General features: G+C 44.5%; 2 protein-coding genes across 2 annotated transcripts; both read left to right on the forward strand.

Annotated features, from left to right (window-relative positions):
• The first annotated feature begins 13,087 nt into the window (after window positions 1–13,087).
• LOC120998883 (thrombomodulin-like) lies at window positions 13,088–81,972 on the forward strand. Its single transcript, XM_040429759.1, has 2 exons — window positions 13,088–14,832; window positions 81,785–81,972. The coding sequence occupies exon 1, from the start codon at window positions 13,157–13,159 to the stop codon at window positions 14,804–14,806; it is 1,650 nt and encodes a 549-aa protein (XP_040285693.1). The 5' UTR covers window positions 13,088–13,156; the 3' UTR covers window positions 14,807–14,832; window positions 81,785–81,972.
• On the forward strand, window positions 73,712–77,064 carry LOC120998882 (thrombomodulin-like). Its single transcript, XM_040429758.1, has one exon. The coding sequence runs from the start codon at window positions 74,052–74,054 to the stop codon at window positions 75,756–75,758; it is 1,707 nt and encodes a 568-aa protein (XP_040285692.1). The 5' UTR covers window positions 73,712–74,051; the 3' UTR covers window positions 75,759–77,064.
• Window positions 81,973–144,179: the final 62,207 nt, after the last annotated feature.

Raw genomic sequence — 144,179 nt, forward strand, 5'->3', positions numbered from 1 at the left:
ACCCTTTAGGTGTTCCACAAGAATTAATAGAAAATAGAGATACAATTTCAAATTTTCACTTTTTCGGCAGATTTTTCATTTTAATATTTTTTTTCCAGTTACAAAGCAAGGGTTAACAGCCAAACAAAACTCAATATTTATGGCCCTGATTCTGTAGTTTAAAGAAACACCCCATATGTGGTCGTAAACTGCTGTACGGGCACACGGTAGGGCGCAGAAGGAAAGGAATGCTATACGGTTTTTGGAAGGCAGACTTTGCTGGACTGTTTTTTTTGACACCATGTCCCATTTGAAGCCCCCCTGATGCACCCCTAGAGTAGAAACTCCATAAAAGTGACCTCATCTAAGAAACTACACCCCTCAAGGTATTCAAAACTGATTTTACAAACGTCGTTAACCCTTTAGGTGTTCTACAAGAATTAATGAAAAATAGATATGAAATTTCTGGAAAAAAAAACAAAAAAAATCATGCTTTAGTGTCTCCATAGTCTGAGAGCCATATTTTTTTTCAGTTTTTGCGCGATTATCTTAGGTAGGGTCTAATTTTTTGCGGGATAAGTTGACGGTTTGATTAGCACTATTTTGGGGTGCATATGACTTTTTGATCGCTAGCTATTCCACTTTTTGTGATGTAAGATGACAAAGGATGGCTTTTTTTACACAGTTTCTATTTTTATTTTTTTACGGTGTTCACCTGAGGGGTTAGGTCATGTGATATTTTTATAGAGCCGGTCGATCCGGACGCGGCGATACCTAATATGTATACTTTTTTTTTATTTATGTAAGTTTTACACAATGATTTCATTTTTGAAACAAAAAAAATCATGTTTTAGTGTCTCCATAGTCTGAGAGCCATAGTTTTTTCAGTTTTTGGGCGATTATCTTAAGTAGGGTCTCATTTTTTGCGGGATGAGATGACGGTTTGATTTGCACTATTTTGGGGTGCATATGACTTTTTGATCGCTTGCTATTACACTTTATGTGATGTAAGATGACATAAAATTGCTTTTTTGACATCGTTTTTACTAATATTTTTTTACAGTGTTCACCTGAGGGGTTAGGTCATGTGATATTTTTATAGAGCCGGTCGATACAGAAGCAGCGATACCTAATATGTATACTTTATTTTATTTATGTAAGTTTTACACAATGATTTCATCTTTGAAACCAAAAAAATCATGTTTTAGTGTCTCCATAGTCTGAGAGCCATAGTTTTTTTAAGTTTTTGGGCGATTATCTTGGGTAGGGCATGATTTTTGCAGGATGAGATGACGGTTTGATTGGCACTGTTTTGGGTTGCGTACGACCTTTTGATCGCTTGCTATTACACTTTTTGTGATGTAAGGTGACAAACAATGGCTTTTTTTTTACAACTTTTTTTTTTTTTTTACGGTGTTCTCCTGAGGGGATAGGTCATGTGATATGTTTAGAGACGGCCGGTCGATACGGACGTGGCGATATCAAATGTGTCTACTTTTTTTTTTTTTTACCAATTTTTTGTAACTTTATTTGGGGAAAATGACGTTTTTGTTTATTTTTACTTGAAACATTGAATTTTTTGGGGGGAAAACTTTTTTTTTCAACTTTTTTTTTACTTTATTTTTTGTCCCACTTTGGGACTTCAACTTTTGGGGGTCTAATCCCTTTTACAATGCATTCCAATACTTCTGTATTGGAATACATTGGCTGTATGAGTAATACTGTGTGTATTACTCATACAGCTTCTGGCCTGTGAGATCCAGGGGGCTGGATCTCACAGGTTCATCACAGGAAGGCAGCGCCGATGCCTCAGGAAGGCATCGCGCTGCCTTCCATGCCATCGGGTCCCCCTACAGCCCCATGGGGACCTGATGGCACCGCCGCAATATTGAAGAGCAGCAAACCGCAGGTCTGAATTGACCTGCGGTTTGCGACGATCGCCGACACGGGAGGGGGGGTTATGGAATCCCCTTCCCCCCCCCTGTGCATTTAGCCAAGGTGCCTGCTCAACGATTTGAGCAGGCACCGGGTTCCGATCGCCGCCCGCCGAGCAGCGGTGATCGGAAATACACATGACGTACCGGTACTTTATGTGTCCTTAAGTACCGGGACAACATGCCGTACCGGTACGTCATGTGTCCGGAAGAGGTTAACTTCCTTTAAACAGTCTCATTTTCTACTATAGAGATTACGATATTGTTGATAAGAGTCCCAAAAAAAAAAAAGTTGCAAGTCTCTTGGAATCAAGTCATTTTCTGTGATTTTTTAATGTGCAGATGAGAACAAAAATGGAAGCATCATTTTACTGTTACTGGAATTCATGGGTATCTAGAGCAGTACAAGTCTTTATGACAATATTAGTACCACTAGAGATGACAAAGTTTGGGAAAATTTGCATTGCCAACATTTTAAAATGGTTGAACTTCCTGTACACAACAATTTTTTTTTACAGAAGTAATATTTGTGACATAATATACTATATTACATATAGGGAGAGATTTAATAAGAAAAACTTTCCCTAAATGCACATATGTGGAGAACAGGGAACCCCAACACCATTCTGTCTTGTGAGGTGGCCTCTTGCTGCCACATCCTAGAGCAGAATAAATGAAGAGGTAGCCACACCTGTGGCTATCTTCATTCATTTCTTTCTCCCAAAGCCACTGCCCTGGGAAAGAGATTGGACCACCGTTCATAATATAGGGAAGTAATAATAAACAGAGATTAGCCACGTTAAGGAAAATTTTATTCACCTGCATTGCTGAATTTCACTAAGAAACTCGCTTCAAATTATTTTGACAAATTACTTTGTCTTGAAGCGCATTTCTTTGTATGTAGCTGGCGCAACGCCGCCCCCGTCACTGAACCCCTCAGATGCTGCATTCATTGCTGATCACGGCATCTGAGATTAAAAATGAGGGCTTCCAGGGGTTAATCAGTTAAAAAATTCTTATTCATTTGATCATGAAGAGCCCGCCATGGCCACCTTGCTTGAAGAAACCACACAAAATATTATTCGGTGACATGATGACGTCATACATCAGCACACGTGAGATTTCAGGTGGTATCCTCAATCAAGCTGGCCGCAGCAGGCTCTTCACACGCAAATGGATGATGTGAGTATGTATTTTTTTTTACCCCCATTTCAGGGAAAATTGATTCGTTACCATGAAGCATGAAGAAATTGGACTTCACAGCAAATCAAATTTTTCCTGAAATTCGCATGGAAGTCCACTTCAGATGCTTTGATTTGCTCAACACTAATAATATATCTCCAACAATTTTCTGAAAACAACCACAGTCTTTTACATACTGTCTGTGCCATTGGATATGCATGTTTGCTTCTTCCTTCCTGAATGTTAAAACTCCACACTAGAGAAAATGGCTTCTGAAGTAGGAATGCAGGCATCATAGAGCACATCCTGGCACTGAAGAAGCTGGACCAATCATCATGTGGTCCCTCTGACTTGACCCAATTTTCATCAAATGGACAGTAGGCCTATCAATTCAGGACTGGCAATCCATCTTGGACATCTTGAGCTGATCGAGATACTTATAGAAGTGAAGAATATATCACTGGGTTGGTCATTTATTGATTGAAATTAGATTAATTTTTTATTTTTTATAACATTTTTAGATATTTTATTATTTAAAGGGGTTTTCCAACTGTGTGACATAGTTAAAGAACTAAAGGACCTAGAATGCTAAATGCCCATAGTTGGTCATTTTTTTTCATTCTTATTTTTTTCTTCTATAGACAGTGAGCCTTAATCAGGTACAAGCTTCACAGTAAAAGCTTTCTTCCACCTACACAACATCTTCCACTTTTTTCATACAGAATACATGAACACATTACCATTACAAGTTGGTGACATAAGAATGACATAAAGAATAATGCAATACATTTTCCTGGTTTAGTCATTGTACTTGCAAGTAATGCCCATCCTGTCAGAAGAGATAATATGCTTTGTCTGGGCTTCTGGTTAGAATGAACTTGGTGACTGAATCACAACAGAAGAACAACACTATAGTGATGTATGTACATTTGAAAAGCACTTTAAGGGGTTTTCTAACTTTTTTATACTGATGATGTAATGACCGATCTTCTGGATAGGTCATCAGTATCTGATCGGTGGTGGTCTGACACCTGGGACCCCGCCGATCAGCTGTTTGAGAAGGCTGCCTTCTCGCAGCTTACCCTAGTCCAGTGATGTCACGTTCATTGGTCATTTGTATTAGGTGCAGCTCAGTCCCATTCAACTAAATGGTACTGAGCCGCGATACCAAGCACAGCCACTATACAATGTACAGTGGGGTTGGTAAGCTGTGACGAGGCAACGGTGCTCACTGGAGAGCTTCGGCCTCCTGAAACAGCAGATCGGCGGGGGTCCCGAGTGTCGGACCCCCACTGATCAGGTACTGATGACCTATCCTGAGGATAGATCATCAGTATACAAAAGTTAGAAAACCCCTTTAAGTACCTTTTCCCATTCCGTCTCTACCATGTCAGTATAGTGTTGTTCTTCTGTTGTGATTCAGTCACCAAGTGCATTCTAACCACAGGCCCAGACAAGGCATATTATCTCTTCTGACAGGATGGGCATTACTTGCAAGTGCAATGACTAAACCATGAACATGTACTGGATTATTCTTTATGACATTCTTACGTCAATAACTTGTAATGGCAATGTGTTCATGTACTCTGTATGAAAAACATACTGTGTAGGTGGAAGAAGGCTTTTACTGTGAAGCTTCTACCTGATTAATGCTCCTTGTCTATAGAGGAAAAAATAGGAATTCACAAAATCAACCTACTATGGGCATTTAACTTTCTAGGTCCTTTAGTTCTTTAACTTTTTCCCTCAATGACAGCTGCAACACAGAAACAATTACCCAAACCAGGACCCCTCCTTCATACATTAATACAGTAGGTGCTTTGCAGGTATTAAAGCTGCAGTGCTTATGCCAGTGTTCCCAGTGTTTGAAAGAGTGCCTGCTCGGGCAACTAAAGCTGTGTCCTTCCACTGTGGTCGCCACTACAGCTACTGAATTGGTTTGGGTACCAAAAAAAGCCTGGGACCTGCCTGCACTGTACAGAAAAATGCTATGTAGCATTGCAAGCCTGGTGGATGCAGGGATTTTCGGCTGCCAACGTAAAATGGAGGGTGGAGCACACAACTTTCTCCACAGAAATAGAATACAATGTAACATGATTGATTCAGTTTAAAAAGTTTATAGTAATCTATAAAAGTTATATTTTATTTTACTGTTTCGGGGTATTAACCTTACAGCGATAGAGTGTATAAGAGTCTAGGTGTTATCTACTAATCTACAACTTTCCATTTTACCCAGTGATATATCACATGGATTGGTGCTGGGGTGGTTTTCCTCACTGCACTCTCAAACATGTACAGATGTAACAGGGTTAACACACAAACTCTTAACTCAAATTTCTTAACTCATTGCGTTATCTTGAAACAAAAGCCATTGAAAAGCAATTGAAGGTATTTGCTTAACACATTTAGTTTAGATAACACGTCTCAGAAAGCATGTGTGTTAACTCTACAACATCTGTAATATGCCCTCCTAATGCTCTTGCAGCATCACCTTTGCTCAATGAAGCCAGCTTTACTCAGCTCCCTCAAAACACATGGCTGTAGCACCAGACACTCCAGCCTAAGAATCACATAGCAATAGCTCTACTTCTGACGGAGCACACCAAGTTATTCAGTCACAGCAGCATTATAACTTGAGGACATGCACAGTTATGCTCCTTTGATCACAAGCCCTTACAATATGTAGCACAGTGTAATACAGTACACTATGGGAGCATTCACACGACCGTGTTAAGCCCGTGCACGTATTGCGGACCGCAAATTGCGGTCCGCTAAGCACAGGCATCCGCGTGTGGCAGCCGTATAGGGATCGCGGCCCCATTCACTTGAATGGGTCCGCGATCCCTCCGTTCCGCAAAAAGATAGAGCAAGCTCTATCTTTTTGCGGTGCGGAAGCACGGAACAGAACCTCAGAAAGCACTCAGTAGTGCTTCCGTAAGGTTCCATTCCGTGCTTCCGTTCTGCATCTCCGGATTTGCGGACCAGTGTGGTCACAGCCAGGAGGCTGCTGGAATATGTGAAACCCGGATCGTACCCTGTGTGTGTACTGCGCTCTATAGGTGAGGTAGAGATGACCTATGTATAAGGTAGTGCCTAGATGCAGTGGCGTACATACAGGGGTCGCAGTTGCGACCGTGCCCAGCACTCCAGGGGCCCAGCCGCCTGTGGACCCCCCTGGCCCCTGCAGTCAGTGTTTCCTTTCCTCTAACTAAGCCGCGCGGGTGGGTGGCCGCGCAGCCATATCGTGCCGCTCAAGCTGCTGGCAAAATGCCAGCGCCCAGCAGTCAGTGCAGTGAGTGTCAAAAAACATCATGCACCTCCTGCCCCGATAGCCTGCTCCTCCCACTTTATGAATGAAGCAGGCAGGCGGGGCAGGAGACGCATGACGGAGGGAGAGATGTTAAGCTCAAGCTGCAGACGCGGCGGCGAGTCTGCATGCCACGCATCGGCAGCACAGCAGCAGCAGGGCAGGGAGCAGCGCTCTAGTTCGGCTGCCCACTGCCGGCCATGTGAGGAGTGGGAGTGGTGAAGCGGCCGCCGCTCAGGAGACTTGTGTAGCAGCAGTTGCGGTGCGGTTGGGGCTCGTCTTCCCGGCTCGTAGACCCCCCGCAGTGCATGGCCCATGTGCCCTTCCCACTGCCCTGACAGCCCCTCACTCCACAGCCGCAGCCCCGTGCTCTGCATCTCAGCAGCAGCAGCAGAAGCGCGGGGAGGAGCTGGGGCATGACCGTGGAGCAAAATGTCCTGCAGCAGAACTCCCAGAAGGTAGGAGCTGCCCCCGGTGTGTGCACAGCACCGGGCACTGCACCGGCCCCGCAGCAAGTGTCCCCACCTCCTCCCTCCCCACGGATACATTACTAGAAGGCACTTATGGGGATATCTATGGAGGGCACTGTTGTGGGGGGATCTGTGGAGGGCACTGTTATGGTGGGATCTGTGAAGGGCACTGTTATGGGGGGATCTGTGGAGGGCACTGTTATGGGGGAATCTCAGCAAACTTTCGATAAGTCATACAGGTATATCAAAAGTTTTGATTGGTGTCTAAACGCTGAGACCCCCACCAATGTCCATAATGAGGAGAGATACGTTCGCATTTCACGCGCTCTCTTCTCACACATGTGCGAGATGGGCTTAATAGAAAGTCTTTAGACCTGTCTTGACTCTGTCCCCTTCAGTGAAGAGAGAGAGTGTGATATGCAAGCGTTTTTCTGAATTTAGCAATTAGCAGGGGTCTCAGCACTCAGACCCGCATAAATCAAAACGTCTGATGTCTATATGTTCTATCCAAAGTTTCCTGAAAACTCAGAGACCCTTTAAAGGCTATGTACACCGTTGGGGCAATTTTTTTATGATTGCATTGTACTCATTTTGAGCTAAAAATCATTTTATAAATTGGTCTTTATTACAAATATGGTGCCCTTTTTTGTGTACAAGGCTGAGATTCTCTAATAGAGGGATCTGAGCTTTCTCTCTGCTCTGTCTGCCAGCTAATCTGACAGGCTCCTTATCTCTGCTCTATGACATTATAAACCCTCAGTATAGCTCAGTTCGTATCTTACTGATAAGAATGTGGCTTAAATAAAATGTTTATGGCCTATTAGTAAATTAGAGATAAGGGTTATTAGATGACCGTCATGAAGTAAGAATAAAAAGAATGATTCACATAGCTAGACAAACAGTTAACTTTTTGTGACAGAACGGCTCAATATTTTTAATTAAAAAAACTGGAAAAATTATTTTTAGCCCAAAATGAGTAAAATGTAATCATTAAAAAAAATTGCCTTTGAAGTTGTAATATTGATAAATGTCTGTCTTTATTTGACAGAATTCAAAGGGTCCAGAGAGATGAAAGATCCTCTGCACAGTATCCCAGCCATTTCTTTCAGTCTTTTAGTGGTAACTGGAGTTCCAGGGTCACTAATAAATGTGGAATGACCAAGTGCACAAAAAACATTATTGAAGATTTATCCAAACTGGTGCTCTACAATAAGGGAACAGTTGCTCATAGAAGTTAGAACCCAAATAGCTCTAATTTTCTGAGTCTTCTTTGAGGAGCAATATCATTTGCTTCCATGGGTAATGCCTCTATTTTTCCTTTGTACAGGTTTGAAAAACCTCCCTCCCTATAACATACAATTATATATTAAGTGATAATTCATAAATATCAAGTAGAAGAAAATAAAATGTTGAAAGCTTCTGGAAAAGAAGGGGTGGTCAGTACTACAAAACTACAAAACACTCAGCAGCCAGCAGGGTTATCATGCTTTGTGATAAGAATTGGGCCTAATGTCTATAAACAAATCAGCCTTGGAATTTTCCATAGCACAGAAATGATTTGGCCTAAAAGCAAAAGATCTCTTGTAGCACTTTTTTTCCATTTCTTTTGTTCTTTCTGGAATGGAAACTGGCAAGCAAACAATGAAGCGCTAAAGATTCCCAACAGTCCGGCTCAGCGACTACACCGGGGACGTGTATGTGGCTTCACAATTCTACATGTCCATTGCTGCTGGTGTAATACGTCACACAACATCTCACTGCACTAGATGAGGCATTATCAATTTTGGTGGAGAGGCCCAGGCACAAAATAAATTTCTGAGGGCCCCCGCTCCATTAACAGTGTCATATAATGTATGACTAGTATTGGTATTAGAATTGATTGGAGCACCTAAGGAGTTAAAAGAAAATTACAACAGGAGTGATCATTTATTTCATGAAGTGCCAGATTTTTTTTGTGTAAACCCCTATTTGCCCTAGATCTCATACACATTGCCAAGGTTATTAGATGAACTTGGTCATAGGGAGTGCCTAGGACTGGAAGACACAGTATACTATTGCTTCTAGTATATAAATCTGAAGGAATCTGTGTATAAATATGTATAAAATAAGTATAAAGTGAGGTGGATACAAAATATGAGCCTATATCAGCTAGGCGGTCATATTATGCATCTGTACAACCCACATCCTTAACCACTTTCCTCATTATCACAATTATATGTCATGAGAACAGTCCCACATTTTGACATACATGTATGTGATGGTGATCAAGTGGGGCACAGAAGCTGTGCCCATGTGATCATCCCCTGGAGCACAGCTGCGACTGACCACTAGTTTTCCCTTTTTGCATAGCAATGTCACCTCCCTTCCAGCCCCAATATTGTGATTGTTAGGGATGATGCTTTTTTTTTTTTTTTTACAGTCAGCCTGGGAACTAACAAGGGTCTCCAGAGCTGTCCAGAAAAATCTTGTCAGAGGGCATACCCTATACTTAAAAAAAAAAGTTTGAAGAGAGTTTTCAGAGGAATATTTAGAAAAACAAAAATGGGCAAAATCGGCTCAAAATAATAAATAATAGTTACACACCAATCCCCCACCACTGCCATTCTGACACTGACACTCAACACAAAGGAATAGGCTTGGACTGCTCACTGACTGAGACAGGTCAACACTGGGGCACACCAGTATAGAAATTATATTTTTCAAAATTCAATTATGAAGTACATGTGGGAACATTTAGGGAAGTCCCTTGGGTGAACTTGAGTGGCCTACACAGAGTCCTGACCTCAACCCCATCGAACACCTTTGGGATGAACTATAATGGAGATTGTGAGCCAAGCTCTCCCCTTCAACATCATTGTCTGGCCACACAAATGCTCTTCTGGATGAATGGGCAAAAGGTTCCACAGACACTCTCCAAAGTCTTTCCAGAAGAGTGGAAGCGGTTTTTGTTGCAAAGGGATGGGGTGGGGGGCAAAGCCATATTAAAGGGATTGTCTGACCTTATAGTCAATATATAGTCTGGACCTGTGTCCCTGAACATAAATTAGCAGGGACCAGGAAGCAGCAGAGTCCTGTGTCCACTGTGGACAATCACAGACCTTAGTGGTCACATTGGATTGAACAGTACCTCACAGCTGTGACTGCTGAGGCCTGTGACTGGCCACAGAGGTCACAGGACCCAGCCATTTCCTGGTCCCGTAGGGACCAAAGTGACTGGGAACAGAGCAGCGGTGGGACCGCAGGCAGGTGATTCTGCTTTTTTATGTACATTAAATACTGTGAAAATTATGTTGGATGAAAAGAGGAAGCTGAATTATATGGACCTTGTTTCTAAACATCTACAACTTGTCCCGCAAAATAAAAGTGTCCTAAAGCTATGTACATGTAAACATAAAAAAAGGGTAAGGCCGATTGAATACTGGGAGGCAAAAAAAAACAAAGATCTCAGTGGTCCTTAAAGGGGTTTTTCAGGATTTTGAAATAGTTGGCCTATTCTAAAGATAGTTCATCAATATCAAATCGGTGGGAGTCTGACTGCCGACTCCTGCCCCCGCTCTCACCCGATCAGCTGTTTGAAGACTCCATGGCGCTGTGGCTTCTTCCTAGGCCAGTGATGTTGCTTTCGTTGATCACATGGCCTAGGTGCAGCTCAGACCCACTTAAGTGAAAGGGGCTGAGCTGCAATTGCAAGCATCTCCACTATCCAATGGACAGTAAACTGCGAGGAGGTCGCAGCACTCACAGGAGTGTCACAGTCTCCTCAAACAGCTGATTAGCAGGGGTGTTAGGAGTATAACCTCAACCAATCTGATATTGATGAACTATCCTAAGGCCTCCTGCACACGACCGTATGGCTTTTTCAGTGTTTTGCGGTCCGTTTTTCACAGATCCGTTGTTCCGTTTTTTGTTTCCGTTGTGTCTCCTTTTCTGTTCCGTTTTTCCGTATGGCATATACAGTATACAGTAATTATATAGATAAAATTGGGCTGGGCATAACATTTTCAATAGATGGTTCCGCAAAAAACGGAACGGAAAAGGAAGACATACGGATGCATTTCCGTATGTGTTTTGTTTTTTTGCGGACCCATTGACTTGAATGGAGCCACAGAACGTGATTTGCGGGCAATAATAGGACATGTTCTATATTTAAACGGAACGGAAAAACGGAAATACGGAAACGGAATGCATACGGAGTACATTCCGTTTTTTTTTTTGGAACCATTGAAATGAATGGTTCCGTATACGGACCATATATGGAACGCAAGAAACGTCCAGTAAACGGGGGGGGAAAACGGTCGTGTGCAGGAGGCCTAAGGATCCAACTCCCGGAAAAACCCATCAAAATGTTCTTGTCCTTAAGGGATTAAGACCCGGATCGATGCAATACCGGGTTTTACTATTTAACGATACTAGGCAGCGCTGCTGCGCAGCCTAGTATCTGTTAGAGAACATGGCGCGCTCCTCTCTCAGCGCACTCCATGTTCTCCTCAGCAGCAGTAGAGAAGGAGTCCCCCCTCCCTCCCCACTGTGACGCTGCTGCTGCCACCGGTGAGAGCTTAGTACTGAGGAGGAGAGAAGGGACTGTGGCCACTGCGCCACCAATGAATGTAATTAACACATTAATTTAAGTGCATGCAGCGGGTGCCGGCAGCGGTATCATATACCCGGCACCCGGCCTCCATAACAGGGCATGCGATCCCATCTCGATCTCATTGGTGGCAGTGGCAGCTTCCAATCAGAGCCACAGCAGTGTAATCGCAGGGCTCCGATCGGTTACCATGGCAGCCAGGACGCTACTGAAGACCTGGCTGCCATGGTGATCTCCCTGCTGCTGTGTGTACTATGAACAGGGCAGCAGGAAGAGTGTGAGGTCCTATTCATCCTAATAGAGCTCTATCAGGGTGAATAGGACAAGAGGACCTTTCACTAGTCTAAAAACTAACTATATCAGTGGGCAGAGCGGCAGCAAGGGACACGCCTCATACAAAAACTCTGCCCCGTACAACAGAGGGAGCGCAGACACCGGAGCCTATACCGGGCGAACGGAGCGGCGCCCAGACATACTAGTAAGTGCAGGGGGACCCCTGGGCGCCGCTCTGCCCACTGATATAGTTAGTTTTTAGTTTGTACACTAGTGAAAGGTCCTCTTTAAGGGTGCTAATAGTAAATAAAAAGTAAAAATAAAATATTTTAAAAAAAAATACTAAAAGTTTAAATCGCCCCTTTCCCAATTTTACATATAAAATATATAAACAATAAAAAATAAACATATTACATATTACATGATGTCCGCTCCAGAACCCGAAAATATAAAAGTGTGTATCCCGTATGGTAAATGCCCTAAAGAAAAAGAAAAATGTCCGATTCGCTGCTTTTTCATTGTTTAACCTCCCAAAACAATTCAATAAAAAGTGATCAAAAAATCATATGCACTTTGAAATATCACTTCAGAAGATGCAGATTGTCCTGCAAAAAATGAGCTCTAATAAAGCGCCGTAAACGTAACCATTCAAAAGCTATGGGGGTCAGAATATGATGATGCATTTTTTCCAATGTTCTTTTTTTTTTTTTTTTGCATTTATACATAGGACTATACAAAGTGATATTGCCATGATCCTAATGACCCACAGAATGAAGGTAACAGGACATTTTTTCCTGCTAGTTTTTTTTTTCCAATTCCTCATCATTTGGAATTTTTTCCAGCTTCCCACTACATCATATGCACTATTAAATGATGCCAAAAGACAATGCAACTTGGCTCGCAAAACAAAAAAAAAAAGTTACGGCAGGGAATGATAAAATGCAAATGCAAAATTGCAAAAACTGATATTTGCCCGGCGCTGAAAGGGTTAAAAAGAGTAGGGCTGGAGCTATGGAGGACAGCATTGGTGCTGGTCCAGAAGAATTGTATAAGTAGCAGGGCATCAGATATAGGTCATCTTCTGATCCTTCCTACCCTGATGCCTGCTGCTGTCTTCATTCACCCTGCCAGGTTCTTGGCACCAGGTTTCTGCAGGTTCCTAAGAAATGAGAAGAGGCTGTGGCACAGGGAGCTGGTGGTTACTGGGTGGAATCAGTGATGCATAAACGATGTCCCCGACGTTTTCATGCACTGCAATCATTAACAGCACAAACATGTCCCAAGTGGCTCCAGCCCTTCCTTCCAGGCACTTCCTTCCTTATTCACCGCTCTAGCCTATAAAGCTCGCTACAGACGTGTGTGTACCACTCGGATCTCACAGGCTGCTGCCCCCTCTGCCAGCCTGCTCCCCGCGACCTGTGCCATGCAGCTGTACCACTTTACCTGGAGGGCGCTCCTACTGGCGCAGGTGGCGCAGGTGGCGCTCCAAGAAGAACTTGTCCCGGAGTTCCTCTGCTCAGACAACAAGTGCTATTCTGTTCTCTGGGACAAGAAGCGCTTTGCTAAGTCAAGAGGAGCCTGCACTGAGAAGAAGGGGCACGGGGACCTGATGACCGTGCAGAGCTCCTGGCAGGCTGAGGCCATCCATGAGCTTATGGCCCAGGGGCAGAAGAATGACACCAGGGTGTGGATAGGGCTGGAGCTAAAAGATGGGTGCACTGACCTGCAGCTGCCCCTGAGGGGCTATACCTGGGTGACAGGTGACAGCCACACAGATTACACCAACTGGCAGAAGGAGGAGCAGAAGTGTGGTGCCCACTGCGTCACTGTGCGCAAAGATGGCACCTGGGAAGAGATTCCTTGCAACTCCAAGGCTGATGGCTACTTGTGTGAGATAAGTTATTCTTCACCCTGTCCTTCTCTTCAGTTACCGTTCTCCTACAGTGCCACTTATTACCATCTTGACCTTGGATTTGCCTCCACTGGGGGTACTGTGTTCCCACCTGGTACCAAAGCAAATATCTACACATCCCCAGACAATATCCAACTATTTTGTGAAGAGAAAGCTGATGGGACCATGGCTTGGAGCAGTGATAGCCCAGGTGCCTGGAGCTGTCTGATATTGAATGGGGGCTGTGAACATGAGTGTGTAGAAGAATCTGACACTGCACAGTGCAAGTGTCCTTCAGGATCAGAGCTAAAAGCTGACCACAGGAGCTGCACCAATCCTTGTGACCCCAGTCCCTGCAGCCAACAATGTGTCCTGGTTTCTGACCCACCAGGGGTTCTCTGTATGTGTTCTGAAGGCTTTACGCTAAGGGGTGATGGAAGAACCTGTGAAGATATTGATGACTGTGCTGCCAACCCCAATATCTGTGAGCACCACTGCACTAATACAATTGGAGGCTTTGACTGCGGCTGCAAACCTGGTTTTAAGAAACAAGTATGTGATGCTCAGGATGGCTGTGCGACAGATTGTCAGGACGTTGATGAGTGCGACACTAGTATGTGTGAACATAACTGTGAGAATTTTCCAGGGGGATACAGATGTGTTTGTCGTAAAGGATTTGTCATTGATGAAAATAATAGGAACAAATGCAAACCATTCTGCAACACATCAAAGTGCCTGGCTGACTGTACGAGCAGATCATGCAGGTGTCCTGAAGGCTACATACTAGAAACCGAAGATGGTGCAGATGTATGTACTGATGTGGACGAGTGTGATACATCTCCTTGTGATAGTTTATTATGTATCAATACATTTGGTTCATTCAAATGTACCTGCCCCCAGGGACATGCTATATACAATGGTGTATGTATTCGCCCGACAGAAGCACCTTCAGACATATCACCACCTACCAGCAGACCAGAAGATGTCTACAGTCTTCAGCCCACTATAATGTGGGGTATCTGCTCTGGAATATTATCTATGTTAATTGTCTTGCTGGTAATGTTGTGTCACAGGAGGAGAAGACACTACATATACCAGCATGATCTGGATTATAACTATAAAAACAATGACAAGAATGTAGTACTCAAGAAAATAATGATGGAACCCCAATGGCGGCTTTAGTGGTAAAAATCCAACATATATCCAAGGTATGTCCAGGACTAAACTACGCAACACAGAGTACTAAGACTGCATACAGTATGTGACTATGACTTCACACTGGAGACACATGTATACAGTGGCCATCTTTAACTGGGAGGTGGGGGGAATGTAATTGTGGTAGTAGATGTTCTATCACAAAAGTTCTATTACAGTTAAGATTTACCTTAAAGAGGTTGTCTCAGTTCTGCAAGTGGCATTTATCATGTAGAGACAGTAAATACAAGGCACTTACTAATGTATCGAGATTGTCCATATTGTCTCCTTTGCTGGCTTGATTCATATTCCCACCACATTGTACACTGCTCTATCAGGGGTTATGACCACCCTGCAATCAAACAGCGGTGGCCGTGATTGCTCACTATAGGAAAACGCTCCGGCCTATGTGCACTTTCACGGCCACCGCTGTAACCCCTGGATACGAGCGGTGTATAATGTGATGGAAAAATGAATCCAGCCAGCAAAGGAGACAATATGGACAATCAGAGTACATTAGTAAGTGCCTTGTATTAACTTTATCTACATGATAAATGCCATTTGCTGAAGTGAGACAACCCCTTTGAAGCGACCATACGGTTCCAGGAAAGAAATCATATTAACTGGAAAATAGAACACTTATGGTGTCCACCTGAAAAATTTCCAGGATCCTCTTCTGTCATCCAAGATGGCTGTGCCACTACTTAGGCTACCTCAATCACACTGGGCATCGATAATCTACTCTTGTATTGGTCAGCATTGCTTCCGTAAGCAGTGGTGACCAATCTAAGGGCAGCAGGAAGTGTCTTGGATTACCGAATGCACAGTATGCATCAGGTAGTCTGAGAAGCGGTGCCGCCATCTTGGATGGAAAATTGGCAGATCTGCAGCTGAAACGATGAAAAGCAGGACACTCGGTAAGTGTTTGGTTCGTTCCCCAGTTAATGTGATTTTTATTTTCTTGAACCAGAGTGTCATTTTAAGTCCACCTATACCAACGTACCATGGAACAGCAGTTTCCTTGATCTTAGCAGTGCTGTTTTTCAGAATCACTGACAGAGCAGGTGAGGAGGTGCTTGTCTGGCGGGGATAAAGGATTTGTACCCAAAGTGCGTTATTGTACCACTTGACGGCAGCCATTGTTAAGTGACAGCTAGATGTACGGCCATAATTTGCTATATTTTCTTAGTAACTGATGACGAGCTATTACCTTCTCAGCAAGTACTATTAATAATAAAATGGCAGCTGCTGATTGAGGTGGTCCGGTCAACCAGTATGATGGAGGGGGGTCTGGTTGATTCTTATTTAATGACCCTATAAAAAACATCTCTAGAAGACGATTTCTTTCTAACGTCTGATTTACTAATCATGGACATTTTACAGTTTTGCTCGAAATGTACTAAATATAACATTGGTTTCACACCAGAGCCTGCTGAAAGTGACCTGTGTCTCTCCATCTGCTCTTAACCAACCACCATCAAGGGTGCCTCTAGGGGTACTGGGTGCTAAGGGGTAGGGGCGAAGAGAAATTTGATCTGTGGCTCCAATTACACTAGTCATAAGACACTTCACTTAAAGGGGTTGTCTCACTTCAGCAAATGACATTTATCATGAAGACAGGGTTAATACAAGGCACTTACTAATGTATAGTGATTATCCATATTGCCTCCTATGTTGGCTTTATTCATTTTTCCATCACATTATACACTGCTCGTTTCCAGGGGTTACGGCCACCGGTACAATGCAGATACGAGGTGGCCAGGATAGGAGCTGCTGCGCATGCGTCTCACAGTCCCGACCACCAGAGAGGCCGGCACTTTTTACTACAATGTGCAGGCACGACCACCGCTGCTGGATTGCAGGGTGGTCGTAACCCCTGGATAAGAGCAGTGTATCAAGCCAGCAAAGGAGGCAATATGGACAATCACAATACATTAGTGAGTGCCTTGTATTAACTTTCTCTACATAAAAAATGCCATTTGCTGAAATGAGACGGCAAAAGGGATTGAAGGGAATCTGTTACTGAGTTTATGCTGCTCAGTCTGAGGGCAGAATGGAGCAGTGACAGACGCCATGCTCTGTGTAATACTTATGGCCACACGTTCAGGTGTTTTGATGCAGTTTTGGGATACAAAACCAGGAGTGGATCCAATAGAAGAGTTGAAGTAATATTTTCTCTCATCCTAATTTGGCTTCACAAATGGCATAAGAAACCCCCACACGTGTGGCTGTACCCTGATGCAGGACAGATAGGACTTCACGTACTCTGGATTCTTGCTTTCTCACATACATTTATAAGCTGAGGTTCCCCCTGCACTCCCACTGCTGCTTGGCCGCTTTTTCCCCCATACTGTGCTATGTTAGGCCACTTTCACATCTGCGTTTTCCTTATGGTACTGAGATTCAACATAGGATCTCAGTAACGGAGGAAAACGCTTCAGTTCTGTCTCCATTCATTGTCTATGGGGACAGAACGGAACGGAGTGCACCAGAATGCATTCCGTTGCGTTCCCATGCCGGACACAAAACTGCCGCAAGCAGCGTTTTTGTGTGTGTCATGGGATACTGATAAAGACAATGTAAGTCAATGGTGCTGAATCCGGGTTTTTTTTCAGACAGGAAAGAAAACGGATCCGGCGCCCGTTGACTTACAATGGTTTTAGTGCCGGATCAGCTTTGGTCATTTTAGAGATAATACAACCGGATTAGTTCATGACGGATGCAACCGGTTATATTAAAATAATGGAAGCATTTTTGTTGATTCCTGCTGGATCCAGCCAAACCGCAGTTGTGAAAGTATCCCTACCCCACAGTGGCAGATGGACGGGGAGCCTGCAGATCATGAATAGGAGTACTCCATTTTACAGAATGGACCCATTCACTTTAATGGGTCCGCAATTCGGCTGTTCCGCAAAAAGATAGAACATGTTCTATCTTTTTGTGGAACGGAAGTACGGGACGAAACCCCATGGAAGCACTATGTAGTGCTTCCGTAGGGTTCCGTTCCGCGCCATTCCGCATCTCCGGATTTGCGGACCCATTCAAGTGAATGGGTCCGCATCCGTGATGCGGAATGCCCACGGAAAGGCACCCGTGTATTGCGGGTCCGCAATACGGCACCTGGAAGCACACGTTCATGTGCAGGGGACCTTATACCAATGTGACTTTTCCTACGGCTGGGAGTTTGCTATAGTTGTATCCAGTTTAGGGGACCCCAGGATGATAGTTTACCTCCACTGATACACTGTAGCAAACTGTCAGGACAAGACAGATTTCTGCTGCTGGTGCATTGTAGACATTGAATTTGAAGACTCGTTAAATCAGAAACCCTCTTAAAGCTGGATTCTCACATAGCAACTGTGGGACAATAGTGTGCCTTGCCGTATGGCAAAACCACAGTGGTTTACCATGAATTACCACAGTTTCTTATCAAGTACAGGTTAGGCTACTTTCACACTGGCGTTTTGGCTTTCTGTTTCTGAGATCCGTTCAGGGCTCTCACAAGCGCTCCAAAACGGATCAGTTTTGCCCTAATGCATTCTGAATGGAAAAGGATCCGCTCAGAATGCATCAGTTTGCCTCCGTTCAGTCACCATTCTGCTCTGGGGGCGGACAGCAAAACACTGCCTGCAGCGTTTTTCTGTCCGCGATGTGGTGCAGAGCAAGACGGATCCGCCCTGGCACACAATGTAAGTCAATGGAGACGGAACCGTTTTCTCTGACACAATAGAAAACAGATCCGCATTGACTTTCAGTGGTGTTTATGACTGATCCGTCATGGCTGTAGAAGACACAATACAACCGGATCCGTTCATGACGGAGGCATGCGGTCGTATTATGGTAACGGAAGCGTTTTTGCAGATCCCTGACTGATCCGCAAAAAACGCTAGTGTGAAAGTAGCCTAAGGCCTCATGCACGCGACCATTTTTGGGTCCTCGTCTAATCCGCGTCTTTGTGTGGATCACTCCCAATCGCACTCTTTTCTATAGGCAGAATGTAATAAATGCAGACTGCACACAGATTTTTTTCCGTGTGCTGTCCGCATCCCTGTGACCATTCCGAAAATGATAGAACTATTAGGAAAATGCAGTATGCACACGACCGGTATGCGGATTTTGTGGATCAGCAAAATACATGCGGTCGTGTCTATGAGGCCTAAAGCTCACAGTTTGTATTTGCTTCACCTGTGTTTTCAAGTAACCACGGTTCTGCAGCCGTTTGTGAAACCCCAGCCTGGTAATATTTGCTTCTGTATATTCATGTGATTTTTTTATTACATGTATTTTGATTTGTTTGATTGTTTCTATCACATATTGGAATCCATTTTACTGTCTTTGTGTGGATAATTATTTATTTCTAATTGTTTGTACAGCTGGGCATATTATGTGAGCAGCCGCAAAAACAATGCAGTTCATTTTTTTGTAATAAAAGTGTTCAATTAAAAAAAGAATAATCTTACCTTTGTTGTTTGAAATCTTTGGGGAATAGTGACATATGTTAAAGAGACAAATAGTTAAAGGGGTTATCCAACGCTAACAAATGGCCCTCCCATATGCCCGGCTCTTCACACTGATTCTATTTACCCCGCTCCTGGTGTCAGGGGCAGCAGGCCAATGGCAGGCGGTGACGGGGACGAGCATCCCTAGCATCGTGGTTGACACTAGGGAGGCTCGTTCCCATCACTGTTGGCCATTGGCTGCTCCCCCCCCAACACCGGATGTTTTCATCCGCGCACGGGGAAAAGCAGCTGCGGCAGTGCGGGGACCATGTGCGGCACAGGGAGCGAGGAGCCAGGTAAGTAGAATCAGTGTGAGGAGACCGAGCATATGGGGGGTATTTGTTAGTGTCGGATAACCCCTTTAAGAAATATTATGCAAGAATAGATTTTGTTTTTTGTTTAAAGCATCCATGCACATGGCCTTTTTATGCTATGGGCCAATACTGTCTTTTTTTTCACCAGTTTTGTACTGAAACAAGGAGATTTTTTTTCTCATCTACCATGGCATGCACCAACACATGTTATATTACAGAGAAGAGGCCGTGATGGGAGGGAGCCTTTCTTATACCTATTCAAGCCATAGTGACAAGCTGCTTTTCCACTAGGTGGAGCTCACTGTATATAGTTCTATATAGCTCCCATTCATGTCTACTACTTGCTGTAGCTTAGGCAGGGTGTTGATTCTACTTAAAGACCAGTCCTGTATGGAGACTTATTAGCTATGCTCTACGAGAATAAAATATGCAGAGATATCTCCCAAGGGAAAGAACCATCTCACTAGCACCACCTCTTGGAAGTGGCTCCCTATGAATCAAAATCCAACTTTCCAACAAGCCCTGGGATTTGACAAGGGCATATAACCAAGTCAGATATCCATCTGCTTAACAGCTATATTAGGGTTTTTGCTCCTCATTAGTACAGTGAAGGACTCTGGCTGGCTGGATGCCATGCCTTGAATGCAGCTGAATCTTCTTAAAGAGACCAGTCCTGTATGGAGACTCACTGGAAGTACTCTATGGTATGGAGACTGCTGGTACTAAAATGGGCATGGGGCAAGGAGAGGGAAAAAGGGGGGGGGGACCCCACCGGCCCCCTTAACTTCAACCAAATAAAACTCAGACAACTTAGTTTTATGAACAAATCCTTTACTGGGTGATGATCAGCCACAGCAAATTGTTTCCTTTTAACAAAACAGTATCAAAACCCCACCTCTTCCACGAACCATTCCTCCGATGCGGTATACCACCCTGGGTCCCCAGGGCGTACGTACACCAATAACTCTTTACGGGCGGGAGGGAGGGCAACTCGGCTTACCCTGTCAAGAGGAAGTGCCTACCCCTACTCCTCCTCCCACCGTCTCTCCCCTCCTTCCATACTCCACCTACCACTTCTTTTAACACCTTACTATCCTCTCTCCTACCACTAACCCGGGGCCTATTCTTTAACCCCTACCCAGGGGAGGGGGAAGGGGGACCAACAGTCCCTCATCACCCTCCTTACCCTGTCGGGTGCTCTCCAGACTGCTGGTACTAAAATGGGGATGGGGCAAGGAGAGGGAAAAGGGGGGGGGGGGGGGTACCCCACCGGCCCCCTTAACTTCAACCAAATAAAACTCAGACAACTTAGTTTTATGAACCAATCCTTTACTGGGTGATGATCGGCCACAGCAAATTGTTTCCTTTTAACAAAACGGTATCAAAACCCCACCTCCTCCACGAACCATTCCTCCGATGCGGTATACCGCCCTGGGTCCCCAGGGCGTACGTACGCCAATAACTCTTTACCACGAACTTTCATTTTCAAATGCTGCCATGGAGGAGGACCGTATCTCAAACGGGGCTCCGACCACCACCCAGCAAACTAAAAGCCTGTTCGATGCCATCCTGCAAACCGGACAAAAAAATATCCAGACCGATCTCTGTGAGGTGCACCCCGTCTGGCCTCATCAAAGATCTATTATCGCCCTCTAACTGCCAATGCCGGACAACCACCCCTCCCTTCGAACGCACAAAGCGGGACATTCGGGCATTCAATGTCCTCCTGCATTTCTCCATAGCCTCCCCGTCCTTGGCGCCATGCCAAACTACTCTTGGCACTACTTCTGACCACACTATAACTAGCTCCGGGAAGAACGCAGGGAAGCGCTCCAAATCAGACCTCATCAACGCCATTAGTTCCAACATCCTCTGAGAACACAGGTCATTCCCACCCGCATGTAAGACCAGTATTACTGGCCCCACCGATCTACGTCCAATCTCCACCACCTCCGGTAACACTTGTGCCCATCTCAGCCCCCGAAGCCCTCTCCATTGCAGCTCTACTTCCCTGAATCCCAGGCTGCAACCTCCAGGCCTGCATTCCGCCCTCTGCGCTGATGTAAGAGTGCCCAACCAACCAAATCACCGGGTGACCAACTTCTGCAAAGAAAAAAGAATTAGTAAAAACACCAACATGTCTGACACGCATATAACTATCTCCAACAATCTCCTCTTGTTTTTTTTTTGTTTTTTTTTATATACCTAACTCACCAATAAATCTGGCCTTATGTACCGCGCAAAGCAGGCCGACCTCCAACGACCAATCCGCATGACTTCCGATTCCGGCAATCCTGCCCTAGCCGCTTCCGTCGCGGCACCTATTCTAAAGGAGTGGGTACCGAATTCCCCCGGATCTAACCCCAACTGCGCCAAACATTTACGCAACACAGATGAGAACTGAAATTTTGTCAAGGGAGACCCGTCGGCATGAACGAAAAAATTCCTCCCACTAAACCGTACCGCCCGGTACTCTGAGACCAATCTTATGGGGCAAGCCCCACTCGCAACCGGATGGATAGGTAACCATACCCCTTTACCGAACTGATCGGTTTTTGAACAACAAACCCGAACTCGCAGCGCATTATTATTGAGAATCACATCCGACATCAACAAACCACCCTGTCGCGAGCTCGAAGGCGCCACCAGTTCCCCCACCCGTAAAGCCGCAAAAAAGGCAACGCTAAAACACGCCGCCACTAAAGCCCTCTCGAACCCTGATGAACACACAACTTGACACACATCCACCAATCTTCCCAGCAAGCTAAATGAAACCGGCCGCCTACTCTCACGCACTACATATTCCTTCTGCCACCCCTTCATAGCCTGCCTGATCAAGAAATTTTTTGTTACATCTAGCCATCCGCGCAATTTAAAATAAAAGCCCACCCCTGCCAATTTACGCCGCGCAACCGGAGCAGAAACCCCTTGACCACGCAGCCTTAACATCCACTCCACCGTGACCTCCAAACACACATCATCCCCTGCCGACACTTCCCTATTACCTTTTACCGCCAACCACTCAGTCCAGGCCTTACCATGCGCCTGCCACGAGGCCGGAGTCACCGAAGAGCTGACCAACGTCATTAATTGTTGAGCACTAGACGCCACAGGAAATCCGGGCACGCCAGTCCATCCATTTCCGCCTCCGGAAGAAGGTCCCGAAAAACCTGCCAACGGAATCGAGAGAGGGCATCAGCAATCCTGTTATCCACCCCCGGAACATGGCGGGCCCTAAAGTAAATATTGCGCTCCAAGCACCTTAGCTCCAAATGCCGAAGCAATGCTAGGACCGGCAATGATGAAGAGGACAACCTATTAATACACTGAACCGTACCCAGGTTATCCGACCAAAAACACACATGACGATTTTCTAACCTATCACCCCAAATCTCCACTGCCACTACAATAGGGAACAATTCCAACGTTAGGTTACTCACCAACCCCAGAGCTCTCCACTCATCAGGCCAAGGAGAAGCGCACCATTCCTTACCCAACACCGTACCAAAGCCACAGGAGCCAGCCGCATCTGACCACAGGTCCAACTCACAACTAGATATTTCCTGCGAAATATAACACGTATGGCCATTGTAATAACATAAAAATTCACGCCACACCCTCAAATCAGCCTTGAGCGACTTGGTCAACCGAATGCGATGACGAGGGGAAACCACCCCCCGCGACGCCAAAGATAACCACCGCGAACAAACATGCCCCATAGGCATAACCCGGCAAGCAAAACACAACAAACCCAGGAGCGAGTGCAGCTGCCTAAGAGTCTCCTTCCGTACCACCAGAAACCCTTCAATCAAAGCCTTTAGCCCAACTAACTTGTCCTGTGGCAAACGAAAGACCATAGCCACTGAATCTATTTCGATACCCAAAAAAGACAACCGCGTCACCGGACCTTCCGTCTTCTCAGCCGATATGGGAACCCCAAAACGCTCCATCAGGGACAAAAAGGAAGACAAAAGAGCCTGACAGACTCCCTCACCCCCGGGCGCTACAAACAAGAAGTCATCGAGATAGTGAATCACCGACGAACAACCAGACTCAAAACTCACCAGCCACTCCAAAAACGAACTAAACAGCTCGAAATAGTGGCACGAAATGGAGCAACCCATGGGCAAACAGGTATCGTAATAGAAGAAACCCTCAAAACAACCCCCAACAAATTGAAACAATCCGGATGAATAGGCAAGAGCCTAAACGCTGACTCCACATCCGATTTTGCCAACAGAGCTCCCTTCCCTGCTTCTCTCACTAGCGTCACCGCCCGTTCAAACGATACATACGACACTGATGACTCCTCCTGAAGTATCGCATCGTTCACTGATGCGCCCTTCGGATGAGACAGTTGATGTATCAGGCGAAATTTGCCTGGTTCCTTCTTCGGTACGACACCCCACGGCGAAACCCTCAAATTGGAAAAGGGGGGTTGAACAAAGGGACCCATAATCCTGCCCGCTGCCACTTCCTTCTACAGCTTCTCCCTGAGAGCCTCCGGATATTCCCTAGCTGATTTAAGATTATCCGAAAAAAACGGGTATCTATTGAGGATAAACGGTATGAAAAAACCTTCCGAAAAACCCTTCCGCAAAATGTCAGCCGCCCCTTTATTGGGGTACCGGTCTAACCAGGGAGCCATCCTTGCCACGTTGACTGTAGTCCTTTTGTTCAATGGAGGTAGGGGGTTTGACACCTCTTCCTTGAAATCTAAAGCACCTACCCGCGGGTTGGGGGCCCCCGCATGCCGAACATTCGTGCTTGTACCTACACAAGCCAGCGTACTTACAGTGCCCTTCGTTGTACAACCAACATGCCCCCGGGCGTCTAACGGCCACTGGACCTTGGGCAGCCGAGGCCCCAACGCCAGTGGCCGTCCCTGGAAAGGAAGGAGGCCGAGGCGCCGTCATCAAGCGGAGCCAGACATCCGTGGCCTTCACACCCTATCCCATCTCAGGCTGTAGTGCAAGACGACTCCGAAATTCCTCATCATATTTCCACCAAGCACTACCCCCATGCGCCTTATACGCACTATAAATTGTGTCCATGTAAATAAACAACTCAGCGCACCGCTCCGGATGCCTCTGACCCATCACACATCCCAAAACCGCAAAGGCCTGCAACCAATTATTCATAGTTCTGGCTACCTTAAACCGTTTATCAAAGGGCTTATCCACAAAACGCTTCTCTTTATCCACCCCATGCTGATACACTGACCCCAAGGACCATATGTCCACATATTGGTGGGACCAGATCTTCTCCCTAACCGACTCCTCTAAATGGGCCCCCAAAGGACTGACACCACAAAAACATGAATCCTTATGGATCCCTGCCAATACCACTGAGGACTTTGTCACCTGTGAAGGAGCCACCACTGACGCCTCCGCCACTCCAACCACCGGAACCGCAGGGGGGTCAGGGGAAACCACGGGCAATCTATCTAGCAGTGATTTTAATAAAGACTCTAAACTCGCATTAACACCTCCCGCTCCCCACGCCCCCACATATTGTCACTCACCAGAAGCCGGTATCGCCGGCGGAGCTACTGCAGGTACAGGCACAGCATCCCTGTGTACTGCCACCGAAGCCAGGCTAGGGGCCCTGGAATTCTCACCAACCGCCAGTCGTCCATGCCCGGATTGCGGTGTACGAGCAGACTCTTCCGAGACTCCCGAGGATCCCTCTGAAGATGACGGGGAACGCCACCTGGAAGATCTGGACCGCCTGCTGTATTGGGAGGACCTGGAACACCGACTGGAACGCCGCCTCCTGCGGCTGCGCCTCGCCCTCTCCTGTCCTCTCTGGAGGAAGTGGGGGACAAAGATCTCTCCCTGCGTCTGCCTAGTCCAACCGGAGAAGCCGCTGCAAAAGGAGTGGCAGGAGTTTGTAAAAGGGGGGCTATTCCAGGGCTCAAAACTGCAGCACCAACCGCCACAGAAGATCCCCCGGTAGGAGGAGACAAACTCCCTGCTGCACCACCAATCATAGAGGGAGCTAGGGAAAGCATTGCTGTAGATAAGGGGGGAGGGGGGGAGGGGCAACTTGCGATGGCGGTGGAGTGATGGGGCGGTCATCAGCCGCAACCTCGCTGGATTGATTAGACCCCATAATGGCCGATTCACTCGCCTGCCACGCCGAGACACCTATGGCCAGCGAGGAAGAAGGTGGAAGGGGAGGAGCCAGGATGCGGCCTACTTCCGGCTCCAATCCCCGCACCGGAACATAGCATCCCCGGGCAGCGGCCGCCCCGGCAGGGAAGGGGGACACATGCCGCAACCTAGCAGGGGGGCGGCGACTACGCGCTGAGCACCGCAGACCCTGATCCACCACTGTGGGGCACTCACCAAGCGGCGTCTCCGGCAGCACTAATGGGGCAGATGCAGGAGGAGCGGAGACAGAGGAAGGATCAAAGCTGCGCAAGAAAGATCGCAGCCATCCTTCCCCCTCCGCATGAAAACGCGCCAGGAGAGAAGCGTGCAGCGCATCGTCACCTGCGGACATCCTGGAAGAGCCAAGCCAGCGGTAAGTACTTACCAACTCGGCTTACCCTGTCAAGAGGAAGTGCTTCACACTGACCTCCCCTATATATGCCTACCCCTACTCCTCCTCCCACCGTCTCTCCCCTCCTTCCATACTCCACCTACCACTTCTTTTAACCCCTTACTATCCTCTCTCCTACCACTAACACGGGGCCTATTCTTTAACCCCTACCCAGGGAAACATAAGGGGAGGGGGAAGGGGAAACATAAGGGGAGGGGGAAGGGGGACCAACAATCCCTCATCACCCTCCTTACCCTGTCGGGTGCTCTCCAGACTTATTGGCAATGCTCCATGGGAAATAAATATGGAAAAATGTATCTCCCAAGAAAGAGAACTATCTAAAAAAAACTCAGAAAAACAAATATAGATATAAAATATATATAAAACTATTAATATCCATAAGAACAGAATGGTAAACTGTAAAATAGAATCCTGGACATTAAAAGGACTTTTTTAATACAAAGCTGAGAATTCTTTAAAAAAAGGATCCCGACTGGTCTTGACTTTCTGCTCCCCCCTCACCACGTATATATATGACCACTGCAGCCAATCTTTAGCAATACGAAATATGAGCATCAAAGGGAAAACAGAAAGTAGAGCAGGCACCCTCAAACTGCGGCCCTCCAGCTGTTGTAAAACGACAACTCCCACAATGCCCTGCTGTAGGCTGATACCTGTAGGCTGTTCGGGCATGCTGGGAGTTGTCGTTTTGCAACAGCTGGAGGGCCACAGTTTGAGGATGCCTGAAGTAGAGACTGGTAGGGGACCCGGGCAGCATCAGAAAAGGAGCAGGGGGGAGGGAAGAGGTGAGTATTTTGGGGCACAGTTATTAAGACATTTTAGTCGCCAGTCTTAATAAAGCCATGCACCGGCGGTGGATCCTGCGCAGTTATGTAGAGGTGTCGGCCTCTACATAACTTCCGCGGATCCACCACTGCTGTCTTAGGCCTCTAGCACACGACCGTATGTTTTTTTTCAGTATTTTGCGGTCCGCAAAAAACGGATCCGCAAAAAATATGGATGATGTCCGTGTGCATTCCGTTTTTTGCGGAACGGAACAGCTGCCCCCTTATAGAACAGTACTATCCTTGTCCGTTATGCAGACAATAATAGGACATGTTCTATCTTTGAACGGAACGGAAAAACTGAAATACAGAAACGGAAGGCATACGGAGTGCCTTCCATTTTTTTGCAGATCCATTAAAATCAATGGTTCCGTATATGGTCCGTATACGGAACGCAAAAAAAAGAGTCCTCACATTTAGACCTTTGCCTATGCCAACTCTTCCCCACCCATGCCACGCCCACTTTTTTAGACCTGGCGTGAGCGGGTAAAAAAATCACAGATTGCAGCACAAAGGATATTTGTCTTTTATGTTTTTTTTTTTTGTTTTTTTAAAGCATTCCCAGCTGGACAACATCTTGAGGACAGGTGTAAGATATTTGGAAGAGTTCTGAGGGGTATGGGGCCCTTTCTGAGTTTAGTGGCCAGTGGCTATCTTTAATAAAGGCAGACCACACAACTGCTACAGGGCCCAGGGAGAGGGGACCTGCCACTAGGGGGAGCTCAGTGCAAAGACATTTTTACAGCTTCCATTGCACTGTATAAACTCCTATGCACTGAGCGCCCCCTAGTGGTAGCTGCAGGCAGGCAACTTTGTAATACATGAAGTGAAGCTAGAGAATTCATGTGGTGTGAAGTATATTCAGAAATTTGCTGTTCAAAATTTCCGTCATATTTTTTATGCCTCTTTTCCACTTTTCAGACGCAAAAGTCTAATAAAATAGGGGAGGCTGAAAGCAACTTTTTTTAATTTAAATTTCTGTGGCCTAACAAAAAGAATCGTAAATTTGTCAGAAATCTGGGGAACTGTGCTTTGCATTCCCCATTGCCTAAGGCTCCATTCACACGTCCGCAAATGGGTCCGCATCCGTTCCGCAATTTTGCGGAACGGGTGCGGACCCATTCATTTTCTATGGGGATGGAATGGATGCGGACAGCACACAGTGTGCTGTCAGCATCCGCATTTGCGGAGCGTGGCCCCGATCTTCAGCTTGCGGACAAGAATAGGCATTTCTATAGGGGTGCCGGGCGGGTGTGTTGCGGATCCGCAATTTGCGGGTCCGCAACACACCACGGACATGTGAATGGAGCCTAAGAGTGATTGATGTACACATACTGGAATATTGGTGGCGCAAGGGTGTGGCCATACTTAGTTTTGCTATGGGGCCCCTTAAGATCTCTGTACGCCCCGATAGGGGCCTGTTATTTCTGTATACACCGCTGTTGAATTGAAATGCAAAAATCGATCTATGGGCCACACAGTGACTACAGATAATCAAAAGGGGGTCCCACCCTCAACCTTACTGCAGTCCAGGGAATAGTACTTTCCCTTACCTCTGTCATGGTTTGGGAATGCAGCCTGGGATCCGTAGCACAGATTATAGATGCCCAGTGCCCCTCATATACCCTCCCCCCTCGTATAGGCTGTTTATTGAGAAGGCTATTACTGTACACAAGAGACATAGACATGCTGTACAACTGCAGGACAATAAGCCTCTGGAGGACTCGCTGTCCAATCAGATTTCTGCTTTCATTTTGTAAACTGCAGTAGTGAAATGACATCTGTAATGTGATTGGTTGCTACTGGCAACAGTCCCCCATTTTCTCTGCATTGCACTTTATTTCACATTCTTGCAGTATTTTCTCTCTCTCCTGTCATCTCTTCTGAAGTATCTGTAATATAACCACATATGTAACTGCATGATTGAGTTGACCATATGTCTCCATGCTGTTCTGCTGACAGTGAAATTCTTTATTGCTCCTGTGTGTACACCACTCCTCAGCCGCACAGCCTGGATTTTAGCATTCCTCCTCACCAGAAATGTTTCCTGTTCCTTTTTCATATTTAAAGGGCAATTACGCCCCTAAGGCAAGCCATATTTCTGTCCAGCTGCCGTCCAGGTGTAGAACGGACAGTAATCGGACTGAACATTGACCAGCTAAATTCAATGGGTCTATGCACATGAGCTTTTCCACACAGACCATTGTTCCATGCAGAGAAAACTACAACGGGGGAGATTTATCTAAACTGGTGCAAAGGAAAACTGCCTTAGTTGACCATAGCAACCAATCAGATTTCACCTTTCATTTTCCAAAGGAGCTCTGATAAATGAAAGGTGGACTCTGATTGGTTGCTATGGGCAACTAAGCCAGTTTTCCATTACACCAGTATTGATAAATCTACCCCAATTGTGTTTCATTGTGGTCCAATTTTTCCACAAAACTCATTCATGTGAGTTGGCCTGCAGGACTCAGACCACATAGGGATGTTACCCATGTACAGTCCATTTAAAAACTTGTCCGCCTTCACCATCCAGAACACAAGAGTGGAGTCACACAGCGTTTTTAGGACAAATGATACACTTTGCAGTGTTTTCCTGCTCTACAATACATTAGGTGATTGTTTGAATGGCTATTCCCCAATAAAATTGAATTCTTATTAGAAAAATGAGGGGTCCGAAAGTCTGCAACTTGATGATCCCTGTCCCTTTAACCCCTTCTACCTCCAGAAAATTTCTGTTTTTGCATTTTCGCTTTTCACTCCCTGCCTTCCCATAGCCATAACTTTTAAATTTTTCCTTTCAAAATTGGGGGGTTTGTTTTTTGCAGGACAAGTTTTAAAATTTCCGCCACAGTTTTATGGGTTTTGTTTCTAAACGGTTCCCTATGAGGTAAAACTGACCTGTGAACTTCATTCTCCAGGTCAGTACAATTACGGTGATACCACATTTATATTGTTTTTCTTAAAAAAATTATAACTTTGGAATTTTTTTTTTCTCTTTTCATCACCATATATTTTAGATCACAATTTCTTGAATTTTTTTGGGAGGTGAAGTAACGAAAAAATGGCATTTTGATTTTTTTTTTTCCGTTATTCTTTTTGCCATATGGGATAAATATTTTAATATTTTAATAGTACAGGCATTTTCACGTGTGGTAATACCTATGACGTCATCATGCAGTCGTTAGACTGCCACTTTTATACTGTATATCCACTAAGAAATAGAACAGGGAGTTATTCTGATTGCCTGACTGGAGTCGGGAAGTCATTTTTTAAAATTTGGAAAATTGACCTCTACCTCACAGTTTTTTTTTTTGCTTTCCTCTGGATCAACTTGCAGGATAACAGGCTGGACTGGATGGACAGATGTTTTCTGCATTATTCTCACATAAAGGAGCCCAGGCATGCCTCTATTTAGTGCCCAAGCCCAACTTCATGCAGAACTCAAGCCTGTCTCCTCTCCTCTCCTCTCTGCTCCGCTCTGACATGACACCCCTTGCTGCAATGTGTCCACTCACCTCCCTTGTACATCACATTCAAGCCATAACCCCGTCCCCCATTTTCCCTGCTTGTGCATGGCAGTGCCAAACACTGTCTGCGCCTGCATACTTTGAATCCCGTGCCCAGTGATGTGAGTGACGCGCTTCTTCTCCTCCTTTTCCAGCACAGGCTGAACACGTCACTGGGCTTGGGGCATGCCCAGTCAGTTGCCGAGTTGAGGCTGATGACCTCAGTTGGGCACATAGTGACTAGTGAGCAGGCACAGGCAGTGTTCGGCGTTGCCATGCGCAGGATTTAGAGGCGATGCAGCAGGGAAAGGGGGGGGGGGGGGGTTATGACTTGAATGTGACATAGGAGGGAGGTGAGTGGTAGACTGATGTTCATATGCTTCACTCTAAAAAGCCGACATAATTCTATGGTCATCCTGGACATAAATGGGGTGCCCTGATCCGTTAAGGTTTCTTTAGGGATCCCAACCCTACTAAATACCTGGGCCAGCTCTTTGGCTATGGTCTTTGCAGCCATATTTATTAATGGAATAGCTTCTGGATATCTGGTGGCGTAGTCTAGGATCACCAGTATGTACTGATGTCCCCGAGCTGATTTCATAATAGGGCCTACCAGATCCATAGCTATTCATTCAAAAGGCACTTCCATAATGGGTAAGGGCGCCAGTGGGCTTTGAAATTTAGGGGAAGGGGCTGTATACTGGCACTCGGGACAGGACACACAGTAATCCCGAACATCTGCTACAAGCCCAGGCCAAAAGAAACGCAGTAAAATACGTTCTTTTGTCTTTTCCATCCCAAGATGTCCCCCTAACAAATGACCATGTGCTAGATCCAAGACAATCCGCCTAAATGGCTTGGGAACTATCAGATGTTCTACAGTGTCTTAACTTTGTTTGTCAGCAAGTTATTTTGCATCGCTATATGGGGATAAGCAAATGTGACACCTGGGTAAACCAGTACTCCATTTATTATCTTTACATTTTCTCGAGCTGCGCTGTGGCAAAATTGTCACGTGAAACCTTTATATCTGATAAGACATTTTCAATCCTCTCCTCAGGCTCTTCACTTACATTGGTGGCTTCAGTGTCACCTGACATTACGTCAAAAGGGAAAGTGACACTACGTAGAGATGACAGAACATCATTAAGATGCTCAGGTTCTGTCACTCCGGTTTCCCTTTCTCCAGAAACTCTTTAAACCTTTTCTCCCACAATTCCCCCCAAAAAAGGAAAATCCCTCCCCAGTATTCCATCATACATGAGAGTAGGTATCATCGCTACCTGACAGGTTACCCGCTTGAGCATAGTTCTTATGGCAACCAGTGCAGTATTATACTCGCGAGTTTCACCATGAATACAGGTGACCCCTACCGTCTGGGACTGTAAACTATTGGATTTTACCAAACTGTCGTTAACTAAGGTGATCATACTGCCAGTATCAAGGAGAGCCTGCACCTCTCTCCCCTCTATGGACACAAGACACAGATGTTTATCAACATTTTCAGGGGCCCCAGCAGAACAAACCACTTTGGCAAACATAGACTTCATATTTGGAATAGTACTCATATCACACTGCATGGGTTCAGAGCTTAAAGGACAGTTAGCAGCAATATGTCATATTTGCGGCTGTAAGATGCTGGTTATCAAACTGCCCGCATCCTCCACCAATTGTGACTATGCGTCTTGCAAGCTCACCTTTCCAGGGGTGAAAGGTAGGGGAATAGTCAGTCTATTACACACAAGGAGGACTCAGGATACAGAAGTGCATTTAAACTGTTGTCCTGCCAGTTTTATTTCCACAGGTTGCATAAAACAAAATCATAAACACAACACCTAGCCTTGTCCAGGCTCTAACTAAACATTTAGTCCCTCTCTAGGACGTTGCTGAGCTATCCTCAGTCCAATCAAATAAACACACAGTCTGAACAGCAACCTGTGATACTTGCGGTTTCCTTGCTCAGGACCTTCAGTGTCTCTCAGAGAGATGTGGCTTCTCCCTCTCCAAAAACTGAGAGCTAGTGTACTGCCAGCCTATCTAGCAACTCGTCAGGTACACCTCATCAGGGCCCAGGCTTAGGTTTTAACCCTTTCCTAAAAAGCTTTCCTCAGCAGATGTTAGGAACCAGGGAGACACATATACAGTACACCCTCAATTACTTCACCATGTGAGACACCACGCTTGTAAGACAAATTTAGCAATTGTGTGCCAGGCCAAAGTCAAATTCAAAAATCCACCTGTTTGTAGGTTATTTTTTTGGTCTTATTTTAGAGATTGTCTCGAAAAATTGTCTCAACTACTTTCCATCTCTGACCTGCCTTAGCTATGACAGGAGAAAATAAGTCAGGATGTGATAGTGTACCTGTGTGTGTGCTGTGTACCACTTTTTAAAATTTCAAATTGTCCCCTGTTGATCAATTAGGACCTATATTTCTCAATGTATTTAACCCCTTAGTGACACCCATACACCTTTTTACGGTGGTCACTAAGGGGCCTTAGGCTAGGATGCCGCTTTCTTACGGCGGCCCAGTCTAAGCGCTGCACAGGTCCCCCGTGCAGCAGGAAGTGGGGGCTCAGTTCTCACATAGGAGCCATGCTCCTGCTCTAACAGCCCAGACTGGCTGGAGTGCCGGTCCAGGCTGTATAACGCTTCAAATGTTGTGGGCAATGGCACCCACCACATGTAAAATGCTGACAGAAGAAGCTAATACAGCAATGTCACAGTACATCAAGAAGTTAAAGGGGTTGTGCCAAGTTCTGAATGTATCCCCTATCCACAGGATAGGAGAAAATTATTTAATTAGTGTCTGACCAGTGTTACCTCTGTCTCCCATCGGCACCCCGGAAATACGATCGCGGGGTTCCAAAGTGTGTGAAGGCTGGCTGGGGTCTGATGTAGGCCCAAAACCAGCCTTGAGTAGTTTTCAGCAGGCTGTGCCTCTCTGGCACAGCCTATTGGTCAATGTCAGTATAGCACTGACATTAAAATGTAATGCCCTTTAGGGATAGTGCATTGTATTTTAAAATCAGAGTTTTGTCTGTTATAGTCCCCTTGTGGGACTATTAAGTAGTAAAAAAAGTAAAAAATAAAATTTCCAGTAAAAATAAAAATGCTTTTTTTCCCCCAGTGAATATATGCTTTTCAATTTGATATCACCGCATCCGTAACAACCTGCACTACGTAAATATCATGTAAATTATCCCCTATGGTGAATGACATAAAAAAAAAAAAAAAAATGACAGAATTGCTAATTTATACTTAGTACCTCTGAATAAACTTAACAAGCAATCAAGAAGTGTAATTTACTCCTAAATGATACCAATTGAAACTACGAGTAGTCCCGCAAACATCAAGCCCTGACACAGCTCCATAGAAAGAAAAATAAAAAAAAGTTATAGGTCTTGGGAAGCGGTGATGCAAAAAGATTTTATTCCTTTTTAAAAAAAAGGGGGTTTTATTGCACAAATGTAGTAAAACAGAAAAAGACTATACGTACTTAGTATAGCTGTAATTGTACTGACCCAGAGAGTAAAGATATTATGTTATTTTAATAGAAAAATGAACGCCGTAAAATTTATAACGGCAGTAAGTGACATTATTGCTGTTTTTCCCATCTCCCTCACAGAAAGAGTTAATAAAAGTTAATCAGAAAGTTATGTGTACCCCAAAATAGTGCCATGACAAACTACAACTTTTCACGCAAAAAACAATCCCTCATATAGCTATATAGATGGAAAAGTTATAGCTCTTGGAACACGACAATTAAAAAACAAAGAAAACCACTTGGTCAGTAAGGCTGAAAACAGGCTGTCACTAACATAGTAACATAGTAACATAGTACATAAGGCCGAAAAAAGACATTTGTCCATCCAGTTCGGCCTGTTATCCTGCAAGTTGATCCAGAGGAAGGCAAAAAACCCTGTTAGGTAGAAGCCAATTTTCTCCACTTTAGGGGAATAAAAAATTTCTTCCCGACTCCAATCAGAATAACTCCCTGGATCAACGACCCCTCTCTAGTAGCTATAGCCTGTAATATTATTACGCTCTAGAAACACATCCAGGCCCCTCTTGAATTCCTTTATTGTACTCACCATCACCACCTCCTCAGGCAGAGAGTTCCATAGTCTCACTGCTCTTACCGTAAAGAATCCTCTTCTATGTTTGTGTACAAACCTTCTTTCCTCCAGACGCAGAGGATGTCCCCTCGTCACAGTCACAGTCCTGGGGATAAATAGCTGATGGGATAGATCTCTGTACTGACCCCTGATATATTTATACATATTAATTAGATCTCCCCTCAGTCGTCTTTTTTCTAAAGTGAATAACCCTAATTTTGATAATCTTTCAGGGTACTGTAGTTGCCCCATTCCAGTTATTACTTTAGTTGCCCTCCTCTGAACCCTCTCCAGCTCTGCTATGTCTGCCTTGTTTACAGGAGCCCAGAACTGTACACAGTACTCCATGTGTGGTCTGACTAGCGATTTGTACAGTGGTAGGACTATGTTCATATCACGGGAATCTATGCCCCTTTTGATGCAACCCATTATCTTGTTGGCCTTGGCAGCAGCTGCCTGACACTGGTTTTTGCTGTTTAGTTTGCTGTTTATTAAAATTCCTAGATCCTTTTCCATGTCAGTGTTACCGAGTGTTTTACCATTTAGTATGTACGGGTGACTTGCATTTTTCCTTCCCATGTGCATAACCTTACATTTATCAGTGTTAAACCTCATCTGCCACTTATCTGCCCAAGCCTCCAATCTATCCAGATCCCTCTGTAGTAGTATACTGTCCTCTTTAGTGTAAATTACTTTACACAGTTTAGTGTCATCTGCGAAAATTGATACTTTACTATGCAAGCCTTCTACAAGATCATTAATAAATATATTGAAGAGAATAGGGCCCAATACTGACCCCTGAGGTACCCCACTAGTGACAGTGACCCAATCTGAATGTGTACCGTTAATAACCACCCTCTGTTTTCTATCACTCAGCCAGTTACTTACCCACATACAGATGTTTTCTCCCAGTCCGAGCATTCTCATTTTATATACTAACCTTTTATGCGGTACAGTGTCAAATGCTTTGGAGAAGTCCAGATATACGACATCCATTGATTCGCCGCTGTCAAGTCTAGAACTTACCTCCTCATAGAAACTGATTAAATTAGTTTGACATGACCGATCCCTCACGAAGCCATGCTGATATGGCGTTATTTGCTTATTTCCGTTGAGATGCTCTAATATAGCATCTCTCAGAAAACCTTCAAACAGTTTACCCACAACAGATGTTAAACTTACCGGCCTATAGTTTCCAGGCTCTGTTTTTGGCCCCTTTTTGAATATAGGCACCACATATGCCACGCGCCAATCCTGTGGGACATTCCCTGTCAGTATAGAGTCCGCAAATATCAGAAATAAGGGTCTGGCTATGACATTACTTAATTCCTTTAGGATACGGGGGTGTATGCCATCCGGTCCTGGCGATTTGTCTATTTTAATCTTTTTAAGCCGCTGATGTACTTCTTCCTGGGTCAGACAGGACACTTTTAATGGGGAATTTATTTTTGCATTCTGCATGTCATCTGACAATTTATTTTCCTCAGTGAATACATTGGAGAAAAAAATATTTAACAGCTTTGCTTTCTCCTCGTCGCTCTCTGCGACTCCCCCCTCATTACTCTTTAAAGGGCCGACACCTTCAGATTTATACTTTTTAACATTTATATAATTGAAGAACATTTTAGGGTTGGTTTTACTAAGGGGTTAAAACAGACAACTTTCCTAAGTATACTATATGGACAAAAGTATTGGGATGTAATGTTGCAGGTGGATTGAGATAAACAACATTACGGTAGGTAACCAGCACATAACTTTAATGTCTCTTGAATATTTGCATGTGAACAGTCTCTAGAAACAATATTCAGTTATCAGGGATAACCACAACAATGCAATGTAGTAAATATTCTTCTAGTGGATACAATTCAACAGTCCTTACCACAAGTGCCCTTTTAGCTTAAAGGGACTGTCACACGAAAAAAATTCTAGTTTTCAAACCAGCATCTGGATCAAAATACTTTTGTAATTTCATGTAATTAAAAATGTTTTATAGCCCCTGAATTACTCAATAAAATATACAAACCGGATTCCAAAAAAGTTGGAACACTAAACAAATTGTGAATAAAAACTGAATGCAATGATGTGGAGATGGCAAATGTCAATATTTTATTTGTAATAGAACGTAAATGACAGATCAAACGTTTAATCCGAGTAAATGTATCATTTTAAAGGAAAAATACGTTGATTCCAATTTTCACGGTGTCAACAAATCCCAAAAAAGTTGGGACAAGTAGCAATAAGAGGCTGGAAAAAGTAAATTTGAGCATAACGAAGAGCTGGAAGACCAATTAACACTAATTAGGTCAATTGGCAACATGATTGGGTATAAAAAGAGCTTCTCAGAGTGGCAGTGTCTCTCAGAAGCCAAGATGGGTAGAGGATCACCAATTCCCACAATGTTGCACAGAAAGATAGTGGAGCAATATCAGAAAGGTGTTACCCAGCGAAAAATTGAAAAGACTTTGCATCTATCATCATCAACTGTGCATACTATCATCCGAAGATTCAGATAATCTGGAACAATCTCTGTGCGTAAGGGTCAAGGCCGTAAAACCATACTGGATGCCCGTGATCTCCGGGCCCTTAAACGACACTGCACCACAAACAGGAATGCTACTCTAAAGGAAATCACAGAATGGGCTCAGGAATACTTCCAGAAACCATTGTCAGTGAAAACAATCCACCGTGCCATCCGCCGTTGCCAGCTGAAACTCTACAGTGCAAAGAAGAAGCCATTTCTAAGCAAGATCCACAAGCTCAGGCGTTTTCACTGGGCCAGGGATCATTTAAAATGGAGTGTGGCAAAATGGAAGACTGTTCCGTGGTCAGACGAGTCACGATTCGAAGTTCTTTTTGGAAATCTGGGACGCCATGTCATCCGGACCAAAGAGGACAAGGACAACCCAAGTTGTTATCAACGCTCAGTTCAGAAGCCTGCATCTCTGATGGTATGGGATTGCATGAGTGCGTGTGGCATGGGCAGCTTGCATGTCTGGAAAGGCACCATCAATGCAGAAAAATATATTCAGGTTCTAGAACAACATATGCTCCCATCCAGACGTCATCTCTTTCAGGGAAGACCCTGCATTTTTCAACAAGATAATGCCAGAACACATTCTGCATCAATCACAACATCATGGCTGCATAGGAGAAGGATCCGGGTACTGAAATGGCCAGTCTGCAGTCCAGATCTTTCACCTATAGTGAACATTTGGCGCATCATAAAGAGGAAGGTGCAACAAAGAAGGCCCAAGGCGATTGAACAGTTAGAGGCCTGTATTAGACAAGAATGGGAGAGCATTCCTATTTCTAAACTTGAGAAACTGGTCTCCTCGGTCCCCAGACGTCTGTTGAGTGTTGTAAGAAGAAGGGGAGATGCCACACAGTGGTGAAAATGGCCTTGTCCCAACTTTTTGGGGATTTGTTGACACCATGAAAATCAGATTCAACATATTTTTCCCTTAAAATGGTACATTTTCTCAGTTTAAACTTTTGTTCCGTGATTTATGTTCTATTCTCAATAAAATATTAGAAGTTGGCACCTCCACATCATTGCATTCAGTTTTTATTCACGATTTGTATAGTGTCCCAACTTTTTTGGAATCCGGTTTGTACATGTGTATGTATAGCACCATCTGCTCTTTGATCTATTTCTTATTTATTTGTCCAGCTCATTGAGATGGCCGCACATGTTCAGTTTCATCTTTCAACTGCCTCCTGAGCTGTGATAGGGAGAGAGCTGCAGCAGAATGGACACGCCCCCAGAGCTGCTGCAGAAAAGACATTACCCTTAAGCTGTCAGCTTCATATAAATCTAACAGAGCAATGAATGGGGAGATCTCTGGAACCATGTGAGGTACAGGGGTGGTTCAAGCTTTGTTAGAAACAAGTTGTCATGTATTATATGATGTCTGATTTTCAATTTTTAGATTAATCATGGGATAAAACCTTTCATGACTTGTATTCTCTCTGAGGTTCATTTCAATGTTTGTACAGGGAGTGCAGAATTATTAGGCAAGTTGTATTTTTGAGGATTAAAGGGTTTCTATCACTTCATATCACATATTTAGGTGTCAGACACTAGCGATCCGCTAGTGTCTGCTCTAACAAACCATCCTAATATGATAGGTTTTGGGGCAGCCGTTTTGCTAAAATAACAACTTATATCTATATGCTAATGAGCCTGTAGGTGCTATGGGGGCGTCATTAGCACCTAGAGGCTCCGTCTACCTTCCTAAACTGCCGCCGCCCAGCGCCTCCCTCCAGCCCGCCCATCTCCTGCTGAATGCGATGATCTGCGATCCTCTCCGTGCGCGTCTCTGTTCTGTGCATGCGCAGTGAATGCCTGACCGCTTCCCTGCTCAGACAGCTCCACTGCGCCTGTTCCTCAGAGCACTATGATGTCATCGGCGCAGGCGCAGTGGAGATGTCTGAGCAGGGAAGCGGTCAGACATTCACTGCGCATGCGCAGAACAGAGACGCGCACGGAGAGGATCGCATTCAGCAGGAGATGGGCGGGCTGGAGGGACGCGCTGGGCGGCGACAGTTTAGGAAGGTAGACGGAGCCTCTAGGTGCTAATGACGCCCCCATAGCACCTAGAGGCTCATTAGCATATAGATATAAGTTGTTATTTTAGCAAAACGGCTGCCCCAAAACCTATTATATTAGGATGGTTGGGCAGAGCAGACACTAGCGGATCGCTAGTGTCTGACACCTAAATATGTGATACGAAGTGATAGAAACCCTTTAATTTTATTATTGAACAACAACCATGTTCTCAATGAACCCAAAAAACTCATTAATATCAAAGCTGAATATTTTTGGAAGTAGTTTTTAGTTTGTTTTTAGTTTTAGCTATTTTAGGGGGATATCTGTGCGTGCAGGTGACTATTACTGTGCATAATTATTAGGCAACTTAACAAAAAACAAATATATACCCATTTCAATTTTTTTTTTTTACCAGTGAAACCAATATAACATCTCAACATTCACAAATATACATTTCTGACATTCAAAAACAAAAACAAATCAGTGACCAATATAGCCACCTTTCTTTGCAAGGACACTCAAAAGCCTGCCATCCATGGATTCTGTCAGTGTTTTGATCTGTTCACCATCAACATTGCGTGCAGCAGCAACTACAGCCTCCCAGACACTGTTCAGAGAGGTGTACTGTTTTCCCTCCTTGTAAATCTCACATTTGATGATGGACCACAGGTTCTCAATGGGGTTCAGATCAGGTGAACAAGAAGGCCATGTCATTAGATTTTCTTCTTTTATACCCTTTCTTGCCAGCCACGCTGTGGAGTACTTAAACGCGTGTGATGGAGCATTGTCCTGCATGAAAATCATGTTTTTCTTGAAGGATGCAGACTTCTTCCTGTACCACTGCTTGAAGAAGGTGTCTTCCAGAAACTGGCAGTAGGACTGGGAGTTGAGCTTGACTCCATCCTCAACCCGAAAAGGCCCCACAAGCTCATCTTTGATGATACCAGCACAAACCAGTACTCCACCTCCACCTTGCTGGCGTCTGAGTCGGACTGGAGCTCTCTGCCCTTTACCAATCCAGCCACGGGCCCATCCATCTGGCCCATCAAGACTCACTCTCATTTCTTCATTCCATAAAACCTTAGAAAAATCAGTCTTGAGATATTTCTTGGCCCAGTCTTGACGTTTCAGCTTGTGTGGTGGTCGTCTTTCAGCCTTTCTTACCTTGGCCATGTCTCTGAGTATTGCACACCTTGTGCTTTTGGGCACTCCAGTGATGTTGCAGCTCTGAAATATGGCCAAACTGGTGGCAAGTGGCATCTTGGCAGCTGCACGCTTGACTTTTCTCAGTTCATGGGCAGTTATTTTGCGCCTTGGTTTTTCCACACGCTTCTTGCGACCCTGTTGACTATTTTGAATGAAACGCTTGATTGTTCGATGATCACGCTTCAGAAGCTTTGCAATTTTAAGAGTGCTGCATCCCTCTGCAAGATATCTCACTATTTTTGACTTTTCTGAGCCTGTCAAGTCCTTCTTTTGACCCATTTTGCCAAAGGAAAGGAAGTTGCCTAATAATTATGCACACCTAATATAGGGTGTTGATGTCATTAGACCACACCCCTTCTCATTACAGAGATGCGCATCACCTAATATGCTTAATTGGTAGTAGGCTTTCGAGCCTATACAGCTTGGAGTAAGACAACATGCATAAAGAGGATGATGTGGTCAAAATACTCATTTGCCTAATAGTTCTGCACGCAGTGTATTGATATTCCACTGCTCTCCTCTTGCAATCCACCCCTCTGTTATGGGGCTGGTACATAGATTGTCACCTGGCTCTGTAATCTGACTTGAGCTTGCAGCCTTCTACCCAATTTTCACACTCGGCACAGTTATGTATCTTTGAATTGAGCAGGGCACACTTGGTGGCTAGTTTTCCCCGCCTAGGTCTGTAGACAACTCTGTTTTTGCTACTCCCCTGTGCAGGGCACACAACTTTCCGCAGCTATCTCCTGAACTTTGGTTCCACTTCCATTTTGCTGACACGGTCAGAGGCTCTGCATGCTGGATGAGTATAGCTTCTCTGGGCGCTACAGAGACAATTATCTTAAAGAGGACCTTTCACTACTCCTAACCTGCCTATTTTAATAGCTACATGCATTCACCACATACTAACAATTCTGGAGCATCTATTCCTATGGCTCTATGTTGTTCCATTCCTTTATTATTTGCACTAGAAGTTATGAATGCATTGCTATTAGCCTTCAGTAAGGGTACAGAGGGGAGGTAACCAGTTGGGGGTGTAGCTGCACAGTCTGAAAATTGCAGCACTGATTGGATAGAGTCTAGTGTTGGTCGAGCACCAAAGTGCTCGTGTGCGCTGGTGCTCGAGTAGAACACTTCCCGATACTCGGGTGCTCTGTAGCACAATGGAAGTCAATGGGAGAACCCGAGCATTAAACCAGGCACCCCCTGCTCTGTAGAGAGGAGGGTGTTGGGACTCTAGTTTGGCTTAGGAGTCCCTGCTCTGACTCCATATATAGCTATGTCCAAATATGGAGTCAGTGCTTGGGGACACCCAGTGTATTTAAATCTAATTTAGGGTACTTTCACACTAGCATTTTTCTTTTCAGGTATTGAGTTCCATCACAGCGGCTCAATGCCGGAAAAAACTGATCAGTTTTATCCTAAAGCATTCTGAATGGAGAGCATTCCGTTCAGTATGCATCAGTTCAGTCCCTCTTATGTTTTTTGGCCGGAAAAAATACCACAGCATGCTATATTTTTCTCTCCAGCCAAAAATCCTGAACACTTGCCAGAATGCCGGATCTGGCATTCATTTCCATTGAAATATATTAGGTCCTCTTTAAAGAGGACCTTTCACCACTCCTGACATGCCTGTTTTAATAGCTGCATGCATTCTCCATGTAATAACAATTCTGGAGCATCTATTCTTATGACTGTATGTTGTGCCATTCCTTTATTATTTCTACTAGAAGTTATGAATGAATTGCTAGCTGTCTGCAGTTAGGGTACAGAGGGGAGGTAACAAGTTGGGGGGGTGTACCTGCATAGTCTGAATATGGCAGCACTGATTGGAAAGAGTGAGTCTGTGCAGAGACACACCCCTAACTGGTTACCACCCCTCTGTACCCTTACTGCAGAGTACTAGCAATGAATTCATAACTTCTAGTAGAAAATATAAAGGAATGGCACAACATAGAGCCATAAGAATAGATTCTCTAGAACTGTTATTAAATGGGGAATGCATGAAGCTTTTAAACTACAGGGTGGGCCATTTATATGGATACACCTTAATAAAATGGGAATGGTTGGTGATATTAACTTCCTGTTTGTGGCACATTAGTATATGTGAGGGGGGAAACTTTTCAAGATGGGTGGTGACCATGGCGGCCATTTTGAAGTTGGCCATTTTGAATCCAACTTTTGTTTTTTCAATAGGAAGAGGGTCATGTGACACATCAAACTTATTGGGAATTTCACATGAAAAACAATGGTGTGCTTGGTTTTAATGTAACTTTATTCTTTCATGAGTTATTTACAAGTTTCTCTTTGTTTACAGCCATTGACATGTCGCTGAGGTTAACACGTGAGGAGCGGATAGAAATTGTGTTGATGTCTGGTGAACGCAGTAACCGGGTCATTGCAGCAGATTTCAATGCAAGACACCCTACGAGACCACCCATCTCCCATGCTACAGTTAGCAAACTGCTTGCTAAGTTTCGTGAAACTGGTTCAGTGTTGGATTTGCCAAAATGTGGACGCATGAAATCTGTCTCTAATGAAGAAACATCAGTGGCTGTCCTAGCTTCATTCAGCAAGAGCCCACAGCGTAGCACTCGCCGCATGTCACTGGAGAGTGGCATTAGTCGAACATCCCTTTGGCGGATATTAGCTACTCACAAATGGCACCCTTATAAACTCCAGCTACTGCAGCATCTCAACGAGAATGACCCAGATCGGCGCACTGAATTTGCACAATGGGCAAAACAAAAATTGGAACAGGACCCTCAGTTTACGCAAAAGATTTTGTTCAGTGATGAGGCAAACTTTTATGTGAATGGTGAAGTTAACAAACAAAACCACCGCTAGTGGTCTCACACTAACCCACATTGGATAGATCCCTCCAAGACTGTTGGAACCAAAAAAAAATTGATGGTATGGTGTGGTATATGGGGTACAAAGATAGTGGGGCCATTCTTCATCAATGGAAACCTCAAGGCCACTGGATATGCGAAATTGCTACATGATGATGTGTTTCCCTCTTCATGCACTGAAGCTGGCACGTTCCCTGAGTTTTTCCAGCAAGATGGTGCACCACCACATTATGGGTGTCAGGTCCGAGCATTCCTAGATGAACAGTTTCATGGAAAGTTGATTGGTCGTCGTGGGCCAGTTGAATGGCCCCCAAGGTCTCCCGATCTGACCCCATTAGACTTTTATCTTTGGGGTCATCTGAAGGCAATTGTCTATGCTGTGAAGATACGAGATGTGCAGCACCTGAAACTATGGATACTGGAAGCCTGTGCTAGCATTTCTCCTGCGGTGTTGCTATCAGTGTATGAAGAGTGGGAGAAGAGGGTTGCATTGACAATCCAACACAATGGGCAGCACATTGAACACATTTAATAAGTGGTCAGAAACTTGTAAATAACTCATGAAAGAATAAAGTTACGTTAAAACCAAGCACACCATTGTTTTACTTGTGAAATTCCCAATAAGTTTGATGTCTCACATGACCCTCTTTCTATTAAAAAAACAAATGTTGGATTCAAAATGGCCGACTTCAAAATGGCCGCCATGGTCACCACCCATATTGAAAAGTTTCCCCCCTCACATATACTAATGGGGCACAAACAGGAAGTTAATATCACCAACCATTCCCATTTTATTAAGGTGTATCCATATAAATGGTCCACCCTGTAGACATGTCAGGAGTGGTGAAAGGTCCTCTTTAAAGGGGTTCTCCAGGAATTAAAAAATGAAAATACTTAAATGTTATTTTATAATAAATATATTCTCAAATACCTTTCATTACTTAGAATGGCTTGTTTTGTCTAGGGAGCAATCAGTAGAAGAAATAAAATGGCCACCGTCCTATCAGTACACACAAAACATGTCCTAATCACACAGAAGGACGAGTTACTTCACCACAATGAACCATAGTGCTGCCTCATCCTCCTCTCTGCTCTGCTTGTCAAGAATCATGATTCTGAATACAGGTGAATCTCTGTGGGAATGGAGATGATGAGGAGACACGAAAGGAGGGTGGTGGTGTGGCTAATGAGCAGCAGCACTGGTATGCAATCTCCATTACCACAGCCTGTCCTTTCCGTCCTCTCTGTACTTCATGTCTCCTCATGAACTCCATTCCTATAGAGATTCAGTTAAAGTTCTTATCATCTGTATTCAGAATCATAATCCCTGACAAGTAGGAGAGGAGGATGAGGCAGCTCTTTACCTCAGCGTTCTACAGTAACTTGTCCTCATGTGTGATTAGGACAGGTTTTGTGTGAACTAATGGGACAGCGGTCATTTTGTTTCCCCGATGATTGCTCCCCATACCAAACGAGTTATTATAAATAATGAAAGGTATTTTGGAACATATTTATAATAAAATAATATTTAAGTATTTTTATTTTCTTAATTTCCGGAGAACCCCTTTAAGTAGAGATGAGCGAAGTGTAAAAAATTCAATTATGTCGCTTTGCCGAATTTCTCCAAAAAATTGAATTAATTCATCATGACACACATTAAAATCAGGTCTATCCCGGGCTACAGGTAAGGTTTGGGAGAATTTATCTTGGTGTACATAACTGTGTGGTGCAGCAACATATATAGCTAGTCCTTTCTGGTAGTGAAACAGTTACTGTATCAGAATGACAGGCAGGTCACATATATGTACATGCACATCATCAACCAGGCCACCAACAGTCCTAGCTAACCCCTAGCTAAACCAAAAGAGAAGCATACAGCAGCCTTCAGTAAAGCAAAAAATAAAACGCTGTGCGTTCCTGCAGGAGCTGTGTCCCAATGACTCTTTAGTGCAAAAAAACAAGGACATGAAGGCAGCGCCAATAAAGTAGTAGGGGAAAAAAATTGTTATTTTAATCAGTTGTGGCATAGCAAACACATGCATTAGAATCCCTTCTGTTAGCTGTAGAATGACTATGCACCAGTATTAGGCTCAGTTAACATTTCAGTTATTTGGTCAGTTATTCTCATCATTTATTGTCAGCCAAAAGCAGGTGGGGATCAAACCCACAGAACCTAATCCGATAATAGGCTTGGCTCCTGAATTTGGCTTTGGAACAACTGACGGAAATAACTGACCAAATAACTGAAGTGTGAACTCAGCCTTACAGGTCAATGTTAGCGTGAGGTCTAATTTATCAGCGTGGACTGAACTGTGTAGTAGCCCAAGATTTAAGTAGTGGCCCCCTAACAGTAGAGAGGGCGTCAGCAGTGTTCATATCACTGTTTCTTTTTCCGTTCTCTTGATTCATCAGGAGAACAGCCCCAAAAAGTGAATCCTGTAGTTTAAACATCCGCCTTCAAACCATCAGCATTTGGCTAGCATTTGATCAGTATTTGTAAGGCAAAAACAGGAGTGGGTCCAAAACATAGATAACATATAATGGAAATATTTGTATGTGAATCGGACCCACTCCTGCTTTTGGCTTCCAAATCATGATCAAATCCTGAGGAAAAATACAGACCATGTAATAGAGGTCTTATGGACGCTCAAACGACAGGACCCTTTTTTTATGTTATGTTTCTGATGGATCAGAAGAATGGACTGGTGAGGGTGGCAACAGCATAACGAATCACAATAGTGGACCTAGAACAGAAGGGTGAGGGTGTCAACAGCATGCAGAGTCACAATAGTGACCCCGGGACAGAGTGGTGAGGGTGGCAACAGCATGAAGAGTCACAATAGTGGTCCTGGAACAGAGTGGGAAGGGAGGGGGCAACAGCATGAAGAGTCACAATATTGGCCCCAGAACAGAGTGGGGAGGGGGAGGCAATAGCAGTGGCAGTAACAGCACATCATGGTGGCAGATAACAGTAGGAGCAGGAGGCAGCAGGTGTGTGGCATTAGGCGGGTGGCAGAATCAGAATAGTGGCAGCAGCATGTGGCCATAGCGGGCCATTTGTCATAATGTTCCAGTGTGACAGCACACTACAGTCACATCATTACTGCCAGAATGATCTACAGTAGTCTGTTGCATCAGGCACTGGTGTCTGGAAATCCTGGCTGATCCATGCCTGATTCATCTTTGGAAAGGTTAATCTCTCAACATTTCCTGTTGAAAAGCGAGTTCTCTTTGGGGTAACTATGCCCCCTGCTGCACTTAGCACCTGCTCTGATACCACACTACTGGCCGTGCAGGAAAGCATGCCAAGGGTAAACTCGGCCAGTTGTGGCCACAATTCAAGTTTGGCTGCCCATTAGTCCAGGGGATCTTGGATCTGGGATGACAGAGTGCAGTCCAAGTATGCCACCACCTGCTGGTTGAGGTTCTTCTCCATATCCTGCTGCTGCTGGGTGGTTTCTTCAGTATGCAGATTAAGAAACATACTCATCAGAGACTCAAGGCTTAAGTTGCTGCTGATGAAGCTGGTGCTGCTCCTGCCCCCCCCCAGCAGTCATGGCAGTGGACCGTGAGCTAGGAGGGTACCCCCGGTCAGACCTTCATGAGGATGGGCTATGGCGCATGTAGGCAGCGACCGACCAACTACAAAGGATGTCTCAATAGTAGTTGAGTTTTTTATCCTTTTCAGAAGGTGTTAAAAAATGCCACTATTCTGGACCAGTAGCAAAGGTCTAACATTGTGGAGAGCCAATAGTCAGCCCTCAGCATGCATCTGGCCATTTACGCGAGGGACTCGGATGGATTCCCTGCCTCCATCTCCACTGCATACTGCCACAGTCTATTGGGGTCATCTGTATTGTCTTAATTGTCGCCCTCTAACTCCATCTGTATCCCCTCAAAGACATGAAGGAGTGGAATGACAACATTCATCGCGTAGTCCTGGTGACTGACAAATAAAGGGGCCTCCTCAAATGGCCTAAGCAAATGGCAGGTGTCATATACAAGCTGCCACTGTCCAACATCGAAGTTAAACTGGGAAATTCTCCTGTCCGTCTGCATCATCAAGTAGTTACTCCACAAGTTTCCTCTGCTCATACAGTCGGTCCAACATATGGAGCGTGGAGATCCAATGTGTGGAAACGTCACATATGAGGCGATATAGGGGAACACTATTCTGCCTTTGCAGGTCAAGGAGGTGTGTTTTGCACGGTAATAGTGGCTGAAGTGCATGTAGTTTTCTTGACATTTTCAAGACGTCTTGCAGATTTCTGGAAGACTTTAGGAACTAGGTGACAACCAGATTGAAAATGTGCGCCTTATTGGGGGCATGGGTCACCCGCCCTGATGCAGAGCAGACAGAATGTTCTTTCCCTTGTCGGTGACCATGGTTCATATCTCCAGTTGGCGATGAGATAACCACGATTCAATTTCTTGGTTGATGACGCAGAGCAGTTATTCCCCGGAGTGACTCAATTCGCCCAGCTGGAGGCTGAGGTGGAGGATTAAGAGGCAGAGGAGGACATTGAAGTAGAAATCCCACGATTAGCCATTGAGCCATCAATTTTCTGAAATGTTCAGAGTCCACGATATGGAAAGTGAGGGATTGTAGTACCAGCAACTTGGCCAGGTGCACGTTCAGCTTCTGTGCCATTGGATGAGTGCACGCATCTATTGTCTTTTTGCCATCGCCTCAGTGATCGATTGCTCGTGAAACACTTGACTAGGAGTAGTAGTAGGAGAAGCATCTGGAGCAATAGAAGGGAAGGAATGACAGATTCCCTTTACTGAGGTTGAGGAGCCCTGACTGCTGTAGAAGGCGTGTGGGCCACTGGGAGATGGAGTGGTTGCTGCATCAGGCTGTACTACTACATTAATGCCATAGTTTTCCCAGGCCACTTTATGGTGATGCTCCATGTGCTGACACAGGGCCGTGGTGCCAAAATTAGCACCCTGACCGCTCTTCACCTTCTTCCCACATATGCTGCGTACCGCTACGCTGACGTTCTCCAGCAACTTGATAAAAAATTCCTTCACTGCCAAGTATGGCATTTTCCACCACTCCATCCTGACTGCCTGCCGCTGCCTTTATGAACCCATACACAACAAGTTGTTTCCTGATAGGTAGGCTCTTGAGTAGCAGATGGTGTACCCCTGGCGCTTTTAGCTCCAGATCTCCCACTGCTTCCTGGCTCATTGGCATGCTGCCACCCTGCTGCTGTCTCACGGGCCTGCTGCCACCCTCACCCCCTGATGATGATGCCCTCTCTTCATCTGGCTCCCATGTGCGATCGCCCACATCATCATGCACTACTGTCTGCTCGTCACTTATTTCACCCTAACCAGTCTCATGGCCACGTCCCTGACTGCTCACAACACGCGCTCCTACTGTACTGTCATCATCGCCAGTTGCACGCCTAAGGGAGGACGCAGCAGACTTCTCCTCCAAGTCTGTGCTAGCCTGTAGCTGCTGACTGTCCTCACTAAGCTTGTCCTCGCTGACAGAGGAGCCGAGCCAGCAGCATGCATTACTTCCTCAGCAGAAGGAGCAGAAAAAGAAAGAGGCAGTTGCAGGACAGGTGAGGGCACAGAGGTTGTTCCTGGGCAATGCCAACTAAGTGTGGTGTCAGAGGAATTGTAACGGTCACGTCCACACACACACAGGGGAAAGGATAGTGACGACTGCGCTCCACCCTCACCCCTGGCCCTGCCTACTTGCCTCACGAGTCCTGATGACAGGGGACAACTGGACGACAGTCCCTAACTTAGGATACGTGCAGGGAAGACAGACAAGACAAAATATGGAACATGAACGGACCGGGTCAGAACCAAGAGAGCTACGCAGTACAAAGGGTTAAGCAAAGAATGGTCAGGAGAAGCCTGGGTCAAATACCAGGAGAGTAGAGAAGTACAAGAGGAGTCCTAAGAGAGTAGTCAGGTGGGAGCCGATGTCACAATACCAGGACGGATGAGTAGTACAGGAGGAGCATGCAAAGGTTCGTCAAGGAACGGAATCAGGTGAGTATTCAGTAGTCCAACAAATAGCCAGGAACCTAGAAATTAACAGGCAACCTGTGGCTAGCAGGCTGCCTGTATTTATAGTGGGGAGTGAGGGTCATGTGACGTGGCCAGCGTCACATGACCGACAGACCAACCAGTTGAGCACCGAGTGATCAGCTCGGCGCTCAAGGCAGACTTAGGAGCAGGGAGCCACCCAGCAGTAAAGCCGCCCTGGGAATGAGGTCAAACACAGATCCTCATTCCCAAAGCTAAGCAACAGGTCTGCGGGCAATGGGGGACCGAGTGCACCTTCGGAACCCCGTTACAGGAATCCAATTATTCCTGGCTGTGTGTATCTGTTATCACTTTAGATTATGTTGATGAGCAAGTAAACCATTCCAGTAGAGCTGGATTGTTGGTCAAAACACAACTGCTGGATGACAGTGGCAGCTCTGGCTGTTTCTACCACCACCCCTTCATCTGCTGCTACTTGTGCCAGCTACAGCAACATTTTTGCTACTGCCTGTTCCTTTTGAGGGCCCAGGCAACTTTCTGTTGGCCATAGTATGCAGTAACTGAATCAGTAATGTAACAGATTAAGTATGAATGGTGAAGCAGGTGAACTAGATAAAAGTGCACAGTAAGTCTACAGTGTGTACAACAGAACAGATTAAGTATTAATTGTGCAGTAAATGTATATGTATATATTAGACCACCTGTTTACAATGAGTGTGATGCATAGTACATCTATGTATAACAGACCAGATGAAGTATTAATGGCTCAGCAAGTGTTATAGATAAACACACCTACATATTAGACCGCCTGTTGACAATGAGTCTGATGCATAGTACATCTATGTACAGATGTAGCAGGGGTAACACACACACTCTTAACTCGAATTTCTTAACTCATTGTGTTATCTTGAAACAAAAGCCATTGAAAAGCTGCATTTAGTTGCATTTATTTTAGATAACATGTCTCATAAAGCATGTGTGTTAACCTTGCTACATCCGTATAACTGAACAGATTAATTATTAATTGGCACAGAAGATAAATTAGGTACACACGCCTATATATTAGACCAGCTGTTGACAATGGATCTGATGTAAGTCTATGCATAACAAAACAGATTAAAGCTACTTTCACACTAGCGTTTTGGCTTTCCGTTTCTGAGATCCGTCATGGGCTCTCACAAGCGGTCCAAAACGGATCAGTTTTGCCCTAATGCATTCTGAATGGATTAGGAAATGAATGGAAAAGGATCCACTCAGAATGCATCAGCTTGCCTCTGTTCAGTCACCATTCCACTCTGGAGGCGGACACCAAAACGCTGCCTGCAGCATTTTGCTGTCCGCCTGACAAAGCAGATCCAAATTGATCCGTCCTGACACACAATGTAAGTCAAAGGGGACGTCTCCGTTTTCTCTGACACAATTGAAAATGGATCCGTCCCCCATTGACTTTAAATGGTGTTCATGATGGATCTGTCATGGCTGTAGAATACATAATACAACCGGATCCATTAATGACGGATGCATGCAGTTGTATTATTGTAACTGAAGCGTTTTTGCAGATCCATGAGGGATCCGCAAAAAACGCTAATGTGAAAGTAGCCTTAGTACACTGCTCAAAAAAATAAAGGGAACACTTAAACAACACAATGTAACTCCAAGTCAATCACACTTCTGTGAAATCAAACTGTCCACTTAGGAAGCAACACTGAGTGACAATCAATTTCACATGCTGTTGTGCAAATGGGATAGACAACAGGTGGAAATTATAGGCAATTAGCAAGACACCCCAATAAAGGAGTGGTTCTGCAGGTGGTGACCACAGATCACTTCTCAGTTCCTATGCTTCCTGGCTGATGTTTTGGTCACTTTTGAATGCTGGTGGTGCTTTCACTCTAGTGGTAGCATGAGACGGAGTCCACAACCCACACAAGTGGCTCAGGTAGTGCAGCTTATCCAGGATGGCACATCAATGCGAGCTGTGGCAAGAAGGTTTGCTGTGTCTGTCAGCGTAGTGTCCAGAGCATGGAGGCGCTACCAGGAGACAGGCCAGTACATCAGGAGACGTGGAGGAGGCCGTAGGAGGGCAACAACCCAGCAGCAGGACCGCTACCTCCGTCTTTGTGCAAGGAGGAACAGGAGGAGCACTGCCAGAGCCCTGCAAAATGACCTCCAGCAGGCCACAAATGTGCATGTGTCTGCTCAAACGGTCAGAAACAGACTCCATGAGGGTGATATGAGGGCCCGACGTCCACAGGTGGGGGTTGTGCTTACAGCCCAACACCGTGCAAGACGTTTGGCATTTGCCAGAGAACACCAAGATTGGAAAATTCGCCACTGGCACCCTGTGCTCTTCACAGATGAAAGCAGGTTCACACTGAGCACATGTGACAGACGTGACAGAGTTTGGAGACGCCGTGGAGAACGTTCTGCTGCCTGCAACATCCTCCAGCATGACCGGTTTGGCATTGGGTCAGTAATGTTGTGGGGTGGCATTTCTTTGGAGGGCCACACAGCCCTCCATGTGCTCGCCAGAGGTAGCCTGACTGCCATTAGGTACCGAGATGAGATCCTCAGACCCCTTGTGAGACCATATGCTGGTGCGGTTGGCCCTGGGTTCCTCCTAATGCAAGACAATGCTAGACCTCATGTGGCTGGAATGTGTCAGCAGTTCCTGCAATACGAAGGCATTGATGCTATGAACTGGCCCGCCAGTTCCCCAGACCTGAATCCAATTGAGCACATCTGGGACATCTTGTCTCGCTCTATCCACCAACGTCACGTTGCACCACAGACTGTCCAGGAGTTGGCAGATGCTTTAGTCCAGGTCTGGGAGGAGATCCCTCAGGAGACCGTCCGCCACCTCCTCAGGAGCATGCACAGGCATTGTAGGGAGGTCATACAGGCACGTGGAGGCCACACACACTACTGAGCCTCATTTTGACTTGTTTTAAGGACATTACATCAAAGTTGGATCAGCCTGTAGTGTGTTTTTCCACTTTAATTTTGAGTGTGACTCCAAATCCAGACCTCCATGGGTTGAAAAATTTGATTTCCATTTTCACATTTTTGTGATATTTTGTTGTCAGCACATTGAACTATGTAAAGAACAAAGTATTTCAGAAGAATATTTAATAAATTCAGATCTAGGATGTGTTATTTTTGTGTTCCCTTTATTCTTTTGAGCAGTGTATTAATGGTGCAGTAAATGTACTAGATAAACGCACCTATACGTTAAATCACCTGTTGACAATGAGTCTGACGCACAATAAGTTTATGTATGGATGTAGCAGGGTCAACACACATGCTTTATGAGACATGCTATCTAAACTAGATGCAATTAAATGCGTTAAGCAATTGCTTTTCAATGGCTTTTGTTTCAAGATAACGCGATGAGTTAGGAATTTTGAGTTAAGAGTGTGTTTGTTACCCCTGCTACATCTGTATAACAAAGCATTAATGGCTCAGCAAGTGTAATAGATAAACGCACCTACATATTAGACTTGCTGTTGACAATGAGTCTGATGCATAGTATGTCTATGTATAACTGAACAGATTAATTAATTGGCACAGCAGATGAATTAGGTACACACACCTATATATTAGACCAGCTGTTGACAATGGATCTGATACACAGTAAGTCTATGCATAACAAAACAAATTAACCCCTTAAGGACTCAGCCCTATTTCACCTTAAGGACTTGGCCATTTTTTGCAAATCTGACCAGTGTCACTTTAAGTGCTGATAACTTTAAAACGCTTTGACTTATCCAGGCCATTCTGATATTCGTCACATATTGTACTTCATGATACTGGTAAAATGAAGTCAAAAAAATTCATTTTTATTTATAAAAAAATACCAAATTTATCAAAAATGTGTAAAAAAAAATGCAAATTTCCAAGTTTCAATTTCTCTACTTTTATAATACATAGTAATACCTCCAAAAATAGTTATTACTTTACATTCCCCATATGTCTACTTCATGTTTGGATCATTTTGGGAATGATATTTTATTTTTTGGGGATGTTACAAGGCTTAGAAGTTTAGAAGAAAATCTTGAAATTTTTCTGAAATTTTTAAAAACCCAATTTTTAGGGACCAGTTCAGGTCTGAAGTCACTTTGCGAGGCTTACATAATAGAAACCACCCAAAAATGACCCCATTCTAGAAACTACACCCCTCAAGGTATTCAAAACTGATTTTACAAACGTCGTTAACCCTTTAGGTGTTCCACAAGAGTTATTGGCAAATGGAGATGAAATTTCTGAATTTTAATTTTTGGGCAAATTTTCCATTTTAATCCATTTTTCCCAGTAACAAAGCAAGGGTTAACAGCCAAACAAAACTCAATATTTATGGCCCTGATTCTGTTGTTTACAGAAACACCCCATATGTGGTCGTAAACCGCTGTACGGGCACACGGCAGGACGCAGAAGGAAAGGAATGCCATATGGTTTTTGGAAGGCAGATTTTGGTGGACTGTTTTTTTTGACACCATGTCCCATTTGAAGCCCCCCTGATGCACCCCTAGAGTAGAAACTACAAAAAAGTGGCCCCATTTTAGAAACTACGGGATAGGGTGGCAGTTTTGTTGGTACTAGTTTAGGGTACATATGATTTTTGGTTGCTCTATATTACACTTTTTGTGAGGCAAGGTAACAAGAAATAGCTGTTTTGGCACCGTTTTTATTTTATGTTATTTACAACATTCATCTGACAGGTTAGATCATGTGATATTTTTATAGACCAGGTTGTCACGGATGCGGCGATACCTAATATGTATACTTTTTTTTTTTAATGTAAGCTTTACACAATGATTCCATTTTTGAAGCAAAAAAATCATGTTTTAGTGTTTCCATAGTCTGAAAGCCATAATTTTTTCAGTTTTTGGGCGATTACCTTGGGTAGGGTATGATTTTTACGGGATGAGATGACTTTTTTATTGGCACTATTTTGGGGTGCGTGTAACTTTTTGATCGCTTGCTATTACACTTTTTGTGATGTAAGGTGACAAAAAAATGGCTTTTTTGACACCGTTTTTTTTTTTTTTTTTTACGGTATTCACCTGAAGGGTTAGGTCTTGTGATACTTTTATAGAGCAAGTTATTACGGACGCTGCAATACCTAATATGTATACTTTTTTTTTTCATTTATGTAAGTTTTACACAATGATTTCATTTTTGAAGCAAAAAAAAATCATGTTTTAGTGTTTCCACTAAAACATAATTTTTTCAATTTTTGGTCGATGACTTTGTGTAGGGTATGATTTTTGCAGGATGAGATGACGGTTTTATTGGCACTATTTTGGGGTGCATATGACTTTTTGATCGCTTGCTATTACACTTTTTGTGATGTAAGGTGACAAAAAACGGTTTATTTAGCACAGTTTTTATTTTTTATTTTTTACGGTGTTCATCTGAGGGGTTAGGTCATGTGATATTTTTATAGAGCCAGTTAATACGGACGCGGCGATACCTAATATGTATACTTATTTTTTTTCCCTATTTTTTACTTGAAACTTTTAATTTTTGGGGGGGGAAACTTTATTTTTTCAACTTTTTTTTTTCAACTTTTTTTTAACGTTATTTTTTGCCCCTAATCCCCTTTACAATGCATTCCAATACTTCTGTATTGAAATGCATTGGCTGTATGAGTAATACTGTGTGTATTACTCATACAGCTTCCGGCCTGTGAGATCCAGGGGGCTGGATCTTACAGGCTCTTCACCGGAAGGCAGCGCGATGCCTTCCTTAGACATCGCGCTGCCTTCCATGCCATCGGGTCCCCCCTATAGCCGTATGGGGACCCGATGGCACCGCCACACGCCGCCAACGCAATAGGTAAAAGCCGCAAACCGCAGGTCTGAATTGACCTGCGGTTTGCGGCGATCGCCGGCACGGAGGGGTCACAGGACTTCCCCGGCGTTGTGACAGGATGCCCGCTGAATGATTTCAGCGGACATCCTGTTGCGATTAACCCCCACCAGGCGGGAATCGCGATTTAAACTTAGGATGTACCGGTATGCCCTGAGTCCTTAAGGACTCGGGAAATAGGATGCCCTAAGTTCTTGAGGGGTTAAGTATTAATGGCGCAGTAAGTGTACTAGATAAACGCATCTATGCATTAAATCGCCTGTTGACAATGAGTCTGACGCACAGTAAAACAGAACTAAGTATGAATGGTGCAGCACATGAACTAAAATGTGCCTATATATTAGACCGCCTATTGACAATGTGTTTGATGCACAGTAAGTCTATGTATAACAGAACAGATTAAATATAAATGGTGCAGCAGATGAACTCGAAAAATGATCCTATATATTAGACCGCCTGTTGACAAGGAGTCTGATGCACAGTAAGTCTATGTATAATAGAACAGATTAAGTATGAATGGCGCAGCAGTTGAACAAGATGCACAGGGCTATTACACTGAGCCTGCACTGTCCCTGTATTCTCCCTATAGTGTATAAAAATTCTCCCTACAATCTTCCTACACTGTCCATATCCAAAATTCTACAATTAAAAGCTTTGTTAACAACTTGTCTGTGAAGGTTCTCATTTATCCAGGTCATGGTATATCTGTAAAGAATAAATCAAGGCAACTGGACTTACTGTAGATTTCTTGAAAACGTATCACTCGTTCTTCCAATGAGCTTTCTCAATTCTGAGTGACTGTACAAGAATTCTCTGGGAATAAATATGTAACTGAATCAACATCTGGTAATTATACCCAGCATGGGGTCAGAGGTCATTATACCCAGCATGGGGTCAAAGGTGTTGATTCCATTATTCTAATTGGAGTCAGTAGGTGATAATGACCTCCCAGAAAAAGGTGTCAAGACAGCATTGTATGTGGCAGACAATAAATGCGAATTACACCGAGTCATTGGTTCAGATATGTGGATGACACTTGGGTTAAAATTCATAAACAAGAGTTACAGGCTTTCACCGGCCACATCAACTCAGTGGATCATAACATCAATTTCACGCGGGAAGATATGCAGAACAACAAACTGGCGTTTCTGGACTGTCTTATAACAGTGGAAGAGGGAAGGAAGCTGGGAATAGAGGTCTATCGAAAACCAACACACACAGACCAGTACCTGCTATTTGATTCCCACCATCCTCTAGACCACAAACTGGGAGTCATCCAGACTCTACACCACCGGGCAGAGAAAATCCCCTCCAGCACACAAGGCCAAGACAAAGGAATTCAAACACCTCAGAGGGGCACTTAAAACTTGTGGGTATCCAGATTGGGCCTTTGTCAAAACAGAAGGAAGGAGAAGAAAGAGCACCAAGATTACCAGTGATGGCGAGAAGCATGACAGACGCAAGAATATGGTTATCCCATATATAGCTGGGGTGTCTGAGAAACTCAAAAGGATTTTTAATAAACATCACATCCCTGTCTGCTTTAAACCCAGCAACACACTGAGGCAACAACTGGTTCACCCAAAAGACCCAACGCCTAAACACAAGATGGACAACATTGTGTACGCAGTCCAGTGCAACGAGGAATGCTCAGAACTGCATATTGGCGAAACAAAATAACAACTACAGTCGTGGCCAAAAGTTTTGAGAATGACACAAATATTAGTTTTCACAAAGTTTGCTGCTAAACTGCTTTTAGATCTTTGTTTCAGTTGTTTCTGTGATGTAGTGAAATATAATTACATGCACTTCATACGTTTCAAAGGCTTTTATCGACAATTACATGACATTTATGCAAAGAGTCAGTATTTGCAGTGCTCAATTCGACTGGGCATGCTCTCAATCAACTTCTGGGCCAATTCCTGACTGATAGCAACCCATTCTTTCATAATCACTTCTTGGAGTTTTTCAAAATTAGTGGGTTTTTGTTTGTCCACCCGCCTCTTGAGGATTTACCACAAGTTCTCAATGGGATTAAGATCTGGGGAGTTTCCAGGCCATAGACCCAAAATGACAACGTTTTGGTCCCCGAGCCACTTAGTTATCACTTTTGCCTTATGGCACGGTGCTCCATCGTGCTGGAAAATGCATTGTTCTTCACCAAACTGTTGTTGGATTGTTGGAAGAAGTTGCTGTTGGAGGGTGTTTTGGTACCATTCTTTATTCATGGCTGTGTTTTTGGGCAAAATTGTGAGTGAGCCCACTCCCTTGGATGAGAAGCAACCCCACACATGAATGGTCTCAGGATGCTTTACTGTTGGCATGACACAGGACTGATGGTAGCGCTCACCTTTTCTTCTCCAGACAAGCCTTTTTCCAGATGCCCCAAACAATCGGAAAGAGGCTTCATCGGAGAATATGACTTTGCCCCAGTCCTCAGCAGTCCATTCACCTTTCTGCAGAAGATCAATCTGTCCCTGATGTTTTTTTTGGAGAAAAGTGGCTTCTTTGCTGCCCTTCTTGACAGCAGGCCATCTTCCAAAAGTCTTTGCCTCACTGTGCGTGCAGATGCGCTCACACCTGCCTGCTGCCATTCCTGAGCAAGCTCTGCACTGGTGGCACTCCGATCCCACAGCTGAATCCTCTTTAGGAGAAGATCCTGGCGCTTGCTGGACTTTCTTGGACGCCCTGAAGCCTTCTTAACAAGAATTGAACCGCTTTCCTTGAAGTTCTTGATGATTCTATAAATTGTTGATTGAGGTGCAATCTTAGTAGCCACAATATTCTTGCCTGTGAAGCTATATTTATGCAACGCAATGATGGCTGCACGCGTTTCTTTGCAGGTGACCATGGTTAACAATGGAAGAACAATGATTTCAAGCATCACCCTTCTTTTAACATGTCAAGTCTGCCATTTTAACTGTCACGGCGGGCGTGCACTCAGTATAACAGATAACGCACCAACCAGGCTCTGGGCGAGAGACAGGGGAAGGGTCACCTCCTAGCTAATCCCTGACCTCTTTCTCTGCACTGCTCAGCCCACCTACAGACCTTTAAGGTAGGTATGAGGTGTCCCTGTGCCTGGGCTGACAAAACCCTGAATTCCCTGAGATGGTTAAGTGGGAAATAGGAGCAGCCTTCTCGCACAGAATCTGGATGGGATAGATGACACAAAACAACCAACTAGAAACAACACTTATCTTCCTGAGCTGGAACAGACAGCCAACCTTCCTTCCTAGCTTCCAAGACCACAATGATGAGTATAATCCGCTCAGGGCACTGGGCTGAGGTGCTATTTAAACTAATGACTCCACCCAGTGCACCTGATGAGGGGCGGATCCAGCACGACTCCAAAACAAACACTAGACTCGTGCTACAATCCTGGCCGACCTCCGCACATTGTCAGAGTGGGGCATGAAAGTACCCCCCCTTCTACGGGTGACCTCCGGACACCCCAGACCAACCATATCCAGATGGGACCTATGAAAATCCCTCACCAGTCGGCTGGCGTTGACATCCGACCCCGGAACCCACATCCTCTCCTCAGGACCGTATCCCCTCCAGTGCACCAGGTACTGAAGGGAACCCCGAAGAACTCTCGAGTCGAGAATCCTGGAGATCTCAAACTCCAAGTTTCCCTCGACTAGAACAGGAGGAGGAGGCAATGGCGATGGTTCCACTGGTCTCACATTTTTTTTAGTAAAGACCTGTGGAACACATCATAGATCCTCCAAGTCTGCGGAAGATCCAGCCAAAACGCCACAGGATTGATCACCGCAGAAATTTTATACGGACCAATAAATCTTGGACCCAGTTTCCAAGATGGCACTCTCAATTTGATATTTTTAGTGGACAACCACACCAGATCACCCACACACAGGTCCGGACCAGTCATACGTCTCTTGTCAGCCATTCGTTTATACCTCTCACCCATCCTCTCCAAATTCCCTTGAATCCTCCGCCAGATAGAGGATAAGGCAGAAGAGAATCTCTCCTCCTCTGGCATCCCAGAGGAACCAGACCCAGAGAAGGTACCAAACTGGGGATGGAAACCGTATGCGCCAAAAAATGGTGACTTACCCGTGGACTCCTGTCTACAGTTATTCAACGCAAATTCTGCTAAAGACAAGAATGAGGACCAGTCCTCCTGATTCTCAGCCACAAAGCACCTCAAGTAGGTCTCCAGGTTTTGATTAGTACGCTCCGTCTGACCATTCGACTGCGGATGAAAAGCCGAAGAGAATGAAAGTTGAATGCCAAGCCGAGAGCAGAACGCCCTCCAAAACCTGGAGACAAACTGCGTGCCCCTATCAGAGACCACATCCGAAGGAATACCATGCAATTTCACAATATTATCCACAAAAATCTGCGCAAGAGTCTTAGCGTTAGGCAAACTAGTTAGTGGTATAAAGTGAGACATCTTACTGAAACGGTCAACCACCACCAAAATCACTGTTCTCCCGGAGGAACTCGGCAGATCCGTAATAAAGTCCATAGACAAATGCGTCCAAGGACGAGATGGAATAGACAATGGAAGAAGTGAACCAGGCGGTCGAGTATGAGCAACCTTTGACCGAGCGCAGGTTTCGCAAGCTGTCACGTAATTCTCAATGCTCTTACGTAACCCTGGCCACCAGAACCTCCGGGATACTAGATCACAGGTGGACTTACCACCAGGATGTCCAGCGAGAACAGTATCGGGATGTTCCTTGAACACCTTGTATCGTAGGCCCTCAGGAACAACCTCCCTGGGGGACAAGAACCAGGAGCCCCCTCCTGGGCTCCCAACACCTCAATCTCCAATTCAGGGTACAGAGCGGAGACCACCACCCCATCCGCCAAAATCGGTACCGGATCTTCTGAATCACCTCCCCCAGGAAAGCTGCGAGACAAGGCATCTGCCTTGACGTTCTTGACCCCTGGGCGAAAGGTAACCACGAAATTGAACCTGGTAAAAAACAGTGACCATCTGGCCTGCCTAGGGTTCAGACGCTTGGCAGATTGCAGGTAAGCCAAATTCTTATGGTCAGTATACACCGTAACGGGGTGAGACGACCCCTCCAACCAGTGGCGCCATTCCTCAAAGGCCAACAACTCTCTATCTCCAACATCATAATTCCTCTCGACGACCGAGAGCTTCTTGGAGAAGAAGGCACACGGGACCCACTTGTCAGGAGATGAACCCTGTGACAGCACCGCCCCAACCCCCACCTCTGATGCATCAACCTCCACTACAAATGGTTGAGACACATCCGGCTGCACCAGAATGGGAGCGGACGCAAAACGCTCCTTAACAGCCGAAAAGGCCTGCAATGTCTCATCCGACCAGACAGAGACATCGGCGCCCTTCTTGGTCATATCAGTAAGAGGTTTTACTAGGGTAGAATAATTCGAAATAAATTTCCTATAATAATTCGTAAATCCCAAGAACCGCATCAAAGCTTTCTGATTCTCTGGTCGGTCCCACTCCAGAACCACCCGGACCTTTTCGGGGTCCATATGAAAACCGGAATCAGAAAGCATGTATCCCAAGAACGGAAGCTCTTGCACCGCAAACAAACAATTCTCCAACTTGGCATATAATTTATTCTCCCGAAGGATCGTCAAAACCTGTCTCACATGATCCTGATCGGTCTTCAGATCAGGAGAATAAATTAAAATGTCATCCAGGTAAACTACTACGAACCTCCCCACCAAGTGATGAAAAATGTCATTGACGAATCGCTGAAATACTGCTGGCGCGTTCGTCAACCCAAAAGGCATCACCAGGTTCTCAAAATGACCCTCGTGCGTATTGAAGGCCGTTTTCCACTCATCCCCCTCCTTGATCCTGATCAGATTGTAGGCTCCTCTCAAATCCAACTTGGAGAACACCTTGGCTCCAACAATCTGATCAAAAAGATCAGAGATCAAGGGCAGGGGATATGGATCCCGGACTGTAATACAGTTCAATTCCCGGAAATCCAAACACGGTCTCAGTGATCCATCTTTTTTCTTCACAAGGAACAAACCTACTGCCACTGGAGACTTAGATGGTCTAATATGACCTTTTGTCAAACTCTCGGCGACATACTTTCGCATGACCTCTCTTTCGGGTTGAGAGAGGTTGTAAAGCCGAGACTTTGGCAACTTAGCGCCAGGAATGAGATTAACTGGACAATCATAGTCTCGATGAGGGGGCAATTCCTGAGCCCCACCCTCTGAAAAGACATCCGAAAAAATCTGAGAGATACTGAGGTAAAGCCGTAATGGACACACCGGAGATAAATGTGCCAAGACAATTATCCGAACAAAACTCGCTCCAACCAATGATTTGTTTCGCTTGCCAGTCTATAATTGGGTTATGTCTAGTCAACCATGGCAACCCCAAAACTATAGGAGCTGACAAATCCTTCATGACAAAACAAGAAATAATTTCAGCATGTGAATCACCCACCCTTAAGTGAATACCATGAACAATGTGAGTAAGGCTCCTTTGAGAAAGAGGGGAAGAATCAATTGCAAAAACACGAATCTCGTTCTCTAACGTGCAAGTACTTAGTCCCAGGCCTTGAAGAAAAAGAAAGTCAATTAGGTTTACCCCAGCACCACAATCAAGGAATACATCAACAAACACATTTTTTGACTCTAGCGCCACCATAGCTGAAAGGAGAAAACGGGAACTGCAGGGAGCTTGCATACCTGTCTGCTCCACCACACCATTCATACAACCAAGTGTGAGGGAAGTTTTTTTTTCTTTTTTCTTTTTCTCTTCCACCTGTGATTTAACATGAGGACAAGAAAAAATAAAATGACCCCTCTTTCCACAAAAGTAACATAGATTGTGCACTTTTCTAAAGTCTCTACTATCAGAATGGCAAGATATCTGACCTAACTGCATGGGTTCCTCCCCTACCCCAGAGTTATAAGTAATATTACCCTGGGCAGTAGGAGAAACAAAACCACACGCAGGAGGGATCCCCTGCACGGAGGGACCCTTACACCTCTCTCTGATATGTCTATCCAACCGTATAGCCAAAGACATTGCATTCTCTAAAGTATCCGGATACTCATAAAGCGCCAGGGCATCCTTCAACCTTTCAGATAACCCCTGACAAAACTGACTACGTAACACGGGGTCATTCCACCCGACTCAGTAGCCCACCTCCTAAACTCTGTGCAGTAACCCTCTGCAGTATGTTTACCCTGTAGTAAGTTACGCAATTTCGATTCTGCCATCGAGACCCGATCTGGGTCATCATAAATCAATCCCAGGGCTTGGAAAAATTCCTCCACTGATCGGAGAGCCAGAGAACCGGGCGGCAGAGAAAAAGACCAGGATTGCGCGTCCCCTTTAAGCAGAGACATGATGATACCAACCCTCTGATCTTCATTACCTGACGAAAATGGACGCAGTCGAAAGTACAATTTGCATGACTCTTTAAAGCGGAAAAAATCATCCGTACCCCCTGTAAAATTCTCGGGAAGAGCGACTTTAGGCTCCCCACCAATTTGACCTGTACCTGATGCCAGAAACCTCTGACACTGTGTGACCGAACTACTCAGATCAGCAACCTCTAGGGATAAACCCTGCATGCGGTCACTCAGTGCATCAATTGACGCCATCACAAAAGTCCTGAGTGATGGCAGTCACAGTATGGTGGATTATAATGTCACGGCGGGCGTGCACTCAGTATAACAGATAACGCACCAACCAGGCTCTGGGCGAGAGACAGGGGAAGGGTCACCTCCTAGCTAATCCCTGACCTCTTTCTCTGCACTGCTCAGCCCACCTACAGACCTTTAAGGTAGGTATGAGGTGTCCCCGTGCCTGGGCTGACAAAACCCTGAATTCCCTGAGATGGTGAAGTGGGAAATAGGAGCAGCCTGCTCGCACAGAACCTGGATGGGATAGATGACACAAAACAACCAACTAGAAACAACACTTATCTTCCTGAGCTGGAACAGACAGCCAACCTTCCTTCCTAGCTTCCAAGACCACAATGATGAGTATAATCCGCTCAGGGCACTGGGCTGAAGAGCTATTTAAACTAATGACTCCACCCAGTGCACCTGGTAAGGGGCGGATCCAGCACGACTTCAAAACAAACATTAAACTCGTGCTGCAATCCTGGCCGACCTCCGCACATCGTCAGAGTGGGGCATGACATTAACCCAATCAGCGTGACATAATGATCTCCAGCCTTGTGCTCGTCAACATTCTCACCTGAGTTAACAAGACGATTACTGAAATGATCTCAGCAGGTCCTTTAATGACAACAATGAAATGCAGTGGAAAGTTTTTTTTGGGATTAAGTTAATTTTCATGGCAAAGAAGGACTATGCAATTCATCTGATCACTCTTCATAACATTCTGGAGTATATGCAAATTGCTATTATAAAAACTTAAGCAGCAACTTTTCCAAATTTCCAATATTTATGTAATTCTCAAAACTTTTGGCCACGACTGTACATCAGCGTATGGCTCAGCATAGAAGAGCCAAAAACCTCTGGTCAAGATTCAGCTGTGTACTTACATCTAAAAGAAACAGGTCACACCTTTTGAAGACAGTCAAGTACGTGTTTTGGATAAGGAGGCCGATTGGTACAAACGAGGTGTGAAGGAGGCCGTCTACGTAAAAATGGAGAAGCCAAGCTTGAATAGAGGCGGGGGGGGTTAGACATCTATTGTCTGCCACATACAATGCTGTCTTGACACCTTTTTCTGGGAGGCCATTATCACCTACTGACTCCAATTAGAATAATGGAATCAACACCTTTGACCCCATGCTGGGTATGATGATCTCTGACCCCATGCTGGGTATAATTACCAGATGTTGATTCAGTTACATATTTATTCCCAGAGGATTCTTGTACAGTCACTCAGAATTGAGAAAGCTTGTTGGAAGAACGAGTGAAACGTTTTCAAGAAATCTACAGTAAGTCCAGTTGCCTTGATTTATTCTTTACAGATATTTGTTAAGAACTGTCTCTAGCACTTAGCAAGCCTGTCGCTATGCTTAGTCACAGTAAAAAGCAGAGATCGGGCGGGATGAGGCTTTCATAGGGCTGTGACATCACAAGGGATGGCTATTTGCTGATTGGCTGGCTGCACAGCATTATGGGTTATATCGCGTTCCCGGGTTTCTCTTTGTAACAAATGTAGCTGCCATTTTAAGAATAAAACAATTCTTTACCATAAAGCGCAAGGAAATTCAGATTCGTAGGGAATCAAATTTTTTCTGAAATTCAGATTGAAGTCAGTTTGTTTCATTTCGATTCACTCAACACTAATCTTAAGCAACGAATTTAGATATCTCATTCAGTCCCATTGACACATGTTTATAGATAAAATCGAGTACCAGCCATACAGCCTGCCTTTACAAACATTTACAAAAAAAACTGGAAAAGATGATAATGTCTGTAAAGCTGTATGGAATATGTCATATAAGTGAGTAAAATAAACGTGAATGGAGATTGCGAGCCAGGCTCTCTCCTCCAACATCAGTGTCTGAGCTCACAAATGATCTTCTGCATGATTGGCAAAAATTCCTACAGACACACTCTAAATCCTTGTAGAAAGCCTTCCCAGAAGAGTAGAAGCTGTTTTATCTGCAAAGGGGCGCAATGGATTTAGAATGTTATATTATAAAAGCTCCTACCCATGTGTATTTGTCCCAATACATTTGTGTATATTGGTAAATCTTCCGTTTTCTTTCACATAGTATATTATAAACCTGTCTGCTTGCAGCCACCACTAGGGGGAGCTCAATTCATGGGAATGTATTCAGTTACCATTGGTATCAATCAAAACTGTAAATAAAATGTTTGCACTGAGCTCCCCCTAATGGTGACTGTCAGAAAATGCAGTGAATATATTTCAGGAACAAGAGAAGCAGTTCAATGCAGGGCCACCACTACCTCCAGGCCCCATACCAGTTGCGTGGTCAGTACTAACCTGGAAGTAAGGAGCTCCTCCTAGTTGCAGCTGGGGGTAAAAAGAATTTGATAATTCTGGGATCCATAGAAACTGTTATGGCTGTTGTTATGCTTCAATGTCATTTATCATCTTTTACACCAGATAACTGATCTTGTATTAATAAAAATGAGCACAGCCTATAATGTCATAGTCAGGGCCGCAGTCAGTAAGCCAAACTTTTTACTGCATCTCCAACTCTATTTTTAAACATTCCAGATCCAGATTCCTGACTCCAACATAAATGGCTCATGTAAAATAATAATTAGTAATAACAAATTTACTGTAGCAAAATGGATCAACATAAATAATAAATAATCAAGTTGCTTAGGTAGAACATAAAATATAGATTTTGAAGTTGTAAATATGCACTATGCATTTAATAAATGTAAAAAAGGAGCATCGCTACTGAGCATGTGCAGATACATTTAAGGGCCTTGGAGCAGCAGCATGAAGATACTTAATCTAAAGGGCCAGTTATTAAAGTGCATTCACATGCGCCGATTGAGTAGGCAATTATCTGGAAGGGACGGCTACTTCCCGATAATTGCCTCCTTGTCAGTGGAGTAAAGAGCTGCATAAACAGGCAGCAATCAGCTTCACTGTATGGGGATGAGAGATGTCTACCGCTATCACTCATCCTTATACAGATTCAGTGTTTCGGGGCAGCAGACCACTTTTTACACAGCACAATCTGCTGCCCAGAAATGATGATATAAGTGTCCACACAAAATGATCATTTCATCCAATGAACCAGTATTTGGCTTGTTCATTGGGTGATCTGAGACACCTACGAGTGTCGACTATCAGGAATGAGTATTCGTACTAACAAATACCCTGTGTAAACCTGCCATTACACAGGGAACATTTTCACAGAAACACTTGCTCCTGATAACTGGCCTATGTAATTGTACTGCAAATCACTCAGCAAATGAGTAAATGCTTTTTTTCCTCTGATTGCATCTTTCTGTAGCATAAAAGGTGCCCAATTATTGGCAGCACCTTGCCCTCTGTATTCAGGGATCTGCTGCCTATAATCAACACAAATGAAAGGGGTAGGAACAATTACGGTCAGAGGACAAGGCAGAGGTAATAACTGATTTTCATCCTGGTTATCACAGTTTTTTGAAACATTAGGGACCCTAGCTTGGTAGAACATAACATATATTTATATGATAAAAATGTCTAATCTTTCCTAAATTCCTTTGAAAATAAATACAAAACTTTTACATTAAATAAATCAATTATACAATAACATATAATATTTCATATATTTACTTTGAAGTCAGAGTTGGCTCATTTCTACTGACCATGCCTACTCATTGATCTGTGAAGATGTCCTCGAAGGATCCGTGTTTGGTCATTGTGTGTCCATTTTTTGCTGTCCGTTTGTCATCAGGTTTAAAGGGAACCTGTCACCGGGATTTTGTGTATAGAGCTGAGGACATGGGTTGCTAGATGGCCGCTAGCACATCCGCAATACCCAGTCCCCATAGCTCGGTGTGCTTTTATTGTGTAAAAAAACCGATTTGATACATATGCAAATTAACCTGAGATAAGTCTTGTCCCTGACTCATCTCACATACAGGACTCATCTCAGGTTAATTTGCATATGTATCAAATCGTTTTTTTTACATAATAAAAGCACACAGAGCTATGGGGACTGGATATTGCGGATGTGCTAGCGGCCATCTAGCAACCGATGGCCTCAGCTCTATACACAAAATCCCGGTGATAGGTTCCCTTTAACAGCCACAAAAACTAATTTTCATAGCATGTCCTCCTAATGGTCCGTAAAACATGAATGAAATACGGATGCCATCCGTGTTGCATCCGTGTTTTTCACGGACCCATAGATTATAATGGGCATAATGGATCTGTGAACACAGACAAAATAGAGTATGCTTCCGTGCTAAAACCATGGATCCACGGACCGCGTTAAAACACTGATGTGAGTATACACACATTAAAATGAATGGGCACATGTGCTGTCCATGGAGAACACGTACAGCACAAGTCCGTAAATCGCTGGCATGTGAATGAGGCATTAGTGATAGCAGTGCATGTAGTACCATGTACCGGCTAAAGACTGATTTGAGCTGGTTATGTAGAGTAAGTGCAGTGTAGAACCACTTCCACTTTATTAGATACGGAGTAATCATGTGTCTTGTATAAAGGGGAAGTCTCCACAATGCTGAAGCAAATGGGAGACTTTCTGACTGTCATCCATTCCCTCTGCTGTGAGAAGCCAGAACTTCACATGATAATGACTTCCAGGTTGAACACTGTGGGAAGTCAGCACTGCAGCTGTGACTCAGAGTATACTTCTGGCATCCCTGTAAGAGCAGCTAATTAATGAGATGATTCTTTAGGTCACATGTTATTGTGCAGAGAGTTTGCTGCCTTTGTTCCCCCCCCCCCTTTTTTTGCTAAAACTAGAAAACAAAATTTTACGTCCTCCTCCCTGTTTTACTTGGTCTTAGTTTTGACAAAAATAATGTAACAGAAAGCAGATGTGCCACGCTGTGGTTAGCCTTCATTTCTACTAATCCCACTCATCAGTTTTTATAATGGTGCCTTCACATAGCAGATTTTGTTACAGAAAATTTTCTACGATTGAAAATCAGTTCTATTTACCTGAATGAGACACATCACCTCTGAAGCCACTCATTGGCTGCAGCAGAACATGTGCCATACCCATGCTGCACCGGATGTAAACACTCTGTTGACCGGAACATGGACACACGGGAGCCTGCATGGAGGACTGGAGCAACAGGGAGCAGGAAAGTACTTCTGGTCAGAGAGGCAGGCTGCTTGAAATTTCCAGAAGAACCCCTTTAGGGGCTAATGCACCTGATGGGACTGTGTACATGTTTTCTGTATGACATCACATAGGGTATGACCACAGAGCACGGTTGTGATCTGGTCGGGTTGCGGCACTGCTGCGGTCATGATGGTCTTCATTGTTAATGGCAACCGGACCATGTGGTTGTACCCATAGCGAAAACTTTTTCAACTGGTTTTGAACACATCTCTTTTTATAACCCTTGAGAAACGTGGGTAAGGTTTGTAGCAGGGAAAATGGCCTTCTATAGCTGACATGTTTCCATAAATTACACCAGAAATTGGCATGAATCAGTGGTGTACCTTAAATGGAGGCAGACCACATGACTCCTACAGGGCCAGGGGTGAGGAGGGGCCCCACGCTGAACTTCTGTTCCTAATGTGAAAACACTACATTTTCATGAAGCCACCACTTGGGGGGAGCTCAGTGCAAAGAAATGATTACAGCTTCCATTGCAGACAATGGTAACTGTAAAACCCCTAGGCACAGAGTCCTCCCTAGTGGTATCTGCAGGCAGACATCTTTGTAACGTGCAGGAGATTCTGTGTATTTATGCCAGTTGATACAGTTGCAGTTAATACCAGGGCCAACTTTAATATTGATTGGACCCTGGGCAAAAATTTACTTGGGCCCCCTGGATCCCGCCTTCCCACACTATACAGCACCCCACTATACAATAGTTTACAGTATATTAGCATAACAGCCCCTGTCATCTTTTTCTGATGTAATCTTCACAAAAAAAGCTCCACAGTTAAGGCAAACATCTACAGCAACACTCCTGGTAGGACCTTGATGACCTCATAGCCATGTGACCAGTAATATTGCTAGAATACTGGTCACATGGTGATGATGTCATCTAAGGTCCTAGAGAATCACAGCTCTCACAGTACGCTGCCTGGAGTGCCGGCAGGCATGGCTTGGCAGCACCCCCTGTGTAGCTGACAGCCTGACACCCGGGGCAGTGGCTATCAGGGCTCAAGAGGCAGCTGCCTTGGGCCCCCCAGGAGCAACTGGGCCTGGGGCAGCTGCCCCTTTTGCCCCTTGTTAAAGACATCCCTGGTTAATACATTGAGAAATAGGGTGTTCAGAATGAGTGCCATATTTATGAAGCATGTGTTCAACTTTTTCTAAAGTAAAAGGCAGATAATGTGGGTGAGACCGAGGGCAACTTCTTATTTTAATTTAAAGGGAACCTGTCATCAACTTTATGCTGAGCTCACTGAGGGCAGCATAAACTAGTGACAGAAATGCTGATGTCAGCGGTGTGTCACTCATGAGCTAAAAGTAAGTGGTTGCCGAGAACCAGCATCATAATCATTGCAGCACAGAGCTTGAAAAGAGTCAAATCTACCTGAGAAGAGTCCTGGTTATTCATAATCTCCTGCTCTCCCGCCCATCTGCTGATGATTAGCAGTTCTCTCCTAGAGACAAAGGGAGAAAACTAGGTATTAGACTGTCAGTCATCAGCAGGTGGGCAGGAGAGCAGGAAGTCATGAATAACCAGGACTCTTCTCAGGTGGCCGTGACTTTTCCAGGCCCAGTCTGCAATGATTGTGATGTTGGTTCTCGGCAACCACTTACTTATAACTTATAAATGGCAAACCGCTGAAGTCAACTCACCTGTCTCTACTTTATTCTGCCTTTAGTATGGGCAGCATAAAGGTTCTCTTTAAATGTATTCTGCTACTTAAAGGGTTTCTGTCATCAGAAATTACGTTATCTAGCTGACTGACATTAGCGATGGGCTAATGTCAGCAGTACATAACAGTGGGCTTTATAAGTCTTTGCCTACTGCAGTTTTTTTTTAAAATAAACACTTTTAAAATATACTAATGAGCCTCTAGGTGCTATGAGGGCGTTGCTTCAGCACCTAGAGGCTCGGTCCACTCACCCTTTGGCACGCCCAGGTCTTATTGATTGACTGGCGAGTTCTCCTCTTCGTCCAGTAAATCCTGCGCCCGCGCCGTCTCGTTTACTATTTGCGTTCCTGCTGCCGGCCTCACTCACTGCGCCTGCCACGGTTTCACTCACTGCGCAAGCACCGGCCCGCTTAGTATTCGGCTCCGCTTAGTATAAAACATATCCAAAAATGCCCAAATATAAAAGTATTTATCCAAAGTGGTGAACAGCGTATCAGAAAAAAAAGAAACACTGGACGAACTAACATTTTTTGGTCATTTCACCTCAAAAAGTGACCACAAAGTAGTCCAAAAAGTACTCCAAAATGGTATTAGCACAAACTATTGCCCAACAAAAATGAGCCATTACATATGTCAGTGAAAATATAACAAAGTTATGGGAGGAAGAATATGGTGATGCAAATATGTAGTTTTAAAAGTACTTGATTTTTATAAATGTATTAAAACATAAGCAAAACTATATACAAAAATCTTGGACATGCTACCTAGTGATGATGACCGTGAGCACGCCATCACTGCACACAGCGTCAAGCAGATATGTGCTGAAGCCAGGCACTGTACACCTGTCACGGCCTTTGGTTTGGGCTGTGACACTGTTGCCACACTTGCGGTTGCCCGCGGCAACGTGTTGCTGTGAGAGCATGCGGTGGCAGTGTCTCGACCTTCTGGGTGATTGCCGTGATATGGTTGCCACGCATGCTGTTGCCGATGGTAACTTGTGGTTTGGTATGCTTGTGTGTGCACTTCTCCTTTAAGTGGCTTCCTTCCTTTGTCTGGTGTTGGAAGGGTTAACTCCCTTCCTAGTGTTTTGTGAACACTGGGTTTATGTGTGTGTGTGGCTGCTTGGGCTATTTAGCCTCTGCTGGATTCCTGAAGCTGGGGGGTTCCTCCAGCCTTGGTGTATGTTGGTGGTTCACTGTCCCTGGCTTTTACCATCTGTCCAGTGAGAGCCACCCTTGTGGTCATTGATGTTATAATGGTGTCTCTTTCCCTTCCTATCTTTTGGTTTGTGTGGGTTATGCTCAGGGTGTTGTATGTCTTGTGTGGTGTTACATGGCTGGTGATGTTTGGTGTCCAGCATGTTTGCTAGACATTCCCCTGTCTCACGTTTATTGCAGCTATGAATGTCCTGGGTTCCTGTGTGGTTGTAGTTTGTGCTGTGTCCTTTAAAGTTGGTGTGGACAGCAGCACTTGTGCACGGGTTCCAGTCAGTGTGTCTGTGGCAGGTAAGTGTTATTGGTTTCACTTACCTGCCAACTCCATATGCTGTATGTGTTCCCCTCTCCTTGCAGCCTGGCCTCAGATAGAGACTCCTGTTCCTCCATGACTGGGATGAACAGGTCGTCTCTTCCCGGCTCCTTGTGAGGTATTACCAGGGCGACTCATGGTCTCTAGGAATCCAGAGTATGAGCTGTCCTACCATCGGGGTCCGCTCATACGGTGAGGAGTCAGGGAGAGGATTAGGGACGCTGTAGGAGGTGACCTGCTCCTTTATCACTCCTTTTGGCCAGGGTGATCCCCTTTTACCCTTTTACACCGCACGGTGGTGGGTTCCCCCACTCCCCACCGTGACAACACCCAGCTTCACTGCGCAGGCACGAGAGGAGACAGAGGCCACTTGCGCGAGATGTGGAGAAACAAGAGGATAACATTGCCACTGCTCTGAAACGTCAATCAAGAGGCAGTAGGCAGATAGATGGCATGGTGTACTTGACTTGAAGCAAGAGCCAGCCTCCTTAATTTCAAAATGCTCATTAGCACACAGTGGGGCGTGGAATAAAGTTGATTTAGCACCATCAGGGACAACATACTTCAAATAATAATTTTAAATGTTGAATATTTGGATGTCAGGTTTAGGCTACTTTCACACGAGTGTTCGGAGCGGATCCGTCTGATGTTTCATCAGACGGATCCGCTTCGATAATGCAGACGTTTGCATCCGTTCTGAACGGATCCGTCTGCATTATTACTTAGAAAATTTTCTAAGTCAGAAAGTAGCCTGAGCGGATCCGTTCAGACTTTACATTGAAAGTCAATGGGGAACGGATCCGCTTGAAGATTGAGCCATATGGTGTCATCTTCAAGCGGATCCGTCCCCATTGACTTCCATTATAAGTCTGGACGGATCCGCTCGCCTCCGCACGGCCAGGCGGACACCCGAACGCTGCAAGCAGCGTTCAGGTGTCCGCTCACTGAGCGGAGCGGAGGCTGAGCGCTGGCAGGCGGATGCATTCTCAGTGGATCCGCCTCCACTGAGAATGCATTAGGGCCAGACGGATGCGTTCGGGGCCGCTCGTGAGCCCCTTCAAACAGAGCGCCCGAGCGGACACCCGAACGCTCGTGTGAAAGTAGCCTTAGAGATTAGCAAAGTATTCCAATTTTTTTTTTCTTTGTGACTAATTTGTTACAAAGTGCATTTCTTTGTAAGGAGTGGGTGTAATGACGGAGAGCAGCCATAGCACTGCCCCCATCATTGTAACCCTCAGATACCGCGTTCATACATGATCGCGGGATCTGATAGCAATAATCGGGTGTAAAAAGATTTCAATCATACTTGCCTCATCCATTTGCTCGAGGACCGCCATCTTCTTGAAGATCTGTCGCGACAACTTACACGGCCTGTGATGACATCATCACACCAGCCGGCATGGTGACGTCATAGGTCACCACGCATGGAATTTTATGTGAGATCTTCAAGCAAGAGGACGGTAAGTATGTTTTTTTTTTTTTTTTTTGGACACCATTTCAGGGGAAATCGATTCGTCACCACGAAGCACAAGGAAATTCGGCTTTGCGGCAAATCAAATTTTCCCTGAAATTCGGATCGGACTTTGATTCGCAGAACACTAGTCAGGTTCCCTTTAAGGATGCCTTCACACACCGCATATTTTTCTTTTCAAAATTTCTGCTGCTGAAAATCAGTTCCATTCTTCTGAATGGGGTTGTTTTGGTGACAAACATACAGCTTTATGCCATCTCCATTCAGGTGAATGGAACTGATCTTCATTTGTAGAAATATTCAGCATAGAAATCTGCCTGGCTGCCTAAAGTCATCGTAAAAAGACTAAAGTTTGAACCTAGAGCATCTGTACAATCCAGAAAAATGCAGGACTTAAAGGGAACCTGTCACCGGGATTTTGTGTATAGAGCTGAGGACATGGGTTGCTAGATGGCCGCTAGCACATCCGCAATACCCAGTCCACCATAGCTCTGTGTGCTTTTATTGTGTAAAAAAAAAAAAGATTTGATACATATGCAAATTAACTTGAGATGAGTCCTGTCCCTGAGATGAGTCAGGGACAGGACTCATCTCAGGTTAATTTGCATATGTATCAAATCTTTTTTTTTTACACAATAAAAGCACACAGAGCTATGGTGGACTGGGTATTGCGGATGTGCTAGCGGCCATCTAGCAACCCATCAGCTCTATACATAAAATCCCAGTGACAGGTTCCCTTTAACAGTTTTGCTACAATTCACTTCCATCCAGATACTGTAGCTCATTAGTGCAGTCACCACTTCCAGCACCACCAGTGAGAGGGCTGAGATTCAGGGCACTCAGCTTTTCACAGGCACAGTAATTTGCATCATAATTCAGATCACTCCCTCCTGCTTCCTATTTACACCGCAGCAGGAAAGTTCTGCACAGCTTCTTTGCTGAACTGAAATTGCAACAAAAAAAAATGCAAAGTTCTGGAAAGGTTGCTGAACTTCTCCAAAGTTCTTTGGGTTCTCAGATACCAGCTAGTGGATGTTTCAACACAACTCCTCCCAGATGATGAGTAGCAAGTGACTCTCCTCGTCTCCCACCCCTTCCCCCTCCACCTCTATCCTATTATACACTTTCACTGGTCATGATTTACAAGCAGCTCCCTGTAATGTAAATGAACCGTGTCCAGGTCATTGCCTACAAGTTGTGCAGCAATCACTAAGCGCTACAAGCAGATCATCATCATCATCATCATCATCCCAGGCGGCTCCAGCCCTTCCTTCCAGGCACTTCCTTCCTTCCTCTCTTCTGGAGGGCTGGGAGAATATAAACTTGGGTACAAACTTAGAGACATGACACAGAGCTCGGAGAGTTGTGGACCTTTTAGGACTTCCGAGCTGGGGAACTTGCACTTTTACAGCTGCCATTCAAAGCTCTGCTCTTCTGCCAAGACCACGCTTTGCTCTTGGCTGAACATCCAGGAACATGATGCTGCTGTTCCACATTATCTGGAGTGCTCTTGTCTCAACGCAGCTAGTGCAACTGGCTTTACTGGATGAAGTCACCTCAGAGTTTGTCTGCTTAGATCAGGTTTGTTATTCTGTATCCTGGGGTAGTCAACGGTACTACAAGGCGAAGAAGTCGTGCAAAGTGAAAAAGGGACAGCTATTAACTGTGAAGAACACAGTGCAGGCTGATGCCATCGCTATGTTCATGGCCAAGGCTCACCAAGAAGATGTCAAGGTCTGGATAGGGCTGGAGCAACCATTTAGCAACCGATGCACAGACCTGCAGCTGCCCCTGAGGGGCTATACCTGGGTGACAGGTGACAACCACACAGATTACACAAACTGGAAGAAGGAGGAGCAGAAGTGTGGTGCCCACTGTGTCACTGTGCGCAAAGATGGCACCTGGGAAGAGATTCCTTGTGACTCCAAGGCTGATGGCTACTTGTGTGAGATAAGTTATTCTTCACCCTGTTTTTCTCTTGAGTTACCTTTCTCTTACAATGTCACTTATTACCATTTTGCCCTTGGATTGGCCTCCACTGGTGGTACTGTGTTCCCAAATGATACCATAGTAGACATCTCCACATCCCCAAACAATACCAAACTATTTTGTAAAGAGAAAGCTGATGGGACTGTGGCTTGGAGCAGTGATAGCCCAGGTGCCTGGAGCTGTCTGATATTGAAGGGGGGCTGTGAACATGAGTGTGTAGAAGAATCTGACACTGCACAGTGCAAGTGTCCTTCAGGATCAGAGCTAAAAGCTGACCACAGGGGCTGCACCAAACCTTGTGACCCCAATCCCTGCAGCCAACTCTGTGTCCCAGTTTCTGACCCACCAGGGTTCCTCTGTATGTGTTCTGAAGGCTTTACGCTAGGGGATGATGGAAGAACCTGTGAAGATATTGATGACTGTGCTGCCAACCCCAATACCTGTGAGCACCACTGCACTAATACAATTGGAGGCTTTGACTGCGGCTGCAAACCTGGTTTTGAGATGGTTGAGACTTGTGAGCCTGGAGAAAGTTGTGGGTCACTTTGTCTGGACATTGATGAGTGTGGCATCCCAACAACTCTCTGTGAACACGGATGTGAGAACTTCGATGGAGGCTACAGATGCTATTGTGATGATGGGTATGTCACTGATGAGAAAAAACCCTATAAATGCAAACGGTTCTGCAACACGTCTTTCTGTGAGGCTGACTGTGACATAAATAATAATGATAGCTGCCAATGCCCAGAAGGATACATAGTGGATCAACTTGAGGATGGAGTCTATATCTGCGCTGATGTGGACGAGTGTGATGCCTCTCCTTGTGACTGGCCAAACTCATGTATTAATACTTTTGGGTCTTTCCTATGTACCTGCCCTGATGGCTACACTGTCCACAATGAAGCATGTATACCACCTGAGGAGGGATCAGGTGGAGCAGAACTCACCCCAGTGCCACCTTCCCAGACCTCACCACCCACCACCAGACCTCCAGATATCCACAGTCTACAGCCAGCTATGTTACTGGGAATATGCATAGGAATAATATCTATGTTAACTGTCTTGCTAGCCATCCTCTGTCATATGCTGAGGAAGCATTACATAGAGGAGCATGCCCTGGACTATAAGTGTAAGAACGCTGAGAAGGATATGGTACTCCAACAAGTCATGACAGAGCCCCAGCACAAACTATAGTGAGCACTATGATGTACTGTAGACAATATGCAAAAAAATAACTTCAAGTGACTAGTTTGGGGCTTGGACTTGTAGTCACATTGGAGTCACAGGCTACAAATTGGACCAGGACAGATAGCTGTCTGAGCTTCTTAAAGCAGTGTGCACCAGAGAGTAGTGAACTACCAATGTGTAAGACATGTAGTAGTGTAAATACATAAAGTGAATGCAGATGAAGTATATGGTACACAGGAGGGAATATCTACTGCAGTCATTCTTTGTCCCCTTTTAGAACCCCCTCTACATTGTTTCCTATTTTCACATGTTGTGTTACATATATATATACAAATTTCTTCCCATATTTTTCTCTTAATCTTGTTCTCTTTCTCTCTTTCTCTGTAGTTCTCCTTCTTTTTGTCTTCCTTTTTATTCTCTCACCTTTCTTTCTTTCTTGCTTTTTTTTTTCTTTCTATTTTATTGCCTCCATTTCTCTTTACATACTTTTTCCTCACTGTCTATTTTTCCCACCAATGTTTCCCTCTTTTTATACTCATTCGCCATTCTTTCTCCATCTCATTTATTCTTTCTGGGAAACTCCGATTTACAAAACCCAGCAGCTGGTTTGTTTTCTTACAGGACTTTGGGGGTGATACCAATTGCTCAGCCTATCCCCGGTATCTGTAATAACTGAAACTGTATTTGAGTTAACCCAGCAGTTTAGTAATATTGCAAAAACCTGATACCTATAGAAAGCTTCAGCATCAGGAAACAACCCTCATGTGACATTGGCTTGCCTGGTGCAAGACACACAATGTCACTGCTTTACTTATTATTTAAAGGGGTTCTCTTATTTTATAAAAGAAAAAAAGAAAAAATAACAGTGTAAGGCAATTTTCTGAGGTTTGCTTAAAAGACTTTTCCACTTATTCTGGCTTACAAAAGCTGATGTCCAATCAACCATATGATGAGTCTCCAAGAGCAGATATAGGCACCATGGCAGCTGGAAAACTGCTGGCACAGTGAGTTATGCGTACATATGCGGAGATTTGATAAAACTGGTGTAAAGGAAAATTGGCTTGGTTGGTTACCCATAGCAACCAAACCTTACATTACATTCCGCTTTACCATTTTTCAGCAGACCTTTGGGAAATGAGAAGTCGAATTGAATTGATTGCAACGAACAAAGCCAGTTTTCCTTGACACCAGTTTTGATAAATCTCCCCCATAGTGTTTTATGTAGTCACCTATCCATGGTGGGATGTAAGGAGATCTGCTCCTGGGGAGCAAATGCTGAATGACATGTTACAAAGTGAGCTTATGTAAAAAACTCCTTTCTGTTAAATCTGAACCCCCATAGGCTACATGCACACGATCGTATGTGTTTTGCGGTCCGCCAAAAAAAACGGATGACATCCGTATGAAAGGTGTTTTTTTTGAGGATCCATTGTAACAATGCCTAAAACGGACAACAATAGGACATGTTCTATTTTTTTTTTTTGGGGGGGGGGCTACGGAACGGACATACTGATGCTGACAGCACACGGTGTGCTGTCAAAATTTTTTTTTTTTGCGAACCCATCCTATCCGCAAAAAAAATGGAACGGAAACAAAACACGTTCGTGTTCATGTAGCCTTAAGCAAAGATTTTCACCCTGAAGCTCATTCGTTTCATTTCATCATCCACTGGTAGTAATAATAATAGCCAATATTTTTTAGATGTCCAGCCACTAAGAGCTGGAGGGGTGAGAATTGAGGACGGTGATAAAAGCATTTCAATGAATTATTTGAGTACGCATCCCCTTTACAAATCGCACACACGAATATACGTAAATTAGCAAGCGAGCGGAGTGTGATCCGTCACTGAATACTGTCAGATGGATGCAGAAATATGACCGTTTCTGTGAATCCTTCCTAGGAGGCTATCTGCTACAAACCAGAGGGATGGACTGCTATGTTATTCTTCACTATCATGTGAATAATTATTTATTATAAAGACTTTGTACAGCTATGTACAGTATGTGTGGGTGTGTAGAGTTATTTGTGGATTGAAAAATAGTGATTTTTTTTTTAAACCTCAATAAATAATAGTTTGTGAACTGAATGTTACCTTTGTTATGGTGGTATGTACTCTGTTTATGAAATATGGATAAAATATACATTACTGTGCTATACACAAAATGCATTTTACATATGAGCTCAGTATGTAGTATTCAAGTATCCTGGGAAACCATTCACTTGTGTTATTATGCTGATCATTTCTACAAGGATGTCTGCACTTAGATTACTATGCAGGGAATGCATTGTTATTATTCTTATTGTTAGGTTTGCAGTATAATAACATACTGTCTGGAAAACGTGACAAACCTATCCACCTCGATAATTAGAGTGCATGCTACATGGTCTAAGATGTTTGCTGCTGCACAATTTTGCATTTCTATTTTACATAACTTTCTGTCTCTGGTGCTACTGGATCGTAGATATAGGCCTCATGCACACGACCGTTGTTTTATTCCGTGTCCGTTGTTCCGTTTTTCGTGATTTTCTGCGGACCCATTGACTTTCGAAGGGTCCGTTGAAACCTCGGCTAATGCACCGTTTGTCATCCGCGTCCGTGATCCGTGGTTCCAGTCCGTCCAAAAAAAAAAAAAATGGCCTATTTTTTTGCGGAAAACGGTTCGCGGACCCATTCAAGTCAATGGGACCGCTAAAAAACACGGAGGCACACAAGATTGTCGTCCGCGTCCATTTTTTTCCTATCATTTGCATGGCAAACCTGTCTTAGATTTTTTTTTACTTTCCTTCATGGTGATCCTCCAAAAATAAAGGAAGACACATGGAAACAAAAATGGATCACGGAACAACGGAACCCCATTTTGCGGAATGGAACACAACAGCGGTCGTGTGCATGAGGCCATAATGATATGTTTTATTTTATTTTTTCACTTCCTCATCCTTTGAAATCTCTTCTTGCTGTCAGTGAATGGAATTATTTTTTGTTTACTACCAGAAACTGAAAATGGTCACAGACTGTACACTTATAAGGGTACTTTCACACTTGTGTTCTTCTTTTCCGGCATAGAGTTCCGTCACAGGGGCTCTATACCGCAAAAGAACTGATCAGGCATATCCCCATGCATTCTGAATGGAGAGCAATCCGTTCAGGATGCATCAGGATGTCTTCAGTTCAGTCTTTTTGACTGATCAGGACAGAGATAATACTGCAGCATGCTACGGTTTTATCTCCGGCCAAAAAAACTGAAGACTTGCCTGAATTTTTCCCCATAGGAATGTATTTAGTGCCGGATCCGGCATTCAAAATGCCGGAATACCGGAATGCCAGATCCATCCTTCTGGCCTGCACAGACCGGTAAAAATGTGAAAAAAGATACAAGACGGATCCGTCTGTCCGCATGACAAGCGGAGAGACGGATCCGTTCTTGCAATGCATTTGTGAGACGGATCCGCATCCGGATGCGTCTCACAAATGCGTTCAGTCACATGCAGTACATCTTATTTGCCATTCTGCAGTGCAGTTACATTGTACTACAGCCTTTTTTGGGGTGTATAAGTATAAAAAAAGCATGTCTTATTTGCTGTTCTGCGGTGCAGCTACATTGTACTACAGCCTGATGGATTACTGACCAAATGCTGACCGAGTGAAGGCGGATGCTCAACAGACAGGATCCGTTTTTTGGGGGTTATTGCTCTGATGGATCAGAGGAAGGGCAAAATAATCAGTGACGTTAATACAAACTTACTGCTGACCCCCTCTCCACTCTGTCGGGGGGCTCTACTTGTATAAGCGTTTAATAGAAGAGGTTCTGTAGACATCTATGTGAAATCAGCTGATGAGGGTGTAAAAGGAGTGCGCTCTTTCACGCTACAGTAGGATCTTGGGCCTCTGCACGGATCTTTATACTTGGCGCTAACGTTGACCTGTAAGGCTGAGTTCATACTTGAGTTATTTGGTCAGTTTTGGCCCCGTGACTGCCCAAATAAGTGAAGTGTGCAGTGATTCCAAGAGTGACGCCTGTCATCTGCATGTCATACTGACTCACAGAATTGTTTCACTACCACAACTCCCTATGCGTGTTACTGCAAGGCTCAGTGTTCTACAAAAAGCTCTCTGCAGCCAGGAAATAGCTTTTTTTTAAACACGATTCGTCACAAATAAACTGGGATCGAATCAAATATATACTTAATGGGGCTGGAGGACATTCCGTCCGCATCCGGCAGTGCCGGATCTGGAGAATTCTGTCAGGCTACACATCCGGCCAGAATTCCAAGCGGAGGTGTGAAAGTAACCTTAAAATGGCGTGCAAAACTATGGCCTTAAGTAAATATCGCTCAATGATTTTATAAGGTTATAAACAAGGTTTAAGTATGAAAATAGAGGCAGGAATGGATTCAAAGGGACGAGGAATGTAAAGGAAGGACTTATACTCCTCTTTTCTAGTGGATCCACTTCCTGTAGCTTCTTTTTAAACTGCATCAAAACCGGTGCACCGTACCAGACGAGCAATTTTGCCTGTTTTGTTGGTGGAGACATTGTGACAAATATATGATGTACTAGTGCCATTTTAGGGTGGTTTGAACCATGCCAGAATGGTAGTGCATTTTTGGCACAAAATGTCATGTCTTAGGCCCTGCCCCTCTCTGCTAACCACTGAGGGGCTCAGATTTCCAAATCTGCAGCATGCCAATTATGTTTGCAGTTTTAGCTGAGGATTTCACACTTTTCCAATGAAGGGTGAGATCTGCGGCAAAACCGCATCAAATCTGCACCAAAATTTAGGTGTGAATATGGTGCAGAAATGCACATAAATCCAAACGGAAATTTTAGCGAATCTTATGAACCATAAGGAATTGTCTTACAATGACAACCTCTGTTCACCGGCCTATTTGGGCTAATGGAAGTAAAAGAGAAGGAGTCTCCTGTTAAGGACCCCCTACTATGAGCTAGAACGGAATTCTATCCCTGTGGCAATATGTTTCCTAGGAGACTATAGCAAATTATCACGATCTACAGTATTTACAACATTTTGGTTTGGGGCATTTTTATAATTCTTTTTTTCTTCAAAAATCAGCTTGCTTAAAGTTTTCTGTTTTTACACCACATTTCTCTATTGATGTCAGTAGGCTGTTCAATAAACCCAACTAAACACATTACAGAAGAAAAAAAAAAAAAAATGACAACGTTTTCAAATATGAAAAAGAAACCCTGTGTGGGTTTTCCAGGACTAGAGTATAGATGTCCTATCCTCAGGATAAGTAATCAATATTTTATTGTTGGGGGTCTGACTCCCAGCAAGGAGAGCTGTTGCCTCTTCATTGGCCAGATGACCTAGACGCAGCTCAGTCCCATTCGAGTGAATGGGCCTGCGCGGCCATACCATCCACAGCTGTACAGCGCTGTACTTGGTAAGCTGTACGGAGACTGCAGCGTTCACCATGGCCTCCTCAAACGGGTGCCGGAAGTCGGATGCCCACTGATCTCATACTGATGACCTATCCTATGGATAGGCCATTGATATCAAAATGATGAACAACCCCTATAAATCACTTCAATACAGCACCATATAAACAGGTATGCATGAATCCTGACCCCATATAGTTCAGCCCAGCATTACCAAATTATATGGCATAGCTCTATATTGCCACCTAGTGGACAGAAAGATACTTTCAAGCCGCATTATTACCAGTGACAAATGGAGATTTATTTGATTTATTTATTTTATGCAGTTATATAGCGCTACTATATTCCGCAGCGCTTCACAGACGTTAGCATCCAACTGTCCCCAATGGGGCTCACAATCTAAGGTCCCTATCAGTATGTCTTTGGAGTGTGGGAGGAAGCCGGAGAACCCGGAGGAAACCCACGCAAACACGGGGAGAACATACAAACTCCATGCAGATTAATTATTTACATAAAATTCTCACTGAATGTGTATTTAACTGGGTCCTAGCTACTGTTCTTAGTAAGTGTCTCAGGTATACAATAAATCTGTTGCTTTTTTATACCAATTCTATCTAACCTTTCTTTTCAGGTGGTTATATCCCAGGCCGTCAGCTTTATTGATGAATTTCTTACAACCATATAGGATGAGAAACTTCATCCACCCTGACACATGTAACCAGCATTCCCTCCCTAAAAACAAAACCTTGTAACCTTGTGAATTAGGATAATGACTTGTACGACACATCCCTGGTGGACAAATAAACATTTGGATCCTGTTTCACGCTCTACGGGATTCATCTATCAGCACTGTGACTGACAGTAAGGTCTGAGAGAAGGAGGAGAATGATCCCCTGTGGATTGGGTGAGGGAGAAATTAGCCCTATTACAGCTAACAGGGCTGACAGTGGTAGCCAGGCAGTTACTTCCTATCCCAGAAGTCTGGCGTTACAATTAACCAAGACAGAAAGTGCACATGTAAAGGAGAAAGAAATGGAGCACTCCAAGATTTCACTGTTAAATCACACGATTTTATTAATATCTAAAAAACATGATCAAAGCCCCCAAAACAATAAAATACAACAATTAATAAGGAGTGTGTTCAGATATGGACACACCTCTCTCCTTCCACATCATACATCCCTGCTATGGTCCAATCCATATGTGAGACTAAGCGCAGCCCCAAAAAGAATACTAAAGTGCCAAAATATTTGTCAGTTGAATCAACTCTAAGGCCTCTTTCACACGGGCGTCACGTTTTGGCTCCGGAGGCATCCCGGGTGCAATGCGTTTTGCACGCGCGTGATAAAAAACTGAATGTGGTACCCAGACCCGAACTTCTTCACAGAAGTTCAGGTTTGGGTTCAAGGTTGTGTAGATTGTATTATTTTCTCTTATAACATGGTTATAAGGGAAAATAATAGCATTCTTAATACAGAATGCATAGTACAATAGGGTTGGAGGGGTTAAAAAATAAATAAAAATAATTTAGCTCACCTTAATCCACTTGTTCTCTTCTGTCTTCTGCTTTGAGGAATAGGACCATTGATGAAGTCACTGTGCTCACCACATGGTCCATCACATGATCTTTTACAATGGTGATGGACCATGTGACGGACCATGTGATGAGTGCAGTGATGTCACCACAGGTATTTTTCCTGTGCACAGCAAAGATGAAGACAGAAGAGAAGCCGGGCTGCGCAAACAAGTGGATTAAGGTGAGTTATTTTATTTATTTTTTAACCTCTCCAGCCCTATTGTACTATGCATTCTGTATTAAGAATGCTATTATTTTCCCTTATAACCATGTTATAAGGGAAAATAATAATGATCGGTTCTCCATCCCGATCGTCTCCTAGCAACCGTGCGTGAAAATCGCACCGCATCCGCACTTGCTTGCGGATGCTTGCGGTTTTCACGCAGCCCCATTCACTTCTATGGGGCCTGCGTTGCGTGGAAAAGGCACAAAGAGGAGCATGCTGCGTGATGCGTGAAAATCACCGCTCATCTGCACAGCCCCATAGAAATTAATGGGTCCGGATTCAGTGCGGGTGCAATGCGTTCACCTCACGCATTGCACCCGCGCGGAAATCTCGCCAGTGTGAAAGGGGCCTAAGACCTCATGCACACTAACTTATTTTCTTTCTGTGTCCGTTCCGTTTTTTTGTTGCGTACTGTATGCAGAAAAAAAAAAACTGAAGTTACTCAGTGTGCATTCCATTTCCGATTGTCTGCATGTCCGTCCCGCAAAAAATAGGGCATGTCCTATTATTGTCCGCATAGTGGACAAGGATAGTACTGTTCTGTTAGGGTGCCAGCTGTTCCGCTCTGCAAAATACAGAATGCACACGGACGTCATCCGTATTTTTTGTGGTCGTGTGCATCATCCCTTACGTGACATATATATATATATATATATATATATACACTCACCTAAAGAATTATTAGGAACACCTGTTCTATTTCTCATTAATGCAATTATCTAGTCAACCAATCACATGGCAGTTGCTTCAATGCATTTAGGGGGGTGGTCCTGGTCAAGACAATCTCCTGAACTCCAAACTGAATGTCAGAATGGGAAAGAAAGGTGATTTAAGCAATTTTGAGCGTGGCATGGTTGTTGGTGCCAGCCGGTCTGAGTATTTCACAATCTGCTCAGTTACTGGGATTTTCACGCACAACCATTTCTAGGGTTTACAAAGAATGGTGTGAAAAGGGAAAAACATCCAGTATGCAGCAGTCCTGTGGGCAAAAATGCCTTGTGGATGCTAGAGGTCAGAGGAGAATGGGCCGACTGATTCAAGCTGATAGAAGAGCAACGTTGACTGAAATAACCACTCGTTACAACCGAGGTATGCAGCAAAGCATTTGTGAAGCCACAACACGCACAACCTTGAGGCGGATGGGCTACAACAGCAGAAGACCCCACCGGGTACCACTCATCTCCACTACAAATAGGAAAAAGAGGCTACAATTTGCACAAGCTCACCAAAATTGGACTGTTGAAGACTGGAAAAATGTTGCCTGGTCTGATGAGTCTCGATTTCTGTTGAGACATTCAAATGGTAGAGTCCGAATTTGGCGTAAACAGTATGAGAACATTTATCCATCCTCTGATGGCTACTTCCAGCAGGATAATGCACCATGTCACAAAGCTCGAATCATTTCAAATTGGTTTCTTGAACATGACAATGAGTTCACTGTACTAAAATGGCCCCCACAGTCACCAGATCTCAACCCAATAGAGCATCTTTGGGATGTGGTGGAACGGGAGCTTCGTGCCCTGGATGTGCATCCCTCAAATCTCCATCAACTGCAAGATGGTATCCTATCAATATGGGCCAACATTTCTAAAGAATGCTATCAACACCTTGTTGAATCAATGCCACGTAGAATTAAGGCAGTTGTGAAGGCAAAAGGGGGTCCAACACCGTATTAGTATGGTGTTCCTAATAATTCTTTAGGTGAGTGTATATATATATATATATATATATATACAGTACAGACCAAAAGTTTGGACACACCTTCTCATTCAAAGAGAAGGCATCGCCCCACTTCTGACATATTCTGAGGTGGTGGCGATACATGGATGATATTTTTTTGATTTGGACGGGGTCAGAGGATGCACTCATGAAGTTCTTCCAATTTTTGAACACTATTGATGCTGATATTAAATTTACATTGGAACATTCTTGTGAACAAATACATTTTTTGGATACTGTTGTGACCTTAAGTAATCGTGTACTATCGATGGGCTTGTATTCTAAGCCCACCGATCGTAACACGCTATTAAGTTACAACAGTGCACATCCCAGGGCTATGGTTAAATCCCTTCCTTTGAGCCAATTTTACCGCGCAAAGCGTATAGTGAGCAACAATGATGAATTATCACAGACTTTAAAATGTATGACACAGTCTTTCATAGATAGAGATTATCCTGTAGCTTTACTGGATCAACATCTCACTTCTATACAAGATAAATCGCGTATTGACCTCCTTACTAAGAGGGATAAAAACAATAACAAACAAATGAAGAGGATCCCTTTAGTTACCGTTTACACAGAGGATAGCACACATGTTCGACAAATTATCCTGAAACACTGGTCTGTCTTGAAAAGTGGACATGGGGGGATTGAAGAGTTTCTTCTTCCTCCCCTCATGTCATACAAGAGAGCCAGGAACCTCAAAGATAAATTAATTCATACTGATATAGGTCCACAAAAAGAGTCTGGCCAGACCTTTTTACGCAGTCCCAAATTGGGAAGTTTCCCATGTTTAAATTGCATTAACTGCCGATATATGCAAAAAGGTAGCTTCTTCCTGCATCCATTGACACAGAAGAAATACCACATCAAGCATTTTTTGACATGAGAATCTTCATTTGTCGTATACATTCTTTGGTGCCCATGTCAGTTATTATACATTGGTGAGACTTCATTGGATTTTAAAAGTAGAATTAACCAGCACCGATATACTATTCGTAAAAAAACGCATGGACCTTCCAGTCCCAAAACATTTTACTGACATGGGCCACAAGGAAAGGGACCTCAAATGCATGCTGGTTGACCATATTCCCACTCCGCGTAGGGGTGGCAATAGACATGCCTTACTTAAGAAATGTGAGATGCAATGGATTGCTAAATTAAACACATTAAGACCACAGGGATTAAATGTGGACTATAGGCCCTGGTTATTGTCCTGAGTGGTTGTGCTTGTGATTCTGCTCGCCTGTTTCTATGTGGAGTTATGTGTGGTAGTGTCCCTTGTTCATATAACAGGGTGATCTTATATATTGTTTTTATTACCCTCAGGATTATGGTGAACATTGTGCTTGTTCATATTAGGAGTGAGCGATGGAAGGTTTATCTACTGGATCACGATGGGACCCAATTTTTTATTTTTACAAGTTTTTATATATTTTTTTCAATGTATAGCAAGATCCTCTTGCGGATACAAAAATAACTAGATTTATTAGATGATTTCTGTGCATTACTTATTTTGTACCTTACGCATGAATATGACTATACACGACAATGCTATGGGATACTTGTGGTGTCTAGTTGCCCTATCTAAATGTTCTGGTTTAATATATGGATAGGCCTTTGGAGCCATCGATCTCTGGGAGAGTGGTGACATTTTGATTTTCCAATGGACACTTATTAGCTTGCCCCCGGAATCTAGAGGATGGTCCCGGGTCTGCCATGTTGGATTTCCAGGAACGGTATCCAACGGACAGGGGGGACAATTCAGCCTGTGGCTCTATGATGACAGCATGAGCCACATGAACTGAACTCCTCGTTTAGACTAGGGGGCCATTTAACAATTACCATGTTGAGTCCAACATTCAATAGGAGAAGCGGCGACACTAACGCATAATACATATAGTTTCTCTTTCTATAGTAATGGTACTTCCATCTATATATAGTTACCTTTATCTCTCAGATTGATCGTTGACCCATTGATGTTGCCTTCCATGTGTGAACCGGTACGGTGTGGAGTGCAATGAGACTCTACTAAGGGCCGTTGCAAGCATGTGTATTCTGTCAGTTTCATGCTTATGTCTATAGCCTTCATTTTGATGATTCTATATTTTTGATATGTGTGAGGTACCCTAGGAGTGAGACAATGCTCCAGATATGATAATCATACATTTGAGAACGAGATCGAACATGCAACTATATTCTTTTATGTGTCCGCAAGACTATGGAGTACCTGGATTCCTACATTGTTTATTCCGATGATGTGATACATCTAATCACATGATCGGAGGAGTGATCACATGTTGTGATCACATGCTCCAAGGTCCTTGGACATGCACATCTCAACGATCGGCCTGAACAGGTGATCATGTGATCGGAACCCCTAGGAAGGTCCTTTGACATGCGCAATGGTATGTCTGAGATGCCGGGACCCACGTGCATTGACCCCATCACACACTCCTGTGATCCAGTTCATCATTTTACTGAAGGTACACCTGTACACTCTAGTTTCTTAGAAGACCTACACCTGTGTGGATTATTGTCACAATTAAAGTATTTTGTTTTATATATGGTTATGTCGAATCGGTTATGGGAATGATCAACACTATATCACTGTACTTAGATCTGAGACAGGATGTGATTGTATCAGTATATCGATAGTACTGTCTGTATTACTATTTTTAAATTTATTATCTTTAATGAATGTATTTGACTCATTGATTGTTTAATGATGTGAAGTTGTTTAAATATGTACACTGCACTGCCCATTGTGTCACTGCTTGAGAAAAATTCCATTGAGAGGATTGAAACGTTGCATGCCTGGGGAATAAAGCCTTTTTTCTACTTCTTTACTACCTGGATGTGCTGCAGAATTCTTTATTTTTATATTTTGGAGGTGGATCGCCTCCTCAGCCGCTGGCACTCCGATTGTACCCCACAGACAGTGGTGCTGCCCACACTCCTTTATATATATATATATATATATATATATATATATATATATATAAAAAAACACACATGTAGAGTTGAGCGAACACCTGGATGTTCGGGTTCGAGAAGTTCGGCCGAACTTCCCGGAAATGTTCGGGTTCGGGATCCGAACCCGACCCGAACTTCGTCCCGAACCCGAACCCCATTGAAGTCAATGGGGACCCGAACTTTTGGGCACTAAAAAGGCTGTAAAACAGCCCAGGAAAGAGCTAGAGGGCTGCAAAAGGCAGCAACATGTAGGTAAATCCCCTGCAAACAAATGTGGATAGGGAAATGAATTAAAATAAAAATTAAAAAAATAAAAATGAACCAATATCAATTGGACAGAGGTCCCATAGCAGAGAATCTGGCTTCACGTCAGCAGAGAATCAGTCTCTTCATGCCATAGCAAAGAATCTGGCTTCATGTCAGCACAGAATCAGTCTCTTCATGCCATAGCAGAGAATCTGGCTTCATGTCAGCACAGAATCAGTCTTCATGTCATAGCAGAGAATCAGGCTTCACGTCACCCACCACTGGAACAGGCCACTGTCACACATTTAGGCCCCGGCACCCAGACAGAGGAGAGAGGTCCTGTAACAGAGAATCTGGCCTTATGTCAGCACAGAATCTGTCTTCATGTCATAGCAGAGAATCAGGCATCACGTCACCCACCACTGGAACAGGCCACTGTCACACATTTAGGCCCAGGCACCTAGGCAGAGGAGAGAGGTCCCGTAACAGAGAATCTGGCCTTATGTCAGCGCAGAATCAGTCTTCATGTCATAGCAGAGAATCAGGCTTCACGTCACCCACCACTGGAACAGGCCACTGTCACACATTTAGGCCCAGGCACCCAGGCAGAGGAGAGAGGTCCCGTAACAGAGAATCTGGCCTTATGTCAGCACAGAATCTGTCTTCATGTCATAGCAGAGAATCAGGCTTCACGTCACCCACCACTGGAACAGGCCACTGTCACACATTTAGGCCCAGGCACCCAGGCAGAGGAGAGAGGTCCCGTAACAGAGAATCTGGCCTTATGTCAGCACAGAATCTGTCTTCATGTCATAGCAGAGAATCAGGCTTCACGTCACCCACCACTGGAACAGGCCACTGTCACACATTTAGGCCCCGGCACCCAGACAGAGGAGAGAGGTCCTGTAACAGAGAATCTGGCCTTATGTCAGCACAGAATCTGTCTTCATGTCATAGCAGAGAATCAGGCATCACGTCACCCACCACTGGAACAGGCCACTGTCACACATTTAGGCCCAGGCACCCAGGCAGAGGAGAGAGGTCCCGTAACAGAGAATCTGGCCTTATGTCAGCGCAGAATCAGTCTTCATGTCATAGCAGAGAATCAGGCATCACGTCACCCACCACTGGAACAGGCCACTGTCACACATTTAGGCCCAGGCACCCAGGCAGAGGAGAGAGGTCCCGTAACAGAGAATCTGGCCATATGTCAGCACAGAATCTGTCTTCATGTCATAGCAGAGAATCAGGCATCACGTCACCCACCACTGGAACAGGCCACTGTCACACATTTAGGCCCAGGCACCCAGGCAGAGGAGAGAGGTCCTGTAACAGAGAATCTGGCCTTATGTCAGCACAGAATCTGTCTTCATGTCATAGCAGAGAATCAGGCTTCACGTCACCCACCACTGGAACAGGCCACTGTCACACATTTAGGCCCCGGCACCCAGACAGAGGAGAGAGGTCCTGAAACAGAGAATCTGGCCTTATGTCAGCACAGAATCTGTCTTCATGTCATAGCAGAGAATCAGGCATCACGTCACCCACCACTGGAACAGGCCACTGTCACACATTTAGGCCCAGGCACCCAGGCAGAGGAGAGAGGTCCCGTAACAGAGAATCTGGCCTTATGTCAGCACAGAATCTGTCTTCATGTCATAGCAGAGAATCAGGCTTCACGTCACCCACCACTGGAACAGGCCACTGTCACACATTTAGGCCCAGGCACCCAGGCAGAGGAGAGAGGTCCCGTAACAGAGAATCTGGCCTTATGTCAGCACAGAATCTGTCTTCATGTCATAGCAGAGAATCAGGCATCACGTCACCCACCACTGGAACAGGCCACTGTCACACATTTAGGCCCAGACAGAGGAGAGAGGTCCAGTAACAGAGAATCTGGCCTTATGTCAGCACAGAATTTGTCTTCATGTCATAGCAGAGAATCAGGCATCACGTCACCCACCACTGGAACAGGCCACTGTCACATATTTAGGCCCAGGCACCAAGTCAGTGGTGTAGTACAGTCGATATGAACCACATGAAGTTTCACCAAATATCCAGTCTGCAGGTTTGCAATAAGGTCATACCAATATACAGGAGCTGCAGCAATGATCACTTGTTAAATATAGTTCCATATATTCATAAGCTGTTAGCAGAGAGTCAGGACATGCTAAATAAACCTCTTCAAATGTGCTATTAGATAACTGAGGAAAGTTTTAACAGACAGAGTCTTTACAGTGGACTCTTCCAGAAAGCCCCCTGTGTATTCTGCTACTTGGTTTGGTCTCCTCAGTGCAGACATTTACTGTGAAGGAGGTAGGATCTCTGTCTAAGTTCTCTAAAGCTAAAGTTCATTTATCTATTGTAAAAAGTTATAATATATACCCATAATAGTTCTGTAGAATGTAAAGAGGTGACTGTATGTTTTTTTAGCAGCCTTTAAACCCTGCAGCACATGCTAGGCTGAGTAGATGATGTACAGTTAAAGAGACATGTGTTCTTCCTAAAATGGCTGCAAGACATGCTGTATTCCAGGTCACCCTGCTGCAATATCTTTGTAAATGATTTTCTCTTGTTCATTTTTCTGTATCCTTTGTTATATCCTGTAACATGTATGTGGGAATGTAATATAATGACTGCCTGTTATGATATAGGTGGGCTGGTGACCTGGCTGTATACCACATAGTGGCAGTGTTTCCCTGTTGTATTACAGGCTCCAGCCAAGTGCACTCCACCTCAATAAAGCTTTAAACCACAGAAGACCTGAGTGTCGTCCCTTAGAGTCCACTTAGAGTTTATGCCTGGAGGAGCTGGTGACCGAGTGAATGTGAAAGCTGGAGGTGTCGCAGATGGTGCAAGGAAAAGAGGGTTACATTTGGTGCCGTGACTCGGATGTCATCATTCTGCTCAAAGTGACCAGTGAAGATACCTAAAGTCACCAGTGTGCGAAATCTGAGGTGATTGTGCCACGGCGGAGCTGCTAGGCGGCAGATTGACCTTATTAGCGGTTTATATCCTCTCAGGAATAGAAGATGAGTGGACGAGCCAGAGCCTGCAGAAGAGCACGTGCCAGGGGGCAGCCCAGCCAAGGACAGCCTGGACAGGAGCAAGAGGCTCAAGAACCTAGACGCATTGAAAGACCCCAGCAGCCACCAGCCGAGCCTTTGCTTGTGGGAAGAGGGCGCCAGAGAGGCCCGCCAGTAGTGGAGAGACCTCCGACTGATGTTCTGCAGCTTTCAGCTGGATTTCAGGACATATCCCTCGGAGAACGGGGTGGCCGCAGGCGTGACTTCCATGACCTTGGAGTGAACACCCGGCAGACCATTGAATAGAAATGTGAGACCTGTTTTTTTTTTGCACTGTGTGACAGGTTAAGGTTTAATCACAGAATCAGACTTCTATCTGCACGGTAGCGTGTGTCTTAGGTTTTTCTGAATGACACTATCAGTACCTTCAATGTAAGATATCCTTTTTGGGATAGATTTCAAGTAGGCCTCAAATACCAGAAACTAGTTATTTTGAGAATGGCAAATTTGGGAATAGTTTTTCAACCCAGAAAAAAAATAGGGCTTTTACGGTCGCTACAAATAACTTGACCAGATAAAACAGTACAGATTTGCTTGAATAGAAATGTGAGACCTGTTTTTTTTTGCACTGTGTGACAGGTTAAGGTTTAATCTCAGAATCAGACTTCTATCTGCACGGTAGCGTGTGTCTTAGGTTTTTCTGAATGACACTATCAGTACCTTCAATGTAAGATATCCTTTTTGGGATAGATTTCAAGTAGGCCTCAAATACCAGAAACTAGTTATTTTGAGAATGGCACATTTGGGAATAGTTTTTCAACCCAGAAAAAAAATAGGGCTTTTACGGTCGCTACAAATAACTTGACCAGATTAAACAGTACAGATTTGCTTGAATAGAAATGTGAGACCTGGTTTTTTTTGCGCTGTGTGACAGGTTAAGGTTTAATCTCAGAATCAGACTTCTATCTGCACGGTAGCGTGTGTCTTAGGTTTTTCTGAATGACACTATCAGCACCTTCAATGTAAGATATCCTTTTTGGGATAGATTTCAAGTAGGCCTCAAATACCAGAAACTAGTTATTTTGAGAATGGCAAATTTGGGAATAGTTTTTCAACCCAGAAAAAAAATAGGGCTTTTACGGTCGCTACAATTAACTTGACCAGATTAAACAGTACAGATTTGCTTGAATAGAAATGTGAGACCTGTTTTTTTTTTTGCACTGTGTGACAGGTTAAGGTTTAATCTCAGAATCAGACTTCTATCTGCATGGTAGCGTGTGTCTTAGGTTTTTCTGAATGACACTATCAGTACCTTCAATGTAAGATATCCTTTTTGGGATAGATTTCAAGTAGGCCTCAAATACCAGAAACTAGTTATTTTGAGAATGGCAAATTTGGGAATAGTTTTTCAACCCAGAAAATAAATAAGGCTTTTACGGTCGCTACAAATAACTTGACCAGATTAAACAGTACAGATTTGCTTGAATAGAAATGTGAGATCTGTTTTTTTTTGCACTGTGTGACAGGTTAAGGTTTAATCTCAGAATCAGACTTCTATCTGCACGCTAGCGTGTGTCTTAGGTTTTTCTAAATGACACTATCAGTACCTTCAATGTAAGATATTCTTTTTGGGATAGATTTTAAGTAGGCCTCAAATACCAGAAACTAGTTATTTTGAGAATGGCAAATTTGGGAATGGTTTTTCAACCCAGAACAAAAAGTGTGCTTTTACGGTCACTACAAATAACTTGACCAGCTAAAACAGTACAGATTTGGTTAAATAGAGATGTGAGGCCTGTTTTTTTTTGCGCTGTGTGACAGGTATAGGTTTAATCACAGAATCAGACTTCTATCAGCACGCTAGCGTGTGTCTTAGGTTTTTCTGAATGACACTATCAGTACCTTCAATGTAAGATATTCTTTTTGGGATAGATTTCAAGTAGGCCTCAAATACCAGAAACTAGTTATTTTGAGAATGGCAAATTTGGGAATGGTTTTTCAACCCAGAACAAAAAGTGTGCTTTTACGGTCACTACAAATAACTTGACCAGCTAAAACAGTGCAGATTTGGTTGAATAGAGATGTGAGACCTGTTTTTTTTTGCGCTGTGTGACAGGTATAGGTTTAATCACAGAATCAGACTTCTATCTGCACGCTAGCGTGTGTCTTAGGTTTTTCTGAATGACACTATCAGCACCTTCAATGTAAGATATCCTTTTTGGGATAGATTTCAAGTAGGCCTCAAATACCAGAAACTAGTTATTTTGAGAATGGCAAATTTGGGAATAGTTTTTCAACCCAGAAAAAAAAGTGTGCTTTTACGGTCACTACAAATAACTTGACCAGCTAAAACAGTACAGATTTGGTTGAATAGAAATGTCAGGTCTATTTTTTAGGCGCTGGGTGACAGGCTCAACTTGCCCCTGATGTAATATATGGCCAAAAAATAACCACACTGTTGATGGTTAAATGCACTTGGGTGACACAGGCTCAGCCTGCACCAGATGTAGTATATGGCCAAAAAATAATCAGACTGTTGATGGTTAAATGCACTTGGGTGACACAGGCTCAGCCTGCACCAGATGTAGTATATGGCCAAAAAATAATCAGACTGTTGATGGTTAAATGCACTTGGTTGACACAGGCTCAGCCTGCAGCTGATGTAGGATATAGCACAAAATAACCACACTATCGATGGTTAAATACACTTGGTGATAGCTTGTGCTGGCGCACCACAAGTCACAAAATGGCCGCCGATCACCCCAGAAAAAAAGTGATCTAAAAACGCTCTGGGCAGCCTCAAAAAAGTGAGCAAGTCAATAATAGCACTTCAATGATCCACAGCTGCAGATCGATCACAGAATGAAGTCTTTTGGAGGAGTTAATCTGCCTAATCTCGCCCTATCGTCGCAGCTGCAACCTCTCCCTATACTGATCATAGCAGAGTGACGTGCGGCGCTACGTGACTCCAGCTTAAATTGAGGCTGGGTCACATGCTGCACTGGCCAATCACAGCCATGCCAATAGTAGGCATGGCTGTGATGGCCTCTTGGGCCAAGTAGTATGACGCTTGTTGATTGGCTGCTTTGCAGCCTTTCAAAAAGCGCCAAGAAAGCGCCGAAACCCGAACACAGACTTTTACGAAAATGTTCGGGTTCGGGTCCGTGTCACGGGTTCGCTCATCCCTACACACATGTAAAATATCTGAAGAAAAAGAATACCAGCAAAATAGTAAGCAAAAATCAGGCACAAAATGTAGACCTTGACACCAAAATAACAGTAATATAAATAGTTTCACATTTTCAAATGTGGTTGAGGGACTCAAAGTTCCATGTGTATCGCCGCTCTTGCAGCTTCCTCAGGGGTCACTGGATGTTACAGTCAATGACACTCGACAACAAATATGTTTTCCTAATGTAAGTAAACGGAATACATATATTGTGGTGAAAAAGCGAATTCCACAAAATATTGTTGTCATAGTGATGTACTGAAGATGAGCTAAAATGTATTGTTGCTCATGTGTATTTGCATTTACATAGGGATGTGCTATCAAGGCACAGTGTAATTCTTGTAATTGTGTATGGATTATTAGAAGTCTCAGGGGGACTGTTTAAAGGAGTTTTCCTGGTCTATCCTGAGGATAAGTAATCAATATCAGATTGTAGGGGTCCAGTCAGCTGTTTCTGGCAGCTGCCTGCACTGGAAACTATAAAGTAGATGAAAGGCTCCATCCACTAGGTCAGGGATACTCAACCTGCGACCCTCCAGCTGTTGTAAAATGACAACTCCCACCATGCCCTGCTGTAGGCTGATAGCTGTAGGCTGCCAGTGCATGCTGGGAGTTGTCGTTCTGCAACAGCTGGAGGCCGCAGGTTGGGCATCCCTGCACTAGGTAGTTTCTGACAGTGGCATACTGCAGCTCAGCTTCCACTTGAATGGGGGCTGAGCTGCAGGACCATGGCACGGCAAGGCCAATACACAATGGACAGAATCTTGTGGTTCTGTCTCCGTCCACTGTATAGTTTACAACTCTGGTGGCTGCCCAAAACAGTTGATCGGTGGGGGTGCTGAGTGTATCTAGCTCACTCATCTATTTTCGGAAGTCCCATAGCAGTGAATGGAGAGGACGCTGCTCATGCGTAGTGGGACTCTGTTCTTGAAATAGAGGTAAATCCCAGAGGTGAAACAAGGGGCGCACCTCCAATGAGGCAAGGGGAGGCGATTGCCTCAGACAGCATAACCTGGAGACAAGTGGGGATGGCATCAGGGTCGTGGGAAAAGAGTGCTTTGATTGTGGAAGCACTCATCACTCTAAATTCAACTGTATCGCTGTCCTAGTGCCTAGTAATGTAATCATCATCGCTCTGCCTGATCTGGGGAGCATACAGCTCTGGACACAGGCCAGCATTGCTGACAGCTGTATGGAGGTATGTACATATTTTTTTATTTGGTACTATGTGTAACGCCCCAGAAGTGCATTACCACCTCTACACCTGGCCACTGTCTCCTATGGTTAACCTAATGTCATTCTATGTATTTATTTCCAGGTCCTGTACAATGTGTATTCATAAACTTGTTATGTAACTGTTCAAATGTAATGTGCCTGGTTCACCAGCAGATGGCATCATTTATGGCAGAGCTATCTTACATAGAATGTAACCTTCTTTCCTTTCTATTTTCCCCCTTCTAGGGAGTAGTTTATCTAGTTAGAAATCAGAATAGAGTAGCCCCTGGTAGGGGAAGGAAGCAGGAGCCTGTCCCTGCTGGACGAGCCTTGCCTAGACCAGCTAGAGCACCTTCAGCTCTGCTGGATCTGGAGGCCACAGCAAAGAGCTTCAGAAGCCAGGAAGTAAGTTCCCTGGACAAAGAAGACGCTGAGTTCTATAGCCAGCCTGTTAGCACAGCAGTGCCAGAGAGCAACAAACGTAGTAGAGAGGAGTTTGCCTGCCACCAATTCATGCCAAAGCCTGCTGGTAACCAAGACAAAGTCTGTAAATCGTTTGGATGAACGTTTGCCAAGGTAAAGCTGTTATCAACTTCAACACAAGGTCTGGACTCAATTTATTTCCTCATCCCCTTCATGAACTATCCCTTTTTCTTCATCAGAGCCAACTCCTGGGGTTCCAGCATATCCATGTAGGAGCACCGTGACACGTGAACAACACCATTAAGGGACATTTAGGCCACCTTATACCACTCTGGCATTCCTACATCTGGGTACCACCTACTACAGTATCACTAAAAGGGGCCCTGTACCCTTGTTGCTTCACTGCAACTGGAGTCACAACAAAACAAGTAACTTTTTCCCTCTTAAAGGGACCCCTAGCAGTGGCGATGCTGCATATGCTCTTGGGCCACTATGGCAGAAGGGAGGCCTATGGGGACATTGTTTCTTCTGGCGGCAATAAATAGGGGCATTTTGTACTGGCACACATAAGGGGGCATATTTTTGTACACATTATAGGGACATTGTCTCTACTGGAGGCATTAAAAGGGGGTATTTTTTGTACTAGCACACAGAAGGAGGCATTTTTTACACACACACATTTTAAGGGGGGGATTTTCTGTACTGGCACACATTATAAGGAACATTTTTTACACACACACACATTATAAGGGGGGATTTTCTGTACTGGCACACATTATAATGGCAATCATTATGAGAAAGTATTTTTTGTACTGGCACACCTTAAATGGTTGGCGCTGTACTGGTTGCACAACAGCCACGATCGCTCGTATGTTGTAAAACACTTGCTGCTGTGCGCCCTCCAGTCGCCACTCAGGTTTCGGTAATCACACAGGGATATAGAAGTAAAAAAGGAGTTGTTGGAGAAGCTGCAAAAAGGAGTATTGAGGAACCCTTCTTTGAAGAAAAACTTGGCTTTATTGATGATAAACACAATGCCTTTCGGGGTTGGACCGACCCCTTCCTCGGGTATGTACATCAACCATGGTACACATTATAAGGAGGTATTTTTTGTACTAGCACACATTATAAGGGAAATTATTACTACTGGGGCATTATGGTGGGCTTTATTACTACTAGGGGACTATGGGGAACATGATTACTAGTATGAGCACTATGGGGACATTATTACTTCTGGAGAACAATGGTAGCATTATTACTATTGAGAACACTGTTAAAGAGCATCTATCAGCAGTTTGTAACTATGAAACTGGCTGATCTGTTACATGTGTGTTTGGTAGCTGAAAGCATCTCTGTTGGTCCCATGTTCATATGTGCCCACATTACTGAGAAAAATGGTTTTAATTAGGGTTGAACGAATTGAGCTTCGGATCGTAGATCCAAAATTGATTAGTTAAAAAACTTAGTTTATAATGCTGTTTCTGTGTACAGCATTAAAATGTATGTGTTCCGTGTAGGAAAACTTTGTCTCAGCCAAAGTTGCGAGAGACTTTGGTAAATGACTTCGGTATTCCTATCTGCGTATTTAAAAAAAATTTAAAATAGGAATCCAAAGTCAGCTTTGGTACCGAGGTACCAGCCAGTACCAAAGCTGACTTTCTATTCCTATTTGAAAATGTTTCAAAATACGCAGATAGGAATACCGAAGTCATTTACCAAAGTCTCTCGCAACTTCGCGTAAGACGCAATTTTCCTACACGGAACACATACATTTAAATGCTGTACGGAAACAGCATTACAAACAAAGTTTTTTAACGAATTGACCTCGGATCTATGATAAGAAGTTAGATTCGCTCAACCCTAATTTTAATATGTACAAATGAAAATCTAGGAGCAACGGAGATGTTGCCATTATTCCTAGAGGCTCAGCTCTCTCTGTAACTGCCTCACCTTCAGCTGCCAAGCGCACATGCAACATGTCAGCCAGTTTCATAGGTACAAATCTGCTGACAGATGCCCTTTAACACTAAGTGCACCCTGGGGGAGAGTTATCACTATTGAAAGGACTTTGATGACCTCTATTGCTGTAGGGGGAACCCTGGCACCAGGGGCGTTGCTAGGTTAAAACATTAAGGGCCTGGGCCCCTGATGTTTTGTCCCAGGCCCCAAATGTCCTGCCTGCCTCCTAGATACAACTGTATTGCCATCCACAGGACGTTCCAAGCTTTGGAAGGAGGTGTGCCGCGCCGTGGAGGCGCACAACGACGGGGTAGGGAAATTTCACAGCAGAGTTGGTGAGAAGCAATGCGCTTGCGCCGTACTTCTCAACAGGACACCGGCCGACACTGTGCATGTGTCGAGAGCTTCAGCAGCGTTACAGGGTAGGGAAAAATTATGGGCCAGTGCGCACGCACGGCGGACAGGGAGATCTCTCATACCGATGTTCGGCATGAGAGATCTCTATGTCCGCCGCGTGTGCGCACTGGCCCGCCCAAGGTTTCTCAATGTGACTCTGCGCCGCACACACAAATCCATTTTTTTCTGTACGAATTTCAACATCACGACAAGATTATTCGGGGGAGCGCATCTGTGGTCAGATCCACGGCTCAAGCTATTCTTTTTGAATGTGCCTATATGGTGGCATTATGCACTGCCGGGTTGTGCCGCGCAGCCACTTATCCTGTGATGCAGTTTTTACAGTTGAACACGTAGAAATGATTTTCTGCGCGACACAATGCTGCAATCTCCCTGTCTGCCACGCGTGCGCACTGGCCCTGTAACGCTGCTGAGGCCCCTGGCGCATGCGTAGTGTCGGCCGGTGTCCTGCTGAGAAGTACTGCGCAACCTCATTGCTTCTCACCAACTCTGCTGTGAAATTTCCCTACCCCATCGTTGTGCGCCTGCGCGGCGCGGCACAACTCCGGCACACTTCCTTCCAAAGCTGGGAATGTCATGACCGGTGCGGCCGGAAGTGACGAGGGTAGGGAAATTTTATGGGTACGGAAATTTTATAGAACAACGGCAATACAATTGAATCTAATGTGGTGGAAGAGCTGAAGGACCTGTGGTGACATCACAGGTCATGTGACCAGTAAAACAGTCAGTGGTTGAGAAGGACCTGTGATGATATCACCATCATGTGACCAGTGCAGGAGAGGGCGGCAGTGAATAGGGGAAGAAGCTGAGGTGATGTCTGCTACATCAGGAGAGGTAAGTGAAGGGAGAGGCAGAGCAATGCTGGGAGTTGTGGTTATTTATCTGGGACTGTATGTTAGTGCTGAAAGGAGGGATATTATTTGCATAGGACTGTATGTTGGAGGGGGCTGGGGCAGGGTGATGTTATTTACATGGGACTGCATGTTGAACGCGGCTGTGGTAGGGGATTATGTTATTTACATGGGACTGTATGTTGGAGGGGCAGGGGGATGTTATTTACATGGGACTGTATGTTGGAGATGGCTGAGGGAGGGAGTGATGTTATTTACATGGGACTGTATGTCGGAGGGGGCTGGGGGAGGCAGCGATGTTATTTACCTGGGACTGTATGTTGATGGCAGCTGTGGGAGGGAGTGATGTTATTTACATGGGACTGAATGTTACAGGGGTCTGAGGAAGGGATTGATGTTATTTACATGGGACTGAATGTTCATTGGGTGATGTTATTTACGTGGGACTGTATGTTGAAGGTGGCTGGTGGGGGGAATGATGTTATTTACATAGGAATGAATGTTGAGCGGGTGATGTTTACATGGGAATGCATGTTGGAGGCGTCTGGGGAGGAGGTGATATTATTTACTTGGGACTGTATGTTGAAGGCGGCTGGGGAGGAGGTGATGTTATTTACATGGGACTGTATTTTGGAGGGGGCTGTAGATAGAGAGGGATGTTATTTACATGGGACTGTATATTGGAGGTGGCTGGAGAGATGGTGTGATGTTATTTACATGGGACTGTATGGCGGAGGGAGGGAAATAGTGTTATTTACATGGGACTGTATATTGGAGTGGGTGAGGGGAGGGGAGTGATGTTATTTACATAGGACTGTATTTTGGAGGGGGCAGGAGAGATGGTGTGGTGTTATTTATATGGGACTGTATGGTGGAGGGGAGAATATAACAACAGGGGGCACTGCAAATCCAGGGGACAATATAGGCATTCATATTACTACTGAGGGCTCTATAGATCCGCCTTAATTCTACTAAGAGTACTATGGGGGGCCTTATTACTACTGAGGGGTCTGTAGAGAGCTTTATTACCATTGGGGGAACAATAGGGTGCCTTATTTCTACTGGGGGCTCTGTGAGGGTATTAATAATACTGGAGGGCTCTTCTACTAATGGGGCACTCTTGGGGAGCATTATCACTGTTGGGGGCACTGAAACATAGTAACATAGTATATAAGGCCGAAAAAAGACATTTGTCCATCCTGTTCGCCCTGTTATCCTGCAAGTTGATCCAGAGGAAGGCAAAAAAAACTCTGTGAGGTAGAAGCCAATTTTTCCCACTTAAGTGGGAAAAAAATCCTTCCCGACTCCAATCAGGCAATCAGAATAACTCCCTGGATCAACGACCCCTTTCTAGTAGCTATAGCCTGTAATATTATTAGACTCCAGAAATACATCCAGGCCCCTCTTGAACTCTTTTATTGTACTCACCATCACCACCTCCTCAGGCAGAGAGTTCCATAGTCTCACTGCTCTTACCGTAAAGAATCCTTTTCTATCTGTTTGTGTACAAACCTTCTTTCCTCCAGACGCAGAGGATGTCCCTTTGTCACAGTCCTGGGGATAAATAGATGATGGGAGAGATCTCTGTACTGACCCCTGATATATTTATACATAGTAATTAGATCTCCCCTCAGTCGTCTTTTTTCTAAAGTGAATAACCCTAATGTTGATAATCTTTCAGGGTACTGTAGTCCCCCCATTCCAGTTATTACTTTAGTTGACCTCCTTTGAACTCTGCTATGTCTGCCTTGTTCACAGGAGCCCAGAACTGTACACAGTACTCCATGTGTGGTCTGACTAGTGATTTGTAAAGTGGCAGGACTATGTTCTCAGTCATGACGGACATCAATACCCCTTTTGATGCAACTCATTATCTTATTGGCCTTAGCAGCAGCTGCCTGACGCTGGTTTTTACTGCTTAGTTTGCTGTTTATAAAAATTCTTAGGACCTTTTCCATGTTAGTGTTTTACAATTTAGTATGTACGGGTGCATTATTCCTTCCCATGTGCATAACCTTACATTTGTCAGTGTTAAACCTCACCTGCCACTTCTCTGCCCAAGCCTCTAATCTATCCAGATCCCTCTGTCCTGTTCAGTGTAAATTACTTTACACAGTTTAGTGTCATCTGCAAAAATTTATATTTTACTGTGAAAGCCTTCTACAAGATCATTAATAAATATATTGGAGAATAGCGCCCAATACTGACCCCTGAGGTACTCCACTAGTGACAGTGACCCAATCTGAGTATGTACCATTAATAACCACCCTCTGTTTTCTATCATTGAGCCAGTTACTTACCCACATACAGACGTTTTCTCCCAGTCAGGGGCATTGCTAGGGTCTGAAAACATCCAGGGCAAAAGCCCACTGTATCACGCCCCCATGAAGCCACGCTCCCGTCACCTGGGGGGCCCTTCACAGTAATTATTAACCCCTTTCAGCAGTCCCCCCTTCACAGTAGTTATTAACCCCTTTCATCAGTCCCCTCTTCAGTGAATGGAGGACTGCTGAAGGGGGTTATTAACTATTAACTACTATGAAGGGCCTAGCCGTCTGGGCAACCCCACAGATCATCCCCCCCACCCCCTTGTACTTTAAACCCTTTCAGCAGTCCCGCCTTCACAGTAGTTATTAACCCCTATCATCAGTCCCCTCTTCAGTGAATGGGGGACTGCTGAAAGGGGTTAATAACTACTGTGAAGGGCCTAGCCGTCTGGGCAACCCCACAGATCATCCCCTCAGTAATCTGTATCCTGCAGTACCTTAACTTTAAATCAGCACTCATCTCATTACTATCTTGACTTACACACTCAGCTCCAGTAACAGGCAGTGCGGGTGGTGCTCACTTACTGACATCACGCGCCTAGTGGGAGGAGCAGACGCGTGACGTCAGTGAGCGAGCACCGCCCGCACTGTATGTTTCCGGAGCTGAGTGTGTAAGATAGTATTGAGATGAACGCTGATTTAAAGTTCAGTTACTGCAGGATACGGATTAGGATGGCGGGGCCGGTGTAGAGTAGCGCTGCGCAGCGCAGGAGAGTCAGAGCGGCCAGCCCTGCAAGCATAACATTTGGGGCACTGGTTAAAACATCTGGGGCTCAAGCCCAGCATGTTTTGACCTAACGACGCCCCTGCTCCCAGTCCGAGCATTCTCATTTAATATACTAACCTTTTATGTGGTACAGTGTCAAATGCTTTGGAGAAGTCCAGACATACATTGATTCACCACTGTCAAGTCTAGAACTTACCTCCTCATAGAAACTGATTAAATTAGTTTGACATGACTGATCCCTCATGAAGCCATGCTGATATGATGTTATTTGCTTTTTTTCATTGAGATCCTCCAAGAAAGCATCTCTTAGAAAACCTTCAAACAGTTTATCCACAACAGATGTTAAACTTACCGGCCTATAGTTTCCGGGCTCTGTTTTTGCACCCTTTTTGAATCTTGGCACCACATTTGCTATGCGCCAATCCTGTGGAACACTCTCTGTCAGTATAGAGTCTGTAAATATCAGAAACAAGGGTCTGGCTATGATATTACTTAATTCTCTTAGGATACGGGGGTGCATGCCATCTGGCGGGGGTGCATGCCATCTGGTCCTGGCGATTTGTCTATTTTAATCTTTTTATTTCGCTGTTATACTTCTTCCTGGGTCAGATTGAGCACTTTTAATGGGGAATTTACTTTTACATTCTGCATTTCATCTGACAGTTTATTTTCCTTAGTGAATACAGTGGAGAAAAAAATTTAATAGCTTCGCTTTCTCCTCTTCACTCTCTGCAACTCCCCCCTCATTGCTCTGTAGAGGGCCGATACCTTCAGATTTATACTTTTTACCATTTATATAATTGAAGAACATTTTAGGGTTAGTTTTGCTCTCTTTGGCAATTAATCTCTTCGTCTCTAGTTTGGCTGCTTTTATTTGTTTTTTACATATTCTTTTTTTTTTTCTTATAGTTTTTCACTGCCTCCTAGTTCCCCTCCTGTTTTAGTGATTTAAATGCTTTCTTTTTGTCATTTATTGCTTTCTTTTCAGTTCTATTTATCCACATTGTTTTCTTCTTGTTCCTTAACCCTTTTTTCCTATAAGGTATGTACCTCTCACAATAAGATTTTAGGATGTGAAACATCCCAGAGTTATGTTACTAAACTCTTTTCTCCCCTCTACAATAATGTTAGGTGTATGGGTATTGTCATCTTGTGTAATCTAACGCTGCATTCTCAATTATGTGCATTTTCCAGGCCTGTTGTATGTATTTTGCTGTAATTTCCATGTACACCAGCAGGTGGCAGCAGTATGTAGCAGGACCTTAGACAGTTTAGTATATCTGGACTGGAATAGTTCATTCCAGTCTAGCTCCCCACACTTTGGGGAGGTGTGGAATGTTCCCACATCCTACCTCATGGGGAGGAGAGGAAGTTCTAGTTAGTTTACCAGCCCCCCTGCTTGGGGTAGGCTGTGTTAGTAGGAGCTCCCAGACATAGGGATCCCTACCTAGGATCCAGCCTCGGCTGAGGCTAAAGATCCCTCCTCCCAGACTGAGCCTTCAGCCTCAGTGCTGGTGCCAAGCAAGCAGCACCTCCAGAACTACAGAACTCCAGGAAGAACTATTCCCTGCGAGCAGTCCTGTGAGTGTTTATCCAGAGACCAGGAGAAGCCAAATCCCTCCTCAGCTAGTCAGGCCCAAACCAAGCAGAAGACAGACAGAGCAGAAGATAGATACCTACCAGATTCACTAGGCATATGATAAGAAGCAGAATATATACAGGGAGTGCAGAATTATTAGGCAAGTTGTATTTTTGAGGATTCATTTTATTATTGAACAACAACCATGTTCTCAATGAACCCAAAAAACTCATTAATATCAAAGCTGAATATTTTTGGAAGTAGTTTTTAGTTTGTTTTTAGTTTTAGCTATTTTAGGGGGATATCTGTGTGTGCAGGTGACTATTACTGTGCATAATTATTAGGAAACTTAACAAAAAACAAATATATACCCATTTCAATTATTTATTTTTACCAGTGTAACCAATATAACATCTCAACATTCACAAATATACATTTCTGACATTCAAAAACAAAACAAAAACAAATCAGTGACCAATATAGCCACCTTTCTTTGCAAGGACACTCAAAAGCCTGCCATCCATGGATTCTGTCAGTGTTTTGATCTGTTCACCATCAACATTGCGTGCAGCAGCAACCACAGCCTCCCAGACACTGTTCAGAGAGGTGTACTGTTTTCCCTCCTTGTAAATCTCACATTTGATGATGGACCACAGGTTCTTAATGGGGTTCAGATCAGGTGAACAAGGAGGCCATGTCATTAGATTTTCTTTTTTTATACCATTTCTTGCCAGCCACGCTGTGGAGTACTTGGATGCGTGTGATGGAGCATTGTCCTGCATGAAAATCATGTTTTTCTTGAAGGATGCAGACTTCTTCCTGTACCACTGCTTGAAGAAGGTGTCTTCCAGAAACTGGCAGTAGGACTGGGAGTTGAGCTTGACTCCATCCTCAACCCGAAAAGGCCCCACAAGCTCATCTTTGATGATACCAGCCCAAACCAGTACTCCACCTCCACCTTGCTGGCGTCTGAGTCGGACTGGAGCTCTCTGCCCTTTACCAATCCAGCCACGGGCCCATCCATCTGGCCCATCAAGACTCACTCTCATTTCATCAGTCCATAAAACCTTAGAAAAATCAGTCTTGAGATATTTCTTGGCCCAGTCTTGACGTGTCTTGTTCAGTGGTGGTCGTCTTTCAGCCTTTCTTACCTTGGCCATGTCTCTGAGTATTGCACACCTTGTGCTTTTGGGCACTCCAGTGATGTTGCAGCTCTGAAATATGGCCAAACTGGTGGCAAGTGGCATCTTGGCAGCTGCACGCTTGACTTTTCTCAGTTCATGGGCAGTTATTTTGCGCCTTGGTTTTTCCACACGCTTCTTGCGACCCTGTTGACTATTTTGAATGAAACGCTTGATTGTTCGATGATCACGCTTCAGAAGCTTTGCAATTTTAAGAGTGCTGCATCCCTCTGCAAGATATCTCACTATTTTAGACTTTTCTGAGCCCGTCGAGTCTTTCTTTTGACCCATTTTGCCAAAGGAAAGGAAGTTGCCTAATAATTATTCACACCTAATATAGGGTGTTGATGTCATTAGACCACACCCCTTCTCATTACAGAGATGCACATCACCTATTATGCTTAATTGGTAGTAGGCTTTCGAGCCTATACAGCTTGGAGTAAGACAACATGCATAAAGAGGATGATGTGGTCAAAATACTCATTTGCCTAATAATTCTGCACGCAGTTTATTGATTCCTGCCACATATTGCCAATACCTGCTGGGACCCAAGACTAATGCTGTTACTCGTATGGATTCAAGCTGCATTAAGTAAAGACAAGTTGAACTTTATTCCAAGTCTGGATTTCCTTCATTCCTCAGTTGCTCCTACTGACAACACTCATTTTATTGCCAGGATCCAGGAGTCCAGCCGTACCAAGGTAGGAGACACCGTTGACATTACACAGAGACATTATCCCCACTCTGGCATTCCTCACCTGGTACGTGAGTTATTACATCTTAAAGGGCCCTGCTATAGTACCTGCGCAAGCTGCAATTGGCGTCACAAACTACCTTCATACACATATCCTGACCCACTGCAACATTGGCCACCGTACCATGGTCCTTCTCATTGCAGATGCTTTAAAAAATATCCCATTTTGTGGCTGTATTTTTATTTTTGAGGACTTTGTCTCAGTTAGTTACGCCTATGGCCTCTCTTAGTTGGCTAATGTTTGCTTCTTTGAAGTTTGGTATTTTTGTTCTTCCCTGTAGAAACGCTCGTTTGAAGGATAATTGGAAGGTTATTACTTTATGGTCACTATTTTCCAGTTGTCCCCCAACCTGCACATCTATTGTTCTGTCAGGTCAATTGGTTAATACTAAGTCCAGTATGGCCGTCCTCTAGTCGGGTCCTGAACCAGTTGGGAAAGGTAATTGTCTTTGGTTATTGCCAAGAACCTGTTTCCTTTATGAGATGTACAGCTTTCAGTTTCCCAGTCTATATCTGGGTAGTTGAAGTCCCCCATAATAACCACCTCATTATGATTTGACACCTCTTCTATCTCGTTTAGTAGTAGATTTTCTGTGGACTCTGGTATATTAGGTGGTTTATAATAAACTTCTATTAGTAATTTATTATTATTTTTGCCTCCATGTATTTCTACCCACAGTGACTCCACATGTTCATGTCCCTCACTTATATCTTCTCGGACTGTGGACTTTAGACAGGACTTAACATAAAGGCAGACCCTTCCGCTTCTCCGGTTTTGACAATCCTTTCTAAACAGACTGTAACCTTGTACATTAACTGCCCAGTCATAGCTATCATCCAGCCATGTCTCAGTTATTCCTACTATGTCATAGTCCTCCTCACACATCACTAATTCCAGTTCACCAGTTTTATTAGTCAGGCTTCTGGCATTAGTATACATACAATTAAGAGGTTTATGTATATTTTTTACCCTACACCTTTCCATCTGAACTGTTCTAGTCCCTCCTTCCATTCCTCCCCCAGTTCCACTACCTTGCCCCTGGTCTCTATCTGCACTATCTTCCCATCCTATAACGTAATTACCCTCCCCCCAGTCCCTAGTTTCAACACTCCTTCAACCTTCTAGCCATCTTTCCCCCCAACACAGCTGCCCCTTCCCCATTGAGGTGCAGCCCATCCCTACGATAGAGCCTGTAGCCGACAGAGAAGTCGGCCCAGTTCTCCAGGAACCCAAACCCCTCCTTCCTACACCAGTTCTTGAGCCACTTGTTAACCTCCCTAATCTCCTGCTGCCTTTCTTGTGTGGCTCGTGGTACAGGCAGTATTTCGGAAAACACTACCTTGCCCTAAGCTTTTGACCTAAATCAACTAAAATCATTTTTAAGGACTCTCCACCTTCCTCTAACTTTGTCATTGGTTTCGATATGGACCATGACCGCTGTATCTTCTCTAGCACCTCCCAGTAATCTGTCAACCCGATCCGCAATGTGCCGAACTCTAGCACCAGGAAGACAACACACTGTTCGGCGATCACGGTCTTTGTGACAGATTGCCCTATCTGTACCCCCTAATAATTGAGTCTCCTACTACCAGCATCTGTCTGCCCTCCCCTGCTCTCCTGGTCCCCTGCTTACCGGAGCTGACATTCCCCTGACTGGCAGGGGAAATGTCTGGCTGCAGCAGTGCTGTCCCTGAACCGACATCCCCCTCATCTGCCAACCGTGCAAACTTGTTGGGGTGTGACAGATCAGGGCTAGCCTTCCTTGCACTCTTCCCTCTACCCCGCTTTCTGTTACCCAGCTAGCTACCTCACTTTCCTCAGCCTCCTCGCTATCACCCTCCCCCTCATCTACCCCATACAGTGCTTGCTCAGTGAGCAGCAAACTCTTTTCTAAATTGTTAACGCCTCTCAGTGTTGAAATTCGCCCGTTTAGATACTCAATTTGCGATTCCAAACGGGTAATTTGCTCACATTTTGAACAATGATATACACCCTCGAACGGCTGTTCCAGGACTGCATACATCAGACAACATGTGCACTGGACTGCGCTGTCAATAATGGAACAGTATTACTATGGGGGCACCTATTTTTCTTCAGGATAGTATCTGGGGGTATTGGGGAGCACAACGAGCAGCAGCATTACACTGTGGGGACTCCAGGTTGGGGGATGATGATAGAAATGTGAGGAAGCTAAGATGTCTGTGCGTCACAGACGGGGCGGCTGAGAGAAGTGTCCGGACTGAATGGAGAAGATAATGACAGAGAAAATCTACATCCGAGGAGACGTCACCTGGGAGGCCCTGGATGTGAGAGGTATGTGCTGCTGTTTAGCAAGTACAGCAAAATGTGGTGTGTGGGGGGAGGGGGGGCGACTTAGAGAACTGGGCCATATTCAATTGAGCTTGGGCCCTGGATCTTTTGAGACCCTAGCAACGCCCTGCCTGGCACAGCTTAGTACAATGATTTTTGTAGGACACTATGTTTACGGCACTATTAGTTTCAGGGACACTATTTGCTGGGTACAGTTATTTTTTAGGACACTGTGTGCCAATAATTATTAAATGGGGCTGTATGTATGTGGTACTAGTATTGTCAAAAGTATTATCTGTTTCTGCAGCATAGTATTGGGGAGTATAGTAGCCACAGTGATGCTGTATTCAGAAGGTGGGAGAATTGTGGAAAAGTAGGAAACTAAGATGTCCATTTGTTAAACTCTGCAGAGACAAGAGATGGCTGAAAAAAATCATCATGGTGGTCTGGTCTGAATGGAGAAGATGAGGAAAGAGAACATTGACATCAAAGGAGACGTCACTGGATATAAGAGGTATGTGGTATTGTATTACCCGGTATGTTTTCGCTCTATGTATGTTTTTAACAGTAGGGCTGGAGGGAAGGGGTTAAGTTGAAAGTTTTGCATGGAGAGGGGGTGTATTTCAATTTTCGCCTCAGGCAGCTGAAAGGCTTGGTGCACCCATGGGCGAGACCTGCACCTATGGGACATTTAAGTTATATCAATATGCCATAAATGTCACATGTGGGACAACTCCTTTAATTTTAGCATTCATGTTGATTTAGTGTAATAGGATACCAGAATTGTTTTGTTTAAAAACTGGAGTGTCTGTCATAGGTCAATACCTATGTATTTTTCATTCTAATCTCATTTATTATAGAGGTTTCTAAATCTAGCTAAAAATGATGACTCGCCCACAAAACATCAATCAGTCTTCGTAAATGCAATTTGCCAGGCATTGCATAAACCCTTTTACAAAATGGCAGAAATGCATCATAAACTTGGTGCAAATGTCTACTCTGATGTAGCACACTTGACACATTATCCCCTAAAGTCTAAAGAAGCACCAGATTTATCATCCAGCATCAGACACAGTGATAAATCAGGTGCATTTCTACACTGTATATCACGACCGGCGTGCTGATCACATACGTGACGCAGAGGGAGGGAAAAGGGAAGGCCCTGTCCAAGGGAGAGGGAAAGGTGGTGACCTCTAACTCACCTAGAGGCTGGCACCTGACTGCCCTGACGTCCCTATACGGGTTTCTCACCCGTACACCGATCACGTGCCTAAACCCTGGCTTTCCCTAAGATGAGCCCTAAGTAGTGAATAGGGCGGTGGGAACACTAGTCTGCACCACTAACACTAAAGGGAAACACCAGGGAGAGGACAGACAATACTGACAAAACATATAATCCCAGGTGGGCGACAACAGCGGACAACAAAAAACCAACAGGGATCCAGAGGGTAATGCTCTGGTACGACAACCAGGAATAACAACGACACAGCTTCAGAGGGTCAGTATAGAAGTCCAGGCAGGAAGCTCTGTATCTGGCAACCAGAGAAGTGGGAGAGGGGAATATAAGGAGGTTGGGAGGGCCGGACAAGAAACAGCTGAGGAGAAGAAGCAACAGATCCCTGAGTGAGACAAAAAGGATTGTAAGGCAAACACAGAAAGCTACCATTGAGTAACAGCGCGATCTTTAGACATAGAGCGCGCAGCCAACCGCTGCGACTTCCTGACCCCGAGTATAACGGAGTCAGACGTGGCTCTTGACAGCCTCGTGGCACTGTATGTGGTAGGAGACAAGGGCCAAACTACAAGGGCCAAAAATAAAATTTAAAGGGGTAATACCAAGTGAAATACTGCATTTATGGCATATTGAACATACAGTATATAGCATTAATGTCTAGTTACAGTTCCAGGACTCACATCTAGTGGGAGAATACATGAAAAATACATGTGGGCAGCCACAAAACATAGACATACATGTCTGTTACCAGATGGTTGGGGGCCGCACTAAATGGTATCAAGGGCCACATGTGGCCCCCGGACCACAGGTTGTGCACCCCTGGTCTAAAGTCTAGTCATGTTACAAATGTTCTGTTGGTTTGTACTCCACTAAAAGTCTGGAGTAACGTTTGTTTTTTTTGTGTGACTTTATTATAAAAGGTAAAAAACATCAGCCTCTTAGTAAAAGTAACCCACAGGGCATGGTGCTAAAAATGGCGCAAATGTGTCATAAATTTTGAGCAAATACCTACTCCACCGAAAAAATCTCTCCATAGTGTTGGGCGCGAATATTCGAATCGCGAATATTAATAGCGAATATCGGCACTTCGAGAATTCATGAATATTTAGAATATAGTGATATGTATTCGTATTTTCGAATATTCTAGATTTTTTTTTATCTCAACCAATGATCCCTCCCTGCTTCTTGCTTGTGAGCCAATGAGAAGGCTGCAATGTCTTTGTCTGAGCTTAGCAACATCCCTAGCAACCAATAGGAAAGTTGCCTACCCCTTACTATATAAGAACCTCCCCAGCAGCCATTTTCTACAGTTTTTTGAAGTTCTGAGAGAGACAGCAGTGTCATTGCTGTGCTCTGTGCTTTCCACACTACGTTAGATAGATAGTTAGATAGCTTATATACGGTATATCATACAGATAGTTAGTGGGAGATAGTCAGTGTAGGTTAATATCCTGATATAGTGTAGCTGTTACAGACATAGTGCTGTGATGTCACAACAATACTTAGTGCACCAATCAGTAATATCTACTTAGACCTGATAAAATTTGAAGTTTCACGTATTGCGACAAAATATTTGCATCATTAGTGCCGATTAGCGCAGTCGTGAATATATTGGAGCACTCTATCAGCATATAAATCTATTGTAATGTTCTGCCGTGCCAACCATTTTCTCCAGTCTCAGGAAACTTCTAGCAGCTTGGAAAATGTAGCAAAAGTGACCCACGCCTGTATTTCTCGCACATTACGCGAATATTACATTGGCGATTTTCGCAATCAAGAAAATAATTGCGATTTCTTGAATTCACGAATATATGACGAATATTCAACAAAATATTCGTGAAATATCGCGCATTTGAATATTGCCCCTGCCGCTCATCACTATCTCTCCACTTTTCAGACACACTGCATTTAATGAATCACTGGAGAAGACGTGGAGGCATGCATCTCAGTAGAAACATCAGCTGTGTGTATTTGGTGTCATACTACAGCTCGCCTTTGGGTGGGAAGGATGCACAGTGTGTTCACCTCAGGAAATGACCCCTCCTAAATGCACTGGGTTAGAACGTTTGTGAAGGTATTTTTTTTACATTTAGGTGGGGTCATTGTTTGACGCTTGAGCTACACTTTGACTTTTTGTAGCTTTACTGATTAAATTTTAACTATCGAGTGACAGCTCCAGTCTGTACAGCCTAATGTATTCCTTTAGACTGCAGCTGTCACTCAATAATTAAAATCAATCAGTAGGGCTACAAAAAGTCAAAGTGTAGCCCAGGCTTAAAGGGGTGTTCCGGTAGGTACAAGTTATACCCTATCCAAAAGATAACTATCAGATCGGTGGTGGATCTCCTAAAATGACCGTAGCGGCTGGTCGAACATGTATGCGGCCGCTCCATTCATTTCTATGGGAGTTCCGAAAATAGCTGAGTACAGTGCTTGGCTATCTCCGGAACTCCCATAGAAATGAATGGACACGCATGTGCGAAAGGCCGCTCTGGTTATTTTCGGGGAGCAGCAAGGGGCCTGCAGGAGGTATGGGCACCCGTTCTCATGATCGGTGGGGGACCCAGTGTTAGGACCCCCACCAATCTGATAGTTACCTCCTATCCTGTGGATGGGGGATAACTTGCACCTTTCCAGAATACCCCTTTAAAACAATGACCCTCAGTCTCTGTGTAGTCCTAGCCTAAAGAACAGAAATTATTGTATACATTTTGCACAAGATATGCTATTATTATTTAAAATGCTTTGTCTAATTAGTGTTTTATGTGCTTGTGTTGCAGGCTGTGAGCTCCGCTGAGTTTTTCAGACATTAAAGCAACGCTCCGGTTGAAGAAAAAAAAATACTAACTGGAGAAGGACCAGAACGTTTATCTGGTGCCTTCATTTCTTATCTTTTTAGATGCACAGCCATCAATTCTATGCTTATAAGCTGACACATATTACTGGTGTCTTTATAATCATATATTGTTCTTGTGAATAAAGTAGTAATATGTATATTAGCTTTCTGAGCAGATCTCAGTGTGGTGAAGCTATACTACATAGTTTATACGATATGTAGATTCTAGGACACAGCTCTGCCCTCTGCATGCTGACGTCCAGCCCTGTCAATCAAGGGGAAGGAGGATTGTGCAGAGCACAAGGGGTGTTACAAATCAGTGCTCAAAGGATTCAGCTCCAGCCCCTGGTCCTCAAACTTGATGATTTGCATATGAATAAAACCCAGATATCTCTGCAGCTGTTTATCATATGGAAAAAATATATAGTTTTAATCAGCATGATGAGCCCGATCAGGCAGTATGCCTAGTTTAATAGGGTTAATCCTGGTGACAGAGGTGCTTTAACCTGCTCAGGAAAGTCTGTCTTTAGTTCTTTCTTCATGGACAACTGCAAAGTGCTGCCAAAAGCAGCTAAACTGATATCCTGTAGTCAGTGAAGTGTCTCCTTTCTCCCTGCCTCTCCATCTTCAGCATGAGCTCACAGGCAAACAGGAAGTTCGGGAAAGGACTTAAAGGGGTTATCCGAGACAAAAAAATGTCCTCCATATGGCCCTGGCCCCTCACACAGAATATACTTACCTGGCTACCCATTCCCCGCGCCGCTCCTGTTCCTCTCACCACCGCTGCTGCTTCTGCCCATGCGCAGATGAAAACATCTGGTGTCCGGAGGGGGGTTTGCTAGCCAATGGCAGGCAGTGACGGGGACGAGCCTTCCTCGCATCGCAGGTGACACTAGGAATGTCCCCGTCACCGCCTGCCATTGGCTGCTTTCCCCCGACACTGGATGTTTTTATCCACTCATGGGGAGAAGCAGCAGCGGCGGTGCGGGGACCAGGAGCGGCACGGGGAGCCAGGTAAGTATAGGATAACCCCTTTAACAGAGCAATCTAATAAACACTTAGAGCATTCTAAAAGAGCTCAAAGCTACAAAACTTCAACAGCATCCTACAAAACCTCCTCTGTATGTGTAAAGGGATATTAGATAGTACCAGGCCACTGACACTCCAGAAAGTGCTACCCAGCTGTCTCAGGTGCTTGAATGTCATGGTTGCTTAAATTGCCAGAAGGGATTTCTTACTGTCTATCCAGGCAAATTTGACATTCATCCGTGTTTGAAAGCTGGATTACAAGTCTTGTGGAGCTGTACACATTGATCATATAATTTTACCCTCACATTGTGCAAGGACCCTGAAAGGTATATCTGCCTAGCTATGGCACTGTTTAGGAGTGAGAAAGAAGGTTTATCTTGGTTGATTTTGTATTCTGTAGACTATTACTGCTCCAATTGGTGTAATCTAGCTTTCCAAAGACCATAAAAGACACATCTGCCTAGTTGTGGCACTATTTAGTAGTGAGGAGTGGGATTTTTCTTGGTAGATTTAGTATTATAGAGTCTATTACAGCTCCACATGGTTGTAACCCAACTTTCCCAAGACCCTTAAAGTCAAATCTGCCTAGCTATGGCACTATTTGAGAGTAAAGAGAATGATTTATTTAGGTAGACTTACTATTTAGCAGTCCCTATTACAGGTCCATATCATTTATTTTACTTATTTATATAGTACCAACATATCCCACAGTGCTTTACAGGCAGTATCATCATTAATTTGTTAACCAGCTTTCCCTGGACCCTGAATTACAAATCTATCTAGCTATGCTACAGAATAGAGTTTGTCACAGGGATTCTTACTCAGCATTTCCAGGCTCCCGGCTAGAAAATACAGCTAGGCATCACAACACTGGGGATTTACTAATTCATTAGCAGACTAATCTAGCATTTCGCACTCTGGGAAAGTTGAGTAACAGCCATTATGGAAACTTTTTTTTTGAAAACTCAGGCATGCTTTAACTCAATCCCTTTATGTGGCCAGGAAATAGACCTGGGTCCACTCACTGGTTAGTCAGTCAGTGGAGAGCCTGTGCTTAGCTGAGGAAAAGAGAGGACCTCTATTGTATGAACTTCTCAGATCTAGGCCAGAGTTTCAGAGAACCATAATCTCTGAGACTATAGCTGCCCAAGCAAGCTACTGTACTACAGAAGTTCTCCAGAGAGAAGTAAAGTGGAAGGTCCGGAAACTACAAGGCCATGCTTTGGAGTCAGTAAGCAAGGTACTATGCTTGTTTATGGCAGACCTTGCTCCTGTGAGAGGTAATATTGCTAATGCATCATTCCACACTTTGAGACAGTTTGGCCAGCTGTATATTAATTCTGTACCTCTCAGCTCGAGAATTACAGAACATATACCAAGAATCTCAATTGCATGCCTAGGATTCTGCAGAGAGACTTTAGACAGACGGAGAGGAGTACCATTGTTGCTATTATCCATACATTGCTAATGGGGAGGAATTCACTGGGATTTTCTTGGACCTTTGCGTTCATACTGATGGATGTGCTATTACTTATATTCTGCACTATTGTAAAGAGAGACTTACAGTATTTATTTGTCCCAACTAACCTGATCAATAACTCCATCATCATTTGAGGGCCATTGCATCTGCTTCCGCACTCCTGCCTTGCACCCTGCCAAAAACACTGAACACCAAGAGCACCCCTACTACCACCAGGCAGAAGCCCCAACACTAGGGTGTTCCCTGAGGGAAGAAAGGGCGCACGCTCCTGTCACTGCAAGGCCCTACAGGGTATTGGTGTGAGGATTACCACTCTGATCTGTTTGTTCATTTATTAATAAACACCAAAAAGCGAGGATGCTATTGATAAAAAATATATCTTTTATTAAATTACATAGAGCAATAAATACAAGTTTACGTCAAAGGGGATAGAACATGAAGAACCGAGCCTCTCAAATAGGGCTCAACAATGTGGAGAATCACACTTGAGGAAAGTTGCACCCTGAACCGCAAAAATAACAACAATATTGGAGAGTTGGATGAGAATGGAATAGGCAGTGGGTGGTAATATGATACCTAACCTCTGCAAACATATAACATACCATCCAAACTATCCTGGTATCCTACTCATAAGAAACCCAGGTGAATGGTGGGACTGCGGCCATATAATGAATGTAGCTGATGGCTGCTGAAATGGTAACTGATGCTGCCCGTCCAACCCACACATTGTCTCACATTACATACCCATGTTGTTGCTGCTCATTGGTGTCAATGGATCCCCAAGTGCCTCAACCTCGACACGTGTTTCGCCACGTAGGCTTCGTCAGGTTACACAGGTACAATACATATCCACAAATTTGGTAAATTTTTCTATCATGAATGCAAGATTAATATCCCAAAAAAAAAGAATTTATTTAATCCCATTCCCCCATACCACCCCCCACCTCATTGTTGTTGTCTCGGAGCACATCCACGGCGAACCAGGCCTTATGACCATGTCGACCAAGTTCTATCCCATCTAATTTTCTGGCTCTTATTATAGATAGCAGATTTCTCATATTTCTTAACTTTATCATTCAGATACCGTTAAGGGGCTATTTGAGCCCCAGTTACTAGCAATTACTACCCTAGCCAGCAAAAGTGATTTTATCCAGAACATATTTTCCCGTCCCTGCTCATCAAATAAGGAAGCACCTAAGACAGCAGTAATTATATCTACATCATAATTATATGGGGAGCATCTCCGGAGCTCAGAGAAAACATTGGTCCAGAAATCCTGAATCACCGGACAACCAGACAAGATGTATAAAATCCGCACGTCGGGCCGGGCACCTACGACATCTATCTAAAACCTCCTTGTAAAACCGAGAGAGAGAGAGGGGCGTGTAGTATAGGCGGTGTAGAATCCTAAACTGAATTAACCTGTGGTTCCCAGATATAGAAGTTTTCCGAATATTCCTGTAGATTAATTCCCATTTTAGTGTTTTATTATTTCCAATATCTTGATCCCATTACACTTCACTTCTAAACTTATTAATTTTACCCATATCCCCTCTCAATTTACTATAGATTAGTGAGATAGACATACTATTCTGGTATGAATTGAAACACCAATCCATAAAATCATGTGATTTAACCGTAAACACCTCTTTATCTTTAGTGCACCTAAAAGCATGTTTAGCCTGAAAGTATTTATACTTATCTAATATTTTAATATCTGTGTCCCCAAGTATATCCTCTAAGGTCCTAATATCACCATTATATATCATTTGCTCAACCCTAGTTATTCCCTTCCTTTCCCAGAATTCAATATCATCCATCTTATTAAATTCATTAAAGTGCACATTATACCATAGGGGGGTAAATTAAAATATATGCGTAATTCCCAAAATAACTTTAAGTGAGTTCCAAACACGTTGCATAGAGTGGGATATGATACGTTTCCCCCCCCCCCCCCCCCCCCTTCTCCCATATAGCCCGTTTCTAAAATGCTGAATGTATCCCGCTGGGGTCCTCTATAATTTCTAATGAATTGGGGGAATATATTGAAAGGGGCAGAGAGATACCACTGTATTTGAGAGGCTAGATAATAGCCCCGCAAGCAAGGGAGGGATAAACCACCATTCTCCTCTGCTAGCCATAAATAATTCTGTTTAATACATACTCTTTTCCTGCCCCAGATTAGATCGTTGAACAATCTCTCCAAAGCTTTGAAGTGTGTATCTTCAATCCATATTGGGCAAGGGCTCAGTTGGTATAATATCTGTGGGAGAAGCACCATTTTAATTAAGGTAATCCTATCTGCCTGAATCAACGTCAACTTTTGCCAAACATGTACTTTGTTTTTTATTTTATCTATCAGTGGGATAATATTCAATTTGGTGTAATCTTTCACCCAGGGGCTGATCCGTACCCCCAGATATTCCAATGAGTCTGTTAACGTTAGACATCTAACATCCGCAACTTTAACTGGGGGAATCTTATTTAGCCTCAGCTTCAACTTTCCTCTTACAGCAAGCCCTCTGTGACTGCTACAGATTCCCTAAAGTGCCTGCAACAGAATGCAAACAGTTGGAGAAGTTAATAATCTCTGTTTGTGCCCAGAACTGGAAATCCTCCTCTTCTACAGGATACCATAAGGCAGCTGTCCTATGAATAAAGTGCTCCTGCCTTAGGTGGTGGAAGGAGTGTAACAAAGCAAGGCTACTCATACTTACTGACACCGACATGATGGGAGAGGACAGGATGGGTGAGAGTCTAGGGAACCTGCTTATGTAATACCTCACTTGTATTGTGAGTAAGGAGACCATGTGTGAGATAGAAAGTTTGACACATGCCTTTTGATGCCTCTTGGTGTTTGACAGATGCCTTTTGATGCCCCTTGGTGTTGAATAACCGGAGAGTGGCACATGTGAAGGAAAACCTGCTGTACCTCATGAAAAAATTCACACTTACTGGACATTCTCAACAAAGGCACAATGTTAATATTTGACTGGATGTATGCATTAAAGAAGTTGTCCCACAGGATAGGGGATTATTGGGGTATTCTTATCTTAGACAATGGGGGCATATGGCTAGGATATGCCCCCATTGTCTGATAGGTGCGGGTCCCAGCTATATCGAGAACGGAGCGGGGAGCGCTGTGGCTGGAGGACCCCAGATTTCCTGGGGTCCGTCCACCACCAAGCGCTAATCCCCGCCTCTCCCATAGAAGTGAATGGGAACGTGCTGCGCATGCGCGGCCCATGCTCCATTCATTTCTATGGTGCAGACGGCAATAGCCGAGCCAGCGCTCAGCTATTTTCGTCGGCCCCATAGAAATTAATGGAGGGTGGCTGCGCATGCGCAGTGCGTTCTCCTTCACTTTCGGAGCTCCGTTCTCGATATAGGTGAGGGTCCCAGCAGTGGGAACCGCACCTATAAGACAATAGGGGCATATCCTAGCAATATACCCCCATTGTCTGAGATGAGAAAACCCCTTTAAGTGTCTGGTCAACTGCTGGGGACATGTGTGTCTTCCACTCCATTCAACTCTATGGGGCTGCTGAAGATAGTCAAGGTCTTGTACTTGCTACCTGAGGCAGTCCCACAAAGTTGAATGGAGTGGCGGCTATGCATGCATGAGCCACTGTTCTTGTGACATGTATGCATGGGCCCCTGTTCTCATGACAGACCCTTTAATTAATGTTATTTGCCTATCCAATTAGTCCCATTCCCCCACACCTTGCCATCCACATATATCTAGATTGCCCCTGTACTAAGCCTAATTCTGTGTGAATGAGAAGAATAAATGTATTAGGTTGTCTAGGCAATATTGTGACTGTTCTAGAGAGCTGGAAATCACTGCATTGGTCTCTGCGTTCTGTCTCATTAGATGCAGAGTGAAAAATGTGTCTCATGTGCTGAATATTATATATTGGATAATTCCCTGCCTAGATTTCCCTAATGATCACATTACGTCGCCTTCTATCACTGTCAGTAGCATCTATGTTTGTTTCATTTGTTATATCTCCTATTTAGTAGTACAGATGTATTAGGCTGCAAAGTATGATTTTTCAATCGAAGACAGGAAGGTAATATTTTCAGACTCCCTTCTTTTTAAGGGTCTCGATTAAACATTCACAATTATCCATTCTCACTCAGATTCATGAATTAAATGTAAATGTATGGAACAAAATATAATGGGATGAATTGATCAAGTGCCAAGCACCAGTTGTGTGACGTCAAAATGCATGAATTTTTGGTGCAAGTCCTATTTGCACAGAACTTTTTTATTGCATCTCTCAGTACTTTTTGAGAAAGAGGGCAGGGCTTAGCCAAAGCCAAAGTGACCACTACAGCCTAAATAATTTATCATAATTTACAGCCGAAAACTCATAGCTGGTACAGATTTTGGTTTCTTGTGCACAATCAGCCCAAAGATGAGCCACATTTATTAAAAGACCCGCACCTCTTAATAAATTTACATAATCTTCCTCCAGCCCACTTCTGATTTCGTAAGGAATTGGTCATGACTTGCACTCCAAAATTCTGGCTTTAAAAAGTCACAAAATAGGGCTTTTGTAACTTTTTTTTTTTGCTTATTTGCACAACTATTTACAACTTTTTAACTTTTTTTTATATTATTCACTCTAGTTCTGAAAAGAATGGGAAAGTGGAAGTGGTTATCTATGTTATTTAGTTTCACTCCAGATTTATCACTGCAACTTTTAAAATTCACAGAAAATGTTGCAAACTCACTCCAGTGGGAAAGGGCCTTACTAGACAAAACTGATAGATGTGATAGATATGAAAAATGCACTAAATGTAGCAAACAAAGGACACCAACACAGACTCAAACAAAACTAACTTCAGATATTACCCTCATAATAAATCCATCCCCCCCCCAGGATAGTATACAAAATGCCAGTCTTAACAAATTCAATAAAGATGAAGTACAGCACTACCCTCAGAGGCCAGGAAGTTACAGGGCAGAAGCATGCAGAGCTGTATCTGTGCACATACGTTTGCAATACTACCTTATCTAGGCCTCTAGCATTGCAATAAAGCTATTATCTGTCAATGAAAAAACTCTGGTGACTGTGTCCTAGTCTACACAGCAAAACTGAAGATTAAGCTGAATACACTCTCAGTCTAGTTTGTTTGCTAGTGTGAAAATTTGAATATTTCTGAATTGTTTATAAGGATAATCACCTAAAAAGATTTTTAACCACTTACCGTCACGCTAACGCCGAAAGGCGTCATTTCTGCGGCGCTCCCAGGTCACACTAACGCCGATTGGCGTCATCTCGCGTGAGCCGAGATTTCCTGTGAACGCGCGCACACAGGCGCGCGCGCTCACAGGAACAGAAGGTAAGAGAGTTGATCTCCAGCCTGCCAGCGGCGATCGTTCGCTGGCAGGCTGGAGATGTGTTTTTTTTAACCCCTAACAGGTATATTAGACGCTGTTTTGATAACAGCGTCTAATATACCTGCTACCTGGTCCTCTGGTGGTCCCCTTTGTTTGGATCGACCACCAGAGGACACAGGTAGCTCAGTAAAGTAGCACCAAGCACCACTACACTACACCCCCCCCGTCACTTATTAACCCCTTATTAGCCCCTGATCACCCCTGATCACCCCATATAGACTCCCTGATCACTCCCCTGTCATTGATTACCCCCCTGTCATTGATCACACCCCTGTAAAGCTCCATTCAGATGTCCGCATGATTTTTACGGATCCACTGATAGATGGATCGGATCCGCAAAACGCATACGGACGTCTGAATGGAGCCTTACAGGGGCGTGATCAATGACTGTGGTGATCACCCCATATAGACTCCCTGATCACCCCCCTGTCATTGATTACCCCCCTGTCATTGATCAACCCCCTGTAAAGCTCCATTCAGATGTCCGCATGATTTTTACGGATCCACTGATAGATGGATCGGATCCGCAAAACACATACAGGCGTCTCCCTGGAGCCTTCCAGGGGGGGTGATCACCCCATATAGACTCCCTGATCACCCCCCTGTCATTGATCACCCCCCCTGTCAGGCTGCATTCAGATGTCCGTATGATTTTTACGGATCCACTGATAGATGGATCGGATCCGCAAAACGCACACGGACGTCTGAATGGAGCCTTACAGGGGCGTGATCAATGACTGTGGTGATCACCCCATATAGACTCCCTGATCACCCCCTGTCATTGATTACACCCCTGTCATTGATCACACCCCTGTAAAGCTCCATTCAGACGTCCGCATGATTTTTACGGATCCACTGATAGATGGATCGGATCCGCAAAACACATACAGGCGTCTCCCTGGAGCCTTCCAGGGGGGGTGATCACCCCATATAGACTCCCTGATCACCCCCCTGTCATTGATCACCCCCCCTGTCAGGTTGCATTCAGATGTCCGTATGATTTTTACGGATCCACGGATACATGGATCAGATCCGCAAAACACATACGGACATCTGAATGGAGCCTTACAGGGGCATGATCAATGACTGTGGTGATCACCCCATATAGACTCCCTGATCACCCCCCTGTCATTGATTACCCCCCTGTCATTGATCACCCCCCTGTAAAGCTCCATTCAGACGTCCGCATGATTTTTACGGATCCACTGATAGATGGATCGGATCCGCAAAACACATACAGGCGTCTCCCTGGAGCCTTCCAGGGGGGGTGATCACCCCATATAGACTCCCTGATCACCCCCCTGTCATTGATCACCCCCCCTGTCAGGCTGCATTCAGATGTCTGTATGATTTTTACGGATCCACGGATACATGGATCGGATCCGCAAAACACATACGGACATCTAAATGGAGCCTTATAGGGGGGTGATCAATGACAGGGGGGTGATCACCCCATATAGACTCCCTGATCACCCCCCTGTCATTGATCACCCCCCTGTCATTGATCACCCCTCTGTAAGGCTCCATTCAGACATTTTTTTGGCCCAAACTAGGGGAATTTTTTTTTTTTTTTTTCTTACAAAGTCTCATATTCCACTAACTTGTGTCAAAAAATAAAATCTCACATGAACTCACCATACCCCTCACGGAATCCAAATGCGTAAAATTTTTTAGACATTTATATTCCAGACTTCTTCTCACGCTTTAGGGCCCCTAGCATGCCAGGGCAGTATAAATACCCCACATGTGACCCCATTTCGGAAAGAAGACACCCCCAGGTATTCCGTGAGGGGCATATTGAGTCCATGAAAGATTGAAATTTTTGTCCCAAGTTAGCGGAAAGGGAGACTTTGTGAGAAAAAAATAAAAAATATCAATTTCCGCTAACTTGTGCCAAAAAACAAAATTTCTATGAACTCGCCATGCCCCTCATTGAATACCTTGGGGTGTCTTCTTTCCAAAATAGGGTCACATGTGGGGTATTTATACTGCCCTGGCATTCTAGGGGCCCCAAAGCATGAGAAGAAGTCTGGTATCCAAATGTCTAAAAATGCCCTCCTAAAAGGAATTTGGGCACCTTTGCGCATCTAGGCTGCAAAAAAGTGTCACACATCTGGTATCTCTGTATTCAGGAGAAGTTGAGGAATGTGTTTTGGGGTGTCTTTTTACATATACCCATGCTGGATGAGATAAATATCTTGGTCAAATGCCAACTTTGTATAAAAAAATGGGAAAAGTTGTCTTTTGCCAAGATATTTCTCTCACCCAGCATGGGTATATGTAAAATGACACCCCAAAACACATTCCCCAACTTCTCCTGAGTACAGAGATACCAGATGTGTGACACTTTTTTGCAGCCTAGGTGGGCAAAGGGGCCCATATTCCAAAGAGCACCTTTCGGATTTCACAGGTCATTTACCTACTTACCACACATTAGGGCCCCTGGAAAATGCCAGGGCAGTATAACTACCCCACAAGTGACCCCATTTTGGAAAGAAGACACCCCAAGGTATTCCGTGAGGGGCATGGCGAGTTCCTAGAATTTTTTATTTTTTGTCACAAGTTAGTGGAAAATGATGATTTTTTTTTATTTTTATTTTTTTTATACAAAGTCTCATATTCCACTAACTTGTGACAAAAAATAAAAACTTTCATGAACTCACTATGCCCATCAGCAAATACCTTGGGGTCTCTTCTTTCCAAAATGCTGTCACTTGTGGGGTAGTTATACTGCCCTGGCATTCTAGGGGCCCAAATGTGTGGTAAGGAGTTTGAAATCAAATTCTGTAAAAAATAACCAGTGAAATCCGAAAGGTGCTCTTTGGAATATGGGCCCCTTTGCCCACCTAGGCTGCAATAAAGTGTCACACATCTGGTATCTCCGTACTCAGGAGAAGTTGGGGAATGTGTTTTGGGGTGTCATTTTACATATACCCATGCTGGGTGAGAGAAATATCTTGGCAAATGACAACTTTTCCCATTTTTTTATACAAAGTTGGCATTTGACCAAGATATTTATCTCACCCAGCATGGGTATATGTAAAAAGACACCCCAAAACACATTCCTCAACTTCTCCTGAATACAGAGATACCAGATGTGTGACACTTTTTTTGCAGCCTAGGTGGGCAAAGGGGCCCATATTCCAAAGAGCACCTTTCGGATTTCACTGGTCATTTTTTACAGAATTTGATTTCAAACTCCTTACCACACATTTGGGCCCCTAGAATGCCAGGGCAGTAGAACTACCCCACAAGTGACCCCATTTTGGAAAGAAGAGACCCCAAGGTATTTCGTGATGGGCATAGTGAGTTCATAGAACTTTATATTTTTTGTCACAAGTTAGTGGAATATGAGACTTTGTAAGAAAAAAAAAAAAATCATCATTTTCCGCTAACTTGTGACAAAAAATAAAAAGTTCTATGAACTCACTATGCCCATCAGCGAATACCTTAGGGTGTCTACTTTCCGAAATGGGGTCATTTGTGGGGTGTTTGTACTGTCTGGCCATTGTAGAACCTCAGGAAACATGACAGGTGCTCAGAAAGTCAGAGCTGCTTCAAAAAGCGGAAATTCACATTTTTGTACCATAGTTTGTAAACGCTATAACTTTTACCCAAACCATTTTTTTTTTACCCAAACATTTTTTTTTATCAAAGACATGTAGAACAATAAATTTTGAGCAAAATTTATATATGGATCTCGTTTTTTTTGCAAAATTTTACAACTGAAAGTGAAAAATGTCATTTTTTTGCAAAAAAAATCGTTAAATTTCGATTAATAACAAAAAAAGTAAAAATGTCAGCAGCAATGAAATACCACCAAATGAAAGCTCTATTAGTGAGAAGAAAAGGAGGTAAAATTCATTTGGGTGGTAAGTTGCATGACCGAGCAATAAACCGCTAAAGTTGTGGAGTGCCGATTTGTAAAAAAGGGCCTGGTCTTTAGGGGGGTATAAACCTGTGGTCCTTAAGTGGTTAAAAGGCTGCAAAAACTAAATGACACATTTCTTTTAAAGGCACTAAGACCTGGTATAAAAAGCTGTGGCTTGTTGCTATATAGGATTTGTAGACACTATTATAAGGCCTCATGCACAAGGCCAAAATATGGCTCCATTATATACCGAATTCTGAATGTCTTTAATTTCATACGGTTGTGTACAAAGTTTTTTTCCCCCTTTGTGTGGTAACTCAGAAAATTGTGGTATGCACCATTGCATGGTGTATTGCCACACTCAAATAAGTATATTACTGTGGAGTACAAAATCCTTGTGGCTATAGAGCACTACAGAGCAGAATGGTCCTTGTATGCTGCAAATAATGGGAACAGTGTATGCTTTACCATATGCACAGCACCCAAATAAGCATAGTACATGTGCATGAGACCTTAAAGGGGTTTTCTGGGAGCAGAATATTGATGACCTATCCTCCAACTCCCAGTATTTCACTGGCGGCCTGTGCCTGCTACTGACCTATTCCTATGTGTGGGCACAGGCACCATGTCACTAACCTGGCTTCTTGCTTTCCTGTTCTGCCAGTCCAGATCCGCTTGCCCTGCTCTAGACCCAACCAGTGTCCTCTGTGCTTCCCCTAGGTCTATTTCAAGGGTGCACTGCTCTTCAGCTCTTAAAGGACCAAACGTGCACTGCACCTTTCCCTAGGGAAGGGTGCCTGAGCCTTAGGTTGTCTAACTTGCGAGTCCTAATGAAGGTGTGCTGTTCTGTTTGTCTGACCCTTCGCTGTCTGATCTGACCTTAGTATGTGTACCGTATTGACCCTTTGCTGCCTGCCCTGACCTCAGACTAGTTTCATGGATTCACACAAACTCTGCCTGCCCTGACTTCTGCTTGTCTCCTAACTATGAGTAATGTCTGACCCCTCGGTGCTTCGCACCGGTATTTCTAAACACCTCAGATCAGCAACAGATCACACTGAGACTTTTGCAAGAGGTAGCAGCCTAGTAGCTCCCCTACAGAAAAGTCCAGATCCCCATATAGGGGATCCTTTGCTTCCCAAGTCACTATGTGGGGCGCAGGCTAGCCCTGCTTCTATTTTGCTCATGTGCCGCTCTCCCCCTTAGAGTACTTTCACACTAGTGGCAAGGAACTCTGGCAAGCTGTTCTGGCGGGTAAACAGCCTGTCGGATCCATGCTGCTGCTAGTGCACGCGTGCTCCCGGACTATCGCTTCGGCTTCATTGACTATAATGGGGGCGGGCCAGAGTTCCGGCGGCAGCACGGCAAATATGCCGAGAGGCGGCTGGAATAAAACTACGACATGTAGGGGGAAAAATGCCTCTGCTTCTTATGGGGCGAATACTAATGAGCGCTTCCATTATGGAAGCGCTAATTAGTACCAGAGGACCGGGAAGCGGTGAAGGCTCTGTACTCACCGCTTCCTGGTCCTCGGCTGTGAAGGCTGCGCACAGTGTGAGGGCGCACTGTGACCTCACGCTGTGTGCGCCAGTTCACAGCACAGCACACGGAGGAGGAGGAAGACCGAGCGCGGGTGGTGAGGAGCGACGGCGTCCAGGAGCAGGAGAGGTAAGTGAGTTTTTTATTTAAAGTTTTCTGTGGCATGGGGAATGCTAACAGGCAATGGGGGCACATGTTGGGCCTGATGACTGCACATATGGGGGCTGATGACAGGCACATATCGGGGCTGATGACAGGCACATACGGTGGCTGATGACAGGCACATATGGGGGCTGATGACAGGCACATATGGGGGCTGATGACAGGCACATATGGGGGCTGATGACAGGCACATACGGTGGCTGGTGACAGGCACATATGGGGGCTGATGACAGGCACATATGGGGGCTGATGACAGGCACATATGGGGGCTGATAGCAGGCACATATGGGGGCTGATGACAATCAATGGGGTCTGATATGAGGCAATGGGGGCTGGTGAGAGGCATGGGGCTCTTATCTGAGGTCTACTCTAAAACCTAGGTGCGTCTTATGGGCCAAAAAATATGGTATTTAGTTCTTTATTTGGAATTAATAGCAGGAAGCTCATTCCAGAGGGGGTCCAGAGAGGGGTTCACCCAGCTTTCACTCTCCCTGCCACTGTCCCTGCCTCTTTCTTCGCAACTGTCCCTGCCTTTGTCACTTTCTAAGCCTCAGATCTGCCCCCCATCTTTATCAGCCTCCTATCAGACCCCCGCAGCCTACATCAGCCTCAGATCAGACTCCCATCAGACCTCCCAGACTCAGATTAGACCCCAATCAGACAAACCCTAGCTTCAGATCAGATTCCCATCAGACCCTCATCAGACCCTCCCCAGCCTTAGATCAGACCCTTAGCCTCAGATCACATCCCCATCAGACCTCCCAGCCTCAGATCAGACCCCCATTAGACCCTCCAGCCTCAGATTAGCCCCCATCAGACCCTCCCCAGCATCAGAACAGACCCCCAGCATACGCTGCCCACCCTCCATTAGCTTCAGATCAGCATTTTCACAATATGTTCTGGCAGGGGGCTGGGGGCCACAGGCCGGAGGATCCCCACCCCTGCTCTACATAATAAGCATCCTCTTCCTAGGCCAAAGACGTCATGGTCATTGGTCATATGGTCTATGTGCAGCTTAGTCCTGTTCAAGTGAATGGACCTGGGCTGCACTAAAAAAGCAATGCACGACGCTGTGCTTGGTATGCTGTGTGGAGGCCGCTGCATTTATCCAATCGCTGCAACCTTTTCACACAGCTGATCGTTGGAGGTGATGGGAGTTGGGCACCCACCAATCTGATATTGATGAGCTATCCTGAGGATAGGCCATCAAGACTGAACTCCAGGAAAACTCTTTTATTAAAATATGTGTGGTTATGTCCTAGAGTATGCCTGCAGGGTATGAAAGGAGTGTTAGAGACGGATGTGTATGAGTATGTGAATGATAAAATATGGGATAGTAGACTATGATGGTATATTTGTGCCGGTATATTATGTGGATATATATTTAGAAGAACGGAAGCTCCGTGATGCCATGTACTATGATTTAAGAGAATGGACTATGATTTTTCCAGATGGACTTTCCAAATACAGTTATGGACTGTATACTGCTTCTTCTAGATGGTCGTGCTTTGGGGTGGGGTAGGGGTGGGGTTGGGTGGGGTAGGGGTGGAGTTGGGTGGGAAGGGAGTTCGTTATTGTTGTAATTGTATTACAAATTTTCTTGAAAAAGCAATACAAAATTATCTGATTCAAAAAAAAATATGTGTGGTTAGGTTTTACAATAACTAAAGCATAGAAGGCGAGGATGAGAATAGGGATACATGTGTCTCCACCCAAATCTCTTTGCATTCTATTTGTAAAGCAATATAAATAGGGAAACTTATACACCTTTCCTCATCCATTGTTTTGCTGCACTTGGAGACTTCACAACAGAGGGTGGTTCTGCAGCTTGCTCATAGCAATGACAGGGAATGTTCCCTTGCTGGCTGATAATTGCTTCCAGTAACTTCCGGTGAGGAAGAATGCAAGGAAATCAATGGTGTGGTTGTGCTGGCTAAAGAAAAAGACTCCTAGGTGATGTAATGGTATTTTCAGATGTAACTGGGAGACATGGAGAGCACTGTCATGCTGTGATACTTCTAGGAAATGACCTTCTTTTATGGCACGTGTTCTCACTTATACCCCCATGCGGCTTGTGCTGACCTGTACTGACAGGAGGGGAAATACCAGCTAGGAGAATATATAATGTGAAAGGTTAAAGTAATAATCTAGCATATGGGGAATGATAAATGAAAGCAATGTGGGATATATATGTGAAATCATGATTCTGTTAAATGAAAACATATGGCAGCTATGATCCAGGGATGCAAGTAGCAGAGCAAGTTTCTGATGTATGTGTCGGCATAGATTGTCTCTACCATAGATACTACAGCCTGGATGTGATTTATTTCTTATTTACTCTATAGAAAACATTCTATTTACAAGTAATATGGCTGCAGCAACCAATCACTGACCACACAGCTGCTATGGAAGCCAAGAAGAGGGGGCCCAGGGCTGAACTCCTTCTTTTCCCAACTAGGAAAAACAGCATTTTCATGCAGCCACCACTAGAATGAGATTATTTCAGCTTCCATTCCAGTAAATGTACAAATTCCTATGCACTGAGCTCCCCCTAGTGGTGGCTGCAGGCAGCCAGCTTTGTAACAGAAAGGAATCAGACTTATCAGTGCATTTTTGCTAGTTGTCCACATGGTGCTCAGAATGAGTTTCATATTTATGAAGCACATATTCAATTTTTTACAAAACAGGAGTCAGATAACATGGGTGAGGCGGAGGGTGACTTTTTTATTACAGTTTTTTTTTATTTTTATTAAAACTTCTTTTGCTTAAAAAACATAAATTTGTCAGAAATCCTGGGTGTTGGACTTATTTGCATTACCTTTGAGTAATTGTCGAAAAAAATACTGGGGAATTAAGTGGGCCAAGGGTCCCATACTAAGTTTTGCTATGGGGCCCAATGAGATCTGTGTATGGCTGTGCTATCAGCACAGCATTAACCCCTTAATGGATATTTTTAGCCTTACTGTACAGAGAGTGCAAAGTTATGTCACTCTCATGTTAGATTAATGGTAGTTCCTATTCCATTTTTTGGGGGCTTTTAGGGCTCATGCACATGGCCAATATCAGTCAATGAGTTCCTTTTAATATGGTAACAAACAGAGGCACTGCTTGCTGCCACTAAGTCGTGTGCATGAACCCTTTAAAGTCCTTTTAGCACATAACAGATAGAACTTTTAACATTTACTTTTTAAGGGTGGTTTCACGCTGGCCTCTACATAACTTAGGCACTGGCCATGCGACTTACTTAATTCTATGCCAGCTCCCTTACTGTTGTAGATTTAAGTCATATTCTATGCCAAAATCAGGAGTAGAAAATTATAAATGAGATGGGCCAGTCAGCCTGCCTCCCCTCCCAGACCACGCCCCTTTATCTGCCACCTTGGAAAAGTGTAATAGTTGCAGATTCGGCTGCACATCCCCTTTGCAACCAAATCTGCAACATAAGTACGCTAAAAAAACTCTGCCTCCAGTTGTTAGTGTCTTCACTTTGGAACATCTACTTTAAGAATAATCCTCCAGAGAGAAAAACACTCTTTGTAACAGCTCTTCACTTGAAACAGAAATTAGCTATCCCAAATAGAGGACTCCCATATTGAAATTGGTTGTTTGGGCAACTCATTTAAAGCCATCGGTGGTCTACAGCTGGGAAGTGCCCCTCTCCCCTCTGGGCTGAATTGATCATCCCTTTAGTCTTTTTTTTTTTTTAGGCAACCACTTGTCTGATCTCTGGGGCCTCAAGCATTACCTTGGCTTGTGTGCTAGGTAAGTGTGACCCTGGGTGCAAGTTTTTGGTGCGACTTATTTCACAACTAGAGTGGAGCGGACACCTGGAAGTTCAAGTTCGATGGGTTCGGCCGAACTTCGCAAAAAACTTCGAGTTCGGTACCCGAACTTGACCCCGAACCCCATTGAAGTCAATTGGGACCCGAACTTTGGAGCACTAAAATGGCTCTAAAAAAGTCATGGAAAGGGCCAGAGGGCTGCAAAAGGCAGCAAAATGTGGTAAGAGCGTGGCAAGTGCTCTGCAAACAAATGTGAATAGGGAAATGACTTAAAATAACATAAAATACGTAAAAATTTAATTCTTGATCTAGGAGGAGGAGGTCAATATGGAGTAGGATTTTGAGGAGGCGGTGGCGGTGTAGGTGGAAGCGGGGGTGGATGAGGAGGAGGTAGCCAACACTGTTTTTTGTTTTGGTATTTTGTTCAAATTTGGGTAGACCCCAAAACATTGGGAAATATAAAAAATAAAACAAAGAGAAAGTGCGCTGGAGTACAACAATGGCTGGGTGAGGCCGGTATACATGTCTATTCTGCACAAGGTACGGACAAGACCTGTGGGATTCCTGCCTGGTTCATCTTAATAAACGTGAGCTTTTCCACATTGGCTGTGGACAGGCAGCTGCGCTTGTCTGTGATAACCCCCTCCTGCCGTGCTAAACAAACGTTCAGACAATACACTGGCTGCAGGGCAGGCCAGCACCTCCAAGGTGTAAAGGGCAAGCTCAGGCCATGTGCCCAATTTGGAGACCCAGAAGTTGAAGAGGGCAGACCCATCAGTCAGTATGTGTAGGAATGTGCACACATACTGCTCCACCATGTCGCACGTCCCCGTGAGGTCCATGATCCAATTGGATATTTTCTCTATCAACTTTCTGAGTTCTTTTATGCACCTACCATGGTTCGAAGGAAAGGAGGGGGCGCGCGTCAATTACCCACTCCCGTCTCAGGGAGGTAGTGACGGAGAGGGAGCTTGAGAAAGGGATGCCACATCCAAGGGAGGTCAATGGCTGAAATCTGACTGGGTGGAAATGTGGGACAAATTATTAAAGCGGGAGAATCGAAGGAAAGGAGGGGGCGCGGGGCAATTACACACTCCCGACTCGGGTAGGTATTGATAATAAATAACAATACAGGACTCTTAAGATGCCCTGTTATTGGAAGGAGTAATAAAAAATTACAGGGAATGTCACTGCAGTATTTTGGATTAGGAAACGTTATACAGGAGAGGCCCTGCTGCCACTTTGTTGACTGTAGATAACATCTGCCTGATCGCACGTCCCCGTGAAATCCACGGTCCAATTGAATGTCTTCCCTATCAACTTTCAATGTCCTTTTCTGCGCCTACCATGGTGATCACGGGTAACGGGGAATCAGGGTTCCATGCCAGAGAGGGAGCCTGAGAAAGAGGAGGTCAATGGCTGAAATCTGATTGGGTGGAAATGTGGGACAAATGCACGCAGCAATTACACACTACCGACTCGGGGAGGTAGTGATGATAAATAACAATACAGGACTCTTAAGATGCCCTGTTATTGGAATGAGTAATAAAAAATTACAGGGAATGTCACTGGGGTATTTTGGATGAGGAAACGTTATACAGGAGAGGCCCTGCTGCTTCTTTGTTGACTCTATATAACCTCTGCCTGATCGCACGTCCCCGTGACGTCCACGATCCAATTGGATATCTTCCCTATCAACTTTCAATGTTCTTTTATGCGCCTACCATGGTGATCACGGGTAACGTGGGAATCAGGGTTCCATGCCGGAGAGGGAGCTTGAGAAAGGGATGCCACATCCAAGGGAGGTCAATGGCTGAAATCTGACTGGGTGGAAATGTGGGACAAATTATTAAAGCGGGAGAATCGAAGGAAAGGAGGGGGCGCGGGGCAATTACACACTCCCGACTCGGGTAGGTATTGATAATAAATAACAATACAGGACTCTTAAGATGCCCTGTTATTGGAAGGAGTAATAAAAAATTACAGGGAATGTCACTGCAGTATTTTGGATTAGGAAACGTTATAAAGGAGAGGCCCTGCTGCCACTTTGTTCACTGTAGATAACTTCTGCCTGATCGCATGTCCCCGTGAAGTCCACGATCCAATTGGATATCTTCCCTATCAACTTTCAATGTTCTTTTCTGCGCCTACCATGGTGATCACGGGTAACGGGGAATCAGGGTTCCATGCCGGAGAGGGAGCCTGAGAAAGGGATACCACATCCACATCAATGGCTGAAATCTGATTGGGTGGAAATGTGGGACAAATTATTAAATTAAATTCAGCACATGCGCCAGGCAAGGGATGTGCTTCAAACCGGCTAGGGCCAGAGCTGCTACGCGATTTTGCCCATTATCGCACACCACCAGGCCGGGCTTGAGGCTTGCTGGCACCAACCACTCATCGGTCTGTTGTTCCATGCCCGTCCACAGCTCCTGCGCGGTGTGGGGTTTGTCCCCCAATCAGATAAGTTTCAAAAACTGCCTGATGTTGTTTACCCCTGGCTGTGCAGAAGTTGGTGGTAAAGGTGTTACGCAGACCGGATGAGGAGGCGGTAGAGGATGAGGAAGCGGCCTGCAATCCTCGGTGGTGGAAGGACATGCGCCAAACTGCTATCCGCCTCAGGCCCAGCCACCACTGCATTTACCCAGTGTGCTGTTAGGGAGATATAACGTCCCTGACCGTGCTTACTGGTCCACATATCCGTAGTTAGGTGGACCTTGCCACAGATGGAGTTGCGCAGTGCACACCTGATTTTGTCCCCCACTTGGTTGTGCAGGGACGGGATGGCTCGCCTGGAAAAGTAGTGGCGGCTGGGCAGAACATACTGTGGGACAGCCACCGCCATCAGATTCTTAAAACTGTCCGTATCCACCAGACAGAATGACAGCATTTCAAAGGCCAGGAATTCGGAAATTCAGGGCCAGGGATCACGGGTGGGTAGGGGGTTACTTCCTCTTTCGCTCCAGTGTTTGGGAGATAGATAGCTGAACGCTTCCATGGGACATTGTGGAGATGCTTGGTGACCGAGGTGGTGGCGTTGCTGCCACATCCTCTGTTTGCGGGGTGGCCAGTGCCACTATCATGCCAATGGTGGATTAAGAGGCTGAGACTGCAGCAGAAGAGGAAGCAGGAGGAGCCTGAGATCATTTTGGTTTTGGTGGTGTTTACTCCACTGCAGCTTGTGCTTTGCACTTATAATCCTGGTCATGCAGGTTGTGCTCAGATTGAGAACGTTTGTGCCTCGCTTCAGGCTCTGATTGCACAGCGTGCAAACCACTCGTGTCTTGTCGTCTGCACATTGTCTGAAAAACTGCCACGCCAAGAAACTCCTTGGAGCTGGCTTTTGTGTTATCGGTCCCTGGGTGCGGTGGGCAGTAGAAGGCGTACTGTCTAGGGGATGGCCGCTCTGCTTTTGCACCATCCTCCCTCTTTTGCTGTGCTGGTGGCTCTGTATGACTACCACCTCTTCCTCTGAACTGCACAGATCACTCGCATGACCTTGATTCCATGTGGGGTCGAGGACATCATCATCCACATCATCTTCCATCCAGTCTTCACCCCTGGACTCCTTGTGAGCTTGCACACTGCAGAAAGTTGCAGCAGTTGGCACCTGTGTTTCGTCATCATCAGAGACGTGCTGCGGTGGTCTTCCCTTGTCCTCATCCTCAAACATAAGTGGTTGGGCATCGGTGCACTCAATCTCTTCCACTTCTGGGGCAGGGCTAGGTGGATGGCCCTGGGAAACCCTGCCAGCAGAGTCATCAAAAAGCATAAGAGACTGCTGCATGACTTGGGGCTCAGACTGCTTGGCTGATTTGCAAGGGGGTGAGGTGCAAGATAGATGCCCATGGCCTGCAGGTGCCAACTCTGAGCTTTCAGCAGTGGACTGGGTGGGAGACAATGTGAAGGAACTGGAGGCACTGTCAGACACCCAATCTACTAGCGCCTGTACTTTTTCTGGCCTCACCATTCGTAGAGAGGCGTTCGGGCCTACTAAATAACGCTGAAGGCTCTGTTGCCATACGCACCTGAGGAAGATGTTTCATTTGGGCGTGTAGCTGGCACAGATCGACCACGTCTTCTCCCTGCAACAGAAGCTCCACCAACTCCAGCAGCACCACGACCAGGGCAAAGTCCCTTATTTGACGCTCTCCTCATTTTTTGCGGTCACCCACCAAAGTAACAGTTTTACTAAATTTAGTTCCCTGTCAGCAATGCAGAGATGGGGTTTTTCAACGGCAAAAATGGGTTAATGTCACCCACCAATGGAACAGACGGTTTTTAGAAATTTCGGTCCCTGTCACCTATGCAGAGCAGGGGTTTTTCAACGGCAAAAATGGGTTAATGTCACCCACCAATGGGACAGATGATTTTTAGAAATTTCGGACCCTGTCACCTATGCAGAGCAGGGTTTTTCAACAGCAAAAATGGGTTAATGTCACCCACCAATGGAACAGACGGTTTTTAGAAATTTCGGACCCTGTCACCTATGCAGAGCAGGGTTTTTCAATGGCTAAAATGGGTTAATGTCACCCACCAATGGAACAGAGACGATTTTTAGAAATTTTGGTCACAATCATCTATGCAGAGCAGGGGTTTTTTCAATGGCAAAAATGGGTTAATGTCACCCACCAATGGAACAGACGAATTTTGGAAATTTCGGTCTCTGTTACCTATGCAGAGCAGGGGTTTTTAAACAGCAAAAAATTGGTTAATGACACCCAACAATGTAACTGACGGATTTTTTTTTTATTAATCCCTGTCTGCTATGTAGAGCAGGGGTATAAAACAGCCAAAAAAGGGTTAATGTCACCCAACAATGTAACAGACAAATTTTTTACAATTATTTCCCTGTCTGCTATGTAGAGCAGGAGTATAAAACAGCCAAAATAGGTTAATGTCACCCACCAATGGAACAGGCGAATTTTGGAAATTTCGGTCTCTGTTAACTAAGCAGAGCAGGGGTTTTTAAACAGAAAAAAATTGGTTAATGACACCCAACAATGTAACAGACGGATTTTTTTAAAATTAATCCCTGTCTGCTATGTAGAGTAGAGGTATAAATCAGCCAAAAAAGGGTTAATGTCACCCAACAATGTAACAGACAAATGTTTTAAAATTATTTCCCTGTCTGCTATGTAGGGCAGGGGTATAAAACAGCCAACAATGCAAATATGTCAACCCCTGAACTCACAGACGGATTAACTACATTATTGTCCCTGGCACATATGCAGGTGCAGGTGTACTTCACACAAAAATTGGTTTGTAGCCTACCTAACTAACAGACGGATTAAGTATTAAATTCTTAATATTTATTTTAGATGTTGCATTGCGCCCACCAAAAAATTGCTGTAGGAAGGTCAGCCAAAGAATGAACAGACAGATAAATTATCTTTCTGTGTCCGGGGTGCACAGGCCGCAAAGGTAATTTATGGAAAAAAAATATATGATTTTTTCCCCCACAGTGAAACAGATGGATTTAACTGACTTACACTATCACAAATGCAGTGCAGGCCAAAAAGGTACTTTATGACCAAAAAAAGTGTTTTTACCCACAATGTCACTGTTGTTTTTACTGATTATATTTCACTATCAGATTTGCAGCACAGGCCACAAAGGTACTTTATGATAAAAAAAATATATGATTTTTTCACCCACAATGAAACAGATGGATTTACTGATTATATTTTACTATCAGATTTGCAGTGCAGGCCACAAAGGTACTTTATGAGAAAAAAATAAATATGATTTTTTCACCCACAGTGAAACAGATGGATTTAACTGACTTTCTTTCACTATCACAAATGCAGTGCAGGCCGAAAAGGTACTTTATGGCCAAAAAAATTGTTTTTCTTCACCCATAATGTCCCAGTTGTTTTTACTGATTATATTTTACTATCAGATTTGCAGCACAGGTGTCATGCCCTGCTCGGACGGTGTGCGGAGGTCTGTCATATTGGCAGCACGTGTTTAACCATTTGTTTTGTTTTGGAATCATGCTGGATCCGCCTTCCTTCAGGTGCTCTGGGTGGGGTCATTGGCTTAAATTGCCTTCACTCCCAGAGGGCCGTGCGGGTTATAGAATTCAGTCTGGCCTTGGATACAAGGAAGGAAGGTTTGTCTGTTCCAGCTCAGATAAGTTTGGTTTCTGTTTTTGTTATTTGCGGTCTAGGCTGTTTGTGTGTCTTCTGCCCCTTCTCCCCTTTCACCATCTCAGGGATTCTAGGGTGTTTGCAGTCCAGACACGAGGACACATTATTCCTACCATCTAGGTCTGAATGTGGGCTTAGCAGCGTAGGGACAGAAGTCAGGGATATGCTAGGAGGTGACCATTCCCCAGCATCTCGCCTAGACACTTGTTTATTTGGTTGTCTGTATATCTGAGATCCAGTCCGCCGTGACATTATAACCCGCCATACTGTGACTGCCATTACTCCGCGGTTTTGTGATGGCGTCAATTGATGCACTGGTTGACCGCATGCAGGGATTATCCCTAGAGGTTGCGGATCTGCGTAGTTTGGTCACACGGTGTCAGAGTGTTCTGGCATCAGGTGCAGGTCAAATTGGTGGGGAGCCTAAAGTCGCTCTTCCCGAGAAATTTACAGGGGGTGCAGATGATTTTTTCCACTTTAAATAGTCATACAAATAGTTTTTTCGACTGCGTCCATTTTCATCAGGTGATGAAAGTCAGAGGGTTGGTATAATCATGTCTCTGCTAAAAGGGGAAGTGCAATCCTGGGCTTTTTCTCTGCCGCCCGGTTCTCTGGCCCTCCGGTCAGTGGAGGAATTTTTCAGAGCACTGGGATTGATTTACGATGACCCAGATCGGGTCTCGATGGCAGAATCTAAATTGCGTAACTTATTACAGGGTGAACATACTGCAGAGGTTTGCTGCATAGAGTTTAGGAGATGGGCTACTGAGTCGGGGTGGAACGACCCCGCGTTACGTAGTCAGTTTTGTCAGGGGTTATCTGAGAGGTTGAAAGATGCCCTGGCTTTTCATGAGTACCCGGATACTCTAGAGAATGCTATATCTTTGGCTATACGGTTAGATAGATGTATCATAGAGGGGTGTAAGGGTCCCTCCGTGCAAGGGATCCCTTCTGCGTGTGCTTTTGTCTCACCTGCTGCCCAGGGTGATATTACTTATAGCTGTGGGGTAGGGGAGGAACCCATGCAGTTGGGTCAGATATCTTTTCGTTCTGGTAGGAGAAACTTTAGGAGATTACATAAACTATGTTACTACTGTGGTAAAAGTGACCATTTTGTTTTTGCTTGTCCTTTTGTTAAACCGCGTGATGATATGAAAGAAAAAAAAAAAACGTCCTGACTCTTGGTATCGTGAATGGAGTAGTGGAACAAGCAGATATGCAAGCTCCCTGTAATTTTCATTTTCTCCTTCCAGCTATGGTGGCGCTAGACTCAAGAATTTTTTTTGTTGAGGTATTCATTGACTGTGGTGCTGGGCTAAACCTTATTGACTTTCTTTTCCTTCAAAATCTGGGTCTAAGTACGTGCACCTTAGAAAGGGAGATTCCGGTGTTTGCAATAGATTCTTCACCTCTTTCTCAAAGGAGTCTCACTCATATTGCACATGGTATTCAGTTGAGGGTGGGTGATTCACATGTAGAGTTTATTTCTTGTTTTCTCATGAGGAACTTGCCTGCTCCTATAGTCCTAGGCTTACCGTGGTTGACAAAACATAATCCAATTATTGATTGGCAGGCAAGACAAATTATTGGTTGGGGAGAGTTTTGTTCGGAGAATTGTCTTGGCACATCTATCTCTGGGGTGTCCACTGCGGTTCTACCTCAATATCTCTCAGACTTTGCGGATGTCTTTTTGGAGGGTGGGACTCAGGAATTGCCCCCTCATCGTGACTATGATTGTCCTGTTAATCTCATCCCAGGAGCTAAGTTGCCAAAGTCTAGCCTTTACAATCTTTCCCAACCTGAAAGAGAGGTCATGCGAAAGTATATCGCAGAGAGTTTGGCAAAAGGTCATATTAGGTCATCTAAGTCTCCGGTGGCAGTAAGTTTTTTCTTTGTTAAGAAAAAGGATGGATCACTGAGACCGTGTTTGGATTTTCGGGAATTGAACCGTATTACGGTCCGGGATCCGTATTCCCTTCCTTTGATCTCCGACCTTTTTGATCAGATTGTTGGTGCCAGGGTGTTCTCCAAGTTGGATTTGAGAGGGGCCAAAATCTGATCAGAATCAAGGAAGGGGATGAGTGGAAGACGGCCTTCAATACGCACGAGGGTCATTTTGAGAATCTGGTTATGCCTTTCGGGTTGACGAACGCGCCAGCGGTATTTCAGAGATTCGTCAATGACATTTTTCATCACTTGGTGGGGAGGTTCGTGGTAGTTTACTTAGATGACATTTTAATTTACTCTCCTGATCTGAAGACCCATCAGGATCATGTGAGACAGGTTTTGACGATCCTTCAGGAGAATAAATTATATGCCAAATTGGAAAAATGTGTGTTTTCGGTGTAGGAGCTTCCATTTTTGGGATATCTGCTTTCCGACTCTGGTTTCCGTATGGACCCCGAAAAGGTCCAGGCGGTTCTGGAATGGGACCGACCAGAGAATCAGAAAGCTTTGATGCGGTTTTTGGGGTTTACTAACTATAATAGAAAATTTATTCTGAACTATTCCACCATTGTTAAACCTCTGACTGATATGACAAAGAAGGGCACTGACGTCTCTGTTTGGTCGGAGGAGGCATTGCAGGCCTTTTCGACTATTAAGGAGTGTTTTGCGTCTGCTCCCATTCTGGTGCAGCCCAATGTGTCTCAGCCATTCGTGGTGGAGGTGGATGCATCAGAGGTGGGGGTGGGAGCGGTGCTGTCGCAGGGTTCTTCTCCTGGCAAGTGGGTCCCGTGTGCTTTTTTTTCTAAGAAGCTCTCGGTCGCCAAGAGGAACTATGATGTGGGAGATAGAGAGTTGCTGGCTATAAAGTTGGCCTTTGAGGAATGGCGTCACTGGTTGGAGGGGGCTTCTCACCCCGTTACTGTTTATACGGATCATAAGAATTTGGCTTACCTGCAATCTGCCAAGCGTCTGAACCCTAGGCAGGCCAGATGGTCACTGTTTTTTACCAGGTTCAATTTTGTTGTTACTTTTCGTCCGGGGGTCAAAAACATCAAGGCAGATGCGTTGTCTCGCAGTTTTCCTGGGAAAGGTGATTCAGAGGATCCTGCTCCGATTTTGGCTGACGGGGTTGTGGTTTCTGCTCTGTATCCCGAATTGGAGATGGAGGTGTTGGGAGCCCAGGAGGGGGCTCCTGGTTCTTGTCCCCCAGGGAGGTTGTTTGTTCCCGAAGAACTGCGATACAAGGTTTTCAAGGAACATCACGATACTGTCCTTGCCGGACATCCGGGTGGTAAGTCCACCTGTGACCTTGTGTCCCGGAGGTTCTGGTGGCCCGGGTTATGTAGGAGCATTGAGGATTACGTGGCAGCTTGTGAGACCTGTGCACGATCTAAGGTTGCTCATACTCGACCGGCTGGTTCACTCCTTCCTTTATCTATTCCGTCTCGTCCTTGGACGCACTTGTCCATGGACTTTATTACGGATCTGCCGAGTTCATCGGGGAAAACAGTAATTTAGGTGGTAGTTGACCGTTTTAGCAAGATGACTCATTTTATATAGTTAACTAGTCTGCCTAATGCCAAGACTCTTGCGCAAATTTTTGTTGATAATATCGTGAAATTACATGGTATTCCTTCGGATGTGGTTTCTGATAGGGGCACGCAGTTTGTCTCCAGGTTCTGGAGGGCGTTCTGCTCTCGGCTTGGCATTCAACTTTCATTCTCTTCGGCTTTCCATCCGCAGTCGAATGGACAGACGGAGCGTACTAATCAGAACCTGGAGACCTACTTGAGGTGCTTTGTGGCGGAGAATCAGGAGGACTGGTCCTCATTCCTGCCCCTAGAGGAGTTTGCTTTGAATAACCGTAGGCAGGAATCCACAGGTAAGTCGCCATTTTTTGGCGCATATGGTTTTCATCCTCAGTTTGGTACCTTTTCAGGGACTAGTTCCTCTGGGATGCCAGAGGAGGAAAGGTTTTCGTCTACCTTATCTTCTATCTGGCGGAGGATACAAGTGAATTTGGAGACGATGGGTGAGAGATATAAGCGAATGGCTGACAGGAGACGTGTGACTGGTCCGGACCTATGTGTGGGTGATCTGGTGTGGTTGTCCACTAAAAATATTAAATTGAGAGTGCCATCTTGGAAACTGGGCCCAAGATTTATCGGCCCGTACAAAATATCTGCGGTGACCAATCCAGTAGCGTTTCGGCTGGATCTTCCGCAGACTTGGAGGATCCATGATGTGTTCCATAGATCTTTATTGAAAAAATATGTGAGACCGGTGGAACCATCGCCATTGCCTCCTCCTCCTGTTCTGGTCGATGGTAATTTAAAGTTCGAGATCTCCAGGATTCTTGACTCTAGAGTTCTTCGGGGTTCCCTTCAGTACCTGGTACACTGGAGGGGATACGGCCCCGAGGAGAGGATGTGGGTTTTGGTGCCGGAGGTCAGCGCCAGCCGACTGGTTAGGGCTTTTCACAGAGCCCACCCGGATAAGGTTGGTCCAGGGTGCCCGGAGGTCACCCGTAGAAGGGGGGGTACTGTCATGCCCTGCTCGGACGGTGTGCGGAGGTCTGTCAGATTGGCAGCACGTGTTTAACCATTTGTTTTGTTTTGGAATCATGCTGGATCCGCCTTCCTTCAGGTGCTCTGGGTGGGGTCATTGGCTTAAATTGCCTTCACTCCCAGAGGGCCGTGCGGGTTATAGAATTCAGTCTGGCCTTGGATCCAAGGAAGGAAGGTTTGTCTGTTCCAGCTCAGATAAGTTTGGTTTCTGTTTTTGTTATTTGCGGTCTAGGCTGTTTGTGTGTCTTCTGCCCCTTCTCCCCTTTCACCATCTCAGGGATTCTAGGGTGTTTGCAGTCCAGGCACGAGGACACATTATTACTACCATCTAGGTCTGAATGTGGGCTTAGCAGCTTAGGGACAGAAGTCAGGGATATGCTAGGAGGTAACCATTCCCCAGCATCTCGCCTAGACACTTGTTTATTTGGTTGTCTGTATATCTGAGATCCAGTCCGCCGTGACAACAGGCCGCAAAGGTATTTTATGGGAAAAAAAATATGATTTTTTTCAAGTATGATTTACTGATTATATTTCACTATCAGATTTGCAGTGCAGGCTGCAAAGGTACTTTATGGAAAAAAAATATATGATTTTTTCACCCACAATGAATATATGATTTTTTTCAAGTATGATTTACAGATTTTCTTTCACTATCACAAATGCAGTGCAGGCCGCATAGGTACTTTATGGCCAAAAAAAAAAAGTATTTTGTTTTTTTATCTACAATGTCCCAGTTGTATTCACTGATTATATTTTACTATCAGATTTGCAGTGCAGGCCGCAAAGGTACTTTATGGAAAAAAAAAGAAGATTTTTTCACCCACAATGAAACAGATGGATTTACTGATTATATTTCACTATCAGATTTGCAGTGCAGGCCGCAAAGGTACTTTCTGGCAAAAAAAAATAAGATTTTTTCACCCACAGTGAAACAGATGGATTTAACTGACTTTCTTTCACTATCACAAATGCAGTGCAGGGCACAAATGTACATTTTAGCAAAAAAATATTAATTTGTCCCCCCAGAATCTAACTGATTTACTGAATTGATTACACTCACATATGCAGCACAGGGGTACTTTACAGAAAAAAATGTAAAAAATGTGAATATGTCACCCCCTGAGTCCCTGAACTCACAGACGGATTACCTATATTATTTTCCCTTCCACTGGTACATATGCAGTGCAGGTGCACTTAAAAAATGGGTATATGTTGCCCACTGAAAAAAAAATCACTGTAGATTTCAGAGTTAACAACAAGTTCTGATATCAGATTCTTTCCTATTCTCTCCCTCACAGCAGCAGCATCCTATCCCTACACTAGTAAGAGCTGAGTGTCGTGCGGCGCTACGTGACTCCAGCTTATATGAAGGCTGGGTCACATGCTGCTCTGGCCAATCACAGCCATACCATTAGTAGGCATGACTATGATGGCTTCTAAGGGCACACGAGTTAAACGCTTGTTGATTGGCTGCCCTGCAGCTTTTCAACACGCGCCATTAAATCGCCGAACACCGTACTCGAACCCAAACTTTTACTGAAATGTTTGGGTTTGGGTCCGAGGTCAAAAAATCGTAAAGTTCGGTACGAACCCGAACTTTACAGTTCGGGTTCGCTCAACCCTATTCACAACTACATACGGACACTGGCAAATAACTTGATCTTGCCTTCAATAAATGGTCTAATAATAATGCACAGTGGACCTGTTAAAAAGGACCTGTCACTTGTTAAAAAAGCACTTGAGGTTGTGTACCTTTTGGGGACACTTCCATTGAACCTCCACCAATGTTACTGGATGTCAATGGGTTAGGTGACACATGGAGAAGAAGTCACCACTGCAGCCACTTTAGTTGCAGTGACACATGTAAACCCGGATGTTGACAAGAGGGATCACAGCATGGCAGAGGAAGCAGGGGACCAAAGGAGCAAGAATACTGTGGCATGGAGCAGGTAAATATGCTTCACTACACAGGACCGAACATGCAAAGGCCTGACTGAAAGACCCCCAAAGGTGGATACCCCTGGTTTCTTGAATGCTCTGCTGTTATTTTTATAACTCAGGTCCTCCCAGTTCCCGAGACAGGGCTGCTATTTTATTGCCATGTTATGTATAAATAGCGCTGTGGGTATACAAGAGGGCGTTTACAGGAACGTCTGTCCTCAAGCGGAGCAGTTCATCACCCCGATGCTGTCAATAAATAGGGATAGTGTCAGAACGGCATCTTACTGGCAAATGTACGGTATATATGCTCATCACTAAGGGGATTCAGAAAACTTACCTGGCAGCATAGCTGGTCCTTATCCTCAGGTACATCTCTCAAGACCATGCTCTTCTGTATTTACTGTCTTACAGAGCAGTGGTTCACAGCATAGTGGAGGAAAAGCAAGCAAAAGAGGGTCAAGCATGGACAGCAACAGAGACTGAGGATCTGCTATGCTGTCAGATAAGTGTTCCAAATCCACATACTGATGAGCATACCTATTTTTTGAGAAGATGTCGCTCTGACGTTGACCCTGCCTATTGGACAGCATTAGAGCAATCAAGTAGACTCTGCCTGAGGAGAAAAATCACTCTAAAGCCCACCTTGGACAACCACATCCGTATTTACATATGTGGGGAAACAAAAAAGCAGGGGCCTGTGTATCTGGACGGCGGCAAAAAATACAGCAATTTTGACATTGTTTTTTTTTTTTTTTTATGCTTTCACTGGGCTATGTTACATGGTGACTTAATTCTGCAAGCCAGTGCAATGACACCTGGCAGTTTAACCCCTCAGATGCCATGGTCAGTAGCAGCTGCAGCATCTGAGATGTTAGACAGAAGGAAGGAGCTTCCTTTGTCCTCTAACTGCCACCTTGCGAATGCAATAGTGGGACGCTGAGTAGAGTTAAGCAGACACCTGGATGTTCGGGTTCGGCAGGTTCGGCCGAACTTTAAAAAAAAATTTCGGGTTCGGGACCCGAACTTGACCCCGAACCCGAACCCCATTGAAGTCAATGGGGACCTGAACTTTTGGGCACTAAAATGGCTCTAAAATAGTCCTGGAAAGGGCTAGAGGGCTGCAAAAGGCATCAAAATGTGCTTAAGAGCATGGCAATTGTTCTGCAAACAAACGTGGATAGGGAAATGACTTAAAATAACATAAAATACTGAAAAATTAAAAATAAAAATCTGGATCTAGGAGTAGGAGGTTGAGGAGGCGGTGGATGGGTGGATGTGGCGGTGTAGGTTGACATGGAGGTGTAGGTGGAATAGGTAGCCAACACTGATTTGTGTTATTTTTTATTTTTTAAATATTGGGACATATAACAAAATAAAACAAAGAATAAGTGCACTTGAGTACAAGAATGGATGGTTGAGGCTGGTATAAATGTCTATTCTGCAGAAGGTACGGACAAGTCCTGTGGGATCCATGCCTGGTTCATTTTAATAAACGTAAGCTTGTCCACATTGGCTGCGGCCTGTGATAATGCTCTCTGCCGTACTAAACACACGTTCACACTATACACTGGCTGCAGGGCAGGTCAGCACCTCCAAGGATGACAAAGATTTGCCACATTTGGGCCATGCTAACCCTGCCTTCTCAGGTGCTGGCGGTGCCCCAGCTGCGTTGGCGACCTCTTCCTCCTCTGCCTTCGCCTTGTGCTTCCACTGTGCCCCCGCTGTCAGGTGGGAATGCCATCAGCAGCGTGCGCTTGTAGTCCCGCATCTTCCGATCAGTAACAGATGTTTTCACTAAATTTAGTTCCCTGTCAGCAATGCAGAGCAGGGGTTCATTCACGGCAAAAGGGGGTTCATGTCACCTAGCAATAGAACAGAGGATTTTGAGAGAACGAGGCCCATGTCACTGAGGCACAGCAGGGGTTCATTCACGGCAAAAGGGGGTTCATGTCACCCAGCAATAGAACAGAGTATTTTGAGAGATTTAGGCCCCTGTCACCCAGGCACAGAAGGGGTTCATTCACTGCAAAAGGGGTTCATGTCACCCAGCAATAGAACAGAGGATTTTGAGAGATTTAGGCCCCTGTCAACCAGGCACAGCAGGGGTTCATTCACGGCAAAAGGGGGTTCATGTCACCCAGCAATAGAACAGATGATTTTGATAGATTTAGGCCCATGACCAGAGGCTCCACCAACACCACAACCACGACCATGACCGCGTCCCTTATTAGATGTTTGCCTCATAGTTAGCGTTCACAAAGCAAAGTAAAAACTTGGTTAAGTATGTTAAAAATAATTAACCGCCAATATAAACCCTGATGTAGGGTATTG

Source organism: Bufo bufo, chromosome 4, assembly GCF_905171765.1.
Source record: "Bufo bufo chromosome 4, aBufBuf1.1, whole genome shotgun sequence".
Lineage (NCBI taxonomy): Eukaryota > Metazoa > Chordata > Amphibia > Anura > Bufonidae > Bufo > Bufo bufo.

What these genes read in the sequence shown, in the direction of transcription:
- LOC120998883 (XM_040429759.1), top strand. Translation starts at nt 13,157, where the DNA reads ATGCAGCTGTACCACTTTACCTGGAGGGCGCTCCTACTGGCGCAGGTG.
- LOC120998882 (XM_040429758.1), top strand. Translation starts at nt 74,052, where the DNA reads ATGATGCTGCTGTTCCACATTATCTGGAGTGCTCTTGTCTCAACGCAG.